Raw genomic sequence first — 101,750 nt, forward strand, 5'->3', positions numbered from 1 at the left:
ATACTTTTCGGCAGCCGGCAGCCAGCTGCCGCAACCACAAAGCAGCTCTCAAAGAGGCTTCTTTGTCAGTCACTTTCCAGAAGTGGCGGCTGGCTCGGAACCGCCAAAAAATCCCGTCATCTTGCCTTCTGGACTCTGTACCAGCCGCCACAGAAGGTAAGCAGCCCAAACAAAGAGGCGGTGGGGGGGGAGGAACCAGGGCTAGGACCGGGCCACTAAAGGAGGGGAAACAGGTGACTGGTGAAGGGAAGGTGGGGGGTAGATAGGTGGAAATTCCAAAAATGTTCCTATCTTTTCCTGTAGGCATGGCTAGGTGGGTCATGTGGCTGAATGGGTGTGAGTGATGTCAAGTTGACCACCCCCACTCAGTCACATGTCCCCACCTAGCCATGCCCACCAAACTGGTAGCAAAAATTTTTGAAACCCACCAGAATGCTCAGAATGTATTGTCGTCAAGCCATTGTCTTTTCAGCCAATTTCATGCCTTCCTTCAGTATATACCATAAAGCAGGCCATTATGGCAGAAGTTCTGTAATGGTTGAGAGGTTGCTCTGAGAACATAATAAGACCATGGTATCCTGCTGCGCCGGTTGGGGGGATTGGGAGTGGGAGGCACCGTTTATCGGTGGTTCTCCTCCTATCTCTCCGACCGGTCGCAGTCGGTGTTGACAGGGGGGCAGAGGTCGTCCCCGAGGCCCCTCACTTGTGGGGTGCCGCAGGGGTCGATTCTCTCGCCCCTTCTGTTTAACATCTACATGAAACCGCTGGGTGAGATCATCAGTGGTTTCGGTGTGAAGTATCAGCTGTATGCGGATGATACTCAGCTGTACTTTTCTACACCGAACCACCCCAGCGGTTATCAAGTGCTGTCCCGGTGTCTGGAGGCCGACGGGTCTGGATGGGGAGAAACAGGCTCAAGCTCAATCCCGCCAAGACAGAGTGGCTGTGGATGCCGCATCCCGCACAGTCAGCTAAATCCGCGGCTGAACATCGGCGGCGAGTCATTGGCCCCGATGGAGAGGGTCCGCAACTTAGGCGCCTCCTGGATGAACGGCTGTCTCTAGAAGAGCATTTGACGGCCGCTCCAGGAGAGCGTTCTACCAGGTTCACCTGGTACGCCAGTTGCGCCTTTCTGGACCGGGATGCCCTATCCACGGTTACTCACGCACTCGTGACGCCTCGCCTGGATTACTGCAATGCTCTCTACATGGGGCTCCCTTGAGGGGCATCCGGAGGCTACAGTTAGTCCAGAATGCAGCTGCGCGGGTGATAGATGGAGCCCCTCGTGGCTCCCATATGACACCTATCCTGCGCAGACTGCACTGGCTTCCTGTGGCCTTCCGGGTGCGCTTCAAGGTTTTGGTGACCACCTTTAAAGCGCTCCATGGCATTGGGCCGGGTTATTTACGGGACCGCCTACTGCGACCGAATACCTCCCACCGTCCCGTGCGCTCTCACAGAGAGGGTCTCCTCAGGGTGCCGTCAGCGAGGCAATGTCGTCTGGCGGCGCCCAGGGGAAGGGCCTTCTCTGTGGGGGCTCCCACCCTCTGGAACGATCTACCCCCCGGACTTCGTCAGCTTTCGGACCTTCGGACCTTCCGCCGCGGGCTTAAAACATACTTATTTAATTGTGCAGGACTGAGCTAGATTTTAAATTTTGGGTTTTAAATTGGGTTTTATTTCTATTTTTAATTGGACAGGCTTTAGAATAAGTTTTTTAAATGTTTTATATTGTATTTATATTCTATTTATCTGTTTTTAGTGCCTGTAAACCGCCCTGAGTCCCTTGGGAGATAGGGCGGTATATAAATATGATTAAATAAATAAATAAATAAATAAATAAATAAAGGGGAATAGCCTGTGGAGAGCCATGTTAAATTATTGATCTCTGGGTTCTGCTACATTTTCTTCAGATGGTCATAATATTTCATATTGCATAAATGAAAAATGGGACATCTATTTTCTGCAACAGAAAAGGGTCAGTCCCAATTTGATTTGTTTTTAAGTCATGGGCAAGTAAGTCTAATAATGCCTATAGGAGGCAGTAAATATTTGACTCAATTTTTTTTTTTATTTAGTTTGTCAAACATGTACGAGATAAACACGTATAAGTATAAACATGGACATGAGTATATGTAATGAGTACAAATAAATGTACTCATTTATTTATAATTTTTTATAAATTTATAAAATTTATAAAATTCATTTATTTATAAATGTACACAGGTAATGAGTACAAATAAATGGTGAGGGTGGGACAAGGATGCTGGTACACTTATGCATGCCCCCTTTACAGAACTCTTAGGAATAGGGTGAGGTCCACGGTAGACAGTTTAAGGTTGAAGCCATGAGGCTCCCGAGTTCCGTTTTCGGCCACAACTGCCTCCTGCAGCTCTCTGCCAGCAAAAACAGAGTTTGGGGCAAGGATGAAATGCTCCCAGTTCAGACTGGATCGCCCGATCCGGTAGCAATGGAGTGGGTGGTTCAGAGAACCGGTAGCAAAATCCCTCCCCCCCCAGGCCCAGCTGAGCCACGCGATCATCAGAGGTGGTGGTTGTTGTTGTTTTACTTTTAAAAGCATTTTTTCTTTGGCCAAAAAAAATGCTTTTAAAAGTAAAAAAATAAGCCTCTGATGATCACATGGCTCAGCTGGGATTGTCAGAACCTTTTAAAAGGATTTTTTTTACAACCTCTTCGGCCAAAGAGGTTGTAAAAAAAAACAGCTTTTAAAAGACTCCTCTGGCAATCCCAGCTGATGTTGCCTGATCATCACAGGCTTTTTAAAGCATTTTTTAACAACCTCTTCGGCTGAAGAGGTTGTAGGATAAATGTTTTTAAAAGGTTCTGGCGATCAGGCAACTCAGCTGGGATCATCAGAACCCTTAAAAGCTTTTTTTCCTCTGGTGATCCCAGTTGCCTGATCATCACAGGCTTTTAAAAGCATTTTTTTTACCTCTTCGGCCAAAGAGGTTGTAGAAAAATGCTTTTAACAGTAAAAAAAAAAAAAGGTGGCCACGCCCACCCAGTCACATTACCCCCACAAAGCCACGCCCACAGAACCGATAGTAACAATTTTACCTTTCATCCCTGATTAGGCGGGGGGGGGGGGTTCTGTTTTTGCTGGCCGAAAACGTAGCTTGAGAGGGCCACCTGTGCCCCCTTTTCACTGGGAAAGGTACCGTGGGCCAGACCTTCACTGTTTCCAGGGCGGCCCTGTGAGCCAGATCTAAGGGCCCTGAGTTTGATACCCTGGTGATAAACATTTGTATCCCAAGCCTCTCGACAAAACAAGCCTTGGATCCAGTTTTTAAAATAGAATGATTGGGAATAAGCTTGATCAGAAGCTTCTCTTTTCTCTTATGGCCTGGCTGACATATAAAGCTAAAAGCTACAAATAGCATTCACCTCAGAGGATGATGGTCTCCCTCATTTCCTCAGGAGAGGCCCATATTGCTTTCACCAAGAAATATGCTCTAACCATTTTCATTTCCCTAGAGATCTACTTGCCTGATATATGACTGCCTTTTGTGTCTGCTTATCTCTAGACAGTTTATTGTGGTTCCGAGAGACATTGCCTATGTTTCCTTGCTTTCATTTTCAAATATTTCTCATGGAGCCTTTGGGACTATGCTATTTTAGGAGCCACAATGTGTGAATACTAAGTAGGAATGGCTGGTGTAGGTTATGTTACTAAATTTCAGGTAGAAGCTTAGGGGGGAAAAGGTTCTTTCGACTTGTGTAAATTGGGCATTGTTTGATTGCCTCTGTTTTTGTAGTCAAATGTATATAGTCATATATATACGCACATCACTAATAAGACAATGCAAGGTTCTTGCACAGATGTTTCATAAGCACACGACATCTCCGTTCACTAGTCTAAATACCGTGAAGAATTTACTAAAGAACACAAAGCAACAATATAAGGTCTGTAAGTTTTATCTTACTAAAGTTATCAGAAGAGTTGGATGACTATCCTCAGCTGAGATCTAAAGGCAATCTGTTCCCGTGTGACTCCTAATAGAAACAATCAAATATTGTAGTTTGCTAAATAAGAAAGTTGAGAAAGCACAAGAATAGGGACAAGACAGTATTCAGAAGTTTATTTAGAAAGATGAAAAAGCAATTGCTACCAACCCGCCTTCTATTGAGGACTTGTATACTGCACGAGTCAAAAAGAGGCTGTGAAAATATTTACAGACCCCTCGCATCCTGGACATAAATTGTTTCAACTCCTACCCTCAAAACAATGCTACAGAGCACTGCATACCAGAACAACTAGACATAAGAACAGTTTTTCCCCGAACGCCATCACTCTGCTAAACAAATAATTCCCTCAACACTGTCAAACTATTTACTAAGACTGCACTATTATAATCTTCTCATTGTTCCCACCACCCATCTCCTCCCATTTAGGACTGTATGACTGCAACTTTGTTACTTGTATCCTTACGATTTATACTGATATTGTTTGCCGATTGCTTATTTGTACCCTATGACTATCATTAAGTGTACCTTATGATTCTTGATGAACGTATCTTTTCTTTTATGTACACTGAGGGCATATGCACCAAGACAAATTCCTTGTGTGTCCAATCACACTTGGCCAATAAAAAAATTCTCTTCTCTTCTCTTCTATATTTTGGTGGTGCCCTCAGGAAAGAAAAAGATGGTTTCAGAATGGGAGAAGAGAAAAGGCATGAAATATAAGCATTTTTGTTAACTGAAGGATGGGGAATCAGCTAGCTAGCAATGGAAGAAAAGATTAGTATGAGGTTTTTTTTTTAAATACCTTCACTTGCCAATTCCATATTACAATTACGTGAGTAGAAATTATGGAGCCATCAGAATCTGTTCACAGTGCTGCATATGATTGAAAAATTAACAACTGATGTGAAATAATTCATAAAGGAAGATGCAGATATAGGGGATATGGGATGAATAGATTTAAAACCAGGAATAATTATATCGGAATGGTATTTTAAAAACTAATTTTTAATGATTGTATCAATTCATAATAATGATTTTGTCTAGCTTTGTTTCTACATAGGAATCACTTTTGGATATGTATCTGACTATATCAAAGTAAGTTAGAAGTTAGCCTTTGTCTATTTCTTTTTCCCCCCCTTATTCCTTTATGCTTTCCCCTTTACTATTTTTTCCTTTAAGTGTTATGTGAATATACCATATTTGAAAGTGATAGTAATAAGCACTAATGCTTTTTCTAAGCTGCTGCAGGTAGAAATGATTCCACCAAGGCTTTAAATTGAGCAGTTTAAACTATCTGCTTGATACTTTGATTCAAATGAACAAAATAATTAACCATTTGCACTTACAATAGGTGATGCACTAGTTACAGTGTTCGATAGGTATTAGAGAGACAGATTCTAATCCAGTCTCAACCCTGGATGCCTGGTCTGGCTGACTTCAGGCCAGTCATTTGTCTAATGCTAACCTACCTCACTGTGGTAGAATATCTAGCAAAGCCTGGAAACACAGAGCAGGAAATGAGAACAGGAGAGAGAACTCTCTTATTACAGAAAATATTCCTAAATCCAGGGGTCAGCAACCCACGGCGATGGAGCCGCATGTGGCTCTTTCATCCCTCTGCTGCAGGTCCCTGTCGCTCAAAATATACATCACAGCTGCCCAGCACTCGATTTATTGAGCTTTTTGACCCCGGTAGGCCAAACATGGAAAAATCCAAGAAAAGAAGTTTCAGAAGAAAACAGAACGTTTAATTCAACTACATATCTTACCTTACTTTTCAACAGTGAAAAAAGTAAGGTTCTACATTTAGGCAAAAAAAACAAAATGCACAGGTACCGTATATGTGGTACCTTGCCCAATAGTAGTACCTGTGAGAGGGATCTTGGAGTCCTAGTGGATAACCATTTAGATATGAGCCAGCAGTGTGCAGCAGCTGCTAAAAAAGTCAACACAGTTCTGGGCTGCATAAACAGAGGGATAGAATCAAGATCACGTGAAGTGTTAGTGCCACTTTATAATGCCTTGGTAAGGCCACACTTGGAATATTGCATCCAGTTTTGGTCGCCACGATGTAAAAAAGTTGTGAGACTCTAGAAAGAGTGCAGAGAAGAGCAACAAAGATGATTAGGGAACTGGAGGCTAAAACATATGAAGAACAGTTGCAGGAACTGGGTATGTCTAGTTTAATAAAAAGAAGGCCTAGGGGAGACATGATAGCAGTGTTCCAATATCTCAGGAGTTGCCACAGAGAAGAGGGAGTCGGGCTGTTCTCCAAAGCACCTGAGGGTAGAACAAGAAGCAATGGGTGGAAACTGATCAAGGAAAGAAGCAACTTAGAACTAAGGAGAAATTTCCTGACAGTTAGAACAATTAATAAGTGGAACGATTTGCCTGCAGAAGTTGTGAATGCTCCAACACTGGAAATTTTTAAGAAAATGTTGGATAACCATCTGACTGAGATGGTGTAGGGTTTCCTGCCTGGGCAGGGGGTTGGACTAGAAGGCCTACAAGGTCCCTTCCAACTCTGTTGTTATATTATATTAAACATATGTTAGTTTTGTGGCTGCTCAGGAAATAGTCAGGCATGGGAAGGGTTTTGTGGCTCCCGGTGTTTTCTTTCCTGTGGGAAACGGGTCAAATGGCTCTTTTGAGTGTTTAAGATTGCCGACCCCTGCCTTAGTCCATGGGAGCAGGGAAGCATGAGAAATACATTTAGATTGAAATACATTTACATTTAAATTGAAAGTAACTCAATTATAATACATAAAAGTTGATCAGGAGAATTGCTTTTAAGCGCGGTGGCTCAGGGGCTAGGACGTTGAGCTTGTCGATCGAAAGGTCAGCAGCTCAGCGGTTCGAATCCCTAGTGCTGCCGTGTAACGGGGTGAGCTCCTATTACTTGTCCCAGCTTCTGCCAACCTAGCAGTTTCGAAAGCACGTAAAATGCAAGTAGAAAAAATAGGGACTACCGTTGGTGGGAAGGTTACAGCGTTCCGTGCGCCTTTGGTGTTGAGTCATACTGGCCACATGACCACGGAGACGTCTTCAGACAGCGCTGGCTCTTTGGCTTTGAAACGGAGATGAGCACCGCCCCCTAGAGTCGGCAACAACTAGCACGTATGTGCGAAAGGAATCTTTACCTTTACCTTTATAGTATGCTGTAGCAGTAAGGGCAAGGGACCCAAATGACTGCTGCTTCCCGAATTTGCCAACCTTGGCCCTTAACAATGTCAGAATGCTTTAAGTTTCTTTAACTTGGGCCATTCCGCCAACGCCGGCAGACAAAGCAATCCAAGTGCTTCTGTATTGCCTTTAATCTGGTGATTGATGCTTAATTCAAAATTGTAGGACAGATACCAAGGAACAAGAACACCAAGAGAGAAGCCAGGTCAATAATAAATATTGGGGGGGGGAGTTTAAAAAATAATCACCCCTGAACATACTTACAGCATCAGAAAGATATGATTCCCCAAACAGCTAGCTAAACCCATATAGAGAAGGTTTTGGCAACACAACCCATAAGAAAACCGGGAAAAGGCATTTATCTTATTACAAGAGTAAGCATGAACATTAATGGGAATAACATGCTGCACCGGCTGTTTGGTTAGTGTGCTCCCAGCTGTTTAAAAAGCAAATGAAAATCTTAAAGGAGAGACTGATGAGGGATTAGGTAGGGAGTTAATTAACTTAGCTAAGGCTACCTCTGAACTTGTTAACCTGCATTAGCTCCTTTTAGGAAAGCTCTTTGCTGGAAGTAATAGCTGGTTTAAGCAATAGTTCTCCTTTCCAAAGGGGGAAAGGAAAAATAAATACAAAAATATAGGTCAGGCACAAGGTACGGTGGTCTCATTCATAGAATCTGAAAACACATTTGATTTTTTTGATTTTTTACATCAAATTTAGAATTTGCCTATTCAATCTTCCCCCTGTGCACTCAAGTAAGACCCATTCTCCATTTGCAGGAACCAATACTGATTACATCAGTCATTCCCCTGGCTATGAGTGATCCCATGTCTCCATAAATCAAATATTGTTGTTGTGAATTATTTTCATTATTCTTCCATTCACTGTAAAAGAGTCCTGTGAGACTCTGTCTTCTGAGGTCTTTTAAAGGTAAAGGTTCCCCTCGCACATATGTGATAGTCGTTGCCGACTCTAGGGGGCGGTGCTCAAATCCGTTTCAAAGCCGAAGAGCCAGCACTGTCCGAAGACGTCTCCGTGGTCATGTGGCCAGCATGACTAAATGCCAAAGGTGCACGGAATGCTGTTACCTTCCCACCAAAGGTGGTCCCTATTTTTCTACGTGCATTTTTTACGTTTTCGAACTGCTAGGTTGGCTGAAGCTGGGACAAGTAACGGGAGCTCACCCCGTTAGGCGTCACTAGGGATTCGAACCGCTGAACTGCCGACCTTTCGATCGACAAACTCAGAGTCTTAGCCACTGAGCCTTTACTTTCAGTTTAAAAAAATTAAGTTAAAAATCTGCAGTCATCCCGTGGGGATTAGCACCACTATAGACTAGAAAAATTATCTACCTCACCTTTGCTGTCTCTCATCCTTTCTATGAATGTGGGGGGGGGGGGGGAAGAAGACAACCGAGACCGAATACAGTATCTAGGGAAGCCTTGCTGTTTTCTTTGGAAGGACAATCTATAACTCGATTTGCTTTGGGTGGCTGGAGGGTTAATCCTCCAGTCAGTTGATTTACTGTTCATATGATGTGCTAATTTCCCCCATCAGACCCAATTAAATGTGCTGTGTGAATAGCACCACTGAGTTCTCTGGGAGTTCATCTGAGAAAGATGAGTCCTGAAGTATGGTTTAAGGATTCTTACAATTGTAGACTGAACCTCCAACAGATTTCATTAAATTGACAGAGGGGAAAGTTCTTGAAAGCTCCAATTATAATTTCTAGTATCTACAAGGCAAGGAATGGAAGACGGCGGAGTTGGGGGCGTGGAATCATGCATTTTCAACATGTTTCAAATTGTTGTCAAAGAGTGAACTAGAATAATGACCCAGTTACGAAATTGTTCTTGTTCTTTCGTTCACTCGGGTAAGAGTTCTGTTTCATTTCATTGAATTATTTTTTCCAGGTAGTTATTGGATTCCACCACCACCACCCCAAATTCTTTTTTATGGTGTTTCATAAACTTTCTAGGATGTTAATATGAACCTCTTGATGTCTGAAATAGGGACACATTATATCACTGCTCATTCACTAACAACAGAATCTTCTATATATATAAAAAAATAGTTTCAGATTTCCAGTGTTGGAGCATTCACAACTTCTGGAGGCAAGTTGTTCCACTGATTCACTGTTCTAACTGTCAGGAAATTTCTCCTTAGTTCTAGGTTGCTTCTCTCCTTGATGAGTTTCCATCCATCGCTTCTTCTCCTGCCCTCAGGTGCTTTGGAGACTAGGTTGACTCCCTCTTCTTTGTGGCAGATAGTGAGATATTGGAACACTGTTACCATGTCACCCCTAGTCCTTCTTTTCATCAAACTAGACATACCCAATTCCTGCAACCGTTCTTCATGTTTTAGCCTTCAGTCCCCTAATTCTCTTTGTTGCTCTTCTCTGCACTCTTTCTAGAGTCTCAACATCTTTTTTACATCGTGGCGACCCAAACTGGATGCAGTATTCCAAGTGTGGCCTTACCAAGGCATTATAAAGTGGCATTATTAACACTCCACGTGATCTTGATTCTACTCCTCTGTTTATGCATCCTAGAACTGTGTTGGCTTTTTTGGCAGCTGCTGCACAGTACTGGCTCATATCTAAATGGTTATCCAACAGTTTCTTAAAAATTTCCAGTGTTGGAGCATTCACAACTTCTGCAGGCAAGTTGTTCCACTGATTAATTGTTCTAACTGTCAGGAAATTTCTCCTTAGTTCTAAGTTGCTTCTCTCCTTGATTAGTTTCCACCCATTGCTTCTTGTTCTACCCTCAGGTGTTTTGGAGAATAGTTTGACTCCCTCTTCTTTGTGGCAGCTCCTGAGATACTGGAACACTGCTATCATGTCTCCCCTAGTCCTTCTTTTCATTAAACTAGGCATAATGAGTTCCTGCAACCGTTCTTCATGTTTTAGCCTTCAGTCCCCTAATCATCTTTGTTGCTCTTCTCTGCACTCTTTCTAGAGTCTCAACATCTTTTTTACATCGTGGAGACCAAAACTGAATACAGTATTCCAAGTGTGGCCTTACCAAGGCATTATAAAGTGGTATTAACACTTCACGTGATCTTGATTCTATCCCTCTGTTTATGCAACCCAGAACTGTGTTGGTTTTTTTGGCAGCTGCTGCACACTGCTGGCTCATATCTAAATGGAGTCCACTAGGACTCCAAGATCCCTCTCACAGTTACTACTATTGAGCAAAGTACCACATATACGGTACCTGTGCATTTTGTTTTTTTGGCCTAAATGTAGAACCTTACTTTTTTCACTATTGAATTTCATTTTGTTAGATAGCGCCCAATGTTCAAGTCTGTCAAGATCTTTCTGTATCTTAAGCCTATCTTCTGGAGTGTTAGCTATTCCTGCCAGCTTGGTGTATGCAAATTTGATGAGTTCATCTATCCCCTCGTCCAAGTCATTGATAAAAATGTTGAAGAGTACCGGGCCTAAAACAGAGCCTTGGGGTACTCCACTGCATACTTCCCTCCATGTGGATGTAGTTCCGTTGAGGACTACACGTTGAGTGCGGTTGGTCAGCCAGTTACGAAATTGTTCTTGTTCTTTCGCTCACTCGGTAAGAGTTCTGTTTCATTTCATTGAATTATTTTTTCCAGGTAGTTATTGGATTCCACCACCACCACCACCCCAAATTCTTTTTATGGTGTTTCATAAACTTTCTAGGATGTTAATATGAACCTCTTGATGTCTGAAATAGGGACACATTATATCACTGCTCATTCACTAACAACAGAATCTTCTGATGCGAGGGTCACACCAATCAGCTGTTCTTGGGAGTAAACCCTCCTCAGGCTCACCTGCTGTGGAGGAGGGGGAGGGGTCTAGCTGCTCCGTTTGCCTGGGCATGGAGTCAGGGCTGGGGCAGGGAGATTCTCCTTCTGCAGTTTGTGTGGGCATGGAGCCAGGACTGAGACCGGGAGGCATACATTCCTCAGTGTGCGGGAGCAGGTAAGAAGGCCCCGGCTGCTCTGAGGGCGGGCAAGACACAACAACGAGTTCCTGCAACCGTTCTTCATGTTTTAGCCTTCAGTCCTCTAATCATCTTTGTTGCTCTTTTCTGCACTCTTTCTAGAGTCTCAACATCTTTTTTACATCGTGGTGACCAAAACTGAATACAGTATTCCAAGTGTGGTCTTACCAAGGCATTATAAAGTGGTATTAACACTTCACGTGATCTTGATTCTATCCCTCTGTTTATGCAGCCCAGAACTGTGTTGGCTTTTTTGGCAGCTGCTGCACACTGCTGGCTCATATCTAAATGGAGTCCACTAGGACTCCAAGATCCCTCTCACAGTTACTACTATTGAGCAAAGTATCACATATATGGTACCTGTGCATTTTGGGTTTTTTGCCTAAATGTAGAACTTTACTTTTTTCACTATTGAATTTCATTTTGTTAGATAGTGCCCAATGTTCAAGTCTGTCAAGATCTTTCTGTATCTTAAGCCTATCTTCTGGAGTGTTAGCTATTCCTGCCAGCTTGGTGTCTGCAAATTTGATGAGTTCATCTTCTGTTCCCTTATCTAAATCATTTATGAAGATATTGAAGAGTACTGGGCCTAAAACAGAGCCTTGGGGTACTCCACTGCATACTTCCCTCCATGTGGATGTAGTTCCGTTGAGGACTACACGTTGAGTGCGGTTGGTCAGCCAGTTACGAATCCATCTGGTGGTGGTGCTGTCTAACCCACATTTTTCTACTTTATCTAGTAGTAGGTTATGGTCTACTTTATCAAATGCTTTACTGAAATCCAAGTAAATTATATCGACAGCATTCCTCTGGTCCACTAATTTTGTCACTTTGTCAAAGAATGCAATGAGATTAGTCTGGCATGATCTGTTTTTGACAAACCCATGTTGGTTTTTGGTTATTACTTTGTTTGCTTCTAGGTGTTTGGTGATTCGTTGCTTGATTATCTTTTCCAGAATCTTCCCTGGTATTGAGTCTGTTGAATCTTCCCTGGTATTGAGTCTCAATTTTAATTGAGTCTGTTAATTGGGATCATCTAAATGATGGGAGTCCTCTTTATTTCCTTGGAAAATATAAACATTATTCCATATTTAATACATAATAACATGCATGCAAAACTTTAAAGAATCATAACAGAACAATGAGAACAGCTACAGAAAAAAATTACCCCACACTATAATCTGAGAGAAAATTGGTATTAAATGTTTTATAAACATTTAATATCTGTAATTGATCATATCCATTAATTATTACCAAGATATATAAATCATATAACAACAAATGCTGGAAATGTTACCATGAAAAAGAAGCATGTTATCATGATAAAATGTCTAAGTACTAGAAAGGCATACTTCAAAACTTTCAGAAAATTTTAAACATTAAATTTTAACTGAAACAATTTTTTTTTGCTAGGAATAATTGCCAAAAATACAAATGAAAAGTAACACAATTCATTAAGACATATGTTGACAGCTGCAAGAGCCTATTTGGGACAACACGGGAAAGGGAGATCAAAATTGGAGAACTATATATTCCATAATAGAAATTAGCTAAATTCAGCAGGGACTCTCCCTAATGTATAACACATTAAACAGTGAGGTAAATTCAGATATAGTTAGGAAAAGAGCAGTCAAAGACAATATATGAAAGATTTAAAGAGACAAGCTGTAATGTTAATGTACAGTACAAATGTTAGATAGTGCCCAATGTTCAAGTCTGTCAAGATCTTTCTGTATCTTAAGCCTATCTTCTGGAGTGTTAGCTATTCCTGCCAGCTTGGTGTCTGCAAATTTGATGAGTTCCCCATCTATCCCCTCGTCATTGATGAAGATGTTGAAGAGTACTGGGCCTAAAACAGAGCCTTGGGGTACTCCACTGCATACTTCCCTCCATGTGGATGTAGTTCCGTTGAGGACTACACTTTGAGTGCGGTTGGTCAGCCAGTTACGAATCCATCTGGTGGTAGTGCTGTCTAACCCACATTTTTCTACTTTATCTAGTAGTAGGTTATGGTTTACTTTATCAAATGCTTTACTGAAGTCCAAGTAAATTATATCAACAGCATTCCTCTGGTCGACTAATTTTGTCACTTTGTCAAAGAATGCAATGAGATTAGTCTGGCATGATCTATTTTTGACAAACCCATGTTGGTTTTTGGTTATTACTTTGTTTGCTTCTAGGTGTTTGGTGATTCGTTGCTTGATTATCTTTTCCAGAATCTTCCCTGGTATTGAGTCTGTTGAATCTTCCCTGGTATTGAGTCTCAATTTTAATTGAGTCTGTTAATCGGGATCATCTAAATGATGGGAGTCCTTTTTATTTCCTTGGAAAATATAAATATTATTCCATATTTAATACATAATAACATGCATGCAAAACTTTAAAGAATCATAACAGAACAATGAGAACAGCTACAGAAAAAAATTACCCCACACTATAATCTGAGAGAAAATTGGTATTAAATGTTTTATAAACATTTAATATCTGTAATTGATCATATCCATTAATTATTACCAAGATATATAAATCATATAACAACAAATGCTGGAAATGTTACCATGAAAAAGAAGCATGTCATCATGATAAAATGTCTAAGTACTAGAAAGGCATACTTCAAAACTTTCAGAAAATTTTAAACATTAAATTTTAACTGAAACAATTTATTTTTTTTTGCTAGGAATAATTGCCAAAAATACAAATGAAAAGTAACACAATTCATTAAGACATATGTTGACAGCTGCAAGAGCCTATTTGGGACAACACGGGAAAGGGAGATCAAAATTGGAGACAGCATGCAGTGGCAATACTAACTATATATTCCATAATAGAAATTAGCTAAATTCAGCAGGGACTCTCCCTAATGTATAACACATTAAACAGTGAGGTAAATTCAGATATAGTTAGGAAAAGAGCAGTCAAAGACAATATATGAAAGATTTAAAGAGACAAGCTGTAATGTTAATGTACAGTACAAATGTTAGATAGTGATTAACAGATGTGCCAATATGTAGAAAGAAAAGGAAGAATGTGTTACAAAAAGTTTCTCGCTCGCTCACTCGCTCACACACATGCCAGTCCAGTCACTTCTTGAAAGCCTCCAGTGATGAAGCTCCCACAACTTCTCAAGGAAAGCTGTTGCATTGGTTGATTGTTCTCATTGTCAGAAAATTTCTCCTTATTTCTGGGTTGAATCTCTCCTTGTTCAGTTTCCATCCATTATTACTTGTCTGGCCTTCAGGTGCTTTGAAAATAGCTCGAAAATAGTTTAATAGTCTTAAACCTGTCCAAATCATGTAGGTTAAAAATAAGACTTCTCCCAAAAATTCATTACTGGTCTAATCAGCACCCAGCCCATATTCAGGCCATCGATTTTTACTTCCTAATTGGATTGGCAAGAGCAACACAGAAGACAAAAGAGAACAAAATTAAAGTTTTTGTGGCTGGTCACACTCAAGAAGCTGAGATCTGACAAAGTGAATGAATAAAATCATATTAGCTTTGCCATGCCAGAATTGTTCTGCTGGCAGAGAGTTTAAACGAGGTATTAAACTGATTGGCTGCCCACTCATGTTAATGTCAGAGATACTATTGAACTATTCCCTTCCTCCCAATACTTTCTCCAAACATAAAAATGAAGCTGTAGTACTGTTTGCAGAAAAGGCATTCCGTCTGTGAAGCACACTGCAAAACAAGGAGGCACTTTGCAGCATTCTGATTTGATTCATTTCTTCATAGCCAGTCTTAATTTAGAGTTGCAAGTCTTCTTCAAAGGAGTGTATCCAATCAAAGCTTTGTCAAATTAAGGCACTTCGTCAGAATTCTGCACAATCCTAATTGGGAATGCATTCCAAACCATAGACGTCAACAAGGTTGAAATACTTCAGTACAGAGGGCTGCAAGAATATTTACAGATCCCTCACATCCTGGACATAAACTGTTTCAACTCCTACCCTCAAAACGACATTATAGAGCACACCAGAACAATTAGACACAAGAACAGGTTTTTCCCCAATGCCATCACTCTGCTAAACAAATAATTCCCTCAACACTGTCAAACTATTCACATTAGGCTTCATCAGGGGTGAAATCGACTTACCTTCCTTACCAGCTCGGAAGTCCACACGCCCCGCACGCACGTCACATGCACCGCACAGACCTTCTGCGCATGCGCAAAACCTTCTGCGCATGCGTAGAAGGTAAAAAACACGGTTAAAACCAGGAAGTAATGACACCCGGGCGGCAGGTGTCACCGGTGGTTCGACGATCACTACCGGATCACCAAACCACCGGCCATGATTGCTACCGGATCGTGAGATCCAGTCAGAACCGGGAGCATTTCACCCCTGGGCTGCATTACTATTAATTGTCTCATCGTTCCTATCACCCATCTCCTCCCATTTATGACTGCATGACTGGAACTTTGTTGCTTGTATCCTTACGATTTATATTGATTGATTCCTAGTATGATTTGACTGCTTATTTGTACCCTATGACTATCATTAAGTGTTGTACTTATGATTCTTGACGAATGTATCTTGTCTTTTTATGTACACTGAGAGCATATGTACCAAGGACAAATTCCTTGTGTGTCCAATCACACTTGGCCAATAAAAAATTCTATTCTATTCTATTCTATTCATTATATTATTATTATACACTTCTATTGTACTCTCAGTATTTCATTGCATGTTTCCTGATTGAGTTGTGTTGATACGATGTGTTAGGGGAGGAAAAAATTCATATTGACTTTCTCCATGCCATGCATCATTTTGTAATGTTTCCTATTACACATATATTTTCTGAATTCCAAATTCACACTCAATTTCAGTGTATGAAAAGAAACTGGACAGAGGAGAAGTGAGGAAGAGAGAGATAAGTGATAAAGTATATTTATGGCCTTTGGGTTAGAAGATGGGAGAAACTACTATAAGGGATTTCAGGCCACAAGGCTCTCACATTGCTGTCTGTCTCCTGGACTGTTCTTTTTTATTTTTTAACCATTTGTAAATTCCCTTGCTGATTTCTAATGGATGCTTTTCAGGTTCTGTTATGAACTGATACTAAGTTTTCCCATGACACAAAACTCTTCAAAAATACATTGCTTGATGTGGCTTATCACTTTTAAAATTAAAAGCTAAACTGTTTGACCTCTGGAAATTTCCACAGGAGAATGCTATATAATTCTGCAGAAACAGTCTTACAAACCTTCAATGCATTAAGTAAAATCTAACATACCGTATTTTTCAGAGCATAAGATGCATCTTTTTCCCTCCTAAAAGGGAGTGAACATTTGGGTGCGTCTTATACACTGAATGTAGCCCCGCCCACCTACTGGCTCCCACCCTTTGGCCTCTGCCTCCCAGCAATTTACCCCCTTGCAGCAAGCAGCAAGAAGAAACAGCCCATTTCAGCTTCAGCACAGCCTAATTAGCACAAGTTGATTGTCCGTTGAATCGGCTCCCAACTCTCAGCTGTTTCAGGCTGCAGGGATTGCCATTGCCTATTGCTGCATGGGCCTCAGCTGCTTGCTGCGGGGAGGTAAATTGCTGGGAACAGATTTTTTTTCTTGTGCTAATCAAGCTATGCTGAAAATGAAAATGAAAGTAAAGCAGGCTGTTTGCTGTAACAAAATTGCTGGGAGGCAGAGGCAGATTTCTTTTTCTTGTTTTCCTCACCAAAAAAGGTAGGTGCGTCTGATAGTCCAGGGCATCTTATACTCCGAAAAATAAGGTACTTGGATTTACAATTCCCAAGGATTATATCCTTGCATTCCTAATTGTGAATGCATCGATATTTCAGTTTCGCTTTAACTGCTGTAAAAAAGTTTGGTGATTTCCCACAATTGTTTTACACTCGGGATGTTCTAATTTTTCTTATCCAGAGAAAGCAAATGTCCTCTTTTGGAAAAGGCAGACTATTCTGTTTGAAGTAAACACAAGATGGAAGTGTTATCCTTGTTCAGCAAGCACCTGGGCTAAATTATTGGCTATCTTGAAGCCAGTTTCTAATGTAGCTCAAAGAGCTATTGTAAGATAGCTCCATGAATGGAAATGAGGCAATTGGATTGGAAGAATTATTTTTTAACATATAGTTAAAATATAGTTAAATATATAGTTGCGAGATTAGGTAATACAAAAAATACTACACTTGAAAGGGAATAGCTTTTGCCTGAACAGCTGTTATTCTACGTAAACGGATTAAATATAAATGTGTTGTGATTAAATATAAAGATGTTTGTGGTAGTATGTAGAGGTCATAAAAATTCTAAATTCATTAGCCTTCACTAATAGGACCAATCCCAAAGAGTGAGAAAAGTAATCTATCATCTAGATAACCAAATATTTTTTTCTTTTAAAGCTGATGTTTGAACTAGACTTGAACTAAATATTAAAAAAAAAAGTTTAAATTGTTTGACGTAGCAGATTCTAAGCAATAATTAAGAAACGACAGCGGTATAAATTTCATGAAATTCTTACTCTTCGGTATTGTATTATAACTAGATCAAACCTGTTATTCTTTAGGATGAACAGTCTCTGCTTGTCCTGCAGTATCAAAAATGGATTAAAGCAAGGGTCTCCAACCTTGGCAACTTTAAGACTTGTGGATTTCAACTCCCAGAGCTTTGCTGGCTGAGGAACTCTGGGAATTGAAGTCCACAAGTCTTAAAGGGACCAAGGTAGGAGACCCCTGGATTAAAGGGGAGAAAAAACTTTTTCTAGATACAGTACAAAGTAATGCCAAAAGAGAACAAACCAAGGGTAAGCAGGGAAATTTGGAAACGAGATTTTAGAGTCTAGTTGGAAATGGGTTTCCACATTTGGAGTCTTAATTTGTTTTTGTCTAGTGCTTTCACAGTCCAGAGCAAATGTAAGAAATGTGTACTACATCACATCTTTTTGCTGGTACATTATTCCATTTACCATTGATGACAACTGCTTTGTTTGTTTCCAATCGCCCCTAGATGAATCACATCTCCTTGACTTGGATTGTATAATGGGCACCTGACTGAGGGAGCTGGCTCATCTGAGCTACATGAAGCCATATTCAGCTTAATAGAAAAAGAAACTCGAGAAAAAGTGCAGAGAAGAGAAACCAGAATGATTAGGGGACTGGAGAACAGTTACAGGAATTGGGCATGGCTTGTCTAGTGAAGAGAAAGACCAGACATGATAGCAGTGTTCCAATGTTTAAGGGGCTGCCACAGAGAGGAAGGGGTCAAGCTGTTTTCCAAGGCACCCAAAAGCCAGACAAGGAATAACGGATGGTAATTGATCAAGGAGAGATTCAACTTAGAAATAAGGAGAAATTTTCTGACAGTGAGAACAATCAATCAATGGAACAGAAGTTGCCTTCAGAAATTGTGGGAGCTTCATTACTGGAAGCTTTCAAGAAGAGACTGGACTGGCATCTGTCAGAAACCGTGTAGGGTCTCCTGCTTTGGGGGGTTGGACTAGATGACCTACAAGGTCCCCTCCAACTCTGATAATCTGTAAAAAGATGTCTTGCTTTCTGAAAACTATTTACACAACTTCTTTTTGTTTAGAGAAGCCTTAGATTAAAAGGCTGGCTGACTATGAATTGCAAAACACAGTAGTTATGGATTATTGCCAATAATATCTGAAGCAACGTCCTTTTTTAAAATCTCTCTATTGCTCCCAGTGGATGGTTTGATGCACAATACAATCTATGTTACCTGTTTGTTGGGCAGATCCTCATGCAGTACAGATAGAATTGATAGCAATACCACTCCTACTAAGTGTAGATTTTTAAACTTTAGTATGGTTTTTTTTAATGTTAATCCAACTGTACTCTATTTAGGCACAGTGCATTAACTGTTTACTGCCTCATTCTTAAGTACAGCTGAATCTGCAAAGTTTACCCTCTGTATCTACCTACATTACATTTGATCTTTGCCAAAAGGCTGAGAAGCAATCTGTATCTACCTTAATTTAAGATAAGAGAAAAAAGCCCACAATAAACTTGGATGAAGAAACTTGGAATTCTACATACAACACTAAAATTATGACTACTTCTGTTGTGCTTGAATAGCAATACTAATAACTCTTAAACTTATATACCACTTCACAGTGTTTTACAACATGCTCTATGTAATGTATTACTGTAAGTTTTGGCGGGAGTTTTAGGCGGGAAATATCTCGGTTCTGATTGGATGCAGCCTCAGGCTGAAGTGTATATAAGGAGAGGTTTTTCTCCAGAGTTTTGCTGGGTCACACTATATTAAAGAGCTGTTGTCACTAACCTGGTCTCCTGCCTCATCAATACCCAAACTTAACATTGGCGACGAAGGTGGGATCTTGAGGCAGAGCACCAGAACAGAGCTGAACTCACTACGAGAAACCCAGCAAGGTGACGGCCATTGCAGCGATGACCGGCTACACGCCACCCACTCCGTTTGACCCTGCCCAGGAGACATGGGGAATATATATGACCCGTTTCGAAAGTTTCCTGGAGGCAAACGAGCTACAGGGAGTCTCCGACAACCGCAAACGGGCTTACTTCATAAGCCACTGTGGGTCAGCAGTCATCGCCGTCGCAGAAGCCCTAGCGGAGCCAACACCGCTACACTCCGTATCGTGGCAGACCCTTCAGACCCTCCTGAAGAATCACTACGCACCAGCCCCGCCCAAATACGCTCGACGGTACGAGTTTGGGGAGCGAGGCAACAAGAAGGCGAGTCTATCAGCGACTACATGGCAGCCCTGAGACAAGCCTCCAAGCATTGCGAGTACCGCGATCTGGACGAAGAGCTGCTGGAACAACTTATACGGGGGTCAGAGACATCCGTTTGAGGAGACGGTTGCTAGCCAAGAGCAACCTGACATTGGCAAACGCCTGGACGGCCAGAGCCCATGAGATGTCCAACCATGCAGCAGACACCTTACAAAGCGACTCACGCCGATGGCGGGCGCAAAGCCGAGCACAGTCCACCACGAAGAAACCTATCGTGAGTCAACCAGCGAAGAGGAGGAAGAAGTCCACTACACCGGAAAATCGACAAGGAAGACCCGGAGGAATGCGGAAGTTGCGGGGCGACATCAGCGCCAAAGATGTAAGTTCAGGGACGCCATTTGCCGGCGGTGTGAAAGGAAGGGCACCTGGCTCAAGTCTGCCGAGCACCCCAACCTTCCGCCGAAAATTCAAATCGGCCAATCAGAGCGGCTCTGAGTCAGAGATGCAAACCCCACATTCCCGCCGAATTTCAAACCAGCCAATCAGAGCGCGAGATCGGCGAGGCGACCAGCGATTGGCCAGGAAAGAAAGAGCAAGTCAAACCGAATGACTGTTACCATAGACCACGCAGCTACCCGCATCAAGAAAAGATCTTCACAAACCCGACAATTGAAGGCGTACGTGCCGACTGGAAGTAGACACAGGATCAGCTATCACAATCATGTCCTGGGACACTTTTGTGAAAGCCTTGCCGACATCGCAAAGCGCAAGCTACAGAAACAACGGCCCGGGTGCAGGATTACCAGGGCAACCGCATCCCTGTTCGAGGGACAACGACCGCCGAGGTCAAGTACGGGACATACGAAAAGACCCTGCCCATCACGTTAGTCGAGGAACCTTGCCAAGCTTGCTGGGGCTAGACTGGTTCCGGGCGTTGGGAATGGGGTGACTGGCGCCCACCGAGCGGATGCAACCTGCAAAACGCCCTACTGGAGGAATTCAGACGATTCGAGGACCGTTTAGGCAAGTACAAGGGGACCCCTATCTCCTTCAATTTAGACCCCCAAATAGCTCCCATTAGGTTAAAGGCAAGGAGGGTTCCTTTTGCACTCAAACCTAAAATCGACAAAGAGTTAGATAAATTAGTCAGCCAGGGGATACTAGTGCCAGTTGACCATGCCAAATGGGAGACGCCAATCGTCACCCCTATAAAACCAGACGGGTCCATAAGAATTTGCGCTGATTACAAGGCTACCTTGAACAAAGCATTGCAAAAGAGCGCCTACCCAGTTCCAGTAGTGCAACACTTATTGCACTCACTAGGGCACGGACAAGTTTTCGCCAAATTAGACTTGGCACAAGCGTACCAACAGCTACCCGTAGATGCTAGCACAGCTGAAGCCCAGACCATTGTAACGCACCGGGGTGCCTTTAAGTGCACCCGGTTACAGTTCGGGTGAGTGTGGCCCCGGGCTATTCCAAAATTTGATGGAGCGGCTCCTACAAGGGTTACCGGAGTCGACCCTATTTCGATGATGTGTTGGTATCAGGGAAGATTTAAGAGAACTGGGGAAGCGATTAAGGAAAGTTTTGGCCATTTTAGGTCGGCAGGATTAAAAGTCAAAGCAAGCAAGTGTCAGATAGGGGTCGAATCTGTTGAATTTTGGGCTATAGAATAGACAAAAAGGGATTCACCCCACTGAGAGCAAAGTCAAGGCGATAAAGAGAGCCCCAGCACCCAAAAACAAGACAGAACTCCAGGCTTTCCTGGGTCTGGTAAACTTTACGCCGTGTTTTTAAAAGACAAGGCAACCGTTGCTGAACCGCTGCATAAATTGCTTGGAAAAACACTGTTTGGTCGTGGGGAAGTCAGAGAATAGGGCATTTGAGGCAGTAAAAGTTTGCTATCAAGCGATAGCCTGTTAATACAATACAACAACAGACTGCCGTTAGTATTGGTTTGTGATGCGCCCCTATGGAGTAGGAGCTGTACTTAGCCACAGACTCCCAAACGGCACTGAAGCCCCTATAGCGTTCTATTCACGAACGATGTCCCGGCTGAAAGGAATTACAGCCAGCTAGATAGGGAGGCTCTCGCAATAGTGTCAGGGTGAAAAATTTCACGAATACGCTTTTGGGAGAGACTTTGAAATTGTCACTGATCACAGACCGCTATTGGGGTTACTGGCTGGCGACCGCCCAACGCCAGTAGCACTCTCACCTAGACTGACCAGATGGACTATTTTTTGACCGCATACTCCTACAAGCTGCAGCATCGGCCTGGAAAGGAGCTGGGGCATGCGGACGATTGAGCAGATGCCCATTGCCAGGGAAATCGAGGACCCCACCCGGGCACACCCGTTCTACTAATTGACTCTTTGGACTCGGGGCCAGTCACATCGCAGGAAGTGGCTCGGCCTCCTACCGGGACGTTGTTTTAAGGACTGTAATCAGTTGGGTTCAAGGGATGGCCCGCTGCTGCCGGGCGAACGCTTCAAGGAATTTGTAAAGAAAAAGGGAATTGTCTGTGCAAGGGGTGCCTGCTCTGGGGGATAGGGTGGTAGTTCCAGAGAAGCTGAGAAAAAGTCCTGGAACTCCTGCATGAGGGTCACCCAGGAATTGTGAGGATGAAGGGTTTGGCTAGGAGCTATGTCTGGTGGCCCCTAATGGACAGGGAAATCAGTGACAGGGTTGGCCGATGCCAAGTATGTCAGGAATCCAGACCACTACCACCCACGGCCCCAGTTTTGGAGTGGGAGAAACCCCAAGGCCCTTGGTCCCGCATACACATTGATTTTGCCGGCCCTTCCACGGCCAAACATTTCTAATTGTGGTGGATGCATTCTCCAAATGGCTGGAGATCATCCTAATGAAATCCACAACCGCTGGAGCTGTCATCTCAGCACTAAAACACCTTTTCGCCACGCACGGGCTACCGGACACCTCGTGTCCGATAACGCCCACAGTTCACCGCAGCATTATTTGAAGGGTACCTGGCTGAAGAGGGCATCCGACATGCCTCTCAGCGCCTGCTCCACCCCGCGCCGAACGGCCTTGCTGAACGCTTTGTCCGGAGTGCGAAGAAGCGCTATCACGGCGGCCCCGCGATTGGCAGGCACAAATCGACGATTCCTAACCGCCCAACACAGGACCCCTGTGTGGCCACCGCCGCAGCCCAGCCGAGCTATTAATGGGCGGAAGCTACGGTGCCCGCTAGACCGGCTACACCAACTACGACAGGACGGGTTCAAAACAAAACCAGATAGAATCCGAGAGTTAAACATAGGAGACTCGGTGTGGGCACATAATTACAGCGACGGCCCTAACTGGAAGAGGGGGATAGTCATAGACAAAACGGGCCCCAAATCTTATCTAGTGGAACTAGACGATGGCAGAATCTGGAGGCGCCACATAGATCAATTAAGAAACAGATTGAGCGATAAGACAGAATTAGGGGAGAACAGCCCTGACTATGATTTAATTAACCCCACAGCTGACTGGAGCCAAGAACAAACAGAAAGCGAAGCAAAGAACCAAACAGAGACTTATCTGAGTCAGGCGAGGTCCAGCGACACCCTCCGGTCCCTCTAGAGGACAGCAGGTCCGAGCCGGCGAATAATCCAGGGCCGGATGGCCGGGAGGAGGAGCTCAGAGGAACGAAAAGTCCCTCCGGCAAGCTCGACTCAACTCCAGTGAACTGCGAGGTCCGGGAGAGTCAGGAGACGCCCCACGTACCTGCAGGACTACGTAGAGAAGTAATATGCAAATATTGGCAAAGTGCCTTCTGGGAGGGAAGGAGTGTAATGTATTACTGTAAGTTTTGGCGGGAGTTTTAGGCGGGAAATATCTCGGTTCTGATTGGATGCAGCCTCAGGCTGAAGTGTATATAAGGAGAGGTTTTTCTCCAGAGTTTTGCTGGGTCACACTATATTAAAGAGCTGTTGTCACTAACCTGGTCTCCTGCCTCATCAATACCCAAACTTAACACTCTAAGCAGTTTAGAGTCAGCATATTACCCCAAACAATCTGGCTCTTCGTTTTACCAACCTCAGAAGGATGGAAGGCTGAGTCAATTTTGAGCCAGTCAGGACTGAACTCCTGGCAGTGGGCAGAGTTAGCCTGCAATAATGCACTCTAACTATAGCACCACAATGCCTACTAAAATAGTAAGATTGAGCGATTGTACCAAGACATCTTTTACTGAATAAACCAATTAGATCACAGCTCTGTGAAACCATGGTTCAAAAACTACAATTACTAGGTTCCAAAAAATTCATTCAAACCAAACAAAATAAGCCATATTAGGTTTAGTATATTGTATACGTATGGCCTAAGTAATCAAGATTCAGCAACAAAAAAAAAATCAATACAAGTTTATTTTATGTAGCCTTTACCCCACATTTGGAAAATATTTCATTATTTGCATTCATTTAATTATCTTTATTAATTAGCCTTATAAAGACAAGGATAGAGAAAGCTCGAACAGCATTCTTCAAAATGAAAAATGTCTTCTGCAGTCACAACATAAGCCTAAGATTGAAAATCAGGCTTGTCAGATATTACATCTTTTCCATCCTGCTCTACAAAGTAGAGAGTTGGTCTCTGACAGAAAGCCACTTGAAGAGACTAGAAGCACTTGAAATGTGGATTTACAGGCAGCTGTTACATATAAACTGGGTTGACAAAATCAGAAATGAGGAGGTGATAAACCGCCTGGGAAAGCCAAGGGAAATCATCAAAACCATAAGAAAGCGAAAGTTAGAATATTTGGACATGTGATGCGACACCTGGAAAAATACGGCATCCTTCACTTAATCCTCCAAGGAAAGATTGAAGGCAAACGAGGTCCAGGCAGAAGAAGAACATCATGGCTTCAAAATCTAAGGGACTGGTTTGGACAAAACTCAGCAGCACTTTTTTGTGTGGCTGTTGATCAAAATAGGATCGCCAACATCCGATGACAGATATGGCACAAGAAGAAGACATTTTGTAATTAGATAGTTTTGAAGTTACCACTTCTGTGTATAAAATACAGTTTCACCATTAGAGGGCAGCAGAGAAATAAAGAAATGTAACTATTTAGGGTCATTTGATTAACAGCCATATTTTTATAGCTCAGATTTGGTAGCACTAACTCTTGTTATATTTTACTACAGCTACTGTACCATCAATACTACCATGAATTCATGCAATCATATTTATGCCGTTCCATAAATGTCTTCACCTTTGACTGTCAAGGTTCCCCATAGATTCTGGCCAGTGTTCTTTTCCACTGCTAAGACAAAATAAACAATTGGGGTTTCAACTGGCATTCTGCCTAATGAACTTAGAGTTACTATTTTTCATTTTGTGTGCTATAAAAGGGAAAAAACACCCTTTATATCAGGGGTCTCCAACCTTGGCAACTTTAAGACTTGTGGACTTCAACTCCCAGAGTTCCTTAGCCAGCAAAGCTCTGGGAGTTGAAATCCACAAGTCTTAAAGTTGCCAAGGTTAGAGACCCTTGCTTTATATCATCCAGGGGAAAAAAAAGAACACAGATAGTCCTCAACTTAAAAACATTCATTTAGCAACTGTTCAAAAATACAATGGAACTGAAATTCAAGTGACGTTGAATTTCAAGTGAAATTCAAGTGACGTTCAACCGGTCCTCACACTTATGACTGACACAGTATCCACAGTCATGTAATCAAAATTCAGATGTTCATATATACCAGCATGTATTTCTGACGGTTGCAGCATCCTGGGGTCATATATTAGCCATCTGTGACTTTCCCAGCCAGCTTCTGACAAGCAAAGGCATGGGAGTTTGCTTCCTGCCTCTAAAGTCAGATTTCAGTGATTCACAAGGCACAAGGAAATCGTAAAATCAGACATCTTCACTTAACAGCTGCTTTGCTTAGCAACAAAAATTCTGCTCCCAATTGTAGTAGTTAAATTGAGGACATGGCTAGCCTAGTGCAGGGGTCTCCAACCTTGGCAACTTTCAGACTTGTGGACTTCAACTCCCAGAATTCCTCAAGCAGCTCTGCTGGGAGTTGAAGTCCACAAGTCTGAAAGTTGTCAAGGTTGGAGACCCCTGGTTTAGTGGGCATGGCTAGTCTAGTAAAGAGAAGGACCAGGGCAGACATGATAGCAGTGTTCCAATATTTGAGGGGCTGCCACAGAAAGGAGGAGGTCAAGCTATTTTCCAAGGCACCCGAAAGCCAGACAAGGAATAATGGATGGAAACTGATCAAGGAGAGATACAACCTCCTAAGGAGGTAATAAGGAGAAATTTTCTGACAGTGAGAACAATCAACCAATGGAATATTTACCTTCCGAAGTTGTGGGAGCTTCATCACTGGAAGCTTTCAAGAAGAGATTGGACTGCTATCTGTCAGAAATTGTATAGTGTCTCTTGCTTGGGCGGAGGGTTGGACTACATGACCTACAGTACAAGGTCCTTTCCAACTCTTGTTAATCTGACTTTGCTTTTAGCAGCAAGGCACCATGGCTTCTTGACTTCACGAATGAGAGGAGAAAATAACAGGGAGAGAGAGGAAGCAATTCTCTTTTCAGTATTATTCTGATTGTACAATTGACGTAAAATAGCCCTATGATATTTTTAATTGGTAAAGTCTCTGTACGTAGAAGCTGGCCTTTTGGCCTCCCAAAAACACATCTCGTCTCTAAATAATATTGTATTTTCTGATATAACTAGTTCTTCAGCAGAACTACAGAGCATGCTGTTAGGACTGATTCACAACCCTATCCTATTAGGAAGCCCATATATGTTCACTTCAAAGCAGCAGGGCGCAAAAAAATATTTGAAATGAAAATCTTGGGGTTGGTATCATACAGGGTTAGACAAGTCATCGCGAGAATGGATTTTTTCTTCACAGAAAATCTTCCAAAGAGATGAGATAACCAACAGATGGAATGAATAAATAAATATACGCCTGGTGAGCTCGTAAGTCATGCATAAGGCTGAGGAGATTTAAAAGATGCAAAATCAACTTCACTATTTATTTTCTTACAGCCAATTACCTTCCTGAATATGCATTTTGGAAATAGCTACATAAGAGAAACAGAACAAGGTTGTTGTTGTTTTTCAAATAGGATCATGAAGCCAAAGTAGTCATGGAAGATAATTTCGAATTTATTTACACAACCTAAGGCCCTACAAATGTTATGGGCTGGAACTCCAGACCCCAAATCATGACAAACAGGTATTTTTAAAGCTTAAAAAAGCAAAGGATGATGCTGACCTTCATGCTCAAAAGCATGGATAATCTCCACAAAGCATCACCAAATTTCATAAGATCTGCTTGCTAGGTATTCATCCAGAACAGTGTTTCTCCGCCCACTGAAGATACTGTACAAAGTTAGCACCTACATCTCTCCTCTCCTAGAAGAATGAAACCTTTTGGGAAATATTAAAAAGGCAGGATAAAATATTTCCCCTAAAAGAGAAATAAAAATCTTAAAGGAAACAGGAACCCAGAAACCCAGCTCCCTGCCCCCAGCAGAGATTTTGGTGCACATTAAGGAAGACTGGGCCAGCCTATCTACAAGACAAAGGCTCTCCAGCTCCAGGATGATGGGATTAAGACATGACCCCTCAGGACATAATAGGATTAACCCTCTATCCATCTAGCAGATTGAGATTGTTTGGGATGAGTTTGACCCTGTGACTCCCGAGGACATGGACAGGTTGCTGGGGAGGTTGAATGCCACCACATGTTTGCTGGACCTGTGCCCCTCCTGGTTGGTGCTGGCCACGCAGGAGGCGACATGAGGCTGGCTCCGGGGGATTACAAATGCTTCTTTGCGGGAGGGTGTCTTCCCTGCTGCCTTGAAAGAGGCGGTGGTGAGACCCCGCCTCAAGAAGCCTTCCCTGGACCCAGCTGCTTTAGTAAATTATCGTCCGGTCTCCAACCTTCGTTTTACGGCGAAGGTTGTAGAGAGTGCGGTGGCATGTCAATTACCCCAGTACCTGGATGAAACCGTCTATCTAGACCCATTCCAGTCCGGCTTTCGACCCGGTTACAGTACGGAGATGGCTTTGGTCGCGTTGGTGGATGATCTCTGGAGGGCCAGGGATAAGGGTTACTCATCTGCCCTGGTCCTATTAGACTTCTCAGCAGCTTTTGATACCATCGACCATGGTATCTTGCTGCGCCGGCTAGGGAGTTTGGGAGTGGGAGGCACCGTTTATCAGTGGTTCTCCTCCTATCTCTCTGGCCGGACGCAGACGGTGTTGGCAGGGGGGCAGAGATCGACCCCGAGGCACCTCATGTGTGGGGTGCCGCAGGGGTCGATTCTCTCGCCTCTCCTGTTCAACATCTATATGAAGCCGCTGGGTGAGATCATCAGTGGCTTTGGGGTGAAGTGTTGTGTCTCGCCCGCTTTCACCGCAGCCGGGGCCTTCTTATCTGCTTCCGAACGCTGAGGAATGTCCTAGTATGCCTCCCAGCCCCAGCCCTGGCTCCATGCCCAGACAGGCTGAGGAGGAAGAAGTACCTCCAGCCCCCAGCTCTGGCTCCATGCCCAGGCAAACGGAGCAACTAGACCCCTCCCCCTCCCCCACAGCATGTGAGCCTGAGGAAGGTCAATTACCAACAGCTGCAGACTGGAGTGACCCTCGCTTCAGAAGAATTGATAGGCGGCGGCGACAGAAGGAAGGGAGGGGCAGGCCTGGATAAGTGCTGAGTCATGGAGCCACACCCCATGGCCTATATAAAGGATCTGCTTTCTGGCATTCTCTGAGTCAGGCAAAGTCTAACATATCTTGCTGAAGTCACTTTCTGGTCTCCTGCCTGCCTTGAGAACTTTGCTAGGACTTTGGCAGAGCTGCAGAGTCACGCCTGATTCGGATTTCCCTGACCCGGTCGTCAGTGGAGGAGTGGGACACGACATGAGGTACCAACTGTACGGTGATGATACGCAGCTGTACTTTTCCACCCCAGGACATCCCAACGAAGCCGTCGAAGTCCTGTCCCGGTGTCTGGAAGCCGTACGGGTCTGGATGGGGAGAAAAAGGCTCAAGCTCAATCCCTCCAAGACGGAGTGGCTGTGGATGCCGGCACCCCGGTACAGTCAGCTGCAATTGGGGGCGAGTCATTGGCCCCAATGGAAAGGGTGCGCAACTTGGGCGTTCTCCTGGATGGACGGTTGTCTTTTGAAGATCACTTGACGACCGTCTCCAGGAGAGCTTTTCATCAGATTCGCCTGATTCGCCAGTTGCGCTCCTTCCTGGACCAGGATGCCCTATGCACGTCACTCATGCTCTTGTTACCTCTCGCCTGGACTACTGCAATGCTCTCTACATGGGGCTCCCCTTGAAGAGCACCTGGAGGCTCCAGTTGGTTCAGAATGCAGTGGTAGTCAACCTGGTCCCTACTGCCCACTAATGGGCGTTCCAGCTTTCATGATGGTGGTAGGGGTTTTGTCCGACACTGAAGCACTTTCCTTTTTTTTAATTTAATTGACTTTTTAAAAAATGTTCATAGCATTATTAAAAAACATTTTCATTAGGTTTTCATAAAATTCCCCGTGACAATTAAAATTTCTGAAAATATACTATTTGTATCACACGCGCATAAGTTTAGTTCATGTTACGTAAGTGAAACTAAATGGCGCTAAAGAACTAAAGAGCCTCGTCCCAGAATAGCTCACGCATCTCCCCCCACACCACCCAGCTGTAACAGACAAGCAGAGCTGGTAGCCGGAGCCCCCCCAACTCAACCCAATCCCTGATGCGCGAGAGGCATATGCAGATGACAATACATGGCGCATTACTGTGGAACCGGTGGGCAGTTAGAAAATTTTACTACCAACAGAGATACAAAAGTGGGCGATAGGTATAAAAAGGTTTACTACCCCTGATGTACACTGAAAGCATATGCACCAAAGACAAATTTCTTTTGTGTCCAATCACACTTGGCCAACAAAGAAGTCTATTCTATTCTATATCTAATTATACAGTTCTGATAAAAAGTATCTGTTATTCACAGAATCTGAACCAGAAAATTAATATGAATTTTTCATATTTCATTTGAAATAGAATAGAATAGAATAGAATAGAATAGAATAGAATAGAATAGAATAGAATAGAATAGAATAGAATAGAATAGAATAGAATAGAATTTTATTGGCCAAGTGTGATTGGACACACAAGGAATTTGTCTTGGTGCATATGCTCTCAGTGTACATAAAAGAAAAGATACGTTCATCAAGGTACAACATTTACAACACAATTGATGGTCAATATATCAATATAAATCATAAGGATTGCCAGCAGCAAGTTATAGTCATACAGTCATAAGTGGAAAGAGATTGGTGATGGGAACTATGAAACGATTAATAGTAGTGCAGATTCAGTAAATAGTCTGACAGTGTTGAGGGAATTATTTGTTTAGCAGAATGATGGCCTTCGGGAAAAAACTGTTCTTGTGTCTAGTTGTTCTGGTGTGCAGTGCTCTATAGTGTCGTTTTGAGGGTAGGAGTTGAAACAGTTTATGTCCAGGATGCGAGGGATCTGCAAATATTTTCATTTAATATGTTTCATTTAAGCATGTTCTACTGTAATTCATAAGTTATAGTCAATTATTTTTTACAATATATTTTATCAATATCAATATTTTTTCCCGAATGCCATCACTCTGCTAAACAAATAATTCCCTCAACACTGTCAAACTATTACTAAATCTGCACTACTATTAATCTCATCGTTCCCATCACCCATCTCCTTCCACTTATGACTGTATGATTGTAACTTTGTTGCTTGTATCCTTATGATTTATATTGTATTGTTTCCTGATTGCTTATTTGTACCCTATGACTATCATTAAGTGTTGTACCTTATGATTCTTGATATATGTATCTTGTCTTTTATGTACACTGAAAGCATATGCACCAAAGACAAATTTCTTTTGTGTCCAATCACACTTGGCCAACAAAGAAGTCTATTCTATTCTATATCTAATTATACAGTTCTGATAAAAAGTATCTGTTAATCACAGAATCTGAACCAGAAAAATAATATGAATTTTTCATATTTCATTTGAAATAGAATAGAATAGAATAGAATAGAATAGAATAGAATAGAATAGAATAGAATAGAATAGAATAGAATAGAATAGAATAGAATAGAATTTTATTGGCCAAGTGTGATTGGACACACAAGGAATTTGTCTTGGTGCATATGCTCAGTGTACATAAAAGAAAGATCGTTCATCAAGGTACAACATTTACAACACAATTGATGGTCAATATATCAATATAAATCATAAGGATTGCCAGCAGCAAGTTATAGTCATACAGTCATAAGTGGAAAGAGATTGGTGATGGGAACTATGAAACGATTAATAGTAGTGCAGATTCAGTAAATAGTCTGACAGTGTTGAGGGAATTATTTGTTTAGCAGAATGATGGCCTTCGGGAAAAAACTGTTCTTGTGTCTAGTTGTTCTGGTGTGCAGTGCTCTATAGCGTCGTTTTGAGGGTAGGAGTTGAAACAGTTGAAACATCCAGGATGCGAGGGATCTGCAAATATTTTCATTTAATATGTTTCATTTAAGCATGTTCTACTGTAATTCATAAGTTATAGTCAATTATTTTTTACAATATATTTTATCAATATCAATATTTTTCCCCGAATGCCATCACTCTGCTAAACAAATAATTCCCTCAACACTGTCAAACTATTACTAAATCTGCACTACTATTAATCTCATCGTTCCCATCACCCATCTCCTTCCACTTATGACTGTATGATTGTAACTTTGTTGCTTGTATCCTTACGATTTATATTGTATTGTTTCCTGATTGCTTATTTGTACCCTATGACTATCATTAAGTGTTGTACCTTATGATTCTTGATATATGTATCTTGTCTTTTATGTACACTGAGAGCATATGCACCAAGACAAATTCCTTCTGTGTCCAATCACACTTGTCCAATAAAGAATTCTATTCTATTCTATTCTATTCTATTCTATTCTATTCTGTTCTATATTTCATTGTGTTTCTGTACTATAGCCTTTCCTATGGGCTTTGTATTTAATGCATAATTATAAATGATTCCTATTATTATTATTAAGATTTATTGTAGCCCCCTACTCCAAAAGGCCCTGGGTAGTTTACTACGTATCAGTAATATATTTAAAATAATGAAATAACTTTAAATTATTATAAATAAAATAGCAAAGAAAAGTAAAAGAAACATATACATCATTTTAAACTTAAAAAGAATCAGATTTATTCTTAGAACAAATGAAGTTTGCACTTGCAATAATTATTAGTTCTTAATTATATAGGCAAATGATTGGGATGTAGTTAATAATTGTATCATAAAATATTTAATTATTATAGTATCATCACCCAAAGACTTTGTAGCAACCCACATTATCTCCACTTGATTTCAGAATTAGCAAATCCTAACATTGCATGCTAAATGGATGTCTGACCTTCCTGGCTTAATTCCCAATCACCCTAGCTTCATCAGCTTGCATGACTGATAATTCCTTCCTGAGAGTTGAAATGATTGACTGCAAAGAAGGGTAAAATTCAAAAAAGTATCACATACATTTAAATAAATGATCATTAGTTGCCCCTTCTGCTGCCTGGCCCATGACTACAAATAAATAAAATTTCATCATTACAGTGAATACAGAATTTGTTTAAGTTTCCTAATCAAAACTAAGCTGGCATAAGACTCTATAAAAAACTTTGTGCAAAAGATAAACAACTTTCAGGTGCAAAAATGATTTATTTTGTCTCTCGGAAATCTGCGCGTATCTTTTGATCAATTCAGCCAATATCTGTAGATTGCAAAACTCTTCAAAACTTGTTCATCTCCTAAGTTTTCTACTTTGATCATCTTGTTTTTCCTAGTCAGAAAATAAGAATTTAAAAATATCAGGGATGAAATGCACAATACCTCAATCACTAATAAAAGACTTCTTCAAGTCTTCTGTTTAGGTGGAAAAGTTGCTTTAAATTGTTCCTAGTTTCATTGGGTACCAAAACAGATACTTCACCAGACATTATAAAAAAAAACTTGAGAGTTTCTTGTTTCACATCTCTTGAGTTTACACAACTCACAACACATTTCAAAATAAACCTTGGATTTTTCTTTTCCTGTGAACGAAGGGGAGGTATATTTTCAAGATATTACCAGTTAGGTTAAAATACATATTCTTACTGTTCTTAACTTATGGCAAGTTAAATTACTGCTTATATTAATACTGTCAGAGTTCCAGAAAACCCCCTCCTGCAGAAAAGACTCCGAAACAAACATCTTTCAAAGTTCCTTTATTAGCATAGGTAAACTGGCACAACTGGGAAAACTCCAAACCTGGAGATCCGGGTTTTTCCTCAGTAAGACAAACTCCAGAATCACCACCCCCTTGACCCCTCTGCCAATCACATGCTCCAATCGCCAACTTCCCATCTCGAGACATCACTCCATCCACTCCTTCTCCAGATGTAGGCTCGGCCTGACCTTGACCGGCAGGAAGAATGTTATCTTCTACCAACCCCCCCCCCTCCTACTTTCCCACACATGGGAAAGTGGCAGCACGGAAGCCTCCGGCCTAGTATGGCTTCCAAATCTGACAAATAGATTTATTTAGAGTCCCAGAACAGCATCTTGTTCTGTAGGCCATTTGGCAAATAGCAACAGCCAAACCTACTAGGAGTGTCCTCCACTTCTCTGCTCCCAATAGAATCCCTTATGCCAGCAGGCTTGAAATTTTGGGCTTGGACAACCTGGAACTATGCCGCCTGTGGTCTGACCTAAGCACAGTACACATAATGGTCTGCTACAACGTCTTACCTGTCAACAACTTCTTCAGCTTCAACCTCAATAATAGACGGGCAAACAATAAATACAAACTCAAGGTAAACCACTCCAAACTCGATTTGCAGAAAATATGACTTCAGCAACAGTGGTCAACGCCTGGAATGCTCTACCTGACTCCACTGTTACATCCTCAAATCCCCATAGCTTCAACCTCAAACTGTCTACCATGAACTTCACCCAATTCCTAAGAGGTCTGTAACAGGCATGCATAGGAGCACTAGCGTGCCTAACGTCTCTGACCTACTGTCCCCATTTATTTGTACTCATTTCCTGTGTTCATGTCCATGTTTATACTTATACCTGTTATCTTGTACATGTTTGACAAAATAAATACATTTTAAAAAAATTAAAAATAATAAAAATAAAATAGATCCACTGCAGTATATCTGACTTGTAATTATATCTTTTATATCCCAAGACAGCTTTGTTTTCTTCTTTAGTGTTTTCAGGCTCATCTTTCCAATCCTGGATCAAACTGTTCTAGTAACGATATCCCTATGTGGATGTTTGCCCTCTGCTTCCTCTGCCTTAAAATAACTATTTATAGCGTATAGATCTGAAAAGAATTTTCCATTCTTTCTCATTTTTTATTTTCTGAGTAAAAAAAGAGGAGACAGAACTGCCAAACTGCCGATAGTCACATTGACTTTTTCTATCTATCTTTTTTGTAATATCATCTGAGACTTTTATAAATATCCTTTCTCAAAAACAGATTATTAAAAAAAAAATCTTCCAGAAATAGTAAAAAAAAATAAAAATCCTTCACTTTTAATGATATAGTAGAATAAGTGTTCCAAGGGTATCTTTTGTTTCCAGCACTTGTCTTTACTTTTCTTTCATCATATGGAAACTTGTTCTTCTTGTCCTACTTTCACCTTGATTAAAAGTGAAATTGTTTGGAACTTTAGTTTTTATTTCTCTTTCCTTCTGGAGAAGTCTATGGATTTGATTCTTTAGAATTTGTATTAATTTCAGTGAACATATTCTTCCCACTTAGCTCAGCCAGAGGCAAACAAACATCTGCTTAGTTATTTTTTTTCAAATGCTTATTAAAAAAAATATTGGGGGCAATTTGATATGCTCTTTGCTTTTATTTTATACAGTGTTGTATCTTATAGCAATGGTAAATTTAAAATTCAGTATATATACATGAAGCCAAGTGGTGCATAGTGAGCATGAGTTTATTGAATAGTTGCATTTTTCAGTATTGATTCATGCCAGTCATTAAGTTGCTTATTATTGTGGCTCTCGAGGACGTGGACAGGTTACTGGGGAGGCTGCATGCGACCACATGTTTACTGGACCCGTGTCCTTCCTGGCTGGTGCTGGCTACTCAGGAAGTGACACGAGGCTGGCTCCGGGGAATTATAAATGCTTCGTTGTTGGAAGGGGTTTTCCCCGCTGCCTTGAAGGAGGCGGTGGTGAGACCCCTCCTCAAGAAGCCTTCCCTGGACCCAGCTATTTTGGGAAATTATCGTCCAGTCTCCAACCTTCACTTTGTGGCGAAGGTTGTAGAGAGTGTGGTTGCATGTCAGCTTCCCCGGTACTTGGATGAAGCCGTCTATCTAGACCCATTCCAGTCCGGCTTCCGGTCCGGTCACAGTACGGAGACAGCTTTGGTCGCGTTGGTGGATGACCTCTGGAGGGCCAGGGATAGGGGTTGTTCCTCTGCCCTGGTCCTATTAGATCTCTCAGCGGCTTTTGATACCATCGACCATGGTATCTTGCTGCACCGGTTGGAGGGGTTGGGAGTGGGAGGCACCGTTTATCGGTGGTTCTCCTCCTATCTCTCCGATCGGTCGCAGACGGTGTTGACAGGGGGGCAGAGGTCGACCGCGAGGCGCCTTACTTGTGGGGTGCCTCAGGGGTCGATTCTCTCGCCCCTCCTGTTCAACATCTACATGAAGCCGCTGGGTGAGGTCATCAGTGGTTTCGGGGTGAGTTATCATCTGTACGCTGATGACACTTAGCTGTACTTTTCCACCCCGGACCACCCCGACGAAGCTGTTGAAGTGCTGTCCCGGTGTCTGGAAGCCGTACAGGTCTGGATGGGGAGAAACAGACTCAAGCTCAATCTCTCCAAGATGGAGTGGCTGTGGATGCCGGCACCCTGGTACAGTCAGCTGCAGCCGCAGCTGGCTGTGGGGGGCGAGTTATTGGCCCCAACGGAGAGGGTGCGCAATTTGGGTGTCCTCTTGGATGGGCGGCTGTCGTTTGACGATCATTTGGCGGCCGTCTCCAAGAGAGCCTTCCACTAAGTACGCTTGGTGCGCCAGTTGCGCCCCTTCCTTGACCGGGATGCCTTATGCACGGTCACTCATGCCCTTGTCACTTCCCGCCTGGACTATTGCAATGCTCTCTACATGGGGCTGCCCTTGAGGTGCACCCGGAGGCTGCAGCTAGTCCAGAATGCAGCTGCGCGGGTAACACCAATCCTGCACAGTTTGCACTGGCTTCCTGTAGTCTTTCGGGTGTGCTTCAAGCTTCTGGTTACCACCTTTAAAGCGCTCCATGGCTTAGAACCCGGGTACTTATGGGACCGCCTGCTGTTACCTTTTGCCTCCCACTGACCTGTACGCTCACACAGAGAGGGCCTTCTCAGGGTGCCGTCCGCCAAGCAATGTCGGTTGGCGGCCCCCAGGGGAAGGGCCTTCTCTGTTGGAGCTCTTACGCTTTGGAATGAACTTCCACCTGGTTTACGTCAAGTGCTTGATCTTCAGACTTTTCGCCGTGAGCTGAAAACGCACCTATTCATTCAAGCGGGACTGGATTAAAATTTTTATTGGGGTTATTTATATTTTAAGATTTTAAACTGTTTTAAATTTTCGGCCACAATATAATATGTTTTCTTTTAATTTCTTTTAATCTGTATATACTGTATTTTTACTTGGCTGTACACCACCCTGAGTCCTTCGGGAAAAGGGCGGTATAAAAATCAAAATAAATAAATAAATAAATAAATAAATTATTAGCAATAGTCTATTGATAGTTATACACCAAATTGCAATACGGCTCACAGTACAATTTTCATATATCATAATTTATGCTATGCTTTATACACTAGCAAACTATAAAAGGTAAAAATAAAGGTTCCCGTAGGACATATGTGCTAGTTGTTCCTGACTCTAGGGGGCGGGCTCATCTCCGTTTCAAAGCCGAAGAGCCAGCGCTGTCTGAAGACGTCTCCATGGTCATGTGGCCAGCATGACTAAACACCAAAGGCGCACAGAATGCTTTTACCTTCCCACCAAAGGTGGTCCCTATTTTTCTACTTGCATTTTTTTTTACGAGCTCACCCTGTTATGCAGCACTAGGGATTCGAACCGCTGAACTGCCAACCTTTCAATCAACAAGCTCAGCATCTTAGCCGCTGAGATACCGCTGATACAGCAAACTATATCAGGTCCTAAACATCCTATTGTTAGGTGCAAAAAAACAGGATCGTTTATAAAGTTGCAGCATAGAAGATGTATTCAAACCTATACACAAGAATCTAATTGCTTCAGCCAAAATACTATTTAAAGAGGGGTTTTTGCCTGTTGGCTTTTGCTGGGATCACAATAAACCAAAGAGCTGTTGTCACTTGTATCGTCTCCTGCCTCTTCATTGCCCGAACTTAACACTAATGGTCAACTAATGGTCAGCAATAAAGTGGCACAAGATTAGGGTCAATGGAATTCAAGGAGGACAGGTCTTTGATCTTTTGTGGCAATTTAAAGATTCTAAACTGATGATGTGTTTAATTCCACCCCCAGTTCTGCCTGCTCTCTTCTCACACATATTGAGCCATAAAGTGTTTTCTTTAGTTTTGGGCAGTGGTGGGATTCAGCCAGTTCGCACCACTTCGGGAGAACCGGTTGTTAGCTTTCTGAGCAGTTTGGCAAATTGGTTGTTGGAAGAAATCATTAGGGTAGAGAACCAGTTGTTAAATCACTTGAATCTCACCTCTGGTTTTGAGTCTGCATGTCAAACAGGCAAGTATTGTTGTAAATGTAAACCTTAACAGAATAACAGAGTTGGAATGGACCTTGGAGGTCTTCTATCCAACCCCTGCTCAAGCAGGAGAGCCTAGACAATTCCAGACAAGTGGATATTCAGTCTTTTCTTAAAAGCTTCCAGTGATGGAGCACCATAACTTCTGAAGGCAAGCTGTTTCACTGGTTAATTGTTCTCACTGTTAGGAAATTTCTCCTTAGTTCTAGATTGCTTCTCCTTGATTAGTATCCACCCATTGTTTCTTGTCCTGCCTTCTGATGCTTTGGAAAATAGCTTGACCTCTTTTTCTTTGTGGCAGCCCCTCAAAAATTGGAACATTGCTATCATGTCACCCCAAGTCTTCTTTTCACTAGACTAAACATATCCAGTTCCTCCACCTGTTCTTCATATATTTTAGCCTCCAGCCCCCTAATCATCTTTGTTGCTCTTTTCTGCAGTCTTTCCAGAGTCTCTACATCTTTTTTATAATATGGTGACCAAAATTGAATGCAGTATTCTAAGTGTGGTCTTACTAAGGCTTTATAAAATGATACTAATACTTCATGTGATCTTGATTGTTATCCTTCTGTTACATTACATTAGCTTTTTTGGCTGCTGCTACACACTGCTGGCTCATGTTTAAGTGATTGTCCTTTGGACCGCAAGATCCCTCTTACAGTTACCTCTATTGAGCCAGGTTTCTTCTAATCTGTACCTATACATTTGGCTTTTCCTGCCTAAATGTAAAACTTTACTTCAACTGTTGTTGAATTGTTTATATTGAGTTGTTTATATTGACTGTTTCCTAATTCATTTATTTGTTCCCTATGACTATCATTAAGTGTTGTACCTTATGATTCTTGACAAATGTGATATCTTTTCTTTCATGTACCCCGAAAGCTTATGCACCAAGACAAATTCCTTGTGTGTCCAATCACACTTGGCCAATAAAGAATTCTATTTTGTTCTGTTCTGTTCCGTTCCGTTCCATTCCATTCCATTCTATTCTATTTTTCATTCAACCATTCTACATAGTTAAGAAGCTTGCATAGTATAATTTGTGAACTTAAGCTCCTGTTTAACTGTAGATTAATTTGTAATTAAATATAATTACGGGACACAGTTGCTCAGTGGCTAAGGTCGGCAGTTCAGCGGTTCGAATCCTTAGTGCCGCGTAATGGGGTGAGCTCCCGTTATTTGTCCCAGCTTCTGCCAACCTAGCAGTTCGAAAGCACATAACAGGCTGAGCTTGTAAAAAAAAGGCAAGTAGAAAAAAAGGGACCACTTTGATGGGAAGGTAAAAGCATTCTGTGCGCCTTTGGCATTTAGCCATGCCAGCCACATGACCACTGAGATGTCTTCGGACAGCGCTGGCTCTTTGGTTTTGAAACTGAGATGAGCACTGCCCCCCCTAGAGTTGGGAATGACTCACACATATGTGCGAGTGAAACCTTTATCTTTTACCTAATATAATTATAAATCACATATAATTTTAGAAGAATGAAAGTAATTATCCCTGGAGAATAAAAAATTAACAAATAAAGTAATAAATAGTACAAAAAAGGAAATGACATTCCTCAAGGTTATGAGCAATTACAAATATGAAGTTTGTAAGTATTTGAATATTTTTCTGATAAGCTATTCTCTCTGCATTTCGTTATAATTCCATGATGTCTTGATACTAATGTCTATTTTTATCTAATTAAAAACAGAATGCTGGCTAGACCATTATTATTTTTCTTATTTCGTAAGATTTAAGTCTGTATGGATTCCCAGTGTAAACATAACACAGCTATCCTGTTTTTGTTTCTTCCAGTTGTGCTGGACCTGTAATTCCAGAAGTCACAGCTTTCTACCAACTGAAACATTTGTAGCATCATGATGCTATAAAATCAGAATTTTTCCTGCCACAGCCAAAACAGATTGTCAAGATTGGATTGATGGTTAATGATATCGTTGTCAGAAACATTATGTCAAAACCTTAAGCTGCTTAGCCAATGATTTAAGTAAGGATTAAAAGAAGGGAAACACAATTACAATCATTCTCTATACCTTTTCCCCTTGTATGTGTTCCTGTTGAAGTAAGAAGTGTCTGTTGTGATTTTTCTCATCCACCAACATAGGCAGAAAAGCTCACATGTTAAATTTCTTACATAATGGACAGTATAAATTCCTTGTGTGTCCAATCACACTTGGCAATAAAGAATTCAATTCAATTCTATTCTATTCTATCTATTCTATTTTTTCCTAAACTATTTTCCTGAGCATAAATTTCAATGAACTAAAGCGAACTTTCTTTCCAAAATTCATGTATAGGACAATTCAGCACAAATATATTGCAGTAACCATTTTTATATCCCATATGTTCAAGATGCTGGCCTTAAGTCATTCTTATCCTGTAGCTAAAGTATGAAAGGAACCTATAACACACGTCAAGGGTGACACAACACAATGTTTTGGGTGACATACCAGCATTCACCAACACGTGGCAACTATTTTCAAAAGAATGTCCTGTTCTCACACAGCTTTCAGAGGCTGCAGAGGTCATGTGAGAATACAATATGTTCTCCCATGGCTCCAAAGTCTTCCAAAAACATGCATGAGCAAGGGCATGGTTTGCGTGGCTTTATAGGCTGCAGAGGCCGTGAGACAGCGTTTTCCAAAACCGCTTCATGAATAAATGCCTCAAGACCTTGTGTGGCCCAGAGCTGCCTCAGCTAAGCCGCAGGAAACTGTCGACAGAAAGAGAACAACTAAGGAGAATATTTGTAGCTCAGGATTGAAATGAGGGGTCCTTGGTGCTCTCTGAGCTTGCTTGTTTTCTTACAGATGTTTCATTACCCAAACTAGGTAATATTATCGGAGCTAGCAGGATGGAAGGGTGGGCATTCTAGAAGTGGGATTTGCAAGCACTGTTTGTGTTACTTAGTTTGGGTAATGGAACATCTCCAAAGAAAACTAAAAGGATGCAGATGACCAGCTGTCTGCAAGGAATATAAATCCTTCCATTCCCCACTATCCTCTCAGAGCTGAAGAAGCTTCTTGGATGAGAAGCGAAACGTCTTTAAAAGAAAAAAACAAGAAAGTCCAGTTGCCTCCTGAAAAAAAAGCACCTTTGGGACAACCGTGACCCGAGAATCTCTACAGACTTTTAGCTATACAATTTGGAATGAACACCCTTTGTCTGGTGTGGGAGTAGGAATGGATTTCCAGAGGGGAAATTGCAGACTACAGGAGCCAGGAGCATTACTCAGGTGACCCTGAGGATACAGATAAACCTCCAAGTGCTTCAAGGACCCTCTAAGAGGATGCAGATGACAAAGCTGTCTGCAAGGAATGTAAATCCTTCCATTCCCCACTATCCTGTCAGAGCTGAAGAAGCTTCTTGGATGAGAAGTGAAATGTCTTCAAAAGAAAAAAACAAGAAAGTCCAGTTGTCTCCTGAAAAAAAAAAGCACCTTTGGGACAACCATGACCTGGATGACTGAGAAACTCTACAGACGTCTGCAAGAAAACAAGCAAACTCAGAGATCACCTCAGAAAGAGAACACTGCCTGAAAATAAGCAGTGTGCAATAGGTCCTGAGAATCATACATACGATTGGACATAATTCCTTTTAAACCATTAAATATATAAAGAATTGTTTCTCCAGGTAGGGTGGCAGAGTCAAGTGAGGCATTTTGGACACTAACCAAAACTCCTCTGCGGCTCACTATTGAACAAATAGCTTGTAATTAGAAAGGCATTCCCAATGCACAATGGCAAGGGAGACCTAGGACTGGAAAGCTACACAATACAGGTAGTCCTCGACTTACAACAGTTCGTTTAGCAACCAAAGTTACAACGGCACTGAAAAAGTGACTCGTGACATTTTCCCATACTTGTAACTGTTGGAGCATCCCCAGGGTCATGTGAATAAAATTCAGATGCTTGGCAGCTAGTTCATATTCATGACAGTTGCCATGTCCCAGGGGGGGTCACGCGATCCCCTTTTGGCACCTTCCAACAAGCAAAGTCAGAAGCAAACCAGATTCATTTAACAAGCCAGGTTAATAATTTAACAATGGCAGAGATTACATTTAACAAACATGCCAGGAAAAGTCCTAAAATGGGGCGAACAAGTCACCTTAACAGACTTCTCATTTAACAGCACACATTTCGGGCTCAATTGTCGTCATAAGTCCAGGACTACCTGCATTCCGTTTTAAAACAGGCTTTGTGCGGGGTTAGAATCTGTCCTTCTCCCTCTACTCAGAGGTTCAGGTAACAGTAACCTTGGGACCTTGGAGGTCATGTAGTCCAACCCCCTGCTCACGCAGGGAGACCTATACTAGGGATTCGGACCCCCGAACTGCCGACCTTTCTGATCGACAAGCTCAGTGCCTTAGCTACTGAACCATTTCATCCGATAAAAAGCTGAAAATAATTCCCGCCATCTTTCCGTTCCGAGTCCCGCCAGTCCCCCCCCCCGCACCCACCCTCCGTTCCTCTTGCAGGCGTCTATTTCACGGGCGCTTCTCACCCACCCCGCTTTCTTAGCAGCTGCCCATTAAAAACAATCTGCAATCCAAGCTGGAGCCGATCAGTCGTCCGCCGCCCCCCCCCCCCGCCAGTGATACAGTCCCACTCCCGCTCCCTCACTTCAACGCACCGCACCTGCGCTCCCAAGCCCGTGAAATGCCCGCGAAGATTCGTCTGGGATGGGCTGCGCGCCGGTTTCTGGACGCCGAGCTTCCTCCGGGCTTCTCCCCCCCCCCTCTCCGGCCCCCCTCCGGCCTTCCTCTTTCTCCGCAGCGCTTCCCTCATTCGCTTCCCGTTAGACGGCCCGGACCCCGGGGAGCGGGAGGCGGGAAAAACCTGCGCGTGGCAGGGCGTCTGCTCCATTACCCGGACCCCGGGGTGGGCGGGGGGGCAGGTTAAATAGACTCGCCCTGGCGTGGAGTCTCCGCAACTGCCTCCATCTCCCGGCCGAGCTGGAAGTGCCGTCCGCAGCCAGAGAAGCCAGCCTGGGGCCCTTCGTCCGCTAGGAGGGAGCCCGCGGGGCGACCGGACAAAAGCCGGGAGTTCGTCGGTGGAGCGTGGGAAGCGGGTTCCTTGGCGTCTTACGTTAGCCAGCCTGGCCCAGCGGCGCCAGAAGGATCGGATGAGCGTTATGGAAGGAAGGTACCGACAGGTAAGTATGAGGGGGTAGGACCCGCTCAAGCGGGAGGAGAAAACAAGATATCTCTCTCCCTCCTTCTCTCTCTTTCTCCATCTCTCTCCTTCCCTCCCTCCCTCCCTCTCCCTCCTCTTTCTCCCGTTTCTCTCCCTCTCTCTCTTGTCTCTCTCCTTTCCTCTCTTTCTCCATCTGTCTCTCCTTCCCTCCCTCCCTCTATTTCTCTACTCTCACTCTTGTCTCTCTCCTTTCCTCTCTTTCTCTCTCTTTCTCTTCCCTCTCTCCCTTCCTCTCTTTCTCTCATTTCTCCCGCTCTTTCTCTTGTTTTTCTCCTTTCCTCTCTTTCTCCATCTCTCTCTTTCCTTCCTTCCCTCCCTCCCTCTCTCTGTCTTTCCTTTCCTCTCTTCTTCCATACCTCTCTCTCCTTCCCTCTCTCCTCTTTCTCTCCCTCTCTTTCTTGTCTCTCTCCTCTCTTTCTCCATCTCTCCCTCTCCCTCTCTTTCTCTCCTCTCTCTTTCTCTCTCATTTCCTCTCTTCTTCCATATCTCTCTCCTTCCCTCTCTTCCTCTCTCCCTCCCTCTTTTTTCTCCTTCTCTCTTTCCGTCTCTCTTCTCTTTCTCCTTTCCTGTCTTCTCTCTCTCTCTCCCTGTTCCCGCTGCTTTTAGCACAGCCTTTCTTTCTTCAGAGCCCTCCCAAGCGTGCTGCGACTACAACTCGGAAAACTCTGCTCCCTCTTCCATCCATTAACACCTGAAGAATATCAGGCTAGAGAGGAAGGTTGCCCTAAAAAGAAGAAGAAGAAGATATGCTTTGGGAGGTTGCTTTGGGACATCAAAGTCCTCTGCTTGTGGCAGAGAGAACAATGTGCCTGCAAGCAGCCTTTTTTGGCCTCAATTTACAGAGAAATCCCTGAATGGGAGTTCTATGAATGGGAGTTGCTAACTGTACAGTAGAAGTGTATTTAATAGTAACTGGTCATTTGATGCTAAAGCCTAACCATAGCAGGTTTCAGTGCAAAATTCCAAGCACTGCTTGGAAACGTTGCCAATCGCAGCCCTAGAATGAGATTTGAAATCAACTTTTCTTATAGAATAGAATAGAATTTTATTGGCCAAGTGTGATTGGACACACAAGGAATTTGTCTTGGTGCATATGCTCTCAGTGTACATAAAAGAAAAGATACGTTCATCAAGGTACAACATTTACAACACAATTGATGATCAATATATCAATATAAATCATAAGGATTGCCAGCAACAAGTTATAGTCATACAGTCATAAGTGGAAAGAGATTGGTGATGGGAACTATGAAACGATTATCCAGAAGAAGGCAATGATAAACCAGGAAGAAAACTTCTCTTGGCTGGAGACTTTGCTGATTTTTTACTGTCTCACTCTTAGACTTTGAGTACTTCCAGATGGACAGCTCCTAGCACGACAAAAAGCAATTCATAACTACTCTGCCTTTTTTCTCTTAAATTTCCAGATGAAATGATCATCTTCTTGTAAAATCCTTATGTTTCCTATGGCCGTTCTTAGAGTTGGAGTTTTTTCAGGGGAGGGTGGAAGAGATTAAAAATTTGTTGAGAAGGAGCAGCTTTTTAGGGTGAAAGTTCTGTAGACTTTGAACAGTTGTGCCTGATAACAGCGTAATCCTATTTGTGTTCACATAGAAGTTTAATATGTCTTATACCTAATTAAGCAGGTGTAGGCATCTTTTGGGTTTTAACAAATAGGAATCTATTCCTTGCTGAGGAACATCCTTACCAAGGCATTAAGATCGCTCTCTTATATTGTGACACAGAATAGGGAAAGGGGGCAATTTCTTAAGGAACAAGTTACTTAGCTTCAGGGATTTATTAGAAAGATTTAGATTGCCACTTCACTGACTTCCAAATTTGTTACCATCTTCAAAAAGAGCTTACAATTTATTTTTTTTGGGTAGTGGAATGACTTGCTACGATTAGGAATTTGTGACATATTTATTTATTCAATTTGCATAGACGCCCATCTCACATTCATGATTTGCGTCAGATCACATAATTAAAACAATGATGCACACACAAAAGCAAAATGCAGAGACCAATAAAGCAATAATCCCATTAAAACCAAACTAAATCCATGGTAATAAATTGAGCTGGTCTCTCATGACGAGGTTCCCAATACACAGTTTGGAAGAGAAAAATCTTCTCTTCTGAGAGTAAGGTCAGGCTAAGGAATAAAGTGGGATGTTTGTGGATTCCATTGTCACATTTTGAGTTCATTGGTTTCCCCATCTGCAGGGAGAAAAGCAATCTAGAACTAAGGAGAAATTTCCTAATGGTGAGAACAATCAACGGGTAGAATGGCTTAGCTTCAGAAGTTGTGGGTGCTTCATCACTGGAGGCTTTTAAGAGGAGACTGGACAGCCATTTGTCTGAAATGGTACAGGGGCTCCTGCTAGAGCAGGGGGTTGGACTAGAAGATCTCCAAGGTCCCTTCCAAATCTATGTTCTATGTCCTAATGTGAGCTTTCCCCCCCAAAAAAATACCTACTGAAGTGGCAGTGGGCATATAATACAATTACAAATCAACAAAAGTTTATATAGTTTTCAGGACTTCCTTGTCTACCTATGTATCTGTTCATCTGTTAGAACTTGGAGCAATTACATCTTTTTGGATTCTTGATATAATTAATACTGTTGATGGAGGGATGCAAGTATACTCTTGAGAACTGTAAGATGGAACCAAGAGAGAGTAGCAATTATCAGCTGAGTGCAAAGTTTAGAAAATAATCATTGTTCATCTTTTCATGGAGATACTCGATATAGATTTTTGAGTGTTTGTAAAAACGTAATAAGAAATTTATGAGAGATCAGTCAAGCACACAAATTCATAGCTTTCTATTTTGCTGGGGAAAATAATGGAAATTATTATATATGCCATCAGAATCTAGCCTCTTTCATATTCCAGGACAATATAATTATAGATTAAAGTTAACATATGAACAGTTATAAATAAACCTCAGAAATAGATATGTATCCAGCTTGTTCTATTTTCAGTTTTTTAGGTGTGTACCTCATTTTAAAAATTATTCTTTATCTGGAAGATAACACTAGGAATAGCACTTAGACTTATATACCGCTTTACAGTGCTTTACCTCCCTCTCTAAACACTTTATAGAGTCAGCACATTGCCCCCAACAATCTGGGTCTTCATTTTACTGACCTCGGAAGGATAGAAGGCTGAGTCCACCTTGAATCGGTCGGGATCAAACTTCTGAAGTGAGCAGTGGGTTAGCCCTGCACCACCACGACTCTATGTAGACAGTTCTATGTAAGGTGTAGACTTACATCTTTTGCCATCTCCTTTCTCGTTGCAATGAGTAGTATGGAAGCTGGTTCCAATCTACTGCCCTTTCTTTCCAGAAGAGTTATATTGCCCAGCCTGTAACGTACTATTTTTGGTCATTATCTGAGCTACAAATTAGAATTGCAATACCAATTTTTTTTCTATAAAAGTTTTCACTGCATGTTTTTATTTTTTATTTTTATTTATTTATTTTGTCACAACATCATATAAAAAGATTATATAGTATATAAACATATATATGAGTAAATATTAGGAGGTATAAGCATATATTCATATATATATGAAGAAGAAAAGAAAAACAATAGGACAGGAATGGTAGGCACGTTTGTGCGCTTATGCACGCCCCTTATGGTCCTCTTAGGAATGGGGTGAGGTCAATAGTAGAAAGTTTTGGTTAAAGCTTTTAGGATTATGGGAAGAGACCACAGAGTCAGGTAAAGTATTCCAAGCACTGATGATTCTGTTACTTGGAATTGGTTGAATTAAAGTGTTGAAAGGATTTGCTACATAAACCTAGTCCTGCCTTCTGTTCTATACAGAATTATACTAAATTTCATCATCAAGTATCCACAGCTACCCAACCTTCATTTGAAAGCCTTAAAGGAGATTCCACCCAGTACGAGACAGATACTTCCAGTATTTAAGAACTCTTAATCATATATATATAAAATCTTTAATTCAAAGGTCTCGGTTTCTAGATTTTTTTTTTAACATTCTCCTTTAAACTTGTTCACACATTTTCTTTTCAATGATGGGACTCAGAATATATACAAAACATTCCAAGTGGCATCTAATTCATGAAGAATACAATGAATGATTACCTCCTGCAATCTGGATGCAGGGCTTCTGTTAAAACAGCCCAAACTGCATTGGTCCTTTTAACCATCACATTACATTGCTTCTTCAGCTGGTTACTTAGATCATTTCCATCTGTACTGTCACATCTCTAGTTCTATATCTATGCAAGTGCTCAGATACAGGACCTTGCCAATATTATCCTATTAATCTGAGGCAGTGCCCAAGCGTATGGAGATAAATTTAAATTTTGATTTTGCCTCTTATATATCAGCCAGTGCTCCTAGTTTAAGTTATCTCTATCCTTTTCATTCCATTATCCTTCCAGTTCAGCTCCATCCTGTAGTTTACTTATAAATATCTAATAAAGTGGAATAGCTTTGGGACAAGATCCCTGGGGATTCCACTCAAAGCATAACCATTTACCAGCATTCTTTGGATGCATTTGTTACAGCCAGTTACAAATTCAGCAGACCACAGTACTCTCATGTGCTTATCTTGTTCAGAGGGATCTCGTGGGACCTTGCCAAATCTTTACTAAGGTTATGGTATCTTTCTTCAACAACATTTAAAGTATTTGTCACAATGGTGCTTTTTCAGCTCAATTTAACTCTACAGACATTTAAACCATTTCCTCTTGAAAGAGACAAAATAATACATAACGATTTATTTATTAGCTGCTCCAGGAATTCAAGGTAGCATATATACCATTTTCTCCTCCAAATTGTCCCACAACAGCAACCTAATAGAGACTGTCTGGCTTAGAATCATGCAGTGAACTTTCATGGCTGCTGAAGATGGAACTGAATCTGGAACTCTCCAATCCTAATCTAACTCTAAAGCATACCAGCTTTCAGTTTTTAGAAATTGTTAGAAAAGATAATATTAGGACTATACAATGCTTCATATAGCATTTACTTGCAAATGCATTGAAACTCCTATGCATTTTTTCTGGCATTGTGAATTTGTCTTCAGAAATCTTTTTATCTCTGAAAGCTACCTAAACTTTTCTTTTTTTTAAAAAAAAAAAGGTCTTTTAAGTGTTTCATCTTAGCTCCGTAATTGGAATCTATCCAAGCAATGGCTAGGAAAATTCTCAGTCATGGTTGTTCCAAAAGTGCTTTTTCAAGAGGTAATTGGACTTTCTGGATTTTCTTTGAAGAAAAGAAAAGAAGCTCTGATTGCTTCTTGGCTGAGAAGCGAAACGGCTTCAAAGAAAAACCAGAAAGTCCAGTTGCCTCTTGAAAAAGCACCTTTGGGATAGCCAAGCAATGCTTTCAAATTTTATGATAATTTACTTCTTAAATTTTTAATCAAAAATGAATGGAAAAAATAAAAAATAGAACAAAAGCCACTTTTCTATTTTCTGTTGATAAAATTATGACAGACCAGTGACTTCCTAAGTACTAAATACATACAAACATAGGTCTATTATACAAATTATAAAGAGTATATATCTTGGGCACTAAAATGGCATTTTTCCAACTTAATCTGTGCCTGTACATTTGTATGTATATCAATGTACCTGCAAGCGATTAATATATATTACTGGATGTTTAAACTTCAATTATTTTAATAACTTTTCTAATTCCATATGCATCCATTTCCTCTTACATTTTTAGTATGGTAACTCTGATAATAGGATTGTTCTCTGAAATATAAAATACACCAGATGACAAACATTAGTCCTGACTATACTGATTGTTGATTCATACTATTGTTTTGTATCTTTATAAAGAATCATAAAGGATACAACCAAGAGCCTTGGTGGTGCAGTGGTTAGAGTGCAGTACTGCAGGCTACTTCTGCTGGCTGACTGCAATTTGGCAGTTCAAATCTCACCAGGCTCAGGGTTGACTCAGCCTTCCATCCTTCCAAGGTTGGTAAAATGGGGACCCAAATTATTCGGGGCAATATGCTGACTCTGTAAACTGCTTAGAGAGAGATGTAAAGCACTGTAAATTCTAAGTGCTATCATTATACAACAGTCTCCTCCAAAGTGGTCTGACACTGGTGACACCTACTGTACAACTATTACACCTATGTGACTTATATCAGGCAGAAGAATATAAAACAAGGTTTCCCTGCCCAGTCGTGTAAACTCTTAAGCTGCTATATGCTTATATATATATGTAGGTAGGTCTTTGGTTATTCGGGTTTTCTCCCGCGTAAAATTGGAAATGTCTTGGCGACGTTTCGACGAAATCCCATTCGTCATCTTCAGGCTAGGTTTTTACAGCTTCCTGCTTCTAGGAGAAATGTGTGATCTCAGCTGTTTCTTCCTTTTAACTGCTAGTGGGGGTTTGAACTGATTGGTTAGGAGCTTGGTTGTGTTCTGATTGGGTGGAGGTGTGTTCTGACTGGTTGGGGGTTTGGCTGTGCTCTGATTGGCTGGGGGTGTGTTCTGTTTGGGGGGGGCTTGGTTGTGCTCAGGTTGGTCTGAGATGCAGGGGGATTTGAGTTGGTGAGCTGCATTGCTGTTGTTTGGCTTCACATTCGTGGTCGTGCTACATGATGGGTGTCAGCCTGCTGCATGTATGGATTGGAGGGGTTTGAAATGGCTAATGATGCAGCTGCGGTCTGGCTTCTGGTCCATGGTGGTGACATGCTGTGTGGCACTTATGAGTGTGGGTCTTGCGTCCCTAACATGAAGAATGATGCAAGACCCACACTCACAAGTGCCACACAGCATGTCACCATCACACATCCCCATAGAAAGCAGACTCAAACCCACACTGATAAAGAAGCACGACCACGGACCAGAAGCCAGACCGCAGCTGCATCATTAGCCATTTCAAACCCCTCCAATCCATACATGCAGCAGACTGACACCCACCATGAAGATGTAGCACGACTACGAATGCGAAGCCAAACAACAACAATGCAGCTCACCAGCTCAAATCCCCTTGCAACTCAGACTAACCTGAGAACAACCAAGCCCCCCCACCCAAACAGAACACACCCCCAGCCAATCAGAACACAGCCAAGCTCCCAACAATCAGTTCAAACCCTCACTAGCAGTTAAAAGGAAGAAGCAGCTGCGATTACACATTGCTCCTAGAAGCACGAAGCTGTAAACACCAGCCTGAAGATGACAAATGAGACTTCATCGAAACGTCGCCAAGACACTTCCAATTTTACGTGGGAGAAAACCTGAATAACCAAAGACCTACATATAGATATAGATATATACACATACATACATATACATATACAAAGGCGCATGGAACTATTCAGCTAAGAATATCTCACGTCACAGCGGCATCACGTAACATATCAGGACTTTTTCCCCTTGCTAAACCAGGTGTGGCCTGGTCAACGTGTGACACATCTGGCCCATGGGCCGGGAGTTTGCCAGCCCTGGGATAGAAGAATTCAGGATTTCTTTAGCCAGCCGCAGACTACCAGCCAATATGGTAGCTCACTGAAAACTAAGATTGGAAAAGTAGAAAAGTTTCCACCCCAGTGTAGAAAAATTATATAGTTCATCATGCAACCTTATTTTTGTGCCTTTTCAACAAATAACTAAAATTAGTTTCTCCATCACTTCCTCTTTATCTCTGCTTCGTCTAAATCAGACTGAAGATAGACTGAAGATTTGATCAACCGAGACTTGTTCGGTTCTCAACAGTTGTTTACAGAATAGAGCTGATGTCATCGTTCTATTTCCATGTCCCCAGATAGCAGTCTTCTTGTCCTATTTCTGATATAAACAAAGTTGTGCATAACATAGCCATTTGTAGGATGGTTTTCACTAACCTTCCAAATACTGGCTGAGAACTCAGTTTTAATAGATCTTCTAGACACCAGGTAGCGGAAGACAATTCTGAATTTTTGTGGGGCTTTGTTGTGACCCAGACTCGAGCAGGTAGCAACAAACGCAGTCCTTAATGAAAATAAACTTTATTCAAGTAGCTGGAATTGACCCATTCCCAGCGTCGTGAAACTCAAAAGAAAGCAAAGGCTTCTCACACAAAACAGTCTGTCATTATTTCCAACCTGGTCCAATTTAGATAATTGCCAAAGTCCTTTGCAGATAAGCGTCTTGAGCAGAGAATGGAGAGCTGCCAAGGTCTTCTCAGAGAAACATCCAGAGCAGAGAATGGGACGAGCGCAGCTCCAACGTTGTTTTCCGGCAAACTGAGACACCGATGCCGGTCTCCTTTTAAACCTTCTGGGAGGGGCCAATTATCTCTTGGCCCTACCCCCGAGGTGACCTCTCTGCTTGAGCTGCTCCTGCCTCTTGGCAGCTCTTCTCATTCGGGCATTAGGGACAGGCTCTCCCAGTTCCTCCTCTTCCTCGCTACTCTCGGCCTCTGGAGGCTCTGGAGTCCGTACCTCACTCTCACTACTCTCAGGCCCTGGAGGCTCTGGAGTCCACACCTCACTCTCACTACTCTCAGGCCCTGGAGGCTCTGGAATCCACACCCCATTTCTTGATGCCCTGGCCTCGCCTCCGCCTCATCACTGTCCGATTCCGCTACCAGCACCGTAGGTTGCTGACAGACCACAACAGGCTTCTCGATTCATTTCATATAAATGATTGGGTTCATGTACTCATTAAGTGAAAATATAAATTGCTTCTTTGTGGTTATTCTTTTTTCTTATTGCGATGGTTTTTGAGCAGTATTTTATGAGAAGCTAACCTCTGTCACTCATAAACCATGCTGCATAGGTTACTGCAATGCAATTTTAACTTATTTAATAAACAATGATTGGGTGATTTGTGGAATTACTTTGCTTTCTAGGCAAGTCCTCCTTTTTTATGTTGTCAGTTTAGTTCCTGTGCAACAGACAATGCCATAGAGGTCCATAGAGGCCTAGTAGTTCCCATCAAATGCAGAAAGAATGATAAACGGAGTTAGCAACACAAAGTACAAAAACACCCATAAAATAATTAAAGCTGATAAATAAATCAAAAATAAATCAAACAGCCAGGTCAGCTGAAATAAAACTCAGGCTGTTTAATGTATGCCTGAAAAAATGCTCTCTCGACCAGATGGTGGGCTAAAAAAGCAAGGACGTTAACTGAATCAGTTATGGAAGAGAATCTCATTCTTGGAATTCTGCCATGCAGAGAAAGCAGTCATGTGTCCCAAATACTTTTGCATCACTGATTATTCCAAGAAATAAGAGAGTTTCTCCTTCAGACTTTGCAGAAAGTATGGAAAATTATCACGTTATTAGCCTTTCCCCCTCCACTCTGTTGCTGTCTTTTTCATCCAGTGCTTCTTTCTTAATTCATTATACACAGGCTGAGAGATTAAAAGTAGTATTTAGCTTAGGGCTGGATGTTTAGAGATGTATTTGAGCATAATCAGGTCCCCAATCTGCTCCCTTCTGCCCCCTCCATCCCCCATTATTGAACATTAAGCTCTACATTAGGACTCAGATTTAGTTTTTAAGCTGCATGTGCTGTTGTTGCCAGCCTGTTATCTTGTGTCCAGCGTGTGATTTCAGTTTTGTTTCAGACTGAATGTTCTACCCTAAATATTCTCCAAGGTAGAAAAAACACAAATTGGCTCAAAAACAGCACCTGCTGTTGCTTTTTAAAGAATAACAGGATTTTACATTATATACACTTAGAGAGAGAAAACAAAGACCGAGAGAGTACATTTTATCAAATTTGACTCAGGATATAAAAGAAAAGAATTAAATAAACAAGTTACGCTTTCAACTCATGTCAGATTGGGTAGAATCACCTCTTGTCAATTTGGAATCAGAGCTATAGAAATGGCTTGGATAACTGTCAGGGTCAGAATTCTACCTTCCCCTCATCAGGAACCCAGAGATACAATACAAAAAAGAAATTATCATGAATTTGTTGAAGGGTTATATGAGAATAGAGGTGGAATAGATAAAGGAAATGAATTTGGCCGAAAATATGATTTTTCACCTGCCCACCTAGTGTGGGAGCTTTGGGGAGCCAAACAAAGCAACAAACTAAGACCTAACTAACAAGAATGAAATTGGAAAACACTGGAGAAAGCGGTACGATACGTTTCTCAGGCAAAGATCAACAGAGAACAGTCTGCAGAGGGAAGGAATTGCGAGACACCCCATCAGCTTCCAAGTGAAGAGGCTTGGCCGTTCCTGGTGTTCAGTACATCAAAGATGGATGAGGATGGGGACATTTGTCCCGTGTGGTGCTGAACAACAGGTAGCATCTTGATTGCAAAGAAGGTGTAGCAGGTAGCTTTGATTGCACAGATAACAAGTAGGCCAGGAACAAGCAACCTCAGCTGCCTCTTTGTGGACTAAAAAGGAGGTAGTTAAGACTTTCGGACGTAAGTAACAGTAAAAAAAAGTATTATTATTGGACCCCACTAAGATTTTCAGAAACAGATTAAGAACCATTCCGTAAGACTTGATATGGAGAGGTTATAAGGGAGTGGAAAGGGGGATCTTTTGTTAGCGTCCTTTGTATATTACATTGTAAGTCAATTTCATGGGTTATATAGAAAAGTGAAGATTAAGGAAAAGTTATTTGTGTTCCAGTCTTCATTTTTCTGGAAGTCATTTGTTTGTCTTCATCCAATCACCACTAAAAGGATTTGCCTACAGGTCATCTAGACCCTTGAAGAAACTGATTCTGTTCAAGTCTGGGGAATGAGTCTTTTTCCCCCCTGTAATGTACTGCAAATGTTCATGTACATGAAATCCAGCAGGTTCTGACAGATTCTGGAGAACCGGTAGCAGAAATTTTGAGTAGTTCGAAGAACTAGCAAATACCACCTCTGGCTCCAGAGTGGGGTGGGAATGGAGATTTTGTGCTATCCTTCCCCTGGAATGGGGTGGGACTGGAGATTTTGCCATATCCTTCTCCTGTCACACCCACAAAGCCACGCCCACAAAGCCACACCATGCCCACAAAGCCACGCCCACGCCACGCCCACAGAACCGGTAGTAAAAAAAATTGGATTTCACCACTGATGCACCCATACCCCCAAATGGTTTGGACAGTTCCGTGCAACATTTTGTTGCAAGCTCCAATTTTTAGCTGCCAGAATCAAAATATAGGTTTATGTCTGCTGCTCCCTGAGTAGCTAAGTAGGAAATGTCTGCGTGTTTAAAGAAAAAGAAATCCAGCAACACAACCTTATAAGGTCTGTCAGCTGGTACCAGTATTTACACTATTCACTTCTGTGTTCCATAATGCTTTGGTGTCAATCACGCTTATAGCTGTCGTGTACTACTGTCAACCAAATCTAAAGAGCGACTCAAAATATTAATCTATGTGTGTCAGTGTACCAGGAATTATGAGATAATGTTAGTTACATAAATTGAACTGTTTTGTTTGTTCGCTGCCAAGCAGAAATCTAATGTTATGTGGCAGAACTGGTTTTATTTATGACATATAAATTATATGTTTTCTGCACAAAAGGAGGGATTGCAGCTTACTTTATCTGTTTCTCTTCACAATATATTCATGTGCAACTAAAAGTCTTTAACTTCCATAAACTGTTTTCTTGCCATACTTTTCTTAAGCATTATGGAAGTTAACCTAAAAATAGAAACATTAAGTATGCCAGTTCAACAATGAAATGGAAACAGTATCTTAATTTAATCCAAACAAAATTCTACCCAGTTTTGAAATACTAATCCACATTCAAGTTTAGTATGCCATTCAACAGATTTTTTAATTTTTCCATGAAGAAAAAAAATGAATGGGATTTGTAGCTTATATAAGACGTTGAATGTATTATTAAACTCTTTAATGGGCAAATGACATTTGGGCTCAACAGTAACAGATGGTCGACTGAGGATGTTTTTACTAACACATATTAAGCAAACTATGACAACAAACAGTTTGGGTTTCTTTCATGGATTTTATTTTTCTTTCTATTTTGAGACATTTTAAGGTAGAAAGATGTTTCTCCAAACCTTGTTCTTGGGTAACTTTATATCCCTTTTCTGAATTTTGGCTCTCCAGAAGTACTTTGATATTATTTAAAGCAAAGAAAGAGTATTTTTCTCTGTGTACGTTCTTAGTGATACGTTCAAGCACTGCATTTAAGTATCATTATATTCCAAGCTTCGCCTCTTCATAGTATATTGATAGCTGTTCACCTCATTGTTCTACAACAAAAAATCATTATAAAATAGCAGTGCAGCATAATTACCGATCTTTACAGGCAGTAAAAATATCATTATGATTGATTGATCACATGCCATCAAGCTGGTGTTAACCATTAGGATGGGTGGATGAATTACTGGTTTCTGATAGATACTGTAGACAGACAGATAGGTAGACTCCTTCCTTCCTTCCTTCCTTCCTTCCTTCCCAAAATAGTGCTCAGGTCTTTCAATGTGGCACCTGTCATCACTGTAATTGAGTCCTTCCACCTCTTCCAAATGTCATTTTTTTCTCTTTCCTTTCACTTTTCACAGCATTATATTCTTCTCTAGGGAGCAAGTTTTTCATATAAAATGCATCCAAAGTATAATTTGTGCAGCATGTGGGAACTCCGATTTGTTTAATGATCCATTTTGTTTTGTGATCTTGGCTAAAATACAAACATAATTTATCACTGGAACAATTTCAGAAGGCATCTCTGAATTTTGATAAGAGTTCATTTGCTGTAGACTATGAATGTCTGGCACAGAGACAATTCTGTATAGGAGGTCCTTAGGGAATGGCTGTACTTGTGCACTACAACATGCTTCAGTTTTGCTTAAAGTGGTAAACATTCTCTCAAATCAATCTCATACCCTTGTGACCCTATGGACACAACTGTGTTATTTTCTTGGCAACAATATGGAAGTGGCTTGACGTTGCCTTCCTGGATGCTAATCTTCTCCCCTGATATTCCCTACCCAAGTATTGTTTGGTTTCAACCTGCTTAGCTTTCCAAAATCACTTCACCACCCACTAATATTATATTTATTATTTTTATTTCACAGGAAATTCATACTTGATAAATTGCATTGGAATTTTCTACAAAAGATGAAGTAATATAGAAATGTTTTTAATAATTATTTAATTAAACAGTAATAATACAAGAAATGAAGCAATATAGAAATGCTTTTAACAATTATTTAACTAAACAATAATAATTCCTAAATATCTGTCCTCTGGCTTGTCTCAGTTATGACGTGACTATCATGGCTAAAAATGCTAGTGTTACTCAGTTTTTACCAGTATAAGGAAGAACCAGTTGTTGCAAAGGACTTAGTTCTGCCAATTTTTGCACTTTGTGGGAAGTGCTAAAAAGGAAAAGTAATAAATTGTGTAGTTCCATGATGGTTCCCAGAAGGGCTGGAAAATGAGAGAGACAGTGAGAGAATTTCTGTGGTCCAGTATCTTTTCTTCCCAGCTTCTTGTCCTTCAAAATTTCTATTAGTAGCTTTTCTCCTTGAGATTCTTTTCCTCTTAAAAATAGAGTTCAACATCTTGGTAAAAAAATAATAATAGTGGTTTAAAGCCTCATGAAGGAAGTAAGCAGCCATTTTCTATCAATTTATTTTCTACATTAATTATGAAGTTCTTCCTCATTCCCCTATAACCGTGATGGTGAACCTACGGCACGCATGCCAGAGGTGATATGCAAAGCCTTCTTTGCTGGCATGTGCGCCGTCGCCCCAGGTCAGAGCTCCGTGGCGTTTCTTTCGTGAGCTTCTGTTTCCCTGCAAACAATGAAACAAAAACTCACAAAAGAAAAAGATCTTACCTCTTGCCGCACAGCGGGTATTGGGATGCCCTGCCCCCTGCCGGCCAGCTAGTCTTCAGGTCTCTGCTGCGCATGTACACATGTGTGCACAGAAGTCCATGCCTTTGTGCGTTTACACATGTCATACATGTCACATGCATGCACATGCACCTTTCAGTTTGAGGATGTGTGCACGCACAGTTTGGGTACTCAGTATCTAAAAGGTTCACCATCACTGCCCTATTATGTACACCCAACCTCATATTGCTCCTCGTGGTCAAAGAATTACAGAAAAACAAGCTTCAAATTTATAATATGTGGGGCAGTGAGTCTAGTCCACCTTGTTGGTGCCATTGGAAGCTGCCCTTCTGCAAGTTGGTTGATGAGATGAATTTTTTTTTTTTTTTACATTTATATCCCGCCCTTCTCCGAAGACTCAGGGCAGCTTACAGTGTATAAGGCAATAGTCTCATTCTATTTGTATATTTACAAAGTCAACTTATTGCCCCCCCAACAATCTGGGTCCTCATTTTACCTACCTTATAAAGGATGGAAGGCTGAGTCAACCTTGGCCCGGGCTTGAACCTGCAGTAATTGCAGGCTACTGTGTTCTAATAACAGGCTCCTTACAGCCTGAGCTATTCTGGCCCTCAAATATATTGAATATGGACCAATTGTCAACAGGCTCAAGCAACAGATTTGTAACTAATAGATCAGCAGCTATATTCAATGCAAGGATGTCTCCCAGAAACCACACATTGACCTGATCTGTCCACCACAATGAGTCAAAGGTTACCTGCTCAAGAAAATTTCACTTCTATCTTATTGCTGAGCAGTTGAATCCTGCTAGGGGGAAAAACCAACCATATAAAAATGATGATGTTTCCAGAGAACATTTTACTCCTGTTCTTTTCAGTCCTTGTCACCGTAGCATCTAGTTGGGAGATTCCATAATTAATTGGTGGGATAATTGATGAGTCTTGGTGGCGCAGTGGTTAAAGGGCAGTACTGCAAGCTATTTCTGCTGCCTGCAATTTGGCAAATCAAATCTCACCAGGCTCAAGGTTGACTCAGCCTTCCATCTTTCCGAGGTGGGTAAAATGACGACAAATAGTTGGGGGCAATATGCTGACTCTGTAAACGGCTTAGAGGGGGCTGTAAAGCACTGTGAAGTGGTATATAAGTCTAAGTGCTCTTGCTAAGTACTATTGCTATTGGACTTGGGATGATCCTTGCTACTGATACAGTATCTGTCCTTGTTAAGAAAAATAATTCAGAATCTCACTTCTGTGCATAGTGAAATATACTGTACCTAAAGTTGCTAGTAGGTCTGGCTAATTAAATATCCCAAGACTTGATCATGGAAATAAAGCATTGGTTGGCTCAGAGTCTTCTATTGGAATGCATATACTCTTCTGTTAATATGTGTGTATATATGCATAATGTATTTTTCGGAGTATAAGACGCACCTACCTTTTTTGGTGAGGAAAACAAGAAAAAGAAATCTTCCTCTGCTTCCCAGCAATTTTGCCTTGTTGCAGCAAACAGCAAACAACCTGCTTTACTTTCATTTTTGTTTTCAGCATAGCTTGATTAGCACAAGGAAAAAAAAATCTGTTCCCAGCAATTTACCTCCTTGCAGCAAGCAGCAGAGGCCCGCGCAGCAATAGGCAATGGCAATCCCTGCAGCCTGAAACAGCTGAGAGTCAGGGACAATCAACTTGTGCTAATTAGACTGTGCTGAAGCTGAAATGGGCTGTTTCTTGTTGCTGCTTACTGCAAGGAGGTAAATTGCTGGGAGGCAGAGGCCAGAGGGTGGGAGCCAGTGGGTGGGCAGGGTTACATTGAGTATATAAGGTGCACCCAAATTTTCACTCCCTTTTCGAGGGGAAAAGGTGTGTCTTATACTCCGAAAAATATGGTATATGTGTATATATGTATGTATGTATACAACATCCAATGTCTGAACCAGTAATAATGTTAATTTTAATAATACTTTGCTCTTTTGCTATTTTACTTCCAGAACCACACTACAGCAAGTGGTCGCCCAACTAAAGTGGACGCTCCTGACCACGTCCTATACACTGTAGGCTCTTGTGTTCTGGCCATTGGTTGTGTTGGAATTATAGGAAATCTCCTTGTCCTCTATGCATTTTACAGGTATAGTTTTCTCAAGCTAGGGATAGGGATGAAGGAAGAGGGAACAATTCACAATTGGTGGTCTGTTCAGCCAATAGTTCTTTTGTTCTTTTTTTTTTTATTCTGCTCCCATATAACAGCAGATTGGGTGATATTAAGACAGACAGATCTGTTTCGTTCCTCTTAATATTAAAGCCATTTATTTAGCGATCAGTTGAAGTTAGAACGGGATTGCAAAAAAGTGATTTATGACTGGTGCTCACACTTGTGATGGTTGCAGAGTTGTGATCGAATCTGGACACTTTGCAAGCAGGATGTACAGGCAGTCCTCAACTTACAACAGTTCGTTTAGTGACCATTCAAAGTTTCAAAGTCACTGAAAAATGTGACTTATGACCGTTTTTCACACTTACAACCTTCACGTGATTTACATTCGGATGCTTGACAGCTGGTTCATATTTATGACGGTCATGTTATCCCCTTTTGTGATCTTCTGACCCAAAAAGTCAATGGGGAAACCCGAATCACTTAACAACCAGGTTACTAATTTGACAACTGCACTTAACAAATGTGGCAAGAAAAGTCGTAAAATGGGACAAAACTCATTTCATGAATTTTTCACTTAGCAGCCTAAATGCTGGGCTCAGTTATGGCCATAAGTTGAGGACTACCTGTATTTACCACAAATCCCATACCATAGTGGTTTTTGGAGTCATGTGATTGCCATTTGCGACCCTTTCCAGCATGATTCCAACTAGCAAAATCAAATCCTCATTTTATTTCTCATTGTGAATATCATTTCACTTTTTTCTCATTTTCTCAAGATTTTTCTCATTTTTTTGCAAATTGGATTTTGTATTTTTAAAAATGTTACGGCAAACAGTACATGTAATTTTACACTGTTCATCTCCAAGCATGTTTAGTTTTGTTTGCAAATTTGCACAATATACACATTTTGTATAAACAGTACCTAATATTACACATCTTCTAAATTTGTCTATTTTTAACAGGCATCTCAGTAACATACACATTTCTGTACTATGCATGCTTTATTAACAAACTGCAATGAAATATTTGAAATCTGTAGATTTCAAACAATTACTAATACATGATTTCATCTATTCCGTACAGAGATGAAATCAGAAAAGGCAAGCTTAATTAATAGTTGAATGAGTTGGCATGCCTAGAACTTGGCTGACAAATATATCCATGGTACTTGGTTTGCTTATATTTTGCACATGTTAAGCTGCATGGAAGAAGTGTCGATGTGTATGTAGGACTGTGTGTGTTTATTTATGGACACACATGCATACACCCACACAAACCTAGAATGAAATAAACTGATGGCATTAAGGTGGAGAAAACACTGTCTTGCAACTGAATGCTATCCTTGGTTTTTTAAAAAAATTATTAATTACAAAATAAAGTTTTATAATTATACTTATTTAACATATTTATTGTATAAATGAATTACCAAAAATGTAGTTATGCCGCCCTGAAACCCAGCAGAGAAATGTTTTGTTCTTTCATTCACTCTGTAGAAAAGCAACACAGAACTCAAACTGGGTTTGTTTTCTGGCTTGAATTTAAAAAAGAATCACAATAAAATTGGGAAGTACATAAATACCTAAAGGAAAAGAAGGAAAATAACTTAAGCGTGAGAAATTTCAGAATTTTCTGTAACTGAGGAACATGCAATTTCTGATTTCTAATTTAATGCATGAATTCTGCAGTTACCCAGTGCCCTGATTCACTAATAACTTCTCATGAATGTTGCCAGCAATAATTGCAATCAAAATATCTTTTTTGCCATACTACCGTGTTTTCCTGAAAATAAGACCTCCCCTGGTAATAAGACCTCCCCCGAAAATAAGCCCTTCCCAATAATATTTAAATGCATGCGCAGCTGGTCCCCACCGTTTTCTCTGGTTAGGGTTAGGGAGACAGAGATGGAAATCAGGTAAGAAGGCAAGAGGAGCCCCGTCTTGCTCAATGTGCCCCAAAATAATAAGACCTCCCCGAAAATAAGTCCAAGTGCTTATTTCGGGGTTCAAAAAAATATAAGACAGAGTCTTATTTTCAGGAAAATACGGTAATAGGTTTTGCCTAGTGAGTCCCTGAAGCAGTAGAGTAGAAGTGAAGTGAAGTGAAGTGAAGTGAATTCTTTATTGGCCAACTGTGAGGAATTTGTCTCTGCTGCATAAGCTCTCAGTGTACATGCAAGCAACAAAGTAATATGATGCTGATGATGATCTTGTTGATGATGATGATTAGAGAAGGTAGTAGATTTTAAATGTAGTTCTGCCATTATTTAAATGTTTCGCTTTTGTCAAGTAATTTTTCCAGTTTCCTAGGTACAGAAGAGTAGTGTATTATATCAACACCTGAACTGTTTTATTCAGGACTTACAAACATTCCTTAGTCAAAAAAAGATACACTACAAACAATTTTCTAATTTTGATTTTAAACATTGTCTGATTACTTAAAAAATATTCTCTCATTACTTAAAAATTATTCTCAGCTGCTCCAGTTCAGTATATTTACAGACCTAATTTATGGAAAGGACATAATCCAGAAGGACTTCACAACTACCCAAATACTAGAAAACAAATTTGGGCCCAAATATCTGAACCCTACTATTACTTGCAAACAAACTGGTCTGTTATTGTTTTCTTCCTTTCAGCTTTCATTTTGAAAAGCCTGTGTGCAGTTTTCTTCTGCAATATATCTGATGAATAGTAGTTCGTAACTATAACAGAAACTAACAAAGATTTTTCTTCTCCTTTATATGATTGATGATGGTGATGGTGATGGTGAAGCAACAAGAGGCTGAGGACACCTGCAAATTATTTCATCATGAATTTAGCTGCAAGTGACTTTCTGATGTCTGCAACTCAAGCTCCAGTCTGCTTTTTCAACAGTATGCATAAGGAGTGGGTCCTTGGAGACGCAGGTGCTTTGCCAATAGTTTTACATTTTCCAGTTGCATCAAGTTTGTCCTTAACGTGTTATCTGAAAATGGAATTCTAAGGTTGTAGGATCCTTTATCAACAAGATTGTATTTTTTTAAAACCTTCCCTAATCTTTGATCAGCAAATTAACTCCTTTTTTTTCCACCTCTCCCAAAGGCAAGGAATTTGTAATATGTAATGATTGCACAATTATCTGTTAACGTGAGGAATGATAGATAACAATAACCAGAAGTCCATTTCCCATTATTATGAAGAAAAATGAAATGAGATATAACAAGCTAGTATATGAGATTCATATCTTTGCTTGTTATATTAATATAACAACTGATTCCATATCTTATCCTGAGAGAAGGCCTGGAATTATAGTTAAAATGGTCCGTTCTGACAATAAAAACCCATCATTTTGTTCAGTACAGAAATGTGAATTAAAGCAATCCAATGGTTGAACAAATAACTTCTACTTGAGCATATCAGTGAAAAGGAATTCATTGTTCCCTAAGGTAATTATTTTTTATTACCAAATTGCACTTACAGTTAAAAAAAAACATTTCCTAACATTCAGTGGAGTGTCCCTGCTTTTAAATTAAGATCATTATTCTGCACCCTGCATCAACAGAGAACAATATTTGGAATCATAATTAGAAGGGATTATTAATCCAACCCTCCTGTCCTGTGCGACAGTCAACTATTAAAGCATCCCTGACATACAACCATTTATCAACGGCTTAAATATAGCTAATAAAAGAGAGTCCACTTCTATCTATTATAGTTTCATAGTTTGGATCTATTTCCTGATGTCATTAAAATCTGCTTCTTTGTAATCGGTTTTTCAAGGAAAGTTGTGATTTTCTATACAAATAGCCTTTTAAGTATTTTAGAATTGCTGCCGTATCTCTTCTGTTACTGTTCATCAAAGGTGATATGCCAGTTTTTTCAGAACTTACTCTCAATACTCAATTTCCAGTACTTTGATCATCCTTCTTTCCCACCTTTTCATCAGTTCTATTTCGCTGATTTCTTTTTTTTTTAAATACAGTATGATGCCCTGAATAGTACTTAAAGTGGGGGCTGACTTATGCAAAATAGAGTAGAAGTTTTATTTGCTTTGGTGTAGAATTGAATAGAATATTCTTCAGTTGTAAAGCAATAAATAGATAGAGATAGATGAGAGAGAGAGAGAGAGAGAGATAAGCAATAGAATATAGTAAAAATGAAATTTGAACCATGAAGTTCCATCATATCAATCTACTTCGCATCAGTGATTCCTAGTAATTGTTTCCAGAACTTCTGAACCAGCAGGCTAGAATGAGACCACACTTGCCCTAGGACAGGGATGTCAAACTCGTGGCGTCACATTGTCATCAAGTGACATATCGTGACTTTTTTCCCTTCGCTAAAACGGGCTTGGGCGTGGTCAGTGTGTGACACATCCGGTCTGCGGGCCACGAGTTTGACATCCCCACCCTAGGAGCAATCTGTTTCAGAGGAGGGGAGCCCCCACAGATATTGCACATTTTTGTGTCCCTTCTGTTGTACATTTTCCTAAATGGGAAGTGCAAAACAGGCCTACTCTGATAGTTTGAACTGGGTAAACAGAATCTGTTTGGTAATAGATATACAAAGTATAAACCATATAGAACTTTATAGGTGAAAACCAACATCTTGAGCTACAGATCTCCCATACTTCATGTTTTAAGAGCTGCATTGTCTTAAAATGGAACGAACTCCATTTTAAGACAATGGAACGAACTCTGGAACAAACTCCCCCCAGGACTCCGTCAACTTCCGGACCTCCGAACCTTTCGTCGCGAGCTTAAAACTCACTTATTCATCTGCGCAGGACTGGGTTAGTTTTTAAATTTATGGGTTTTTAATGGGTTTTTTATTATTTATTCTAAATTTTTAATCTCGGCCAATTGAATAAGTTTTTTAATTGTATTTTAATTGTATTTATTATTGTGTATTTTTATCTGGCTGTGAACCGCCCTGAGTCCTTCGGGAGAAGGGCGGTATAGAAATTTAAATAATAAATAATAAATAAATAAAATGATAGGCTAAATTTATGTATCATGTTTAGCTGATGGCAGGGATGTCAAACTCAAGGCCCAGGGGCCAAATCCGGCCCTTGGAGTGCTTGGATCTGGCCTGCGGGGCCACCTTGGAAATAGTGAAGGACCGGCCCGTGGTGCCTCTGCCTGGGAAAATGGAGCTTAGGAGGGCCCAAGAGGGTTACAGGAGGCAGTCGCAACCGAAAATGGAGCTCGGGAGTCCGTTTTCGCTGGCCGAGTGCTCGGGCCACCACAAGCACCCTTGACATGAGTGACGTCAATCTGGCTATGTCCACCCTGGCCACACCGACTCCAGCTCCCCAAGGTGAAACACAACCCTGATGCGGCCCTCCATGATATTGAGTTTGACACCCCTGGCCTATGGCATATACAGTATTTGTTGAATTAAACATTCTTGACTGATATATAGTCAAGAATGAAATCATACAAGCTATTATCCCAAAATCAAAGAGACCATAATATAGTTCAATTTTTAGTCCTGGGAGTTGAACCGTGGAAAGACCCACTGAATTACCAGTTCCAAGAGGGTCAAATTCTCAAGCCCTTGGCTTTTGTAGAGCAGGAAAATATATGTTTCAGTTGAGCTGTACCAGCTTTCTGAACTCTGGTGTGTTCCTTTGTCCTTTTTAGTCCTGACATCTGGCTTCACTCTTTTCCATTCTGACCTCCTGATGCAAGTCGTCTTTACAGGGTCATCCATAATTCAGGCCTATGCATTATATAATACAATTTTCTAAACCAGCACTTGCTTAATAAAAAACATCATACATTTCTCAGTGAACTTCTCAACGTCAAAACCCAAAATAACTAAATTTTGTCCATGGTCATTTCTATACTTCCAATCAGAATTCTTTCAAATGCAAGCACTCTTAATAAGCCAATTCACTGTGATTTTTGTACAGATAGTCCTCGACCTATGACCACAATAGAGCCCAAAATTTATGTTACTAAGTGAGACATTTGTGAAATGAGTTTTGCCCCATTTTACAACCTTTCTTGCCACAGTTGTTAAGTGAATCACTGCACTGCACTAATTAAGTGAATCTGGTATCCCCACTGACTTTGTTTGTCAAAAGATTATTAAAAAAGCGATCCCATAACCCTGGGACACTGCAACCACCATAAATATGAGTCAGTTGCCATGTGTTTGAATTTTGATCAACTGACTATGGGCATTGCTGAAATGGTCATAAGTGTGAAAAATGATCATTAATCACTTTTATGCTAAATTATGGTTTGCTTACTGAATAAAGTACAAATGAATTTTGTTCATGGATACACTTATCCATGGAATCAGTTGTTATATTAATATAACAATAATATTATTATGCTATGCCTGTTTTAGGCTTACAATTCTTACATTCTCAGCTTTAAAATAGCAAGATATGGTGTGGCCATTTTTCAGCAGTCATGGCCTCTGTCTAAGGATCATAAAAAGGAGACCAGAGTAGAGTAGAGTAGAGTAGAGTAGAATAGAATAGAATAGAATAGAATAGAATAGAATAGAATAGAATAGAATAGAATAGTATTCTATTCTATTTTTTAAAAAATGTGAAAAAAGATCACATGGTATAGTTCTAGGAAGTACTACATGCAAACAACTCCTTATCATCTGAACTATGAGAATTTTTTGTGGATGACTTTTTCTTGATTTTTCCCCCCACTCTCCTCCTTTCCCATTGCAAAGTAAACATCATGTGTTTTTGTTTTGCTTTTTGTTTGCTCCAGGTTGTAACTTCTATGCTTTTTGTGGAGCACTCTTTGGAATAACCTCAATGATGACCTTGTTAGCTATTTCGGTGGATCGCTACTGTGTGATTACGAAGCCTCTCCAGTCCTTAAAAAGAAGTTCAAAGAAACGTTCTTGTATAATCATTATATTTGTCTGGCTTTACTCACTGGGTTGGAGTGTATGTCCAATATTAGGGTGGAGTATGTTATCAGTTTTCTTTCATTTTTTTCTTTTTTTCTTTTTCTTTTACTCTTGTATCTACATTGTGTGTGAGAGAGTGTGTGTGTGTGTGCATATAATCACTTTGTTCTAATACTAATAGTTGTTGTACAACCCTCCCACTCTCCCCATCAGAATATTGCCTGTATTTGTATATGTGTGTGGTATAAATCATACTGATACGATTGATCAGTATTTTACTTGCAAGCTATTTGGGGGGAGGTTTTTTTGTTTATTATACATTTGATGAATATATATAGATATCTTGCATATATAGGAGGCTTCTACAAAAATACATTTAAAAAACGCACAGCATTTTTTCTGCTAGAAACATAGGGCTACACGTTGCTTTCTTGATAAGTTTGACTGAGTAATTAGATTTTTTTTACTCCGTCTTTTATTACTGTATAAGAAACTCAGGGAGACAAATATACCTAATATTCCTTCCTCATCCTATTTTCCCCACAACAATAATCCTTAATGATGAGTTGGGCTGACAGTGAGTGACAGGCCCAAAGTCACCCAGCTGATTTTTGATATCTAAAGCAGGACCAGAACTCAAAATCTCCCGGATTCCAGCCTGGTGCCTTAGCCATGAGATCAAACTAGATCTCATTTCATATTGTTTGATTTAATTTCCAAAAAATTAAGTGGAACTTACTGAGGATTTATTTATTTAGATCGGAATAATATCATATACAGCAATAAAAATAAAATTTAATTAAGTCTGAGAGATCATGTCAACCCAAAAGACTTTTAATATATTTCTCTTAATAGATGCAGCTCAAATAATTTTAGTGTGGTAATAAAATTGAACAAAAATAATCGTGGGACTCTGAAAGATCCAGATATATCATTTTTAGTAGCTGTGCTGTCCATTCGTCTAGGTTTGAATAAGTTAGGTTAGAAAATTATTGTCTCTGTTGTGTTTTCACCAATTAAAATTGCATTCTCCTACCCTCCCATGTTGGTGGAGAGAATGTATTTTGCAAGTATCCAGAACCATATACTTTAATCACTAATTAATATCTATCTAGTAATAATATTGAAAACTGACTAGGGAAGAATTCATATCAAGGGATTTAATGACTCAAGACTAATTCTAAGCAAATCTCTAATTAGCAGATGCTGAATTTATCAAGAGCCTTTTAAATCTTTTCTTTCCAGCATGAAAACATCTGCTTCTGGGTTAAATTAAGGGATTTACTGCAATGTCTCTGTTTTCTATAAACATCAGCTTAGGAAGATTTACTTTTCTCTCTATTATAACCTGAAGCAATAGGAAAGTATTCCCACACTGACTTTGCAATGTAATACCATATATATCCTGGTCCAAGCATGCACCAGTGAATCTTCCTGGCATCTTTTGAGCTACTCGTAGTTCTGGTGGGTCTGCAGATACAGTGTTATGTTAACAATCAGCCTTATTTATTTTATTTTTTATTTATTTATTTATTTGTCAAACGCAACAGTATATATAAGTATAAGCATGAAATAACCATACGAATTGGATACAATCAAAGGGATCATTAGGATAGAAATGGTAGGCACGCTGGTGCTGTTATGCACGCTCCTTACAGACCTCTTAGGAATGGGGTGAGGTCAATAGTAGATGGTCTTTGGTTAAAGCTTTGGGGATTTTGGGAAGAGACCACAGAGTCAGGTAGTGCATTCCAGGCATTAACAACTCTGTTACTGAAGTCATATTTTCTGCAATCAAGATTGGAGTGGTTCACATTAAGTTTAAATCTATTGTGTGCTCATGTATTCTTGCGACTGAAGCTGAAGTAGTCTTCGACAGGAAGGAAATTGTAGCAGATGATTTTATGAGTTATACTCAGGTCATGCCGAAGGCGGTGGAGTTCTAAATTTTCTAAACTCAGGATTTCAAGTCTGGTGGTATAAGGTATTTTGTTGTGAGGAGAGGAGTGGAGAACTCTTCTTGTAAAATATTTCTGGACACGCTCAGTTGTATTAATGTCCGAAATGAGGTGTGCATTCCAGACAGGCGAGCTGTATTCGAGAATTGGTCTAGCAAATGTTTTGTATGCTCTGGTTAGTAATGTAATCTTTCTGGAGAAGAAGCTACGCAAGATTAAGTTTACAACTGGCGATGTAGTTGCAGTGGGCTTTGGCACTTAGATCATTTGATATGAAATTATAATTAAAACTGTACTGCACTAACTCTGTCCAGATGTTACAGGTTTCATCTCCCTTAAGCTTAAATAAGTAACGGCAAGGGAGTACGACAGTCAGGATCTCTGTCCCAAAATGACCCCAATTCTAAGGATGGTGGTGTATTTGTTTATGTTCTGTGTAAGACTTTGACACATTTCTCCATGATCACATCTCTTTTGGTTGCACTGTCATCTGAACAAAATCATGAAGGACTTTCACTAAAAGAATACCTTCTCTGTATGTAGAATCTAACTGCAAATCACAGGATCTCACTCTTTATATTTGAATTTTAAGTAGAAGTCCTGTCCTGGGAACTCATAAATTAAAGCAATGCTAAAATAAAGTCCACAAATAAAACCTCATTTTTTTAAAAAACTCTCAAAGCCAGTTTAAATTAAGCAAAATATTTTCCATACATACATGAAAGCAAAGGTATAAAGCCACTGAGGAATTGCACAGTTGCAGGATCAGTTGGATGATCAGCTAACTGATGATCAAACGTTCTGCTGATCAAAAATGCTATTTTTAAAAAAACACTTAAACATTCATGAGCAAAGAAGCATTAGAAATCAAATAAAATTATTCCTTAATTTAGCCACTGCATTCTATATAGATCATCTACATGGCAAATATACACCCCTTTGCTATATTTTCAAAAGATTGAAACCATTTTGAACATAGAAGAATCCGAAGTGAAATAAATTAAATCCCATAGTTTAATCTCTGTGTAGTTTTCTGCAAATATTTTTCTATTTCTAGTGATTCTGCTTTTAGGACTAACATCTTTTAAACACAACTTATTTTTTTGTTTAAAGACTAGCATCCTCTAGATCAGGGGTCTCCAACCTTGGTCCCTTTAAGACTTGTGGACTTCAACTCCCAGAGTCCCTCAGCCAGCAAAGCTGGCTGAGAAACTCTAGGAGTTGAAGTCCACAAGTCTTAAAGGGACCAAAGTTGGAGACCCCTGCCCTAGATGAGATTCCATTTTTCTAAAAGAAACGTCTGTTGAAAAATCAACAGAAATCTCATTTAGAAAAATGGTTCTAGGCCTTGAATCACCTCTACAGGATGAATGTCTCTGAATGTTGTAGTCCAAAATATCTCTAGGAACAGGTTTGGAGATGCCTTTACTGCAAACTAATCATTTGAATAAGTTTTAATGTGTACGTTCTGATTCAAATGATCAGTTTGCAGTAAAGACATTCCCACATCTGTTTCTACAGGTACTTTGGATTACCAACATTCAGAGCCATGCTGAGTGACATTGATGGGGATTTTAGCCAATGCAACTACTGTAGAAGGCCTTCTGGAATGTGAAACTTCATAGTGCAATAAATTATTTCATATTTCGGGACTAAGATTTAAAGAGAAGATGAAGACAACTACCTCTATTGAATAGTGTTGCAGTTTCCTTCTTAAATAACAAATTCTTACATCTGTTGTTACTTATTTTATATGCTATATAATAAAAATTTAATTAATATTTAGGTTCCTATATCCCAGAAGGTTTGATGATATCCTGTACATGGGACTATGTAAGCTATTCTCCAGGAAACAGAAGTTACACCATGTTGCTATGTTGGTGTGTGTTCTTCATTCCTCTTATGATAATCTTCCATTGCTATTTATTCATGTTCCTTACCATCAGAAGTACAGGCAGGTAAGTGTATGACTGAAAAATATAATTATTAGGATCTCAAGTACATTCCTATTGATTATACACTGTAATGGTGCATTAAGAACTGGAAAGAGATTCATATTCTTGCCAAATTAATATTCCTCCATTGTCAGTTTAGACAATATCCTATCACACAGGAGCCACAATTAAGTGAATAAGAAAGTCTCTGCCATGGGAACTTAGGCAGTGGTGAAATCCAATTTTTTTTACTACCAGTTCTGTGGATGTTGGCTTGGTGGACGTGGTGTGGCTTGGTGGGTGTGGCAGGGGAAGGATACTGCAAAATCTCCATTCCCACCCCCCTCTGAGCCAGCCAGAGGTGATATTTGCCAGATCTCCAAACTACTCAAAATTTCCACTACCAGTTCTCCAGAACCTGTCAGAAACTGCTGGATTTCACCCCTGAATTTAGGAAATAAAATTTAATTCTAAATGGGGCAAATAATCCATACTCTAAAAGTTGGTCAAATAGAATCTGTTGGCTGGAAGTTTAAGAGATGAAAGATCAGAATTTGATTCTTAGCTTGTCCCATCTTAATTGGAATGCTGAATGTATGGTTTGTATAACTATTACTTTTATTAGTTTTGGTACATTAGATAAATACAGAAATGCTTATTGTATCGAATCATGATACCCTTGGCTTTTTTCAATATTTTACTTATTTCCGTTCCCTGTTCTTTCTTCTTTGTTGTTTTTGTTATTTTTTAAATTTTACAGTTTAGTTTTTTAAACTTTCTACAAGACTTTTGAATAATTGATTGATAGGTAGGTAGGTAGATAAATAGACAGACGGAGATCATATCACTTGTACTGTTTAAATAACACTCAATACAAATTATAAAAGGAATGTGAAATAACCAATTATTATTAAGCTCCATCCAAGCCAGCGCACTATTTCATGAAGCCACGAAGGAGCACCCAACGTCTTTCAAATCCCTCTGAGTTTATAACCAGTATTGTAAATAATGAGTGACAAAGCTACATTTGCCATCGTTTTTCTTATTCTCAAGACTTTCTGGCATCACTTCTGAAGATCTAAACACAGTCTGCCCAGCAACTTAAGGGGGGGGGAGTTAAAACCTTGGCAACTAGCATCATCTGCAGTGGTACCAGGTGATTGATCCCCAGCATGTCAGAAAGAATTCTTAATCAAAGGCCTGCTGTTTCCTCATTTTTTTACAGGAATGTTCAGAAATTGGGATCCAGCTCTAAACGGAAAAAGTCAAGCTCACAGAGCATAAAGAATGAATGGAAACTGGCAAAGGTTGCGTTCGTAGCCATTGTGGTTTACGTTGTATCCTGGTCACCGTATGCTTGTGTCACTCTGATTGCATGGGCTGGGTAAGTGGCAAGTCACCTTCTCAGTCAAGAGTAGAAAAAGAGGATAAAAGGAGAAAGTAATCTTGCCCATTTGTTCACTAAACTCTTTGAGAATTGTCAAATATGTCTCTCAGTTAGTTACTTGGTGTGAGTGAAGCATTAACTATAACAAGGGGTCCTTGGACTCTCTGAGCTTGATTGTTTCCTTGCAGACATTTCATTATGCAAAGTAAGTAACCCCATCAGTACACAAATGATATTACCTAGTTTGGTGATGAAATGTCTACAAGAAAACAACCAAGCTCATAGAATGTCAAGGACCCTTCATTTCAACCCTGAGCTACAATATTCTCCTTTGTCAGTAACTATAATAAATATTGTGCTCTGCCAAGGCAAAAAATCCTGAATATTTCAGTTTAAATAAATACCAAGTTAGAGGAAGTATTTTCCCCCCTGAAATATTCTTTGCTGAGAAAATACTGCATCATAATTGAAAGGAATAATTCATGGTTTATCTTTTTACTGGCTTTTTCCCCTCGTAAGAGCTTCCTCTTCCTGCCATCTCTTTATATTTTTTGAATTGTTTGAAAAACAGTATCGTGAAAACATGAAAAGTATTTATTGAATGGAACCTTCTATTTTTAAAATATTTAAAAGCATATAAGAGACACACATGTCATGAAAAGTTTTTCCGTGTCAGTATTTATTTTATTTTATTTTATTTATTAAATTTTTATACCGCCCTTCTCCCGAAGGACTCAGGGCGGTGTACAGCCAGAGTAAAAACAAAGATGTATACAATTTAAAACAACATTTAAAAAGAGCAAATTTTAAAGGCTGATTATTAAAATTTAAGTTAAAAGTTAAAAATATTAAGAAACCCAATTAAAATACATCACTAATTATGCCAGTCCCGCTTTAATGAATAAATATGTTTTGAGCTCACGACGGAAGGTCCGAAGATCAGGCACTTGACGCAGGCCGGGGGGAAGTTCGTTCCAGAGCGTCACTGCCCCCACAGAGAAGGCCCTACTCCTGGGGGCCGCCAGCCGACACTGTTTGGCGGACGGCACCCTGAGGAGACCCTCTCTGTGCGAGCGTACGGGTCGGTGGGAGGCAAAGGGTAACAGCAGGCGGTCTCGCAAGTACCCGGGTCCTAAGCCATGGAGCGCTTAGGTATCTCCCATCTGGCCTTCATATGTATCATAATTTCATATTTCCATTTTTCTCTCTCAAAACTTCCAAAATTAAATTTTGAAAAAGTCACTGAAGACATTGATATATGTGAAAGCACTGCAGCAGATCATCAAATATTCAGCCATGTGGTTAGTTAAAGGTCTAGTGATTAATCTAAGTTTTTTTCCCCCTTATTTCTAGTTATGCCAAGATTTTAACTCCATATTCTAAATCTGTGCCTGCTGTTATTGCCAAAGCTTCAGCAATTCACAATCCCATAATTTATGCTATTATTCACCCAAGTTACAGGTATTGTAAATGTACTCTTAAGATACTACTTTTATACTCTGATATGTTTGAAGTGAAATTAATCCATTGATGGATAATAGTATATCTTTATTTAAATTACTTCATTTCTACCTGGATTCCTATGTTTTTAGCAATTTAACTAGTAACAATATCTCTTCTGTCTGTGCAGCATTTAAAAGAAAAATGAGTTTAAAATGTATAAATTCCTCAGTAGCTCAAGGCTGATCTTGTCTGAATTTATAAGCTAAAACAGGATGGACCAGCAAATACGTGAATAAGGGGGCTATCTATCCCCTAAAATCAGAGTTGTAGACTAATCCTGAAAGTTAGAAAAACATCATGGAAGAAGGCTATAACAGTTTCTATATTGCTGTCTTGCTGTCTACCGAATGGCATATGGAATCAAAAGGATTCCAGCTCAATTTTGTCCTTCTCTTTATCAGGTTAGTGACATAATTTTCCAAACTGATGTGTTCTAGGTGTCTTGGCGCCAATGATGGACATTAATTGGCATACTGTTTGCCATAACTAGTGGACGCATGATTAATGGGAAGAGGTACATAATGTATGGGGCAATAAAATAACTTCATGGACCCCATTTTTTGGAACTTATATTTCCCAAAAGCCAGTTCATTCCCAATTGTTCTTGCATCCACATGCTAAATTGGTCCCAGCTGACAATTACAGCAATTTGGTATATTACATTTCTTATTAACTTTACTGATTATTTAATTTTTGTTTGTATGCTTGTTGTTCACTATCAAAAATCTGTCTGGACTGAAGTAGGTAGTAAATATTGTTACATAAATAACATACATTTACAGAATAAATAATTATTTGTATAATTCCTTAATCTGCAAGATTAATATGGATAGCAAAATGGATTTACCTTCTGCATCTTTTTGATGAACATACCAATATAATATTTTTATTTCATGCCTAATCTTATGTTGTTGTTCCGGAAATAATTTTTGGCTGCTTACTGAAGTTTTCTTTGTTATCAGCTAACAGAGAATTTCATGACGATCTGTTGGCATTTACTTTTCAGTTGTTTTGGCTGGTTCTGCTTGTCTAGGTGTCAAGAATTGAACACATGATGCAGAATTATACAGACATTAAAAAGAAAGATTAAAAGCATCTGCTAATATCAGCTGACAGCTTCGGGGTCCCAAGTTCATTGCTATATGCTGATTATGTTTGAACACTGAAAAAAAACTGTAATATTTTATAGAAAGGCACATCGTTGTCTGTGTGTGTGTGTTCAAAGAATACGTCTTTGATTTTGATTTTTCAAAATCTGGACAGACTTCAATTAAGCATGATATAAGAATTCAGTTCGACCTCAGATCTGTTAGGATTGCTGACAGCTATCAAGCTCATTATGTTTGCAACAAATTTATCTCCAGAACTGATTAAAATCATGAAAACTTAACATAGAACAGAGAAATATGCATATCCTGTTATCCTGGTCTATCCTTTTATCTTTAAAAACTTTAAACATTATTGTTATTCATTATGTAATGAATAATTTAATTGTAATGAAAAAGGACATTTTAGAATTTAACATCAAATATCTCTTCGAAATACTAGTATCCACAATGTGTAACTCATCCAAGGCTCAATTTTCTATTTCAGTTTATTGAAATAAGTAACAAAAATTGAAAGCAAGATATTAAAGCAGTGGTAGACAAATATAACATTATATGATTAAATACTAGGATTAAGATTTTGCACAACCTGAAGGTCATGAAAAAGGTAGTATTAAAATACTAAATTTCAAATTGTACTACCAAGCCAGCTGTCTAACTTGGGTCTGAAGGAAGAAAATAAATTTGCTGCAACTTGGCTAGTGATAGTTAAACCATCCAATATAACCAAACCAACCAATATAAATTCTTATTTGTTTATAAGCAAAGCAAACAGTTTTGTAAGTTAAGAAAATGTCCCAGGTGAACTATATTTGTATCTTTGATGGCCATTATATTGTAGCTACAATCCTTGAATAGGATCATACATTTAACTAATTTAATTTATTAATTTAACAGGCATACAAATTTAATAATAAATAAATAAATTGGCAGACATGAGAGAAATGATAATTAATATCTTCTGAGACCTTGCCATGCATCTAGGTCAATCCTCACAAAATAAGATTAAGCGAACATGAACTAGATATCTGTGAATGTTTCCGTTTGACCAGTTGTGATCTGTTTCATTTTAGAATCTCATTTCTTTGTTTGTTTTCTGCATTTCAGGAAAACCATTCGAAGAGCTATTCCTTGTTTGAGATTTCTCATACGAATATCTCCAAACGAACTTTCCACAAGTCTTGCAAATTCTTCCTTCCGGTCTTCTATGTCTAGTCGTGTCTCTTTCGTGTCTAAGAACAAAACCAATGACATTGCTTCCATTTCTGCTATGGAAAAAGTTAAGTTTGTCTCATGGAGAAGAGGCTGATAGATTCTCAGATAAAAGCTTCAAGATCACCCTGGGCAGGTCATGATTAATTATGCATAGACACAAACATTCAGACTCTTGTCTCTTTCGTACGTGTCCTCACTTTAACCTGTTTCAAGGTTAATCCTTCTAATGAGCATTTTGTGAAGGGGTTCTTCAAAGAAAATTCAACCAAACTGGTATTTAACTGCACCAATTTCTATCATCCATCTCTCTCTCTCTCCCTCCTCCCATCTCTCTTTTTCTCCCCTATTATCTTTATCTATCTATTATCTTTCTTTCTTTCTTCCTTCCTTCCTTCCTTCCTTTCTTTCTTTCTAGATCTATCTATCTAACTATCTCTAGAGCAGGGGTCTCCAACGTCAGCAACTTTAAGACTTGTGGACTTCAACTCCCAGAATTCCTCAGCCAGCTTTGCCTTGCTGAGGTATTCTAGGAATTGAAGTCCTCAAGTCTAAAAGTTGCCAAGGTTGGAGACTCCTGATCTAGATCCTCTAATAGAAACAGGTTCTTCTTTTCAATGAACCCAACCTTTCTGTGAAACATAAGCCCTAATGTTGAGGTCTTTTCCCTGCAACTAAACAATGCTATCTTTGTCTTGTCCCAATACATTATTGTATTTTCTTATGCTATTCCTTTTAGTTAAATAACCAATTTTTTCCCACTTGGTCCTTCATCCAAGAAAAACACAACGCTTTGTTTCACTTTCTCCTTCCTGTCCCACAATACACTTTTTAAAGAATTTTAATGGGACCAATGGCGAATTTCTGGGGAATGGGCCTATTACAAATCATTAAGATATCACTAACTGTTCATCAGCCTACCAGCCTTCCACAGAAAATGAAAATAATGCTTTTGTTAATTAAGATCAGGACTATCGGAGAAAGGACTATGTTATGCTAAATACTTCTATAGAAGAATGTGTGTGTGTGTGTGTGTGTGTGTGTGTGTCTTTGGTTGTTCGGGTTTTCTCCCGTGTAAAATTGGAAGTGTCTTGGCGATGTTTCGACGAAGTCTCATTCGTCATCATCAGGCTAGGTGTTTACAGCTTAGTGCTTCTAGGAGAAATGTGTGATGGCAGCTGTTTCTTCCTTTTAACTGCTAGTGGGGGATTTGAACTGATTGGTTGGGAGCTTGGCTGTGTTCTGATTGGGTGGAGGTGTGTTCTGATTGGGTGGGGGTTTGGCTGTGCTCTGATTGGATGGTGGGGTTGGCTGTGCTCTGATTGGATGGGGGTGTGTTTTGTTTGGGGGGGCTTGGTTGTACTCAGGTTGGTCTGAGATGCAGGGGAATTTGAGTTGGTGGGCTGCATTGCTGTTGTTTGGCTTTGCGTTCATGGTCGTGCTACATCTTCATGGTGGATGTCAGTCTGCTGCATGTATGGATTGGAGGGGTTTGAAATGGCTAATGATGCAGCTGCGGTCTGGCTTCTGGTCCGTGATCGTGCTTCATCATCGGTGTGGGTTTGAGTTTGCTTTCCGCATGGATGTGTGGTGGTGACATGCTGTGTGGCACTCGTGAGTGTGGGTCTTGCGTCATTCTTCATGTTAGGGACTCGTTTGTCGATAAGGGCGGGTTTCCAAATGGCTGGTAGGCGGGAGGTATCATCTCGTTTATTCATGCTGTGTGGGCATTTTTCTATCTTGATGGCTTCTCTGATTATTCTGTTGTTAAAGTGTTCAGTTTTGGCGATAGTTCTGGTATTTTTAAAATCAATTTTATGTCCTGTGGCTTTAAGGTGTTGGACCAGGGAAGAAGTTGGTTCCTCTCTTTTGACTGAGTTCTTATGTTCTTCAATGCGTGCACTTATTCTTCTGTTGGTTTGTTCGATGTATGTGGTGCTGCAGGCGGTGCATGGGTTTCATATACTCCTTGATTTTCTAACTCAATTTTGTCTTTGGGGTTTCTTAGGATGGTGGATATTTTTCGGTTTGTGCAGAATGACACTTCCAATTTTACGTGGGAGAAAACCCGAATAACCAAAGACCTACATACAAACACCCGCGAAAACCTCAGAAAACAAATATATTTGTATGTAGGTCTTTGGTTATTCGGTTTTCTCCACGTAAAATTGGAAGTGTCTTGGCGACGTTTCGACGAAGTCTCATTCGTCATCTTCAGGCTTCAGCTTCGAGCTTCTTTTGCTCCCAGAAGCACGAAGCTGAAGCCTGAAGATGACGAATGAGACTTCGTCGAAACGTCGCCAAGAAACTTCCAATTTTACGCAGGAGAAAACCCGAATAACCAAAGACCTACATACAAATGTATGTATATATGTATGTATATATGTATGTATGTATGTATATACACACACACACACAAACACACACACACACATATATGTATATATGTATATATATATCATCATAACACATATGTTCATCCCATATTTCTTTCTTTCCTTTTTTCTTTCCTAGACTTGGAATGATGTAGAGCTTGATCCTGTGGAAACAGTCCATACAAAATTGCAGCTACCTGAAAGTAATTCTTTTTCAACAAATGCAGAAGAAAAAAGTGAATTGACCACAAATGCCCTGAGCTGTGATGCACCAATTGAAGAAAAGGTTAAAAAATCAGTATTTTCTAACGTTCCTTTAACTTTTACTAACAAATCTTTTGTGGTGCAAGCCTAAAAAGGAATCCTTCCACCCAAATGGATACTTCATTATCAGTGGATGTTTCATTCAATTGAAGTCCCCATAAATATTCAGAGGAGTAGTTCAGAGCCTACTACAGCCAGTTATATGCATTCATTGGAAGTAACTGATACATAAAGCAACTGATATATACATAGCAACTGGCTAACTTTCTAAAAGAAATATGTGATTTCTACACCCAACTTCATTCTCCACCCTACACACCGTTCTTGTTCTTGTTGTCCTCTTGTAACAGTATAGATTGGAAGCCGTTCAAACAAGTGTCTTAGTGCTCTGATTAGTATTATTTATTAGAAATCAAACTAAAGCACAGAATTCCACTGAATACTTTGCTTTCAAATGAATAATCTCTATATAGCCCAGGGGGTCAAACTCAAGGCCTGTGGGCCAAGTTCAGCCCACGGTGTGCTTAGATCTGGCCTGTTGGGGCAGCCTAGAAACAGCAAAGGACCGGCCTGTGGTGCCTCTGCCAGTGAAAATGGAGCTCGGGGGGGGGGAGGCGCATGCAGCCCCCCTGTGCCCCATTTTCGGCCACGACAGCCTCCTGCAGCCCTATGCCAGTGAAACGGAGCTCGGGTGAAACTGAGCTGTCTGCCAGCAAAAATGGAACTTGAGGGGGCACACGTAACGGCCCTAACCCCCGGGCTCCATTTTTGCTGGCAGAGGGCTATCAAAACAAACTAAAAACAGAATAAAAGGAGAAATGTTTCCCCTTTTGCATTTGAGCACGCAAGAAGGGAAAGGAAAGGAGAAAGGGAAAGAGAGAGAAAAAAGAAGGGAAGATAGGAAGAAGGAAGGAAGGAAAGGAAGGAAGGAAGGAAGGAAGGAAGGAAGGAAGGAAGGAAATTATAATGAGAGTGATGGAGGGTCTCAGGGTAGTCCTGCCTTACCACTTGGCCACCACAGGTATCGCTGACACGAGTCCTGTGTCATGCCCACCATGGTCTGCCCCCCCCCCTGAAGTCAAACACAATTCTGATGCAGCCCTCAATGAAATCAAGTTTGACACCCCTGAAATAGGCAATTTGCAGCAGCAATTTTATGTTTTATGCTTTGTTGGACTAAAAGGGAGGGGATTGGTTTCTTTTCAAACAAAAGCAATCTGCTCCTTGATTTGGAAGCTCCTGATTCTTTTGGAAACACCTCCTGGACTTCTTATCAATGTGAGAACAGCTCTCCCACTTTTGGCGGAGAAGACTAATATTTTTAATTTCCACTGTTTTTTTTTCTCCCCACCACAGTTTTCAGTATCTCCCATCTGTCCAGAAGAACCACTCGAAAGATGCCTGAAACTAAATGCTCCAGAACTGCTCCTCTTAACCAGCTCCTTGAGAGCATTCTCTCTTCCATTTGACTTGAATGCTAGCAGCAGAGGAGAGAGCATGGACAGCTCTCTAGCAGAAATCCACGAAGACCAAATAAATAGTAGCCAGGATTCCTTGGAAACGCCCATTCTTCCACACATCATTATCATTCCTACCTCAGAATCTACTCTGTCTGAAGAGCAATCTTTGACCGAAAACACAGAGGAAGAAAACATTGGTCTGTACTCTGCTCCAGACAAGAACTACCTGTTACTCAAAGAAAGGCTTCATTCATCTACTGGACCAGTTGAGACGCTTGTATCATAAGCTTGGCTGTTTCTTTGACTAATGATACTAAAAACAAAAAGTGCCGAATGGTTTAAATGAAACATTTATCCATGCAATGCTGAGGTCGTTTCTGAACTCTATGCACTTTGTGGAAGCCAACTGCAACAATAGGGCAGTCAAAGCAGTCAAAGCTTATATAACATGCTTATCAACAAAAACCACCTAGTAAATATGTCTTTATATAATTGGAATAAATGTTCATGCTTCCATTACTTTAACTGGAATGCTTAACATATGACTGTCCTATCACCAAATTCCAAGAAAAAGTGTTAAGAGCATATGTAGCTACTAATTTTAGCCTGCACACAATTTGTGACTTAATCCTTCCTCGGTTCAGTTATCAGCTGAAAGATGATGAGTCAGAAGGACATGTAAGAGCAGGGATCTCCAACCTTGGCAACTTTAAGACTTGTGGACTTCAACTCCCAGAATTCCTTAGTCAGCTTTGCTTGTGGATTTCAACTCCCAGAATTTGCTGGCTGAGGAATTCTGGGAGTTGAAGCCCACAAGCAAAGCTGACTAAGGAATTCTGGGAGTTGAAATCCACAAGTCGCCAAGGTTGGAGACCCCTGTGTTAGAGAACATGCAGCTCCTTAACAATCAGTAACTTGCTGACATTTTATCCTAGTAAAATAGTTAATTTGTCATTTGTCCTGAAATTGAAATGCAACACAGAAATTGATTTGAAAATGGATGTATTTAAGGAAAAATTGATGCATTTAAAGTTTATTTTAAATTTTAACTATCACAGTCATCTATGTCTTACTGACCTGCCATCCTCACAATATATATTTGTATGAGTATATTTTTGTTGTTGTTATTAAAATCCATTTACCTTTGGATGATGTGCTATATTCATAAAAGTGAAAGGGGCGGGGTAAAATTTAAATTTAAATTAAATTATAACAATATTATTACTTCCCATATATTTTACTACAGAAGAGTGGCAACTTTTGGAGTGAAACCGGTGTGTAATCTAGGAGTCCTTCTGGACTCATCACTCAAGAAACAAGTGGCAGTCATGGCCAGACAGGTCTTTGTGCAACTTTGGGTTGTGTGCCAATTATTCCCTTCCCTGGACCAACAATCCCTGTTCACAGTCACCCAAACCCTAGTCACCTCATGTCTTGAGTATTGTAACGTGCTCTACATGGAGCTGTCCTTGGAAAGTATCAAGAAGCTTCCATTACTTCAAAATGCAGCAGTCTGCATGATTTTGTACAGCTCTAGATGTCCATCCGTGTCATCTCTCCTCCAGGAGTTGCATTGGTTGTCAATTTGCTTCCAGGTTCAATTCAAGATGCTGGTTATCATTTTCAAAGCCCTACATGGCTTGGGACCAGGTTATTTAAAGGACCATCCTTTTCTGGCCACCTCTACCCATCCCATCAGAATGGGGAGGCAAGGAATGTTTCAGGTCATCTATCCCAAAGTGGTGCCTTCTCCATGATAGTTCCCCTCTCTGGAATAGAGCTGAGGTGGCACAGTAGTTAGAGTGCAGCGCTGCAGGCTACTTCAGCTGACTTTTAGCTGCAGTTAGGCAGTTCAAATCTCACCAGGCTCAAGGTTGATTCAGCCTTCCATCCTTCTGAGGTGGGTAAAATGAGGACCCAGATTGTTGGGGGCAATATGCTTATTCTGCAAACTGCTTAGAGAGGGCTGTAAAAGCACTATGAAGCGGTATATAGGTCTGAGTGCTATTGCTATTCTCACAGAGATAATATTGCTCTCCCATTTTGACACATTTTTGCAAGGCGCTGAAGATCTCATTTTGCCAATGGGCCTGGGCATCCCAGACTAGGATGGAACCCCTCAAATGGTTCATCTGATTGTTGTCACTAGGGTGTAGGGGATTATTGCTTTTTTTATTTTTATATTGAGTTTTTAATCCTTGTAAGCCACCCAGAGTCACTGAGAGTGAGTTGGATGGCTGTATACATTTTCTTAAGTAAATAAAAACTTGGGGCTGCATCCAAATATTTGGAGAGTGTCAATTGCCTTACAAAATGGACATCACTCATTTGACCAGAAAATAAGAACTGTTTATGAAACTTTTTAAGGGGCCAATTTCCCAATTAATCTGTATTATTCAACTTCATTTACAAAGTTTTAAGGCTTTGCACAGTGTTTTTATACATACTTCTTTTCATTTCAAATGTAAAGGTGTCGAGCACATGATCAAACACGTCCCCTTTTTCCATTGACAGGAACTAGACAAAGATACCATACTACCATCTCTTGTATCTCTTTAGTATATCAGTAGGAAAATACCAAAAAAATAATAATAATTGTGTTACATAATTCTTTGTCAATAGTTATGAACTGTTGAACTCTCACAGTAGGCTTTACTCAAGAGGGACAATAAAAACATTTAAATGCTGTAATATAGTTGTCTCTTTTTGTTGACTGCAAGTTGTTTATGGTTTCTTTCTCATAGACATTTGATTCTGGTTGCCAAAACTTTTCACCATGTATCATACTGGGGTTTGGATGGTGACTGTTGGTAGGGCTGCCTTAAAGGGCTAAAATATTGGGCACATGTATATGTTAAGACTCTTTGCTAGATGATCAGAATGCTGCTGGCATGCAGTTAACTCAATATGCATGAAGTATCTGTTGATGTAGAAACAAAGTTGTTTGGAACAGGAACGCCCAGCTGTGAGATACATATGAATGAAAATGCTGGTCAACGTACCGGTGTATTTGTTGATATATACTGTAATAGCCACACATGGCTATTATTTCATAGTTACTATTCTCTGTGGCTATGATTCATTGAGATCAAACATCTCCAGTTTTTGTAACTCTAAACGATACATGCAAAAACTTATTTGTTTTGAGACAATTGTGAACCTATGAGCCAAATGGCAATTAATTAAAAAAAATGTGATGCAAATCCTACCTTTTACACAGTTCCATATGAACAAAACCAACACAAAATGGGCAGAGCTTATACTGTGATGTCATGACACCCATTTTATCAATTTGGCAACATAGAAAGCCAAATGGGCACAATCTGAAATGGAAAGAGAGAATAATTCATTCAGATGCCCCCAATGAACATGTTCAGGAATAAACTCAGGCCAACAATCAGAAGCAAGGAAAAACTAGATATGAACCTCACATTGCCTATCATTTGTGAGAAGAAGTTTAGTTGACCATCATTTCCTTTATGACTGAATCATAGAGTATATGTGATGCTGGCTGGGGAATTCTGGGAGTTGCTGTCCACAAAAAAGTTGTTAAGTATTGTAAAACACTTTCAGCAATGCAAATGCAGTCTTAGAGAATCCACTGTGAATGCAGCACAGTCCAGTGTTCAAATGTTTAAGGATATTATGTGCCTTTATTGTGGTTGGCTGTGTGGAATTCAGTTTACTACAGCATGGAACCCAGATGTGGCTGAAAAACAAGTGGCATGCAGTTCAATTAATTCTTTCTTAGATTGCATAATGCTTTTACATCAATAAGTCCAGAGATGATGGATAACACAAAAACATAGTTCTTAAGAACAGTACGAATCTCTTTTATTCATTAAACATGAAACTCAGTCAACTGAACATTTAAAAATGTGTCACAAATATAAGTGACTGGTGCTAATGGTTGATACTGGTTGCTGCCAACATCCTAGGTATCAACCAAGTATTTTCTTAAAATATATGATGTTCCGAGTAGTGCAGTTTTTTGCAGTTCTGCTGGTGTTATTGCAAGAAGCTGCAATTTCTTGATGTGTTTTGTAAAATTCTTGGACATGGTACCAAGTGCCCCGATGACAATGGGTACCATCCTATGTTTCATCCATAGCCGTGTAGTTTTGATGGCCATGTCGTGCTATATTGTGATTTTTTTCCAGTTCTTTTTCTTCGACTCTGGCGTCTCCTCTGGCAATATCAATAAACTCTACATTTCAGCCCTCAACAACCATGATATCTGGCGTGTTATGTTCCAAATGACGATCTGTCTGTATTCAAAAGTCCCACAAGATCTTCACTGTCTCATTTTTGATAACTTTTTCCACTTTGTGCTCCCATGACTTTTCGGATATAGGTATGTTGTATTTTTTCCATAATGACCAGTGGACTGTTAAAATATATGATGTTCCAAGTAGCACAGTTTTTTGCAGTTCTAGCAGGAAGCTGGAATTTCTTGATGTATTTTGTAAAATGTTGTTATTGTTGTTGTTGTTTTGTCAAAATATTGGTAAAATCTCTATGTCCATGTGCAAATATATATAGGGCTGTCCTAACATACTTACATAACTTTGTAAGTATTGGTATCCACCGAGATCAGTTTGCATTGGTAATTAACAATAGCTCTAAAGTAAACAAGTACAAAAAAATGTTCATGGTACAAAATTAAACACAAATAATTTAAAATTCAATTATGATAACAAAAGTGACTTGTTAAGTTCATCTATAATTTAAATCACATAGCCACTAGATGTCATCAGTGAGATTATTTTGAAGATAAATGCTTTGAAATTGATTGTTATTTCACTAACAAGACAACCTGTTGTCTCTTACTCTGGGTCAAATCACGGTATTTAGCATACAATTTTTATTTATTTATTTATTTATTTTATTTTGTCACAACAGTATATATAAGCATAAGCATGAAATAACTATACAACATATATGTCCTTCCTGTTGAAGACTACTTCAGCTTCAATCACAACAATACAAGAGCAAACAATAGATTTAGATTTAATGTTAACCGCTCCAATCTTGATTGCAGAAAATATGACCTCAGTAACAGAGTTGTTAATGCTTGGAATACACTACCTGACTCTGGTCTCTTCTCTATGTCCCCAAAGCTTCAACCAAAAACTGTCTACTATTGACCTCACCCCTTTCCTAAGAGGTCTATAAGGGGAGTGCATAAGAGCACAAATGTGCCTACCGTTCCTGTCCTACTGTTGCTTCATGCTTATGCTTATGTATGGTGTTATGACAAATACATAAATAAATATAAATAAAAATAATATATAAGCATACTTCCACCTCTCACAATACTAGACAACACAGTATCAACAGTAGAAACCTTCAAATTTCTAGGTTCTATCATATCGCAAGATCTAAAATGGACAGCTAACATCAAAAACATCATTAAAAAAGGACAACAAAGAATGTTCTTTCTGCGCCAACTCAGTAAGCTCAAACTGCCCAAGGAGCTGCTGATTCAGTTCTACAGAGGAATTATTGAGTCTGTCATTTGCACCTCTATAACTGTCTGGTTCGGTTCTGCAACCCAACAAGAAAAACACAGACTTCAGAGGATAATTAGAACTGCAGAAAAAATAATTGCTACCAACCTGCCTTCCATTGAGGACCTGTATACTGCACGAATCAAGAAGAGGGCCGTGAAAATATTTACAGACCCCTCGCATCCTGGACATAAACTGTTTCAACTCCTACCCTCAAAACGATGCTATAGAGCACTGCACACCAGAACAACTAGACACAAGAACAGTTTTTTCCCAAAGGCCATCACTCTGCTAAACAAATAATTCCATCAACACTGTCAAACTATTTACTGAATCTGCACTACTATTAATCTTCCCATAGTTCCCATCACCAATCTCTTTCCATTTATGACTGTATGACTATAACTTGTTGCTGGCAATCCTTATGATTTATATTGATATATTGACCATCAATTGTGTTGTAAATGTTGTACCTTGATGAACGTATCTTTTCTTTTATGTACACTGAGAGCATATGCACCAAGACAAATTCCTTGTGTGTCCAATCACACTTGGCCAATAAAAATTCTATTCTATTCTATTCTATTCTATTCTATTCTATATATAATGAAAGGAAACAATAGGACAGGAACAGTAGGCACTTTTGTGCACTTTTTTTTTGAAAAAAAAAATTTTTTTTGAAGCAGAACAATTGTTCTGCTTCACAGTATGTTAGAAAACCCTAGGACTGAAACATCCAGAAAAAGCAATATATTTGCATGAAAGAGATCCAGTACAGAAAAAAGCGCCAGCATGGCTCTGATTAAGAATATGTTATTAATATACACCTTAATCCAGATCTTAGGGTGGGGTAGCACTTAGGAAAGTGAGCTCTCTAACAACAATGAACCACACCTAGTTCACATATGCAGATATATCTTTAATGTGACAGGCAACTGCTGAATAAAGAATGCATTACTCACCTGGAAAGTACCATATTTCGGGTGAAAGGCTTTTATTTGTAATACTATATGTGTAATTACCCACAGACGTATGCATGTTCATACTTATATCACTATCATCAAGCATGTCTCACAGAAATGCCTCCATAAATGAAATATTGTTCCCATAAATGAGAAAACATAGGGATTTTAATGGGCATTGTTGATCCATGTCAACCTGGTACATGAAATTGGATGTTTCATCATGATATTCTGGTATCCAGGGTGGATCTAAAGCTTTAGATGTTAGGATCCTTGTTAAATGCTTGCAAATTGCTTCTTCTTCTACCAGTTGTTAACATCACAGATCAGAAATCTTTTTGCAGCTCTCTTAGATGCTTAGAGGAAAAAATTCTAGTTAATAGAAAAAAGAGCTTTTTAATAAACATTTTATAAACATATTTCTATACGTTGCAAAGAAAACCTGAAGCCTCTTTTTATTTCTTTTTTATTTTTATTTTTGCACTTGTGTCTTTTCTTTAGGATCCTCTTCCTTTCTTCTCTTTTTGTTTTTCTTTATATTAGTTTGCGTCAAGGATGGGCTGCTGGGAGTTTGCAGGGGTTTGGGAGAACTTCTAGCTAAATCCTGTACAGTTTGAGAATCCCCAAATCCCACTCCTGGCTGGCCCCACCCATCCCATCCCACCCTTTCCAGGAGTCCCCATGCGGCTCATTTTGGATGCAGGTAAGTGCAGGGCTTGGGCGGAGACTCAGGGAGGGTGAAAAACAGGCCTACTGGAAATTTGGGAAGGGCCCGTTTCCAGCCTCCAGAGGGCCTCCAGGGCCTGGGGAGGCAGTTTTCGCCCTCCCAGAGGCTCGAGAAAAACCTCTGGAGCCTGGGGAGGGCAAAAACAGCCCCCCTGTGGTGCAGGAGGCCAACTAGGCCACGTCCACCATGGCCATGCCCACCCAGCAACCGGGCAGAGAACCCCTTGGTAAAATTTTTGAAGCCCACCCCTGGTTTGTGTTAGAATTTGCCCTTTTAATAATTTTAATAAAATTTTGGAACACATAAAAGAGAAATCTTCCAGCTCTCATAAATTTCCCACTGATGCAAAACTTTCCCTGTAATTTTTTTTTCCCAATTAACTCTCTGTCTGTCTTGAACATGGCCATAAAAATTCCTTTCCAGCTCCTATTATCTTATCCATTTCAATAAAACTATTCAAAGGGGTGATGGCAGTGTAGCTGGAGGTTCTCTGGAATAATCTCTGCTTATTTCAATCCACTATCAATCTCCTTTTTTAAAAAAAATTTGCACTAATAACTGTTGTGGAGAGAAATTATTGTAAATAGTTCTCATGTCTAGGAAGCTGATGCCTCTTCTGTTTTGAATTTAGACATTGCTTGTTCTCTTGAAACAGTTTAATCAGCACAGATTTAGCATTACCTGGTTCATCTACTGGGATAATTTGTGGACGTAATATTTTGGACATGCTAAATCATATTTTAATAAGCTTCCAATGTATTATAGTTGAGGTTCCCATTGAATGTGACTTATAAATTCACCTAAAGCAGAATAGATCCGCCAACATTTTGCTTAGCATACTCATGTTTATGCAGGACATCAGTTTTAGGAGAAGCTCATCTGTTGTCTGTTCATTTCCAAGATGAATTCAAGATATTGTACAGTTGTTGTTAGTTGCAAAGTCATGTCCTACCCATGGCGACCCCATGGACAATGTTTCTCCAGACCTTCCTGTCCTCTACCATACTCTGGAGTCCATTTAAGTTCACGCCGACTGCTTCGGTGACTCCAGCCACCTCATTCTCTGTTGTCCCTTTCTTCTTTTGCCCTCAATCTTTCCCAGCATTAGGCTCTTCTCCAGTGAGTCCTTCCTTCTCATTAGGTGGCCAAAGTATTTGAGTTTCATCTTTAGGATCTGGCCTTCTAAAGAGCAGTCAGGGTTGATCTCCACTAGGACTGACCGGTTTGATTGCCTTGCAGTCCAAGGGACTCGCAGGAGTCTTCTCCAGCACCAGAGTTCAAAGGCCTCAATTCTTTGGCGCTCAGCCTTCCTTATGGTCCAACTTTCACAGCCATACATTGCAACTGGGAAAACCATAGCTTTGACTATACGCACTTTTGTTGGCAGGGTGATGTCTCTGCTTTTTAGTACGCTGTCTAGATTTGCCATAGCTTTCCTCCCCAGCAGCAAGCGTCTTTTACTTTCTTGGCTGCAGTCCCCATCTGTGGTGATCAGGAAAATAAAATCTGTCACTACCTCCATTTCTTCCCCATATTGTACAGTACTAGTAATTATAATGCAGAATCAATGTTTATAGTCCTTAAGATAGCACACTAAAGACCATAAGATTGTTTTAGTTTCTTCTTCCTTAAAGAGGTCATTGACAATCAGTGGCTGGAAAAAAATTCTAAAGGAATGTGCGGTGATGAGTGAGAAGAAAACATTTATTGAATCGGCAAAGTTCTATGTAAGAAACAACAACATTGTGCCACTTCTCTTGTTGGCTTTTGATCTCTTAGAAGAGCACTACTTTTCAAAATTGAGTAGACATTTCTTTGCCATCGTCACTTCCAAAACTAGACCTGGATATGACTTCTGGTCTTTGATTAATTGAATAATCATTTTCTAAGTCATTTTACCATTGTATTATTTGTTTCCAGTTGTTTGTGAAGCTTAGGCTATGGTACATGCTGTATGGAGAGGACCAATCACATAATTGCCCTTTTTCAAAGACCGATGAGGGCCACAACAGCATTAACACAGAGGTCAATCGGATAAACCTCAAAGACATCAAAGATCTACCGGAATGCATAATATTAATATAATGCCTTCCCCTTTTTGCATGATATCAGCTGTCAACAACAGCTGAACAAAATAGTGAGAGCAATATAGTTTCCCTTATTTACAGATTGATATCATTTAGATCTGAATATAGAGCACACACAGACACACACACACACATATAAATATATAACACTATATAGAATATAGAAAGATGCTTGCTCATGGGGAGGAAAGCTATGGCAAATCTAGGTAGCTTATTAAAAAGCAGAGACATCACCCTGCCAACAAAAGTGCGTATAGTCAAGGCTATGGTTTTCCCAATTGCAATGAATGGCTGTGAAAGCTGGACCATAAGAAAGGCTAAGCGCCAAAGAATTGAGGCATTGAACTCTGGTGCTGGAGAAGACTCCTGCGAGTCCCTTGGACTGCAAGGCGATCAAACCGGTCAGTCCTAGAGGAGATCAACCCTGACTGCTCTTTAGAAGGCCAGATCCTGAAGATGAAACTGAAATACTTTGGCCACCTAATGAGAAGGAAGGACTTACTGGAGAAGAGCCTAATGCTGGGAAAGATTGAAGGCAAAAGAAAAAGGGGATGGCAGAGAGTGAGGTGGCTAGATGGAGTCACTGACGCAGAAGGCGTGGGCTTAAATGGACTCCAGGGGATGGTAGAGGACAGGAAGGCCTGGAGAAACATTGTCCATGGGGTCATGATGGGTCGGACACAACTTGGCAACTAACAACAACAACATAGAACACCAAATCTAATGAAACCCAACCAAGCACTTCATGACAGATGAAGATAGCATGGATTATGAAAGACATTAAGCTACTCTGAAAACCTTTGAAATCCTGGTCTCTTTATACTGGCCCTTTGATTTCCCTCTGTTTGTATATATTTTTTATTTCTGGCAGGCCACAATACTTTTACTCATTTTATTCTTTGGCAGCACATGAGACATAATTTTGATATCTGTCACGTTAATGAGGGGAGTATCTATCTGTCTGTCTGTTTGTTTGTTTGTTTGGTGGACTCACATCGCTAAGGACTCCTTTCGCTCTGAATTAAAATGATGGGTGTGGGCAGCAGAAGGATCAGAGCTTCCTTCTCTTGGCATCGCATTGTATGAAAGGATTATAAACCTCGGGGATTGAGTGGGCTCAGGTTCCTTATGAGAAAGGGCAGCTGGGAGTGGCACATTCTTTGGGTCTTATGTGCATAAAAGGCAACGATTGCCTGGATGGTGCAACTGATACAGTGCAAAGCCAATGTTTTCATGGAGATTACAGGCACATGGTCAGCCTAGTCATTGGGTCAGATAAACATCCTTACAGAAGTGACAAACATGGGCCTAAGCATAAGAGTGTCATATGTCATCCCAAGACTCTGAATGAGGCTTAGAGATCCACTTAGATCGAAAACCTGTTCTGGTGGAAGAGCGTAGAATTATTGTCTACGTTATGTGGTCTATACGTTTTTGCTCTGTATTTTTTAATACCGACAGCACTTTTGTTCGTAAGAGTAAGTTTCTCTTTTTTTTATTTTCAGACCGAATCAATGTTTCTATATGAATCAATGTTTCTCTATGCTAGCTATATGAATTTATTAATTTAGCCAGGTATAATTATGCTTCTGAAATATAATGGTCCTGGTCTGTTTCATGCAGATTTCTCCAAACTGGTACCCTCTCTCAGGAATTTTGGATTTGCTGTCTAAAGACCGTGTTATGGATAACATGGTTGGAGAACATTATTCCAACAACTTCATCATGATCACAAATCTAGTAAGAATATGCAGGGGGTTTTTCCCCCACAATTTATCCATAGAGCTTTGGATCATTTTTGCTTATTCTCAGTGGTGAAATCCAAATTTTTTACTATCAGTTCTGTGGGTGTGGTGTGGTGGGTGTGGTGTGGCCTGGTGGGTGTGGCTTGGTGGGCATGGCAGGGGAAGGATACTGTAAAATCTCCATTCCCACCTTACTCCAGGGGAAGGATACTGTAAAATTTCCATTCCCACCCCACTCTGGGGCCAGCCAGAGGTAGTATTTGCCGATTCTCCAAACTACTCAAAATTTCAACTACCAGTTCTCCAGAACCTGTCAGAACCTGCTGTATTTCACCCCTGCTTATTCTCCTTTCTTCCAGGACCAATTATTGTGATCTCATCCAAACTCATTTTGGCCAAACATACACCAAAAATCTACCATCTAGTTGTATCTTTGCAGATACTTTACACAGAGAATTAGTACTTTTGAACTAGACCAACAAGTAAGCATACTTAGCCTTAGAATAGAATAGAATAGAATAGAATAGAATAGAATAGAATAGAATAGAATAGAATAGAGATATCTTCCATCTGAGTTCCAATTATTGCCTTTTGAGGCAAGTAAAGTCAGGAAAACAGAGCCTTGGGATTTACTTTAATGCAAATAGAATACTATAAAAGAATCTCAAAATTCTGGCACAGCCCTTGCTAAGTTCAATTTATATCTGACACAATCAAGACAGAATTGTTTAGATTTTTCTTTCCATGCTTCTATCTTTCCCAGTATTCAGATCTCTTTTCTGCAATGGCTTGGCATTCCCTTCCCTCTTCTGAAAATCAGACCCCCATTCCTTCATACATATAGCAAGAGATGTTTCTAGACTCCATATTCTTTTTGAAGGCTTACCAAAAAGGCACTTAGCTCCTGTGAACACATGATGCTCGACTAGAATTGGCCTAATCCCATCTAGTTATACTACAGTATCATTCTTACCCATGTCAAATCAAAGCAAATGATGGAATGTGACTATTTTAATGTTAAACAATCATATTGGGTTAGAGAGAGCGGTGTGGTGGCCTAATGGCAAAGATGCTCACCTCCCACTTTGAAGGTTAAGGGTTCAATTCTGGGCAGTGACAGATGTTTCTCCATCTGGGTGCAAAGAAAAGATATCTGCTGTGAACTCTGTGTGGCATCAGGAAGGGCATCTGGCCAGTAAACACTCAACTCTATCCAGTCTTTCCTGACTCTGTCATGAATTAAGGGATTATATGGTCATAAAGAGTTTTTATATTGAGTTAGATAAAGTGACCTATAGCCTCTCTCCCTGCAACTAAATTTTATCTGAGGAGAGGTCAGCAGTAAAGGACATTGATCCTGGATTGTTGTTGTTTGCAGTGATTAACACCATCTTCATAGGGCTCCATGGAAGGGAAAGTCTGCAATAATTTTAATTCACTCTTTCCTTGCCTGACGATCTGTGGAGGTTTTGTGGCTCTAATTCTCTTTCCACAAACATGTATAATGCTTCCATCACTGCCCTTTGACTTAAAAAGAAATAAATTAAGTGGCATTCTATGAAAAATAAGGCAAAGTGGAAAGAGATTTTCCAAAGAGAATTACAGTATTCAATCCCAAAAATTCCAGAATCGGAAAACAGTTTCGTTTAGTCATTTGGGATGGAAATGACAAAAAATCTGTAGCAAGTATGGAACTACAAGAGAAATATTTGGTTTGGCATTTCTGCCTTAAAAATAAAAAACCAGTCTACTCTGATTCAAACTTCATCTATCATTGGATAAATAAAAGTCCCTGAAGAATGGCTAGATACCTTGAAAAGTATTTAGAATGCTAGATATATTTGGGGCTCAATCAATCTTTTTTATTAAAGAGGATTTTATTCTGCTTTGTTTTGGAAAAACGCTTAGGATCCCTTGGTAAGGATTTAAGAAATTATCAGTTTGGTAGACAAATTGAAGAGATTTTAATCATTTCATAATACTAGCATAGTCTTTCCCAGAACTGTTGAATTTCCAGTCAATTACAGTTCATTCCTGGCCTAGATTATGAGCTTTCTGAAGAGGTTCTGTTTTTAACATTTTGGCACAGTATGTGCACATTAATTTGAGTTGGTAAGGCATTCACAGACAATATAAATTATATAAACTTCCTTCTAAACCTCTGACATTATTTTGAAGGATTCTAATGATCATGCACATTTTTACCACTCAAATAAATTCTCTGTAGCAGGAAGAATAAATATAGCACTTGTAACATTAATACCCATTAATAATCAAGGAAGAAATAGTTATATTGCCTTTACCTATCCTAAGTGCATAATAAGCAAGGCAGACAACAGAGCTTCGTGTGAGACTAGATAATGGCAATTAAAAGAAAAAGAAAGAATAAAAATAAATGCATTTTATTAATGTATTTTGGAGTTTGTTCCTCTGAATATTCACAGAAACTTAAAGCTAAAACTTTAATCTTATCTGATCAGAAATGATCTTCTGTAATTAGTATTGGAAAAGATGAGCTAGTGGGAGGAAGACTCTGGTATTTCTTTTAGATTTGTCAGTCTTAATGAGTGGAGTCAATCACCACTTTCCCTGCCCTTCTAGGATATGAAGCGAGGAAAATTTAGCTTTATATTAGGGGTGTCCAATCTTGACAACTTCAAGACTTGTGGTCTTCTGTTGGAAGAAATATCCATCTGGGTTCAGTTCCAAGTGGGGACAAAGACACTGGAAACATGGAGACTGCTTGGAAAGATGGTTTAATGGTGGTCAGGATCACATGGCTTGAGTTCCTGAACAGAAAAGGGATGAGATCCTGTGTGCTCCCTGGCTTTATGCTTTTTCTGAGCTTTGAACTTTCTGGGGCACAAGAAGAGTACCCTGATTGGCTGTCAGACTCCCAGAGGGTGGGGGTCTTAGCTAGCCTTGTAGGTTGTCCCTCAAGCTTGCCTGAGCCTTGCCATGTGGTGAGTTTCTGTTCTAGATGGGTTCTATTATGATGCAGATGATGGTTGACAAAGGTGGGGGGGGGAAATGAGTGAGCTTAGCTGAGGCTTTAATGGCCCATTGACAAAGGTGGGGGGGAGTTATTATTATTATTATTATTATTATTATTTATTTGATTTTTATACCGCCCTTCTCCCGAAGGACTCAGGGCGGTGTACAGGCAAAAATAAAACAGATAATACAATATACAATTTAAAAAGCAGATTAAAAAACTTATTTTAAAATTACCCTGATAGATTAAAATATACGGGACTAAAAAACCCCATTTAAAATTAATTAATAAAAATTTAAAATTTAAAATTAATAAAATTCAATTCAAGCCAGCCCCGCGCGAATGAAAAGATGTGTCTTCAGTTCGCGACGGAAAGTCCGAAGGTCAGGTGTTTGGCGTAAACCCGGGGGAAGCTCGTTCCAGAGTGTGGGAGCCCCCACAGAGAAGGACCTTCCCCTGGGGGCCGCCAGCCGACATTGTTTGGCGGACGGCACCCTGAGAAGTCCCTCTCTGTGAGAGCGTACGGGTCGGTGGGAGGCATGTGGTAACAGCAGGCGGTCCCGTAAGTACCCAGGCCCTAAGCCATGGAGCGCTTTAAAGGTCATAACCAACACTTTAAAGTGCACTCGAAAGGCCACAGGTAGCCAGTGCAGTCTGCGCAGGAGCGGTGTTACGTGGGAGCTACGCGTAGCTCCCTCTATCACCCGCGCAGCTGCATTCTGGACTAGCTGAAGCCTCCGAGTGCACTTCAAGGGGAGCCCCATGTAGAGAGCATTACAATAATCCAAGCGAGAGGTAACGAGCGCATGAGTGACTGTGCACAAGGCATCTCGATCAAGAAAGGGGCGCAACTGCCGAACCAGGCGAACCTGGTGGAAGGCCCTCCTGGAGACGGCCGTCAAATGATCTTCAAACGACAGCCGATCATCCAGGAGGACACCTAAGTTGCGCACCCTATCCTTTGGGGCCAGTAACTCGGCCCCAAAGCGGCTGCAGCTGACTGAATCGGGATGCCGGCATCCACAGCCACTCCGTCTTGGAGGGATTAAGCTTGAGCCTGTTTCTCCCCATCCAGACCCGTACGGCTTCCAAACACCGGGACAGCACTTCAACAACTTCATTGGGGTGGCCCGGGGTGGAAAAGTACAGCTGAGTGTCATCAGCGTACTGCTGGTATCTCACCCCGAAGCCACTGATGATCTCACCTAACGGCTTCATGTAGATGTTGAACAGCAGGGGCGAGAGAATCGACCCCTGCAGTACCCCACAAGTGAGGCACCTCGCGGTCGACCTCTGCCCCCCTGTCAACACCGTCTGCGACCGGTCAGAGAGATAGGAGGAGAACCCCCGGTACACGGTGCCTCCCACTCCCAATCCCCCCAACCGGCGCAGCAAGATACCATGGTCGATGGTATCAAAAGCCGCTGAGAGGTCTAATAGTGAGTTTGTTAGTGAGTGAGTTTCTGTCTCTGACCCATTGACAAAGGTGGGAGGTAGCAGGAAGCTGCTTTGTCTTTAAAACATGTTTCTCCATTTCTCATCCAGGGAAATATATTCTGCCTTTTTAAATATTTTCTAAAATATTTCATTCTTCTAGGAGGGGGGTAGGTGCTAACTTCCTACACTTCAATTCCCAGAATTCCTCATGCTGGCTGGAGAATTCTGGGAATTGAAATCCACAAGTCTTAAAGTTACCACGGTTGAACACCTCTGCCTTACATGATCTCATTCTAAAATTGCATTATCTGTTCACAGCTCATTATGTACTATTGTTCTTCTCTAAGTGTTATTTCTGCCAAGAACATAAAAGGAAATTGAAATACCAGTAGATTTATTACTACCATCTTAAAAAAAATATCTGAAGGTACAATTCCAAATATTTTTGGAAGAAAAAGGACAGATGGGAAGAAGGTACTTGGTAGGTTTCTAAAGTTACTCAGCAAATCCTTCAGACATGAGATGGGAGAAACAGCACCATGGTGAAATTAGGAAATCTGCATTATGGACTTCCTCAGAACCAAAACAAGTAATCAATTTCAAAGGATTGATAAATCAACAAATGAAGCAGTTGCTCCATTGTAAATCTGACCCTCAAACTCAAATTCATAATAAATAGCAGAAGTACAAAGAGGCAACCCTTCCACACTCAAGAGATCTAAGAATAAGTGGGTGTTTTTAATTTTTTTAAAAAAACTCAAACCATTTCTATGTACTTGTGTTCTGAACATTCTTGTAGAACAGCTATTAGAACTGCAGGGAGTTGGATTAGAACAGCGGTCACCAACTGGGGGTCCGCGAAAAAATTTTGGTGGTCCCCAGAAAAATTATTTGCATTTTTTATATTGGACTAAATCAAGGGTCCTCACACTATGGCCCCTGGACTGGATACGAGCAATGAACACTTGTGTTGCTGCAGAGAGTTTTCCACTTCAGAGTCTTTTTGTGTGGATTGGGGTCTACTTCATCCTCCTGGTGTGGGGCTTTGGGCAAAGGCTGGAGGGAAGTGCTGCTGGTGGCGAAGAGCCGAAAGACCTTATTCCAGTGGGACTGCATCATGGCCTGGAACTGGCTGACCATCTCAGCCTGCTGAGCCTCCAGGCACCAGTACCTGGCCTTGCACTCCTGCAGGTCTTTCCTCTGCTTGGAAAGCCTATGCTCACCTCAGTGAGGTGCTTCTGCTGAGCTTCCTTCTTGGTCAGATCCAATTTGAACTGAGCCAGCTGTTTCGCCAACTCTTTCTCGTGGTGGGTGCTTAGCTCCGACAACTGCTTCCTGTTGGGGCCCTAAGGAACCCGGGCAGGCAGGGGAGGAGTGGGTAGGAGGGGAGGGGTGGGTAGAGGCTGGTGAGGCGCCCCTTGACCTGAGTGACATGAAGTTGGTTATGCCCACCCAGTCACATGACCACCTAGCCACACCCACCCAGCCGGTCATTAAGCAGATAATATTAATGGTCCACGGGATTTAAAATTATGAGGTCCAAAAGCCCATGGGACCCCTGGATTAGAAGACCTCCATGGTCCCTTCTCTGTTCCCAAGGAGTTCCCAAGGTCCCTTCTAGAATAACTCTGTTATTCTAGTTCTATTTCTATTAAGTATAAGGACAACGCTGCCTTACAAACCTAAAAAGTCTCATGTTAAATTTATATTTAAAACCAGCTGGTTTCTTTTGCCTGTCTGAAGATCAAAAATCTATCCTTCTTTTTCTCCCAGTGTCATGAAAAGAGAAAATAAGACCTCAGCAAAAGAACCAGTATAGTATGTTCCATGGAACCAAAGTAGGACATATTAATAGCACACATAACCGTCCTCCATAGGAGCCTGTTAGAAATGCCGCTCATTCCTGGAGATCATTGACCAACCATTTATCAAACCAGAAAGACTGACATCACTCCCACTATGAGGTGGTCTGATTTCATGTTGAAAACAGGTAACACCATAACTCTCATTCTACTTGAATTAGCTACCTAGTTTCAGGGAACAAACAAACAGGCCTTTAAAAAACAGGGCATAAATTTTAACTAGGCTCATTTGAGCCCTGGATTGTTCCTGTGCAAAGCATTCACTGGAACAGGAAGGGATGACAAATGTCCTCCAGATAGAAGCACATAAATGATTGCTATTGGGGGTATCCAGCTGACAAAGCTGAGGCAGAATGTGAACCTGGGTGTGCCAATTTTTAAATTTAGAGCTTAAAATGAGAGAAAGGGCAGACAAGTCCCAGGTTTTCTCACTCAAGGGTTTGACGTTTCTAGGCATTTTCAGAGGAATAAATCAGGCAGCCTTTTATTTTATTTTGCAATTGGGTTTTTTCCCCTCCCTTTGGCTAATAAAAAATAGAAGAAAGTAGATAGAAGAAACTAAAAATGGCAAGAGAGGCCAAATCAAAAAATCCTACCATCCATAGCGCTCTCTATAATTTCTAGGTGCATGATGGTCCCATCAAGTTTTAATTATATTATGAGATCATCTCATTTTATTTTCCAAATGTTTGTCTTTTGCTGCTAAACAAAGGGCCTTGTCAGCCATTATGACAACTTGTGTGTGTGTGTGTGTGAGTTTAACTCTAAGATTTGCTGTTCTACACATCTGGGAATGACAGACTGGGCAGACTTTGCTATAGAATCTATCACCTTGTAAGGGAATGTTGTAAATCTTTTAATAACATAACAAAGTTTTTTTCCCCTAGTGTGGTCTTCAAAGCAACAACACCTCTCTCTCTCTCTCTCTCTCTCTCCCCTTTTTCCCCCTTACACACACAAACACACAAAGGTGCTTCTCTAATACCCAAATTTCCCATTACTGATATGAATCAAATAACAAAATATGCAGTGTATACCGTATTAGTAACTATAACAAAGACCACAGCACAGATACATTGTTTAAGTTGTTTGGTTCTACAAATCTAATAAATAAACATATAAAGATTGTAAACTAAGTTGTCTTTCAAACTGGGAGGATCTCTCACACACATGTAAAAGCCATTATTATTATTATTTTGATCCAGAGTAATACTTCTGTTTCTGTTTCTGTAATACTTCTGTTTAACAACTCCAGGTAAAACTCCAGGTAAAAAAGTTATTTCTCAGTTCACCTTCAATCCAATAATCCACCCACTTGGAAATATTTGAATTCCCATAGCAACGTGGGGTAGATATTGGATGACAAACCCAAGGTCCCCCCCCCCAGCAATTTTTATACTTCATGGGATAAGAGAAATAATCTTATACCAAATTATGTTCTTATCACTTTGGTACTGTTCCTGAAATTTTTTAAATTTATTTATTTTGGTGCCTTTGAGTCATTGTTGACTCTTGGCAATTGCCCCAACAAATTCCTGCAGTTTTTTCGGCAATGTTTTCAGAAATGGTGGCCACTATCTTCTTCCTATGGCTGAAAGAAGGTGATATTTATCATCAAGATATTCAAGTATTACTTTTGCTTCCCTTAGGGTAATTCTTCTATGATCCTTTCAAAGTTAGAAGATTTAGAAGATACTCCTAAAGATCTTTTGGGTACGGGATGCCATCAAATCATTCTGAACTTCTGGTAACTGATGAACTCACAGACAGGGGCATGCAGATTCTAGGCAACATTGTGGAAGCAGTTTTACTTCTTCAAATTCAAAAGGTAAATATTGTTCTTTAATAGTCTATAATAATATAGTATGATATGGTATGGCATGACAAATGACACATGACATACGATATATATGATCTATACTATTACTATCAGTGGTGGGATTCAAATTTTTTTACTACCGGGTCTGTGGGCGAGGCTTGGTAGGCATAGAATGGCTTAGTGGGCGTGGCTTGGTGGGCGTGGCAGGGGAAGGATACTGTAAAATCTCCATTCCGTCCCCACTCCAGGGAAGGATACTGCAAAATCCCCATTTTGCAATATCCCCAGCTCCCGATCATCTGGGACTCGGGAGGCAGAGAATAGGTGGGAGCGGGGCCAGTCAGAGGTGGTATTTACTGGTTCTCCAAACTACTCAAAATTTCCGCTACCAGTTCTCCAGAACTAGTTAGAACCTGCTGAATACCACCCCTGATTACTATACTACATTATTTATTTATTTATTTATTTATTTGCATTTATATCCCGCCCTTCTCCGAAGACTCAGGGTGGCTTACACTATGTCAAGCAATAGTCTTCATTACACTATACTTTCAATGTTTTTTTCAGCTTTACAATTAGCCATTACATACAACTTTGCATATTCATACATCTATCTTTTTAAAATATATGCTCAGTTAGCATTTCCTTATCTAGCTCTTTACAGTCAATTCAAATCAAATAACCAATCTCTTCCAGGTAACCTTGGTAACAGAAATTCTGGTCCTCCACTTACAGCCCTGGAATTACAATGGAATATTCTAGCTTGCTATTCTATCAGATGATAGACCATGGAAGTTAAAGATATTCGTTTGTACAAATGCATCTGAGAATCAGAAATGATTGAATGCAAGAAAACAGAATTCTACTAGAAATTATATTCAGAGTGTCTCTGAATTCTTTTACTGGCCTTTATATGGGATTTGGGTAACTCAAATGAAGTTAAAGTTTAAACTTTAAATTTAGTTGAAATTAAATATAATTGCTACAGTATTAACCCCTCAGGAATGCATTGTACATTTTTTCCTCTTTTATCACATTAAAATTTACAATTTTGGGCTCGCAGGCATTATTCCGTTTTATCCTAGAGCTTCTTACTATGCAATTGTGCAATCTTGCAATGCTTCATCTACATTGACAGTCATCTCCAGATCTTTTCTTTTATCAGTATCAGCTGTGCCCTCTCCTTTCTTCCAGTTTCTAAATCCATGCTACATGGTAGACGTTGTCCACCTCCCCATCTCACAATAGACAAAATCAGTATGTTCATTTTGCTGCTTTTTATCTACACTTCCCCTTAGGTTTACAAGCAATCTCTAAGCTTCTTTCTAAGTTTCTTACTTTTTTTCAAAAAATCCTGTTTTTTTAAAATTTCTCATTTATATATCAAAGAAACTCAAGGAAGTAAAAATCTAGCTTTGCAAAGTTAATATGACTTTGTTAGGCTGATTGGCGGGGTTTGGGGGTTTGAGGGGAATGAAACATGTTTCTCATTATTCAGCAATATCTTTATTATTATTTATATAATTTCTTGTCTCTGGAGAACTTAAATCTACCCCGAAATCTGAAATAATTACATGACTTATATATGGTGCCAAAAATGAAAACATGAAAGGGGGGAAAAAAGAGACAAATACTTTCACTTAGGTTTGCAAGCAATCTCTTTGTTTCTTTTTTCTCTCTACTTTTCTTTCTTTAAAAAAAAATCCTGTTTTTCGTTTCTTATTCATATATCTGAAGAAACTCCAGAAAATAAAATCCAGCCCTTCAAGGTTACTATGACTTTGTTAGGCTGACTTGGGGGTGAAACATGTTTCCCATTATTCAACAATATCTTTAGTATTATTTCTATAATTGCTTGATTCTAGAGGGTAACTCTACCCAGAAATCTGAGATAATTAGATATCTTAGATTTGATGCCAAAAATGAAAACACGAAAGAAAAAGAAAAAAAAAGCTGAATAATGTTGACTTTTTGATGCAAAGACTCATAAAAGACACAGGGATGGCATTGAATGAAACAGTTCTAATATAATACTACTGTTACCGTTACTATAGGCAATCCTCAACAATGGCGATTGGGACCAACATTTCTGTGACCAAGTGATTCAGGCATAAAGCACAATTACATAGCAACAGCAGTGCCAGTTGCCATCATTAACCAAATCCCACAGTCATTAGGCGAGACAACTTCTTTCTGGCTTCCCACAACCAGGTCAGTTGGAAAGCAGGCAGGAAGTTACAAGTCCCAGGTGGCTTGCAAGCAATTTGGCAGACAGGCCAACGGCTGCTTCTTTGTGGAGAAGGCCTACTAAGAATCAAGTAGGGGTGTATGGGAAGTGCTGCCAGAGTTGGAGAGAATGTGTGATGTTGCATAAGGTTACACAAGAGGTGTGGCAAGGGTTGGGGAGGGTGCACAAGGATACACAAGTATGTGAAGGAGGCAGGTAGGTTTCAGGGAGTGTGTGTGTGAGGTAATGAAAAAGTGCATTTGAATGCATTTGACGGTTGTATTTATCAACAACTCAAAGACACATTTCAGTTTTCTTCAAAATATTCCTGTAGTTTGCTGCCTTTATTTTTCTTAAGTGGTACAAAAAACATTTTATGCAATTAACTATTAATTTATTGCTTTATTTTTTTTTTAAGTTTAAGAAAAAGGATGGTAGTGCACTCAGGTCAATTAGTGAAGTCTCAAGCCTCAGCCAATCAATGCTGCACACATTGGCTTTTGCTGTAAATATGTAGAAATCATGAAAGAAAAGAACTTCATCTCTCACTATGTTGAGGTTGGTGTTTTTCTACAACAATTTAATCATCCAGCTCATGCCTTCTCTGATTCTAAAAAGCTTCCCCATATTAAATTTCTTGTGGGTGGGTCATCTGAATGGCATTCCACCTTAATGAAAAGGCAATTTGTTTGATTTGTTTTTCATGTGGACTTCCTCCTAGGAGGTTAAGGCAGACGGGACATGTTTCTATCTCATTAAATTCCCATAAGTGTGAGGTAAAGTAGTGACTGCTGTAGTGTTTTTCAGTAACTAGAACTTTGAACCAGGTTCCTTCAATCTGTGATGCATCATCTATGGCCCGGGTAACAGCTGCGGGTTAGACATTATGTTACTATTGGTTCACCACACGTGCACACACTCGCTTCATGCGTGCGCATGCCCGGTTCATGCGCAACCTGCCTTCCGTGCATGTGGCCAACCTTCTGTGCATGTGCTTTGCTTGCACGTCCGCTTTTCGCGCATGCACCCAGCCTCAAAAACATGCCTAAATAGAATGTCACAGAAGGTGGGTGGGTGGATGGGCGAGCCTACCAGCGATTTCTGCTACCAGTTCGGGCAAACCGGTCCAAACTGGCTGAATACCACTTCTGCCGGGTAAGTCACTGTTTTGAATCTGCATACACATAGAATTCCTTGGACAGCAAAGGTGACTAAGAAGGAAGTACTGGAGCACATAACATCAGACATGTCACTAGAAGGCAAAAACATAAAAATGGGTCTCACTGGATCATATCATGTGGGGGAAATTCACTGAAGAAAGCAATTAGACTTGGAAGAGTTGGTGGTAATAGGAAACCAGGCTGCCAAAGAACATGATCGTTGGACACCATCAAAGCTGACATCAGTCTGGCATAGAACAATTCAAAGAAATAATTCACGATTGGAAAATGTGGAGAGACCTGGATCACCTGGCCCATAGAATTGTCAAGAGTCAGCCATGACTGA

The 101,750-nt window shown here is 40.3% G+C and overlaps 1 protein-coding gene and 1 long non-coding RNA gene across 3 annotated transcripts; both read left to right on the top strand.

Moving 5' to 3' along the window:
• Positions 1-42,522: 42,522 nt before the first annotated feature.
• OPN4 (opsin 4) lies at positions 42,523-80,020 on the top strand. Of its 2 annotated transcripts, XM_058192364.1 has the most exons (10): positions 42,523-42,843; positions 58,645-58,781; positions 61,580-61,713; positions 65,530-65,733; positions 69,419-69,590; positions 70,792-70,950; positions 72,307-72,414; positions 74,670-74,841; positions 77,289-77,435; positions 78,770-80,020. In XM_058192364.1, exons 1-10 carry the CDS (start codon positions 42,814-42,816, stop codon positions 79,157-79,159), a joined length of 1,653 nt encoding a protein of 550 aa, XP_058048347.1. In that variant the 5' UTR covers positions 42,523-42,813; the 3' UTR covers positions 79,160-80,020. The 2 variants fall into 2 exon arrangements, with proteins under 2 accessions (XP_058048347.1, XP_058048348.1); XM_058192365.1 differs by lacking the exon at positions 42,523-42,843 and having other exon boundaries at positions 58,652-58,707.
• A 9,526-nt stretch (positions 80,021-89,546) lies between these two features.
• Positions 89,547-98,851, top strand: LOC131203458 (uncharacterized). Its single transcript, XR_009156397.1, has 4 exons — positions 89,547-89,637; positions 89,783-89,899; positions 97,848-98,026; positions 98,714-98,851. It is a non-coding gene; the product is annotated as an uncharacterized LOC131203458 (long non-coding RNA).
• The last annotated feature ends 2,899 nt before the right edge of the window (positions 98,852-101,750 follow it).

Source organism: Ahaetulla prasina, chromosome 8 (genome assembly GCF_028640845.1).
Source record: "Ahaetulla prasina isolate Xishuangbanna chromosome 8, ASM2864084v1, whole genome shotgun sequence".
NCBI classification, from domain to species: Eukaryota; Metazoa; Chordata; class Lepidosauria; order Squamata; family Colubridae; genus Ahaetulla; species Ahaetulla prasina.

Coding starts and splice junctions, on each gene's coding strand:
- OPN4 (XM_058192364.1), top strand. CDS start 42,814: ATGAGCGTTATGGAAGGAAGGTACCGACAG. Junction 69,591..70,791: donor ACCATCAGAAGTACAGGCAG/GTAAGTGTATGA, acceptor ATTTTTTTACAG/GAATGTTCAGAAATTGGGAT. Junction 70,951..72,306: donor ACTCTGATTGCATGGGCTGG/GTAAGTGGCAAG, acceptor CCTTATTTCTAG/TTATGCCAAGATTTTAACTC.